Consider the following 144179-nt stretch of genomic DNA (forward strand, 5'->3'; position numbering starts at 1 on the left):
AGTGAAACGCGGAATAGTTTAGCTTATTGGTTTAAAAAATGTCCCATGCTAGAACTCAGAATTATAATCAGAGCGGGGCTTTCCAGTATCCACTTCCAAGATTTTAGATTTGCCATGGGTGACATGTTCCCAAATTCATAAATTCTTCAATTATAGTCCCCTTCTTTGACAAATGGCTAAGAAATTCTTAAAGAATATCATGAGTTTGGGTAAAGAGCGAGACGTGTTGCCTCTTCCACAGCCCACACGGATCTGAAGTGAAACGCGGAATGCTTTTATAGATAACTTCCCCAGTTATCTATTGATGATGTCCAGTTATCCCCAGTTATTGAAACAAAGTCAAAAGCCAATCGAAAGTAAAATCCCAACAGAATTCCACAAGAATGAGTCATAGTCTATTTTTAGAAAGAGTGAGACAACATTCCCAGACAAAAAGAGAAGGGAGTTAATTTTTATCATGTCTAGAAGACATGATAAAAATTAACAAAAAGATTTTTTTTTTTTTTACATCTCAGAATTTTTTTCTGAGCTCTGAGAATTTCTTTTCCCAGTCGGCTTAATTCACAAAACCAGATATATTCAAATTATTTCTATAGAGGGTTCTCATCTATTTAAACCACTCGCGTTTCAGCTTTAAATCAGTCTGTGCTGTGCACTGGAGCTGAATTGTTTTCAGCTGTCAGACATTTTTTTCCAACAGCCGACTCGATAGTTCAAATGACACCGTGAAATTTGGAGAGAGGTCAAGTCGATTCGGATGACGCTAAAGCATTTGAGGGCTATTTGCCTTAAGAAATGCCTTCGTGGAGGACTTTGGAAGGGAAACTGGCTCGTATTCACGTTACACATGGGGAAAAACCACGAAAAAAACACCCATGCAGCCAGCTTGAAAGTCAGTCGTTCACGTTTAACAAAATATGAAATGGATTTTATAAAAACATATTGGGATGTATTCAAAATTGGATCATTCTGTTGTTTTATCAGAATATGCCAGTATACGATTGAACAATTCTATTGAATCACATGATCTTGCCTTCTTGAAAGTCATTTGTTAACGTTTCACAAAATATATATCAGTATAAGATGGAACCATCGTGATCCGTTATCCTGACTGATGGAGTCAGCTGTGGATCACAAGACCTTGCCTTTTTTGAAAAGGATTTGTTAAAGTTCCACAAAATATATTAGTATACAATGGAACTATCGTGATCCGTTAATTCTGACGGGTCTAGTCAGCTGTGGATCACGAGATCTTGCCTTCTTGAAAGTCATTTGTTAAAGAAATTTCACAAAATATATCAGTATACAATGCAACAATCGTGATCCGTTAATTCTGACAAGTCTAGTCAGCTGTGGATCACGAGGTCTTGCCTTCTTGAAAGTCATTTGTTAAAGAAGTTTCACAAAATATATCAGTATACAATGGAACAATCGTGATCAGTTAATCCTGACTGATTGAGTCAGTTCTGGATCACGAGATCTTGCCTTCTTGAAAGTCATTTGTTAAAATTTCACAAAATATATCAGTATACGAGGGAACAGTCGTGATCCGATTATACTGACTGCTCTAGCCAGCTGTGGATCACGAGATCTTGCCTTATTGAAAAGGATTTGTTAAAGAAGTTTCACAAAATATATCAGTATACAATTGATAAAATCGTGATCCGTTAATCCTGACTAGTCTAGCCAGCTGTGGATCACGAGATCTTGCCTTGTTAAAGTTTCACAAAATATATCAGTATACGAGGGAACCATCGTGATCCATTGATCCTGACTGCTCTAGCCAGCTATGGATCACGAGATCTTGCCCTGTTGAAAGGGATTTGTTAAAGTTTCACAAAATATATCAGTATACGATTGATAAAATCGTGATCCGTTTTCCTGACTAATGGAGTCAGCTGTGGATCACGAGATCTTGGCTTCTTGAAAGGAATTTGTTAAAGTTTCACAAAATATATCAGTATAGGATGGAACAATCGTGATCCAATTACACTGACGAGTCTAGCCAGCTGTGGATCACGAGATCTTGGCTTCTTGAAAGGAATTTGTTAAAGTTTCACAAAATATATCAGTATAGGATGGAACAATCGTGATCCGATTACACTGACGTGTCTAGCCAGCTGTGGATCACATGATCTTGCTTTGTTGAAAAGGATTTGTTAAAGTTTCACAAAATATATCAGTATACGAAATAATAGCATGTTTTCTATAAAAACAGCTATTGAGTAAAACATTTCTAGCCTTGAAAAGGAAAAACAGTAGCACGGGGGAAAATATTACCCTACCTCAAAGTATTGAAAGGAAATAAGAATACATTTGTATAAAATGGGTGACTCAATAAATATTTGTAGTCTATGAAATACAAAAGAGTAAGAAAAAAATGTTCACATACCTTCACAGAAGCTCTTCCCAGGAGAGTGAGAAGCGTGTATCCACGTTGAGTGCACAGCATAGACTGATCTGAAACTGAAACGCAAGTGGTTTAAATACATTAACGAGTTGCTTCTAGAAACCGACTGGGAAAAATTCTCAGAGCTCTGGAAAAATTTTAACACATTAAAAAAAAAAAAAAAAAAAAAAAAAAACCTTCCTTTTTTCTTTCTTAATTTGTTGTCTTCACTTTTTTTATTTCTACAAGGTCAAAAGAATGAAGACATCAAATTAAGAAAGAAAAAGGAATTTTTTTTTTTTTTTAATCTTTTTTCAGCTTTGAAAATGTTCTTCCCAGTCGTTAACATTTCGTTTTTGGACTTTCAGTTTCAATTCTTGGACCCATGATGTTCTTTTCTTGATGTTCTTGTAGTATATTTCTATACAAATTCACTCCTTTTCCCCAAAAAAGATATCTTTTTTTTATTTTTTTTTACCTTCCAATTTGTATAGCTATATACTGAAAACAGGCATTAAAGTCAGTTTGTAGTCTATTCCTATACAAATTCACTTAATTTCCCGAAAAAAAAAATGTCTTTTTTTTTATTTTTTTTTACCTTCCAATTTGTATAGCTATATGCTGAAAACAGGCTTTAAAGTCCGTTTGTAGTATATTCCTATACAAATTCACTGCCTTCCCCCCGAAAAAAAAGATGTCTTTTTTTTTTAATTTTTTTTTTACCTTCCAATTTGTATAGCTATGTGCTGAAAACAGGCTTTAAAGTCCGTTTGTAGTATATTCCTATACAAATTCACTGCCTTCCCCCCCCGAAAAAAAAAGGTGTCTTTTTTTTTTTATTTTTTTTTTTTTACCTTCCAATTTGTATAGCTATATGCTGAAAACAGGCTTTAAAGTCCGTTTGTAGTATATTCCTATACAAATTCACTGCCTCCCCCCCCGAAGAAAAGAAAAGATGTCTTTTTTTTTATTTTTTTTATGTTCCAATTTGTATAGCTATATGCTGAAAACAGGCTTTAAAGTAACGTTTGTAGTATATTCCTATACAAATTCACTGCCTTCCCCCCCGAAAAAAAAGATGTCTTTTTTTTTATTTTTTTTTACCTTCCAATTTGTATAGCTATATACTGAAAACAGGCCTTAAATTCCGTTTGTAGTATATTCCTATACAAATTTACTCCCTCTTCCCCAAAAAGATGTCTTTTTTTTAATTTTACCTTCAAATTTGTATAGCTACATACTGAGAACAGGCGTTTAAGTCCGTTTGTAGTATATTGGTATACATGGTCTATTTTTAGAAACAGTGAGACAACATTCCCACACAAAAGGGGGGTAGGGTTAATTTTTATCATGTCTAGAAGACATGATAAAAATTAACAAAAAGTTTTCTTTTTTTTTTACATCTCAAATTTTTTTTTCTGAAAAATTTTTCCCAGTCGGCAACCAAGTGAAAATTCGAAGACGATTTGGCATTTACTTTCACTTTCAACACTTTTCTATAAAAGTATTCTACGTTTTCTGTTCAGAACTGTGCGGGCTGTCCAAGGTGCAGCATGCTTTTTCTCTCTCTACTGCATCTGGACACAGGACCACTCTTCTAGAAAGAGCTTCTGTGAACACAAGCTTTTTTCCAATTTTTGACGTCTCACAGAATAGAAATCATTTCTCCTTTTAGGGGAAAATGTTTCCCATTTGAAAAGCTAGGACCCCTCGTTTGGATTTCATCAGCAACCGTTTATCAGGGTCTAGCGAAATTGGATGATCCATCCATAAATCAGAATTTCCCATCCGTGGTTTTTATGCATCAAGATTTCAACATAGTTTAAGAAAAATCCTTCAATCCTATTTGAAAGGAGATGACATGATATTGAAAGACATTTTCCCATGACGGACATTGAAAGACATTGAAAGACATTTTCCCATGAAGAAATCTCTCTATCCCACACCTTGTTCTAAAGTGAAGTTAAAGAGATTTTTTATACCGGGTTTTCAATTTTCACCTCAAATCATACCGTTGACGACGTGTGACACACAAACCGTGACATAAATTTCAGTTTCCATGACAGCTAACACGCTTGAGCTTTAAACATGTATGAAAGAATTTATTTTTAATCCATTTCAGCGATTGAGTGGGCTGGGGAAGAAAAGGCCCTTTCTATGACAGCTAACACGCTTGAGCTTTAAAAATGTATCAAAGAATTTGTTTTTAATCCATTTCAGCGATTGAGTGGGCTGGGGAAAAAAAAGGCCCTTTCTATGACAGCTAACACGCTTGAGCTTTAAAAATGTATCAAAGAATTTGTTTTTAATCCATTTCAGCGATTGAGTGGGCTGTGGAAAGAAAAAGCTCTTTCCATGATACCTAACACTCTTGAGCTTTAAAAATGTATGAAAGAATTTATTTTTTATCCATTTCAGCGATTGAGGGGACTGGGAAACATTTTCTTAGAGCTCAGGGAAAAAAAAGGCTCTTTCCATGACACCTAACACTCTTGAGCTTTAAAAATGTATGAAACAAATTATTTTAAATCCATTTCAGCGATTGAGTGGGCTCGGCAAATTTTCTTAGAGCTCAGGGAATGTGTGTCCAGGTTCAATGCACAGCACACACGGATGGGTAGTCGAAACTCGAGTAGCTTAAATAAATATACGAAATTTGGGTCATCGAGAGGACTAGGAAATATTCTCAGAGTTCTGGAAATAATTCTGAGTTCAAGCATGGGACATGAGAACAGAAATGTATTACAATCATCATGTCATCATTGTTTTCGAAAGCCAAAAGAATTCCTCATGAAAGAACATCTTTTTTTCCTGGTTGTGGGATGGAGTAGAGTTGCTGCATCTTGAACAACCCACACTGATCTGAACAGAAATATGAAATGTTTTTATAGATATAAGAAATGAACTGAAAGTGAAAGTAAAAATGAAATTGTATTGGCTGGAAATATTTCTTGGCTGTTGAATGGGAAAAATATTTCCAAAGCTGAAAAAAAAAAAAAAAAAAAAAAAAAAATCTTCCTTTTTTTTTCTATTAAATTGATGTTTTCATTTTGTTTACTTTGGAATGGAGAAACCCAAAGAGCACGACTCATCCTTTCTTAAACATAAAACATATAATTCCTAGAATGAGTCATGGTCTATTTTTAGAAACAGTGAGACAACATTCCCACACAAAAGGGGGGTAGGGTTAATTTTTATCATGTCTAGAAGACATGATAATAATTAACAAAAAGTTTTTTTTTTTTTTTTTTTTTTTACATCTCAGATTTTTTTTTTCTGAGCTCTGAAATTTTTTTCCCAGTCGGCAACCAAGTGAAAATTTTTCAGCGAAGACGATTTGGCTTTTACTTTCACTTTCATCGCTTTTCTATAAAAGTATTCCACGTTTTCTATTCAGAACTGCGCGGACTATCCAAGGTGCAGCATGCTTTTTCTCTTTTTCTATCTCATCTGGACCCAGGAACATTCTTCTAGAAAGAGCTTCTGTGAACACAAGTTTCTTTCCACTTTTTAATGTCTCACAGAATAGAAATCATTCTTCTGTTTAGGGTAAAATGTTTCCCTTTTGAAAAGCTAGGACCCCTCGTTTGGATTTCATCAGCAACCGTTTATCAGGTTCTAGCGAAATTGGATGATCTATCCATGAATCAGAATTTCCCATCCGTGGTTTGGATGCAACAATATTTCAACATAGTTTAAGAAAAATCCTATTTGAAAGGAGATGTCATGATATTGAAAGACACCTCAAACCATACCGTTGACGACGTGTGAGACACAAACCATGACATAAATTTCAGTTTCTATGACAGCGAACACGCTTGAGCTTTAAAAATGTATAAAAGAAGTTATTTTTAATCCATTTCAGCGATTGAGTGGGCTGGGGAAAAAAAGGCCCTTTCCATGACAGCTAACACGCTTGAGCTTTAAAAATGTATGAAAGAATTTGTTTTTAATCCATTTCAGCGATTGAGTCTGCTGGGAAACATTTTCTTAGAGCTCAGGGGAAAAAAAGGCTCTTTCCATGACAGCGAACACGCTTGAGCTTTAAAAATGTATAAAAGAAGTTATTTTTAATCCATTTCAGCGATTGAGTGGGCTGGGGAAAAAAAGGCCCTTTCCATGACAGCTAACACGCTTGAGCTTTAAAAATGTATGAAAGAATTTGTTTTTAATCCATTTCAGCGGTTGAGTCTGCTGGGAAACATTTTCTTAGAGCTCAGGGGAAAAAAAGTCTCTTTCCATGACAGCTAACACTCTTGAGGTTTAAAAATGTATGAAAGAATTTCTTTTTAATTCATTTCAGCTATTGAGTGGGCTGGGGAAAAAAAAGGCCCTTTTCATGAGAGCTAACATGCTTGAGCTTTAAAAATATAGGAACGAATTTATTTTTAATCCATTTCAGCGATTGAGTCTGCTGTGAAACATTTTCTTAGACCTCAGGGATAAAAAGGTTCTTTCCATGACAGCTAACACGCTTGAGCTTTAAAAATGTATGAAAGAATTTTTTTAATCCATTTCAGCGATTGAGTGGGCTGGGAAACATTTTCTTAGAGCTCAGGGAATGTGTGTCTAGGTTGAATGCACAGCACACACGGATGGGAAGTCGAAACTCGAGTGGCTTAAAAAATAAATATACGAAATTTGGTTCATCGAGCTGACTAGGAAAAATTCTCAGAGTTCTGGAAATAATTCTGAGTTCAATCATGGGACATGAGAACACAAATGTATTACAATCATCATGTCATCATTGTTTTCGAAAGCCAAAAAAATTCCTCATGAAAGAACATCTTTTCTTCGTGGTTGTGGGATGGAGTAGAGTTGCTGCATCTTGAACAACCCACACTGATCTGAACATAAACATGAAATGTTTTTATAGATATAAGAAATGAATTGAAAGTGAACCTAAAAATGAAATTGTATTGGCTGGAAATATTTCTTGGCTGTTGAATGGGAAAAATATTTCCAAAGCTGAAAAAAAAAAAAACTCTTCCTTTTTTTCTATTAAATTGATGTCTTCACTTTGTTTACATTGGAATGGAGAAACCCAAAGACCATGACTCATCCTTTCTTAAACATATAATTCCTAGAATGAGTCATGGTCTATTTTTAGAAACAGTGAGACAACATTCCCACATAAAAGTGGGTAGGGTTAATTTTTATCATGTCTAGAAGACATGATAAAAATTAACAAAAAGTTTTTTATTTTTTTTTTATTTATTTTTTTTTTTTTACATCTCATAATTTTTTTCTGAGCTCTGAAAATTTTTTCCCAGTCGGCAACCAAGTGAAAACTTTCCAATCGGCTTTTACTTTCACTTTCAACTCTTTTCTATAAAAGTATTCCACGTTTTCTGTTCAGAACCGTGTGAGCTCTCCACGGTGCAACATGCTTTGTCTCTCTCTACCTCATCTGCAGCTCTATGACAGCTAACACGCTTAAGCTTTAAAAATGTATGAAAAAAGTTATTTTTAATCCATTTCAGCGATTGAATGGGCTAGGAAAAAAAAAGGCCCTTTCTATGACAGCTAACACGCTTGAGCTTTAAAAATATATGAAAGAATTTATTTTTAATCCATTTCAGCGATTGAGTGGACTGGGAAACATTTTCTTAGAGCTCAGGGGAAAAAAAGGCTCTTTCCATGAGAACTAACACGCTTAAGCTTTAAAAATGTATGAAAGAATTTATTTTTAATCCATTTCAGCAATTGAGTCTGCTGGGAAACATTTTCTCAGAGCTCAGGGGAAAAAAAGACTCTTTCCATGACAGCTAACACGCTTAAGCTTTAAAAATGTATGAAAGAATTTATTTTTAATCCATTTCAGCGATTGAGTCTGCTGGGAAACATTTTCTCAGAGCTCAGGGGAAAAAAGGCTCTTTCCATGACAGCTAACACGCTTAAGCTTTAAAAATGTATGAAAGAATTTATTTTTAATCCATTTCAGCGATTGAGTCTGCTGGGAAACATTTTCTTAGAGCTCAGGGAAAAAAAAGGCTCTTTCCATGACAGCTAACACTCTTGAGCTTTAAAAATGTATGAAAGAATTTATTTTTAATCCATTTCAGCGATTGAGTCTGCTGGGAAACATTTTCTTAGAGCTCAGGGAAAAAAAAGGCTCTTTCCATCACAGCTAACACTCTTGAGGTTTAAAAATGTATGAAAGAATTTATTTTTAATCCATTTCAGCGATTGAGTCTGCTGGGAAACATTTTCTTAGAGTTTAGGGAAAAAAAGGCTCTTTCCATGACAGCTAACACTCTTGAGCTTTAAAAATGTATGAAAGAATTTATTTTTAATCGATTTCAGCGATTGAGTCTGCTGGGAAACATTTTCTTAGAGCTCAGGGAAAAAAAAGGCTCTTTCCATGACAGCTAACACTCTTGAGCTTTAAAAATGTATGAAAGAATTTATTTTTAATCCATTTCAGCGATTGAGTCTGCTGGGAAACATTTTCTTAGAGCTCAGGGAAAAAAAAGGTTCTTTCCATGACACCTAACATTCTTGAGCTTTAAAAATGTATGAAAGAATTTTTTTAATCCATTTCAGGGATTGAGTCTACTGGGAAACATTTTCTTAGAGCTCAGGGAATGTGTCTCCAGGTTGAATGCACAGCACACACGGATGGGAAGTCGAAACTCGAGTGGCTTAAAAAATAAATGTACGAAAGTTGGGTTGTCGAGCTGACTAGGAAAAATTCTCAGAGTTCTGGAAATAATTCTGAGTTCAAGCATGGGACATGAGAACCGAAATGTATTACAATCATCATGTCATCATTGTTTTCGAAAGCCAAAAGAACATCTCATGAAAGAACATCTTTTTTTCCTGGTTGTGGGATGGAGTAGATTTGCTGCATCTTAAACAACCCACACTGATCTGAACAGAAAAATGAAATGTTCTTATAGATATAAGAAATGAACTGAAAGTGAAAGTAAAAATGAAATTGTATTGGCTGGAAATATTTCTTGGCTGTTGAATTGGAAAAATATTTCCAGAGCTATAAAAAAAAAAAGAAACTCTTCCTTTTTTTTCTATTAATTTGATGTCTTCACTTTGTTTACTTTGGAATGGAGAAACCCAAATACTTTTTAAAACATATCCTTTTTAAAAACTTATCTTATCTTATAAACTTTAAACTCATCCTTTTTAAAACATATAATTCCTAGAATGAGTCATGGTCTATTTTTAGAAACAGTGAGACAACATTCCCACACAACACACAAAAGGGGGTAGGGTTAATTTTTATCATGTCTAGAAGACATGATAAAATTTAACAAAAAGTTTTTTTTTTTTTTTTTTTTTTTTTTTTTACATTTCAGATTTTTTTTTCCAGTCGGCAACCAATTGAAAAATTTCCAATCGGCTTTTACTTTCACTTTCAACTCTTTTCTATAAAAGCATTGCACGTTTTCTGTTCAGAACCGTGCGGGCTCTCTATAGTGCAACATGCTTTTTCTCTCTCTCTACCTCATCTGCATCTAGGATGTTTTTCCTTCTTCAAGAAGTGTAATTCTTTGGGAATACCTTACAATTTCACGAGCTAGCTGTTTCTTATATTTCGAGGAGATTTCAATGAAATTGTTTATAGATGTCATCTATTGCAGATGGGGAAAAAGTCTATACTGGATCGCTGGAGACATCTCATCCAGATAGGTCACGTTATATGTTTTCCCACACCTAAATAAATTGGACATGAGCCATCCTTTTGTTTTCTCATCCAACAAAGATAGACACTGCAGACCGTTTTGGGTTTTCACTCTTCGCGAACCGAGACGAGCCGCAGCGACACTTTGCGTTTTCTATGAGCGCAATAATGGATCACGTGAGCAGCCATTTTGTTTCCCATCTCACCCAGATAGGTCATGTTGTATTTTGTTTCATGCACCTAGCCAATTTTGGACATGAGCCATCCTTTTGTTTTTTTTTTTTTTTTTTTTTTTTGTCTATCGAACCAAGATGGACTCTGGAGACAATTTTGTTTCTCAACGGAAAAGTAAATTTTCTGAATGGGTACTGGTGTTCGAATACTTTTGTGGCCGACTGTACAATGCATTGAAAGCCTTAGAAACTTCTTCCAACACTCGCAGTCCTATAGTTGTTGATGTTCTAAAATTGAATCTAAGCTTACAGTTGTGTGGATGTCAAGATTTGTACTACTGGGTTCCTGGTCATGTTGGGATCAAAGGAAATGAGCTCCCATATAGCACAGCTAAGTCTGCCGTTGATCTGTGTAGCCAGCACGTTCCTCTAACGGATATTAAAAAAGGTTTATCAAGGGAAAAGTCCTAATGAAGTGGCAGCTGCTATGGGATGCTGAGGTTAACAATAAGCTTAAAACAGTAAAACCTCTAGTTGAATTCTAGGACTCGATAGGAAACCGAAGAGTATGTAATTCTAACCCGTCTTCCTATTGGTAACTCTCGTGTAACAAATAGTTACCTTATAGCCAATATAGTTTTCAAGACCGAGAGTGAGTCTGTCTGTTCCCACTGTAATAGTATTCTTATTCTATATTTTAATTGAATGTTCGTATTTTAACTAATTTATATTGAAGTATTTTAATAACTCTGTCTTGCCTCTTGACCGTATAATCGGGAATGGGGCCAATACTAATTTATTTCAATATCTAAAGGAGAGTGGTTTTTGTTATTTAATTTGATTTTCTTTTGATATGTCTTTGGATTTTAGTGCTATAAATTTTATTGTATATCATATTTTATGATTTCACACATACATCACATCTTATAACATTACTCAATTCATGAATTACCTCATCCTAAGTTTCACTATTTTTATTACCTCATGTCTTAAACTTGAGAAAAAAGTGTACCAAAGTTTTAAATATTCTAAAAGTCTTGGCGAACACCTCCTGTTGTGCAGAGCGTTGCTCCATACTTCGCATTTACAGAGCCCTTGTTTGCTCTAGACTGGACTATGGCTCAGTTGTTTATGGATCCGCTCGGCCATCAGTATTGTTAAAACTGGATCCTGTTCACCATCAAGCTCTGCGGATTTGTTCAGGAGCTCTCAGGACCTCTCCCGTCCAGAGCCTGTACGTTGACTGTAACGAACCATCACTTTATCTGAGGCGTGAGCAATCGTCCCTCTTGCAATATTTTAATATTCTATCCCAACCTGAACATCCCAATAAGCTGTGGTTACTCGATGATGTGTGTAACGCTTTATTTGAAACGCGTCCATCCTGCATTCCTACCTTTCCTTTAATAGTTCTCCCTCTCATTGAGGAACATTCCCTCTCTAATATGCGCCCCCAAGCAGTACAGAATTTCGAAATTCCATTTTGGGAAAACACGGATTCAGCTTCTTGATGTTTTCAAACATCACGTGAAGGCAAGCATTAACGAGATCGTTTACAGACAACTCTTCGCTGAACACAAGCACAAATATAGCAGTTATTATCCGATATATTGCCGACTTGAAATTGCCTGGCTTTCCTTGCCATGGTCGATGTTTTTTTACGTTTCTCTTGGAGGTGCGGTAACCAGGTGAGTCTTTGATCCCAAGTGACTCCTAGATATTTAATCGTCTTCGTTATTTTTAAGTTCTTGCCCAGTAGGATATGGACGTCTTGTGGGATTTGTGCCAGGACGTGGAATTACGATGGCTGCGGACTTTTGTCGAGAGATGGTTAACTTAAGTTTATTGCATAGGTCCGTGAATATCGAGCAGGTTTCTGTGGCATTCCGTTCCAGTTCGTCTCTTGTGCGGCCAGACACCAGAAGGGCTACATCGTCGGCGTATGCTATGATATCTGTGTGCAAAGGCCATTCATGTTGTAGTATGGAGTTAAAGGTGATTATCCAGAGCAACGGACCGGCGCAAGAGCCTTGTGGACACCCTCTTTCCTGCCGCTTGATAGTGAGGACATTGTTGTTGGCTACTATGAGGCTACATGCATGTATACAGTCCGTGATGATGTTAATGATGTTTTTGGGACATTGTGCCTCTCTAAGTGCTTGCTTTATAGCAGGCCACCAGAGGGTGTCAAAGGCGCTTTGCAGGTCCAGGGATATGAATGCCGTGTGAAGATTTCTGCCTCTATTTTGTTCTATGCTATCTTTAAGATGACTCAGGGCATGCGTGGTTGACAAGCCAGTTCGAAACCCGTATTGCCGTGGGCTGAGGAAGTTGGTCTGCTGGAGATGGAATTTAAGTCTGTTTACCAGTAATTTTTCATAAATGTTTCTCAGAGACGAAGGTAGGCGAATTGGCCGAAACGAGCTTGGGTCATCTGGGGATCTCTGCTTCTTCAGGAACAGGACCACTTCTCCTTTTTTGAAAGCAGTTGGGAAGATCTGGTATTTTAAGAGCTTGCTGAAATATTTTTCGAAGAAGGTAGGGCGGGATGTGTAAGCCACCTTTATTATTGCATAGTCTAGACGGTCTGGTCCCGAAGCCTTTTTTATGGGAAGAAAACGGAAGATTTGCTGTATTTCAGCTGAGTCGAAGGGAATGTCGTCTGGTGTATTAGGAATGGAATAGTTGTCCCGTATCTTCTGTTGTTCTGTTGAGTCATCATCCGGGTTATCTGCTGGGAAGACTGCATTAAGGATAGCAAATGTTGTGGTTTCTGCAAGATTGGTGGTGTTCTGAGTTATTGGCTGATTGGGCATAAAGCTGGTCAGGCTTGTAAACTTTATTTGTAGCTAGTTTATGCAGGATTCCATAGACGTTGGTATTAGTTGTGCAAAATTTCCGCCAGCTATTGACTTTGGCTCGTAGTATGCATTTTTTATAATGCGCTCTTTCCCTGCGGAATGTGGTCAGCAATGCCATTTTGGAGACGCCGTCTTAGGGCTCTGCACTTTTGCCGTAATTGGCGTAGTTCCTTGCAGGGGGGAGGACGGGTCCGAGGGTCTCCCACCCACTCTTCCCCTACCACCAACCTCTCGAGTGGACTTTTGGCTCGCCGCATATTTAGAGTGCCGCCATGCCGCACGGCTTCTCCACATTTACAAACATCTATGCTCCGGGATTCGAATTCGTGCCCTTCAGCACAGCAGTCAGCGACGCTAACCACTACACCGGTTTGGCGGCGTAGCCTGTATGTGTAATGTTAATAAAATGTATCGCGAAACCCAAAAGACGTTCTTAACTTACCGACTTAAAGTATAACGACAGAAAAATGTCAGCGACAAAAAGCGGAATCCATGTATTCAAGGGAGAAAAGCATGCTCTTAGTAGTCGGAAAATAGATAGTGGACATATCTAGTGCAATTGTCATTGAAAAATGCAATATACAATTGCGAGTTATCTGCCCCTGAATGAAAAGAATAAGATCTTAGCAAGATGAAAGGAATACTTTAAGGATTTGTTCCATGGTAAAGACACTATACATATACACAATAGAATTATATTTCCTCTCCATACTGATGAACAAGAACTTGATTTACCAAGTCTTTTGAGATTGAATCCGCAATCAAGAAACTTAAACAAAATAGATCAGTGGGCCTGATGAGACTGAAGCTGAATTGTTGAAGATTAATGAACCTGATCTGATTAAGGCTATACATGCTATTGTTTGCAGAGTTTGGACGTCGAAGCAGATGTCCATTGAATGGCATGAGGGTTTCATTTGTCCCTTCTTTAAAAAAAAAAAGGTGATATATAAGTGTTGCGATGTAAATGTGAAGGAACTCAAAACATGTCCTGGTTTTAAACACGAAACTTATATTAAATAACTGCACAATACAAGTATGAACAAGAAAATAACACTTATAAGTACGAGAACAGAACAAAAAACAGTGAAGAATAGACAGCATAGCAGCTGCCTTGCGAATGCGTTCGTCTGAGTCTGACTCTTCAACTGAATTAAAAATGTTCTTTGGCATAGTTCCAAAAGCGAAAGAGTCAGGTTGAGTTGTTCTGTTCCGGTGCACCGGAACATACTCCCACCCTATCAGGCATTAGTCCTGATATATGGGCAAAGGTGCTAATTTATGAGTGTTTCTTTTAAAAATAGAGCTTTTAGTTTTAACCGTGGCCACACGAATCAGTCCGTCAACACCATGATGAAGTTCGACCACTTGTCCTAGTGGCCAAGAACCTGGAAGATGATCATCATCTAGTAACAGGACGATGTTTCCAATTTTCATATTCGGCTGAGTGTCCTTCCATTTCTTCCTGGTTTGAAGAGAAGATAGATATGCTTTGGTCTATGATTTGCAGAAGTTCTTGCGCATCTTTTGAAGGAGATCCCACCTATTCCGTATATTGGCAGGACTAGTAAGAGGTAGTTCAGGAGGGGATAAGATCACGTCTCCTGTAAGAAAATGTGAAGGAGTGAGAATATTAATGCAATCAATACCAGTATTGTTTACACTACATAACGGACGAGAATTTAAAATGGCTTCTATCTGAGCCAATAGAGTTGTCAATTCTTCGAAAGTAAGTAGAGTTTCATCTATTACTCTTTTACAGTGATATTTGGTTGATTTAATTGCGGCCTCTCAAATTCCTCCGAAATGAAGAGATGCTGGAGGTATAAAGTGCCATTCTATTGATGCTTGAGTTAAATGATGAGCAACGACTTCGTTCTTAGGAAGTGAAGCCCACAATCGTTGTATTTCGCTGAGTTTTCGATTAGCCGCAACGAAGTTTGTTGCATTGTCGCTGTAAATGCTTCTTGGAGCTCCTCGTCTAGCACTGAAGCGACGCAAAGCATCTAAAAATGCATCAGCGGTTAAATCGCTCACTGCCTCGATGTGTAGTGCCTTGGTAGCGAGACAAATAAATAGAGCAATGTAACCCTTGGTTGATTTTGCTCCACGAACCCTTGTTGAATTTGATTGAAATAGGACCGGCATAGTCCACTCCGCAGTTGAAGAAAGGCCTCTCGAGTGTTACACGATGCTTAGGTAGATTACCCATAATCTGAGATGCGGTGGATGCTTTAAATTTGAAGCATTTGATGCATTTGTGAACACATTTATTAATGAGCTTTTTTCCACCTATTATCCAATATGATTGTTTGATAATGTGGACAGTAATAAAGCACCAGCATGTAAATAAGTCACATGCTTTTCTTTTACGATGAACTCTTGTGTTTAGCAGGTAGAATCACTGGGTGCTTTTGATTAAAAGACAATTCTGAATTTTGTAAACGCCCTCCCACCCGTAAAAGACTGTTTTCATCTATAAACGGATGGAGGGAGTGTAGCTGACTTTTCTTAGGCAACGATCTTTTATTTTTAATGCATTTTAGGTCTTCATTAAAATAATCTTTCTGAACCCATCGAATTATGATTATTTCTGCATTTTTAGTTTCCGTGTAAGTGAGTGGAGAAAAGGAATCAGTTATAAGTGTTTGACATTTTTTATTGGTTTTGCACTTGATGAATCTTAAACAATATGTTAAAATGCGTATAATCTTAGAAAATGATGAATATTTTTCAAATAAATCACTATATAATTCATTTGATGTAGCACTATGAAATGAAAATATAGGATCAGATCTTTGTTCAGCTTTAATTAGATCCTTGATTTCTTTGTAAGCGGATTCCTCTTTCGGCCAGTGAGACGAATCCAAAAAAAGCCAACTTGGGCCATTCCACCATAAGTTGCAATTAGGAAGACATTTGGGATCAATACCACGCAAAGCGATATCTGCTGGGTTCTCCTTGGAAGGGCATGCCTCCAGTATTTTGTTGGAAGTACTTCGATTATTTGAGACGTCCGGTTTGCAACAAAAGTCTTCCATTTACGGGGATGTGCCAAGAGCCAGGAAAGTACGACTTTGGAGTCAGTCCAAGCGTAAACATCAAACTTATATTTTTTGAGAGTGTTCATGACTGTACGATATAACTTTGAAAGCAAATGAGCACTGCATAGTTCCAATTTAGGAACAGATACTTGTTTAATAGGTGCGACTTTAGTTTTGGAAACTAAGAGAGAAATCTTTATTTCATTTCCGTGTATTTGTTTGCAATATATTGCAGCAGCGTAAGCAAGTGTTCACGCGTCGCAAAAGCCGTGCAATTCAAATGTGTCAGAGGAAATAAGCGTGACACCTCTAGGAACGGTAAAATGTTCAACTGCATTGAAAGATTTCTGAAATTTAAACAAATCTTCAGCAAGACTTTGTGGAATAGGAGAATCCCAGTCCCTTTTTGTAAGCCAGAGCTTTTGATAAAAAATTTTCAATACAACAGTACATGGTGAAATTAATCCTAATGGATCGAAAATGCGTGCCGATTATGAGAAAATGTGTCTTTTTGTCAGTGGTGAGGTGAGTGCAAGTGCGGGTTTGAAAATGAATGTGTCTGTTGAAGAGTTCCAAAATAATCCTAAGACTTTCGTGCTTTCCTTATCATTAGGAATTATTTCTAAATTAGTGTCCGTTGAACAATGTTCTTGAAATTCTGCAAGAAATGCATTTGAATTAGAATTCCACTTTCGTAGGTGGAAACCGTGTGTTTGTAAAATATTGGTAATTTCCTTACAAAGTGATATTGCATCACTATAGGTACTTGAACCCAATAGCAAATCATCCATGTATACATCGTGTAGTAAAGTATGAGACACAGCACTATTTTGTGAATAATCTAGTGAAATTTGCTTAATGCACCTAGTGGCTAGGAAAGAAGCTGGAGCTAAACCATATGTTACGGTGTTTAACTTGTATGTGCGTATTTCTTCGTTAGGATTAAACCTCCAAAGAATTTGTTGGTAATTCCGATCCTCATCGGACACTAAAACTTGACGGTACATTTTTTCTATGTCTGCTGAAAAGACTATTTACGGAAATCGAAAATTAAGTAAAATTTCGAAAATGTCTCGTTGCAATTTAGGACCAACACCCAAGATTGAATTCAGAGATTTACCGCTGGAAGTTTTACATGAAGCGTCGAAAACGACTCTTAATTTGGTAGTTGTACTAGACGGCTTGATCACTGCATGATGGGGAAGGAAATATTGCTCATTCTGAAATCTATTTAAACAGTTTTGTGTGACCAATTCCATATGACCTAAATTTTCATATTCATGCATAAAATCCTTGTATTGGGTTTCAAATTCCGAGTTTTCCTTAACTTTACGTTCCATAGCATATAATCGAGAAAGTGCAGCCGGTTTTGAATTACCTAATTCAGATTTAGATTTTAAAAATGGCAACTTCACCACAAAACGACCATCTGAATTAATTGATTAATTTTCCCGAAAATGTGTTTCAACAAATTGTTCTTCAGGTGAGAATATAGTGTCAGTTGAATTTGGTACTTCTTCTAACTCCCTAAACCGTTTCAATTCGCTATCAATATTTATTTCATAAATATGCAAGTTTGAAAGTGAATTTGATTTCGTTTGAGATTCCGGTAGTTTTCCGGATATGAGGAAACCAAAAATTGAGTTTTGAGCAATTAAATCACTTTGAGAACAAGTTATTTGTCCAGGAAGTAAAATAGAAAACAAGTAGTCGGATCCTAGAATAATATCTATCTTATCCGGAATGTGAAAATATGGATCAGCTAACTTTACATTTTTTAAATGCGAAAAGTCTTTCTCATTTATTTTTTGGCTTGGAAGCGCAGCAGTTAGTTTATCTAATACAAATGCCTTAATTGGCATTCTCACTGATGCATCATGGATTGACATCAACTCGATTTCAAAGCAACCTTTTGTAACTGCGACTTCTGACTCAGCTAAACCCTTGACAGGAAAACGCGCATTTTTCCTTTTAAATCCCAATAAATTAATACAAGATTCAGATAATAATGTTGATTCGCAACCACTATCACAAAGCATTCTAATATTACGTTTTTGACCCATCGAATCAATTACATTTACAAATGCAGTTGGCAATAAGCCAAAAGTTGTTTGAACGTTATTATTTTGAATTACAGTTCCGTTTTTGTTTTCATTTGTAGACGCAATGTCTGGTATTTTATTCGCGGTTGGATTCTTTCTTTGCTGTTCTGACTGAAAATTGCTCTCAGAAAGAGACGCAGATGTGGAATAACTTTTTAACTGATTTTCACACAGAGTACTGTGATGCAATAACTGGCAATAAGGCAACGATGTTGAGACATACATTCAGATTTTTTGTGCTGACTAGAAAAACAATTTAAACAAAGATTATTTTTCCTGACAAATTGATTTCTTTCTTTGACAGTTAGTAATTTAAATTTGGGGCATTTAAAAAGAAAATTATCTGACTTACACATAATACATTTGATACTTTTGTTCACAGAAAATCTTTTAACATTAGGTTGAGTTTTTTCCCTTTCTTTTTCGTGGAAAATTTCTAAAGAGGAACATCTATCATTTATAAATTGAATAAACATTTCAAAAGTAGGAAATTCCACTTTTGCTGAAAACTCAGACCATTGCTTACATGTTTCGTTGTCAACCTTCTGTAATAAAATACAAATTAGCCAGACATCCCTTTCACTAGCTTTTGGATCAATAGATTTTAAACCTCTGATAATCTCAGAAGTATCGGCATTTTTTCGCAAATTAATTGAGTTTGCATTAATTACACAAGATTGTTCCATGAAAGTTTTTATTAGTGATATGACAATTTCCTTTTTCTTATCATACCTAGATAATAATTTTCCACAGGCTTCCATATAACTATTTTCTGAAATGGGAATATGTTTAATAATAGAAGCCGGTTCATCAGTTAATAAACCCTTTAGATATTGAAATTTTTGAATGTTGCTTAAATTTTCATTGTTATGCACTAATGATACATATAAGTCCTTGAAAGACATCCAGTTTCTGTAATTACCGTTAAAAGACTGCATATTTATTCTCGGTAATTTAAAATTATTAGCAGTATTTGCAGTACTATAAACTGGCATTTGACGTTCATTAACATTAGTAACTTGCATATTAACAGTAACATTTAATTTCTCAAGTTCTTGTTGTAGTTTGGCTTTGGTTTCATAGTATTTTTTCTCAAATTCTTCCATTTCAGAACTTTCCGGCGGAAGTTCTGCGTCTGCCTTGTCAAAATCAGAATAAATGCTTTCAATTTTTTGAAGTTTTTTTATTAAATCATGTTTTTCGAATAACTGCTTATCATCATTAATGAAATTTGAAATTCTGGTAAGAGCAGCTTTCGCTCTACCTCTACTATTTTTTGCAATCTTAATCTTGTCTTCCATTACGACGTAATGGTGCAATGAGGAAAACCAAAGTCAAACTTGTAAAAAAGAAAAAAAAAATACTTATCTTGCTTGGTCTTTAAATGAAGTTCGATGCTAAACGTATCCAGTAGTATCCATTACTGTACCGAATGCAGCGGTGCAGTGCTGACGAAACCGAAATCAAAAGTCCTTTAATCTCGTTGGTGCCTCCAAAATATTATATTGCGATGTAAATGTGAAGGAACTCAAAACACGTCCTCGTTTTAAACACGAAACTTATATTAAATAACTGCACAATACAATTATAAACAAGAAAATAACATATAACACTTATAAGTACGAGAACAGAACAAAAAAACAGTGAAGAACAGACAGTATAGCAGCTGCCTTGCGAATGCGTCGTCTGAGTCTGACTCTTCAACTCAATTAAAAATGTTCTTTGGCATAGTTCCAAAAGCGAAAGAGTCGGGTTGAGTTGTTCTGTTCCGGTGCACCGGAACAATAAGACTGTTGTAACTACCGCGGAATTACTCTCTTGAATACTAAATTTAAAATTTTCTCAAATGCAAGAGGTTATTACCACATGTTGAAAAAGTCATTTGATGGAACCAGTGTGGATTTCTTAGGAAAAGGTCAACTATTAATCAAATTCAATCCCTGAGGCAAATTTTGGAGAAAACAAGAGAGTACAATATTGTCACCTGCTGATCTTTTTGTCGACTTTAAAGCTACGTATGACATCATTAATCGGCAGAAACTATACGAAGTAATAGAGGAATTCGAAATACCGACTAAGTTAATTAATTTAACAAAAGCTACACTTAAAAGGGTAAAATGTAGAGTTAAACTCGGTAATGATTTATCTGAAGTTGTATATACTGACAGAGGTTTACGGGAGGGCTCTGTGCTATTTACTTTTTAACCTAGCCGTTGAGAAGGCAATCAGAGCTTCTGGTGTTATGAATAGAGGTATCTTTTACCATAAGCCAATATAAATCTTGGCATTCGCCGACGACATTGCCTTAGTGGGTAGCTCCAGAAAGTATGTCGCAGAAGCATTCAATCTATTAGAAGCTAAGACAAGAAAATTAGGCCTAACCATAGATGTAGATAAAACAATTTTTTTAGAAATTGCGCATAAATTAACTAATCCGTCGCCATTGGCTGTGAACGTCTATACGTTTGAAAATATGGCACAATTCAAATATATCTTGGAACTATTGTCACTAATAATAATGATTTACTGTAAAAGCCCTTATTTTCACGAAAATGAATATGTCGGTGATTTCGCGAGTTGAAAATTTCGCGAATTTTATATGAACAGAACCGAAAGTTGAAAAATTTCAAAAGTACCTAAGTAAAATTGAGAAAGTTTAAAAATTCCAAAAGTACATCTTTTGCATAAAGCATTTTAAGAAATTTCTTGTATCTTATTACGACAAGCAGAACGAGCTTCTCGGGCTAGTTCCAGAACAACCTGATGTAGCATTGTTTGACGTTTGTAAGGCACACCAAGAATCCTCTTTTTCTGACTGAACTAAAGAAGAGGAATATTATTCCAGTTTTTGTGCTCGCTTCCTGCACAGGAGAGCTTCAACCTTTGGACTTAACTGTAAATGGCGAGTTCAAGCGTTTGCTCAAGAATGAGTTTATTGAGTGGTATTCTAATGAACTTCGATTTCTAGAGGAAAAAGAATCTGTGGACTTGCGAATATTACGACTAAAACCGATTCTTGCTTCTTGGCTTGTGTGCGTATTTAACGGTATTGAAGCCAAACATGAGATCATTTTGAATGACTTCAAAGAAGCTGGTATAAATAGTATTCTAAGTGAATGAACTGCCTTCTATTAATTTTATTGTTTTATATTCGAGGAATATAGTTGTATATTATTCAAAAAATAGTTATAAGAAAGAAAGTTGTCAAGAAAAAGCTTGTAACTGTGCAATAAATCATTAAATTTTGGGTAACGGAAAAATTTCTGATTTTGTATTATTATTTGAGGCGGAAAAAAAAAAGTATTTCACGAGGCTTAAATTTTCGACGAGCTCACGAATTACGACGAGCTCGCGAAAATTAAAGCCTCGCGAAAATAAGAGCCTTTACAGTATCTAGAGAAATTAATAACAGGCTCCTCACTGCAAATAGGTGCTACCATGGTCTTAAAAATCAATTCAAATCTTGATCTATCTGCCGTACTACTAAAATTAATGTATATAAAACCTGTTACGTCCCCCACGATACTATATGGCTGCGAGTGCTGGACAATGACTAAAATAATTGAAAGTAAACTACTGATTCGTAAAAATATTCAGAAAAATATTTGGCGCTGTTTGTGAAAATGGTGTATGGAGATCAATGTATAATCATGAAATCTACCAAACATTTAAACAGCCTGATATTGTAAAGGTCATAAAAAGCCACAGGATTCGATGGTTGGGTCATTTATACAAAATTGAAGACACAAACCCAGTAAAACAACTCACATTTACCAAATCTATGAAAGCTAGAAAGCAAAGAAGACCACCAATTAGGTGGCTTGATGCTATTGAGGATGACATTAATACATACATAGGGGAGACTCAAGAAGTATTGCCATGAATAGGTCCACATGGCTTAGACTGACTGAGACGGCCTTGACCAACAGTAGGCTGTAGTGCCTCAGAATGAGAAGAAGAATTGCGAATTACGTTATAAACGCTTTCCAATCCACTTATTCCTCTGTTTTTAGTCTGTAGTTAAGCAATATTGAAAAAGATCTCAGAAAATACCATTTCATTTCCCACGCCAATGGTAGGTATCAAAAAGCTCCAGTCGCACCTGCAAATATAAGGCTATTTTTTACTGAAATTATTAAAAGTTTATTTATGAAGAATAAAACTAATGAAGAACTAATGAATTTTATGAAAAAATATATTATATTAATCAATCAAAAAAGACTTATAAGCACTATAGTGTAATCCTTTGCTTCTCCATGGGATTACAACCATTGGGATCGAGTACGCCTTTATGTTCCTCTCTTTTATTGATCATAGTTCTTGCTTAAGACATTACTTTCAAAGTTTGAGCTGAAAGAACAAAACTATTGTATAATGCTAATTTAATAAGTAAATTATAAATTGGTAATTATGAGAGTAATTTTTGTTTTCTTTCTAAAATCCTTTTATGTGAGATAACGAGGTTTCAAATCGTAAGTAGCTGGAATACGCTTTGTTTAATTTCCAATATTTTTAATGCGATTACCCATCAAATTAAAAGTTGTAAGTGGAAGCGACACATTACAATGTTATATCAAAATTAGGTCAAGAAGCAACTTTACTTTCGAGTTTTATTCAAAACCTGTTACAAACTAAGTTCCTTTTTTTTTTTTTTTTGTTTTCCATAATAATTATAGTTTACTTAGAATATCAGTAACGGCGCATTTACTGTCCAAAACTCTAAATTTGCATTAATTAATTTTTTTTTTTTTTTTTTTTTTTTAAATTTCCTACAAATGCTTATTTCACTATAAAAAACGCTTGCCATTCTTAATGCTATTTCTTATAAGGAAAATATTTCTGCTTCTGCTGTCTCTCAGTATGATTGTATTTTACCTCCATCTGATCTTCCTCATCCTTCAGAAAAAAATGCTGTTAATTTTATTCAGTTTAGCAATAAAATCGTAGATGATTCGCCTGCAACTTGCTATACTGATGGCAGCAAAATTGATGGCAAGGTTGGTCTCGCATTTGTTGTCTTCAAAAATGGTCTTGAATTTGAGCACTTTCAATTTAGAATTAGAGATGAATGTACCGTTGTTATAGCTGAACTTTTGTGCATAAACTTCGCCATCAAATGAGTCTCTGAACAAAATAGTGCTGTTTCAGACTATCTCATTTGTACTGATTCCCTTTCATCCTTGGAGATCTTAAAATGTATTTCTTCTTCTAATAATATCATTATCGAGATTCAAAAAGAACTGAAAAACCTAAAAGATCAAAATATTTCGGTTGCATTTTCATTTGCTCGTGGTCATACAGGTGTTGTTGGGAACGATTTTCTTGCTAAGCGGGAAATTGATATTTTTGTCAATATCCCTAATTCCTTTTATAAGAAGGTCATGTATGAAAGTATTGTGGAGTCGTGGAACCACGAATTCATTAATTCAAATAAAGGTAACTTAACAAAGAGATTTTTCCCTTCTATCAAGATGAGATTTTCATGTCATCACTTCTTCACAGACTATAAATTAACCCAATTTCTTACTGGCCATGGAAATTTCAAAAGTTATTTGAATAGATTTAAGTTGAGCTCCGAGTCTGTCTGTGATTGTAGCCTCGGTGGAGAGAAGAATGTTGAGCATGTGCTTCTTCTATGTCCTAAATATAAGAACGAAAGAAAAGTTTTTAAACTGGAACTGAAAAACTTTAATATTAACTGGCCTCCAGGATTTTACTAATTTATTTCCGAGAGAAGTGCTCTTAACACTTTTTGTCAATTTATTGTGAAACTTTGAAATCATCCTTAATTTTTTTTCAGTTTTTTCTTCTGTTTATTTTGTATTGTGTTTCATACTTAGTCCTGGGACACCAGCGGCCGAGCGGTAAAGTCGCTGAACACTGGTAGTTCGGTTCGAGGTTCGAATCCCGAGAACGGGATGGCTGCATGGGCGTTTTCGTGGTTTTCCCCATGTGTAACGTGTATACTAGCCAGTTTCCCTTAGAAAGCCCTCCACGAAGGCATTCCTCCCCTTAGGCAGATAGCCCTCGAGGCTTTGCCATAATCACACACACATATACTTAGTCCTGTAAGCCCCATGTGATACTATGTGGTACATGAGAAACTTATTGTGTTTCTTTAATTTAAAAAAAAAAAAAAAAATACCTAAAATTAAATACCTTTTAGAAATGCTTCTTTTATGCACAAACAGATGTACAAATTTTAAATCGTAATTTATTAATACGTCATTTAAATAATTAATACGAGTAACTTCTTCGTTTCCTGAACACAGTTGAAAATAGGAGAAAAATCAAAACTACTTATGTTTGCACTTGTCTACAAACTTCTTACAAATAAATAATTTTAAACTGTTAAACAAATAATTTAAAAATAAATTTAAGTTTTAAATAAAATATTTCATGTAAATACAACTGACACTAGCTGACCCTTATATACAAGGCAGGAATTAAAACTGGGAGCAAATATTCAGTGATTACCTACGAAAAGATTTCACGCTTTCTTACTAAATAAATGTATTTATACTAAATAAAATACAATTTTATCTGCTACGGATAAATCATTTTTAACTTTTGTGTATAACAAACCAGTATTAATTTTTGATACATTTCTACTCACTATAAACATAAGTACAGCAGAACAGTAACGCCCTCTTTCGTTCAGTAGAAATTTCCTGGAGGGAACCAGAAGTGCAAAAGAATGTTTTCAAACTGATAAGGCCTTGAGGAAAATTGGCCTTGGACGGAGGTAAATTTCGTGGTGGGGCATACATTAAGCGTGGTACATTGCATTTCATTCGGCCCCGGCGGCTCTTTATGGTCTTTGTGTGGTGCGATTTCCTGGTGTAGCTGGGACAATACCTACATTGCCAGTGGTTAAACAGTGCCACTGTTGCCATGTTCACATTTTTATAAATTTTGTGATTTTGCTCTTGAATTTTAAGTAGAGAAAATACGAAGAAAGGGATATTTAGTTAAGAAAGTTTAAAAAAAAAAAAAAAAAGTTGAATCAATCATCTTACGATAAGTACTAAAATACTAAAGGCTGATGTGATAAACCGAGAAAAGATTGAAAACTAATTAATGGCAACACTTAATATGCTATCGTAGATTCTGTACATATGCTGTAAAAACCTTTTTGATTTTGCTATCACAACTGACTGCATATTGAAAAAATTTCATTCATTTGTGACGGCTCCTCCATGATGGTGAAACTTTGTACGCAAACTGCATTATTCACATAATGCTATAATAATGTTAATATTTAATAACAGTTTTTAGCTATGATAATATTGAACCTCGGTAGTAGAAAATAAATGTATCCAAACAATAAATAGAGACACACAGCATATTTATTCCATTCTTTCTGTCTGAATATAAACAGTACAAATAACTTTAATAAATAGTCTTTAATAAAAATAAAATAGTCTTTAATAAAATTATTAATATTTAATAATAGTCTTTAATAAAAGACTTTAATGCATAACCTTTTCTTACCGTTCGAAATTCGCTTTATTGAAATTCTATCTTAGCTTTCAAATGTACATTGCTGAAAATAAATGATTTCTTCTTACAGTATTGCTTACAGAATGAGTACATTTATAGTTTAAATTGAAAATATAATAATATTTCTGATAATGAACAAAGCAGAAAGATATGACAAGTTTTTTATTTGTTCAGATAATTCAGAATCTCTGGAATATCACAAAAGTATTTCAAAGAATCCGGATTCTTGATGTTGTTTACTTCAGGGATCTGGTTGGTTGCCACAATTTTCCGGACAAGATTTTCCATTCTTTTATTGTTCAAATTATACTGAAAACAGTATATTTAAAATTAGTATATTTTATTCTATTTAAAGTTACGTAATTTTAAATAATGCAGATTGTGAAACAAATAATTAAAATAGAAAAATCAAGGAAATATTTAACCTCTAATTATCAGATACAAATATGTGATTAATTAAAATATAGTTAATAATAAATCTCTATTAGCAGTATCTGCTCTTTTAGTTCAGTCCTGTGTTAAAGTCCTGTGTAGTAATTCATCAAGAGTCATGAATCTCTGATGTTTTTGCACTTAACGTAAAATACATGTCAGCAGTAGAATATAAAAACATAGTTTCTTAAATGGTCAGAATAGAAGAAATAGGAATTGCTGAATCTATTAGAACAGAAAACAATTTAATATATATCACGATGTATAGAAAATACCACTAAAAGGAGTTCAGATTTTCACGGGCAGAATCAAAAGCAGAGCAACAAATTTTAAGCAATGTCTCCAGAACAAGAGATATTACTATTCCAAATTCTTGTGCTACAGATGTGGCACCGGTCCGTCTTTTAACCTGACATGATTGCCACGGTTAAAAGACGGACCACCATTCTGTTTCTCTTGGTGACTCTGGATAAACCATAGATAAATATTTAAGTACATGCTATGCATTCAATGGTTTTGATTCTGTAACCTTGGATATTGGGAGCTAGACGGCTAATGGTTTAAAAGCCAAAAGACAAGAATTTTTAAATAATTAATAAATAATTTCTATCCTTGATTATTAACTCGAAATTCGGTATACGTCTGATATCATTACAGATTAGTATTTAAAAGGGTTCGCCATGACAAGGATCCGAAGCCGAGAAATATTATTATTGATCGCGAAGTATTACTGAAGATTACTAATCTGACTTTGTTATATAACAGAAACGAGGCACTGGGCAAGTTTCTAAGACAAAAGACGCTATATTATACTGAGAATTTGTAATTCTAATCAATAACCTATTTTTATAATTAAGAACGTTATTCTCCAGTATCTAATATGAATTCTGCAGTTATAATTTTAATTAATTTTAATTATTTTTAATATTATTTTCAATTTTCAATTTTGTAATATAAGAATGCGTAGGTATTCATTTGTAATAACGTTTTGAAATACAAATATTTAAAATGCTATAAAAGCTAATATGCGCCATATCTTTTTTAAGAAATTTACCTTTAAAATATTATTCAAGCTTGGGGGGGGGACCCTATAAATATTAGTTCCTAGGAAGTTTTAAAATTTGGTGTCTTTTTTCAATCAAATTCTAAAATTTCAATTTAAACTTGCTTTTGGTTCAAAATATCATGCATGAGAAATAGTTTTAATTTCTAACGTATTCCGAACAAAATGCGGTAATTTAATTAAGCATTCTCGAATTTCTTCTTCATTAGCCGGCGAAAGAAAATATTCCATAATATTTTCTTCGCAATTCAATAATATTTCTTCGCCACATAAAGCAATTCTTTCAATCAAAGATTAACTTATTCACTTTTGGAGACTCCTGCTTCCTTTTCTTCTTAGTAGGTAGTTATTAAATTAAAAGCACTCCTACCTAGAAGAGGCTTTCGAAAACACATAGTGATAAATTCAAAGCAACGCAAAAATAATGGTATAATTGACTCCATACTTTATGAAAAGATGCTCAGTTGAGTTATGCAGTCATAAGCATTATAATAGATCAAGAGATGCTTTTCAAATGCTTATGTTCCTGCTTTAGGTTTGCTAAATCTGGGGGGGGGGAGTAATTCCATACGAATTAAGTGATTCTCAATGAAATACGTTAACTAGCTCTTGTTTCGCATAGCACCACACCTTCATTCGGATAAATAGTTTTACAGGCACATGACCTTCTATTAATATTTAATTGTAGTAATACTTGATGAGCACGTTGATCCCTGAATACGAGTATACTTTCGCTCTCAAAGTACTTGTCACCATTCCTGCTTTGTGTGGACAAGTGTTATCATCTAAACTAATATTGCACCCATTGTACAACCGACAATTTCACGCAGGCATTAGACACCTGAATGTCATACGTCGTCAATATATCTTTTCTGAACACGTGCATTTTATTGATTTATTAAAAGAAAATTCAAATCGTGCTATGATACTACTAAGGTAAAGACGTAGTCTTCAATAATGTGATGAACTAATAATCTTGTTTCTTAATTCTTCTTGAATTCTTTCGCGTTTATTGCTTGAATATAGAGCAAATCTTGACTTACCTATGAATACTACAATGGATCCTTGAACTGGTCAAGCTGTAACAACCCTCACTTAATCTGGCTGCTCTAACTTTAACGACCTCCTCTTTATATATATATATATATATAAATTATGAGTGATTGAGCACTGAAGTCTTAATACCTAGTTTTTGTGTCAATAATATTGGTAGATGTCGATTTTTCTATCCTTGCATTGGCCACTGTTAAGAAAATTGATGCGGTCTCTCTGCCATGGCGTTTAGTCAGTAATGCGATGTGCTAATCATCAAAGCATCCTGCAGCCCAAAAATGTCCTGAAACAGATTTCCGGGTAATTGTCCCAGGCTCCTAGTAGGCCAACTGTTTTGTCGATGGCAAAACGAAAAGAAAACAAAGGCACCTATAATTATTTAAATAATTATGAAATAACAGAATGGTCCTCCCATATGAAATTCTCAGTTTTCTAACTGGACCTTTCTTCAGCATCCAGGTTATACACAGTCACCGATAATCTTCCATATGTATTCCTTCTGTCCTACTAAGGCTAAGCCTATCCACAAACAAGATTACCAATCTTCGATAACTTTCATTGAGCTTGAAAATTCAAAGGATTTAACAAGTCGTTTACACCTCAAGCTTAAATTGCTTATTTTCGAAAAGTGTTTTTGGACTTATCATTTAATCTCAACGGAAGACAATAGAAACTTCTGTCCAATAAAATGCACTTCCAAATTCAGAACTTGCATTGCGTACATAATTTAGAAAGGTCTGTAAACTGTGGATATTCAGAAATATTTCATGATGAAATGTAATGGAATTTATTTCCTAACTTATTTCTTTAATTCTTACTTTTTGCTATGTAATTTATCGCTTTTTTAAATTACATTTCATTACTGCACAATGAAGGCATTCGTGAAGAACAAAACAATAATATGGGTAAATAATTTTTTCCCATGTGGATTTGCTTAATATATATATATATATATATATATAAGATTTGTTTTGAAATATGAAACCCTTAAATGTAAAGTCTAAATTTTTTATCAATAAAAAAACGTTAGTTGTGAAAAGATATCTCACCTCCATAAATAAATATTAGCACTGTAGAGAGTTGACACAAGTCAGAAGGTAGCGTGTTTAATTTATTTAAGATTCTAATTCTAGGCTATATGCAGATAATTTATAAGATAATGTTCTCATGAGAAAGACAAGAAAAATTATAAAACAAAAACAAAAAGCATATGATGCACAAAGTCCGTTAAAGTTCTCAAGGAGAATTTGTTTCTTTAGATGGAAGGTGAAGTTCCCATGCAAGAGAAACAGCCTTGTTATTGCCTCTCCTGGCCGGAGCTGGCTGTTCCGAGCAATCTGCTTTGAAGTTACGTAGCAGCAAATCCGGCTACCAGCTATTGGATCTAGCCGCAGAGAGATATGAATGCTCTTGGCACAGCGAACCAAAATTACTTTTGAGAGCTGAAACACACGAGAGAAAGTCCCTCTCTTTCCACTGCGAAACTAACTCATTAACTAACTATTGGAGCTGCGTTCTCTGTTTTGTTCAAGTTGTCCTGGGGTTTTGCGCCATAACCTCTCACTCACTCATTCACTCAAGTTGTCTTGGGCATGTTGGGATGATTTTCTGAATTCTTATTTGCCTGAAGTTTTCGGAGTGCCTCTCGATTGGCGAGAGTACCCTCATTAGTTGCGGATGTAATGATGGCAGGCCTGTGAAATCTCCGTGAGAATTTTCCTTTCCGACTCGGCACTCGAACCGGGTGGTCTATGAGAATGCATAACAAAATAAATATAATCAGATGTGTGGTAGTTTTACATTAAGGAATCTGAGACTCCAGCTTTCTAGGGAACGGAAGAATGTTTCTTTTTTGAACCAATATGAAGGAAACAAAGACTTGAGAACGGTACGTGATTGTAGGTAACGTTCAGTTTTCAAGAGAATTCCTAAATGATGTTTAGGAAATAACCTTTTTCCGAGAACTTCGAGGTGCTCGTCAGAAAACTGAAGACGTCACAGCAGAAAAGCAAAGCGGGAAGAACAGCAACGCAGATATTTTTTATGCGCATGCGTATCAAGTAACACACGATCCATTGTTTTTCGACGGGTCGGACCATTTCGTCACGGACACGAAAGTACTTAGAATAAACGCAGAAACTGACGTCAAGAAACTTACATTAACCGTCAAGAAACTTACATCAATACGTGAGTATTGACTCCAAACCAGAAAGAAACTTACATTAACCCTCACGTATCGACTCCAAACCAGAAAGGCTTTTTAAATGCTTTAATTTGATCCAAACAACAAATTTTATCTGAGTTACTTTGATTTGAGTGTTACAAAGATGAAATTTATGAAGGGCTATATAGATTACAAGGATTTTATGTTGAATGTCAAAAAAGAATAATTTTGTTTTCTTCAACATTAGATTTTGTACGAACTTAACACTTTATATAGCACTCTGTGCAAAAGATTTTATTTCTTTAAAATAATACATACTTATCGATACTTACAGGGATGTCTGGGGCCTCCAAAATGACCTCTGGCACACAGTCTTCCCACAGTTCTCTTTCAATAGTCTCGGCTATCTTTGCTTTGAGTTCGGGTGTAAACTCATAACCCTCTTTCAGTTTGACGAAAAGAACAGCCCTGCATTCACCATCATTTCTACTCTGATTCACGCATATGTAGTCCATGATCTCTTTCATCTCATTGACTATAAATACATAATTTAACAAAAGATTAATGTACACCACGTCCATCCATGATTTCTTTCATCTCATTGACTATAAATACATAATTTAACAAAATGTTGATGTACACCATGCCCACAAAAGTCCTTACCCGGCCTTTACTTTCGCAATGTTTAGTCATAGACGTATATTTCTAGTTACTAAAATGTTTTAAATAACTCACTAATTCCTATTTTGGCACTTTTTAGCTTAACGAAATTTATTTTATAAAGATTACGAATTCTAGCTTTTTTACACGTTCTTGCGGTCCCTGTGCATATACACCAATTTAGAAAAGCCTTTGCTTTCGTTGCTCGTTATAAAAAATAAAATGCTAAACTTTTGACTCCCGTACGACAGAAATTGATTGAGATATATGGTATTCAAGACGAGAATCACATTCAGGGCCCTTACACAGATTAATGAGCTAAATGTTTGCATTTGTACGTAACTAAAGATAAAATATCGTTTAAAAGAAGTTTTCTGATACAATGTGATTATGTGACAAGAATTTATATGAGTTTATTGTAAAAACCATTGATCAACATAATTTTTCTTTTCGGAATAGAGCTGTTATTCGTAGAATGTTAGAGTATTCGTTTTCAGAATTGGATTGGCATCAGGCAACACTGCAACGTAGCCAACTAGTAATATTATTTATATTAATTAAAAAATGAAAATTTTTTGTAATTCAGTGAATTTTTTAGGATTACCCGATTACGATTCTAAGGTGATAAAATTTTTGAGAATACTGGTAACGTATTTTTAGACTTTGAGAAATTTAAAATTACTTGTGTGATAATTCTTTCAGCTTAACCAATGCAACAAAAGTATAAATTAAAGACAGCAGTAAATCACAAAACAGAATCATTGACTAATATTTAAGGAAAAAAAAATTCAGTCTCGAATTATTCTAATTTTTTTATTAACCGACACCTCAATACAAATTCAAAATGACATCAAATATAGAAATTTTGACATTAAGTATCTCGTTAAATTTTCGTTGTACGGAAGTCAAATTTTTTGTATTTAATGATTTAAGAGTACACGATTTCCTCAAATAAAAGTATAAGGACCACAGAAACATGTAAAACGTCGGATTTCGTATTTTATACAAAATTACATTATTTTTAATTTACAAATGGGGAAACATGAATATTTGAAACATTTCAAACATTTTTGCAGTTTTGAAAGAATATGTATACGACCAACTATTGCGAAAATAAATGCCAGTGTAATAAATGTCATTGCCAAAATAAATGGCTTTTGTGGACAAGGCGTGTAAAGTTTATTGCACAAACACATAAATTATTCCTTAATGAAATTAATTTAAACAATTTTGTTGATTTTACTAATAATCTTTTAAAAGCAAGAGAACAAACATTAAAGAGAAAAATTAGATATTATTAAAAAAAAAAAAAAAAGAAAATTCGGACTCTGTTCTCCTTCCCTTGTACTTCACATTCTTACCACGACTCCAACAGTATTTTTTTCATTGGGCTCCAAATAAAAATATGAAACATTATTGTACGCGACTTTAGCTTTACATAATATAATTATGCAGGGTGTTTAAACATAGCGGTTATAAACTTTCAGGAGAGATAAAGTATATCTAAAATCACATAGAAAGGCGTGGTTGGAAACGCTTTCCTGGCGCGGTAGTGACAACACCAAACACAAGAAAGGAAGGATACGAACAGAGTGAGAAGCTACAACGGGTCGACGTACACATGCAATGCTCCCATGTTTAAGCATGGATCTGCAGAGCAAAACTGGCATCATGTCACATTTCCTAACAGGACATGGATCGTACAAAGCCCATCTGCATAGGTTTGGTCTATACAACACAGGCATCTGCGATTGTGGGAAAGTGGGCCCAGAAGGACCTTTTCCAGTTTCTGCAGGGTCTTGGCTTGGCCTCTTTTTTAACATTTCGCTGTAGAGAGTTCCCCTCACTAAGGGGGTATTAGCATCAGGTTTTTCAGAAAGGAGTGGAAACACATCAGTATTAAGGGTTGATCCTGCGTTTTTCCGGGGGCGGGCTGGTTTCCTATCGAATTTTTTCTTGTATACTTCACATCCACGATAACTGGCTACGTGATTTTTTCCACAGAACAAACAGGTGGGAGTACCATCTTGATTCCTGGGGCAGGTATTACTGCGATGGTTATCGCCGCACTTACAACATCTTGTTTCATTAGAACATAAGTGCTGGGAGTGCCCCCACTCCTGGCATCGGAAGCACTGCAGCGGTCGTTTCTTCGGGCTGTATTTTTCTATCCTTATATTCATGCTGAACATACAGTTCAGCTGATATATTGCATGTCCTGCGTCGTTCCGTTTTAGTTCGATGAGCCATATCGGCAGCCTTTCTGAGTTAAATTTTTTTCTTCGGCAGAATTGCTTCACCTTCAGTACTGGGAACTTCCTTCGGGCGATATCATTAAATATTGACTCTTCAGTGATTTTGGTCGGCAGATTTTTCAAGATGACTTTCAACGGTTTTTCATTATCCGTCAGGTACGTGTGGAACGGGATTTCATTAGTCTTCAGGAATTTCAAAGCGTTTTTGTAGTCCATCATATTCTTTGTATTCACGTAAATAAGTTTTACTTTCATAGTCTCTTCAACATCCGCAGTACAAATTTCTCTTAGATCGCGTTCGACTATAAGCCAGTCAACCAGTTCCTGCTTGAAGACAATAGGGGGTGGCCTTTCTTCCGTGCATTCTTTTTCCGGTTCCTTCGAAGTCTCATTCAGTACATCAAATCTATTGTCAGTAGATATTTCCATCTGATCAGTATTGGAGGGTTGCCTTGCCGTTTTCTTGGGTGACGTCCATGGGTTTTTCCTTCGATTTATCACTGTCCGTCTGGGAAGCTTTTTCCGCGGGGCTATTCGCAACTGCTGCAGGAGTGCTATCATCAAATATTTGCAGTATCCGCGCCATTTCAGAGTTTCTCCGCAACATTTCTATCATTCTCGCTTCTTTTATACGTTCATTAAACCCTTCATCATTGAAGTCAACCGAGGTAACTATCTTCTTTTTCTTGCTCGCCCTCCTAGGTGTCTTGACAAAATCTTCACGCCGTAGTCGGAACTGCGCAGATTTAGAAGAAACCATCGATCGGTCATATTCCATATCATCATCAGAGGAGTCGCCATGTGTCCTAAAAGAGGACATTTTGTTGTACCCAAAGGTACCTGCTAAATCTCAGGGAAAGATTACAGTAAAAAACCTAAGCGAAGATAACTTAACCGTCCGCCTACGGGACTGGGACGGTTTACAGCACGAGAAATGATCCCCCTCCCTTCCCCCAGATAATTAATAATTTGGTGTATCTTCGTAATTCATGAAAGATTAAATTTATGCTTATTCTATTATTTAACTCCATAACTTCTTTAATAAGTTAAAATTTTCAAAGTATGCAGAAATTTCAGGCGCTTCAAAGAATTTTTCATTCATTAAATGATTTATTTTACTTTGCACACAATGAAATCAATGCATGATATAGTATTATAATTTTTTAACTTTGGTTAATGTCCTAAAGCTATTGTGATTTCCGCAAAAGCTTTTTATATGAAATGCATCCCGTTAATTTAACCTCAAACTAGTTACACCAGATTTTTTTCTGCCTTGAAAATAAATACTAATGGTATTTTGAACCCAAAATACTGCTATTTTAAATATTATTGATTGTTAATGTGTTAAAATGTACTTCACAGTCATGAGTTTTAGACAGATTATATTTCATTTTAATATTCATTATACTTATTTAACTAAAATTAATTTTATAATACATGACAAATATGTAATTAATTTAATCGAAAAATTTTACTTACTAGCAAAATACACATCTGTCGCTCCAAATCGTTCTCCATTTTGTATCAAAGCATCATCACTAAATAATAAATTCAAATAACGGAATTTAAAGTTTACTATTTTCGACACTGTAAAAAGGCAGCTGAGAAAAAAAGTGATTTTCAAAATAAAATAAACAAAATAATAATAATGATGAAGATCATGATAATCCTGATCTTTAACTCAGACCATGTTGCCCGCTGTTCTTTACCTCCCGCAGCCACAGAAAGATAATTACGATTAATTTTGCATTTGTATTATTATGAAATCTATTTTTATGAAATATTGATTTGCAATTTATATTCCTTCTAAAATATGTATGCGGAAAGTTTACTAATTTCTGAATTTATAGCATAGTGAAAATCGAATTTATTTTTAAGTGTGATATTCATCAGTTTATGCTTTATTGAGTTTAGATAACTTTTATTCTAATATAATCTAAAAAAATTCATGAGATGATTTTTAGATGAAACATTTTTTTTCGTCTAAAAAAAAAATCTTGATCTTGATATTGCGCTGGCTGTACTTATTCAAAATGAGGTGTAGTTCAATCATTTCAGAACTAAGAAAGAAATGCTGCTTAAAGTTGTGATTCGGGGCCTCACTGATAACTTGTGTGTGGAACGTAGTAAGAAGTAGAAAGAAGGACATTACATGATCTTCGAGTGATTTTTCGCAAATATGGTAGCGATAGAAACAATACGATCTGTCTTCGGTGCCAGAGTTATGGACATGGGCAGATGTTCTGCAACAATTCATTTAGATGTCTGAAGTATGGGCAGAACCATCTGGCTTACACTTGTAAACTACCGAAAGATGAAAAGCCGACTTGTAACTGCAAGTTGGATCATATTGGCTAGCAGAAGTCCTGAGAATTTCTCCCTAAAATTTACAACAGAGCTGATCCTAAGAAGTGGATCCCGATGCCGAAGTTACCCAATGTCCGTAGAAAGAACGGACCTTAGAAGTTAAATTTACCTCAGATTTCTTTCCTCCGGCGTCTGGAAAATCTGATTGTTAAAGATCGCACTCAATCAATTGAATTCCTACTCTGATGTATTGAATCAAACTGCTCTGGATTTCAGAGTGGATGAAAGTTTCCAGCTGTCTTCAAATTTATTGAATTTGTCGAAAAATGCAAGAAGATACAATCCCCTAAGAAAATGTTTTACTTGCTCTTGGAAGTGTCGTCGTTGATAGATAACTTCTAAAAATTATTTTTCTAATACTTATGTGCTTCACTAGATGGCGCCATCTTATGGACTCTTATTTCCGGCATTTCCCAATGCGTAACTCAAACTAGTCAAATTTGAACTTTTCTCTACCGCCTGTGATATTTTTGGCTGCTGCTTCTATTGCAAAGCTTTTTTCTCTGGGATTACTTCATTGGGAATTTCTAATGTCATGTCCTTTCATGGCTTTATTTGTCAATAAGCCGGACACAACGCGTAACACTAGCGCTATCCTTAATAATTAATATTTTTTCCCTTTTCTTGCAAAATCAAAAAATTTTATCAACAGAATAAAGAATATTTTAATTAAATTTTAAATTTCTCCAACAAATATTTATCAGAACATACACAAACAGTAATAATAATAACATAAATGAATTATAAAGGTAATTGTGAGCATTTTATACCAACAAAAAAATATTTAACACATTTATGCAGTTCAAATTTCAATATAATTTAGATTCTGAATTCCTTTTAAAATTATCTGCTAAAATTATAAAGTATGCAATAATTAATTAGAATTTTGATATTTAATTTTTTTATTAAATAAAAATGCTTTTAAAACAGCATTTTGAGTCATTATGCTTATTACTACCCAATGTTGTACTAAGAATTTTGAAAAGAAATTCATAACCACACTGTTATATATGTAACTGTATCTATTATTATCTTTAACCATAACTGTAATATAGAATAGTAGATGAGTAATGTACCCGTCGTTGATTAAAAAAGAAAATCTTTTTTGAACAACCATGCAGCCTCGGTAAAGATGTTCTAAACAAAAACATCATGGGAAGTTGTTTACTGTGAAATCGAAACTTATATCGCTGGTAAGTGAGTTCTTTATTTTTATTGGAAGTGGCTAAAAATACGTATATATAAACTATTTAAAGTCCTAAATTAAATATGGATGGATTAAAGCCACCAAGTAATCTAAGTTTCGAAGGAAATTTAAGCGAAAATTGGAAGAAATGGAAACAAAAATTCCAAATTTATATGTTAGCGTCTGGTGGTATTACTAAATCACCTGAAATTAAAGTAGTTATTTTATTGCATATTATTGGTGAAGAAGCACTTGAAAAATTTAATACTTTAAGTGAAGAAGATAAGAAGGATGTTGAGAAAGTAATTGAAGCTTTCGAAAATTTTTGCATACCGAAAGCAAACGAAAGTGTTGATAGACATATATTTTTCTGTCGAACACAACATGTAGGTGAATCGTTTGATGATTTCTTAACCGATTTAAAGAAATTAAGTAGCAACTGTGGATTTGCAGAATTAAAAGATAATTTAATAAGGGATAGAATAGTAAGTGGAATTCTAAATAAAAATCTCAAAGATAGATTATTAAGTTAACATTGGAGAAATGTATTAAAATGTGTAAAGCTTCTGAATTAGCAGAACTTCAGCTGAAAACTTTAACTGAAGAAAATAAAATAGAAGCTATCAAACGTAATAAATTTCGACCTTCAGAGGAAAAAAGTCAGCCTTGTAAGAAAGACTTTCATGTAAAACAAAAGCAACAAAGTACTAAATCTTCTTCAAACTATCAAGGAAATAAGTACAATAATCCAAAACCATGTAGAAAATGTGGAACTTTTCATAAGTTATACAACTGTCCTGCTTATAATAAGATTTGCTTGTACTGTAAAAAGAAAAATCACTTTTCTAAAATGTGCACTTATAAAAATGTTAATGTTGTACAGAATAATTTAGAGCATGAGTTACATAATAATGGTAATGAATATATTTTAGGGTCACTAGAAGATATAAATCCATTTTCTAAAAATAAAACCGAATGGTTTGAAAAACTAAAAGTAAACATATCTAAATATTTATTTGTTAAGTTGGATACTGGAGCTCAGTGTAATGTGCTACCATTGCCTAAATTTAAACAATTAAATTTAAGAGAGAAATGTTTGACTAAATCAAAAGTCACTTTAAATAATTACAATGGTACTACAATTGATGTAGTTGGAAAATGTAAATTATTATGCGAGACATCGAAAGGAGACAAGGATGAAGTAGAATTTCAAGTTGTAGCATGTGATAAAACTGTTCCAGCTATTTTAGGTTTACCTACATTGCAAAAATTAAACCTAATACAAAGGATTTGTACAGTAAATCCTGATTCTAATGAAAGGTTACCAGAACTTTTAAAAGGATATCAAGATTTGTTTAAAGGAACTGGGAATTTAACTGGATATACATATCATATTAAATTAAAACCAGGAGCTGTTGGTAAAATAGAACCCTGTAGGAAAATTCCACTTAGCTTATTAAATCCATTAAAAAAGGATGGAAAAAGATGGTATTATAAAGAAAATTAACCAACCAACAGAATTCGTGAATTCATTAGTGGTAGTAAGGAAAAAGGATGGAAATTTAAGAGTGTGTTTAGATCCTCAGCACCTTAACCAAAATATACTGAGAGAACATTATCACATACCAACCTTTGAAGAAATTTCATCTCAAATGACAAATGCAAAGGTCTTTAGTATTTTAGATGCAAACAAAGCATTTTGGCAAATTAAACTCTCAGATTCAAGTTGTGAATTTACTATATTTGTCACTCCGTTTGGTAGATATTGTTCTTTGAGGTTGCCATATGGACTGAGTTCATCACCAGAAGTTTTCCACAGAAGTTTTTCTGAAATTTTTAGGGATTTAGAAGGAGTTCAAATATATATAGATGACATATTAGTTTGGGGTAAAGATAAAAAAGAACATGATTTAAGATTAAAGAAGTTGTTGGACAGAGCCAGAGAAAAGAATGTTAAATTTAATTTAAATAAATGTAAATTTGGGCTGAATGAAGTGAAATATATGGGACATATATTTTCTAAAGATGGTTTAAAACCAGATGAAGACAAAATTAAGGCTATTCTAGATATAAAACCACCAAAAAATGTGAAAGAATTAGAAACTTTCCTAGGAATGATTACATATGTTTCTAGATTTATACCTAATGTATCAGAATTGACATCATGTTTAAGAGATTTGTTGAAAAAAGTTATCTGGAACTGGAATGCAACACATGAAAAAGCATTTAGAAGACTAAAAGATGTCTTGGTAAATAAACCAGTTTTACAGTATTATGATATAAACATGCCAGTAGTTTTATCTGTAAATGCATCTGAAGAAGGACTAGGAGCAGTCTTACTGCAGAATAATTTACCAGTGGCATATGCATCTAAGGCATTAACAGATACACAGCAGAATTATGCTCAAATTGAAAAGGAAACTTTAGCTATTGTATTTGTGTGTGAGAAATTTCACCAGTATATATTTGGAAAAAATATTACTGTGGAAAGTGATCATAAACCACTGGAATCAATTTTTAAAAAGCCATTAAATAAATGCCCTGTAAGACTACAAAGAATGCGTATAAGATTACAGCCATATCAGTTTGAGGTAAAATATAAACCAGGAAAAGAACTTTTTATAGCGGATGCATTATCAAGATCATTCACTGATAAAGGATCTGATTTCTTTGAAGGAGAAATAGAAGCTCATGTTGGATTAGTTGTAGAATGTATACCAATGTCTAATGGTAAAATGGAAGTTTTTCAACTGGAAACAGGAAAAGATGAAGAACTACAAGTTTTAAGAAAATTAATTAAAACTGGATGGCCGGATGAAAAATGTATGGTTCCAGAACTGGCAAAACCATATTTTAACTTCAGAGAGGAACTATCAGAAGCAAATAGCTTAATATTTAAAAATTCCTGTGTTGTTGTACCAAGAAGTTTACGAAAAGATATGTTAAGCAGAATTCATTATGGTCATTTAGGAGTAGTAAAATGCAAGATCAAAGCAAGAGAAATATTATATTGGCCAGGAATGTCCAAAGAAATTGAAGATTTGGTACTGAATTGTCAAACATGTTTAAGTTTACAAAAAGCTAATACTAAAGAACCAATGATATCTAAAGAAATACCTAATGGTCCATGGGAAGTATTGGGAACAGACCTCTTTTACTTTCAAGGAAGGGATTATCTAATAGTTATAGATTATTTTAGCAAATATGTTGAAATTGGACATTTGGAAGATTTGTCAAGTGTAGCAGTGATAAAGCAATTGAAATCAATTTTTGCAAGACATGGTATTCCGAAAATAGTACATTCGGATAATGGTCCACAACATAATTGCAGGAAATATAAAGATTTTGCAAGAAGATGGAATTTTGAAACCAGAACTTCAAGTCCAAAATATCCGCAGTCTAATGGAATGGTTGAAAGACATATTCAAACTGTCAAGCGAATGTTAGAAAAAGCTGTAGTTGACAACAAGGATCCATATTTAGTTTTACTGGAATATCGTAACTCTCCTATTTCAGATGAAATTAAGTCACCTTCAGAATTGATGTTTGGAAGAAAAGTAAATGGATTGATGCCTATAAAAGAGAATTTTGTCCAAGCTAAATGATATGAAGACCATAAACAACATTTACTGAAGAGACAAACCTTACAAAAAAGTTATTATGATAGGAATGCAAGACCATTAAAACGACTGAAAACAGGAGATCATGTTTACATAAAAGAGAAAGGGGAAAAACTAAATGAAAGAGGGAAAATTATAGAAGAAGCAGAAAGACCACGTTCATATAGGATTATAAGAACAGATGGAAGAATTGTAGAAAGGAACAGAAGAGACCTTCTTAAAGGAACTAATCAGGAAGAGTTTGCAATACAAAACAACTATGAGAATGAAGTTATAGATGAACCCGAGATACATGAAAATAGTAGGAGCACTACAAATTTAGATGTGCCTGTAAGTCCTTCAAAATCTAACAGAAGTGTTGCGTCACCAAATAGTGAAAGAGGTATAGTATCATCAAATTTTTCAAATGGACATAACTACGTCACTCGATCTGGTAGGACTGTTAAGAAACCTTATTATTTAAAAGAATATGTTTAATTTTACTACTATTATTATTTTTTATAAAAAAGGGAGATGTTATATATCTAACTGTAACTGTATCTATTATTATCTTTAACCATAAATGTAATATAGAATAGTAGATGAGTAATGTAGAATAAACGATGTTTGTGTACATCTTGTAGTCATCACTGAGCACGTACGCAACACATATAAAATACAACACACACACTAATAGACAGAAAATGTCAACTGACTGCAATTAAGCTTTTGTTGCAAATTGATGTACAAATAATTATGATCCATCTTGATTATTAACTATTTAATATTTACCTCCTTAACTTATTGATTTTAATCTGTCTCTTATTTTGGGATGATTCGAAAAAAATAAGAATTCAGGTGATGCAGACGTTATCTCCCTGCAGCTATGTTTGGTGGCATGGCGCCATCTGTATTTGACAATTGGAGTTATTTGTGACAGAAACAAGCAGTTTTATAATGTACAGTAAAATTACCTTCTTCCAATTACTATAAGCCCTTTCGTTTCCGGATTAATCCAGCCTTCATCACCGACACAAAAAACTCCTGAAAAATTTCACAGTATATATAAGTTATTTACCAAATAATTCGTAACGTTTATTTCTGAATATATCATGTTTAAACAGCTTCCAGAAATTTCATTAAAATAAATCTGAGAGGAAACCTTACCCGTATATTTCTTGAAATATGTAGCATTCATTATGCTGTTATTGGTATCTTTCCACAAGTAAATAGGTAAGGATGGACAAGGAGTACCTATAACAATTTCGCCTCTTTCACCAACAACGGGACATCCTGAAAAGAAATTCTTTTTAATCTAGGAATTTTACTTCTAGATATTAAAACCAACGAAATTTTATACAATTGAAATATATTATTGAAAAAAGGCTACCACACAGCACAGCAATAGATAACATATGACGGAAACTTAGTTTCCAGCATTGAATCATAAATTAAGCGTATTATATTGTAAGCAGGCCATATTAGTGTTATTGTGCTTACCATCAAGCGATACAACTTATTAATTTTTATAGTGCAAACAGGCCAGCATCATTATGATTGCATTTTTGATATTGAAAGAACTAGTTCGAATGCATACCTTATTTAGCAAACAGACCTGCAGAGAAAATGACGTTCTACCTTTACATGTTCTGCAGTTTTCACATACCTGATTTTCTCAAAAAGAATGCCATACAAGACTGCATAGTAAAATTTACTTTATGTAACTCAAAATCTGTTGAAAGTAACTGGGAAAAAGGACTCCATAGTTAAAGCGGCCATTGCGTTTGATTATTTGAAAAAATTAGCAAACTTCAGCGCAGAGTCGTAGCTAGGGTTTTCAGCGCCCAGGGACAACTGAAGATTTCGCGCCCCCTACTGCTTGCCAAGGATGCAAAACATTTAATTCTAAAATGTGGTAACATCAGTTTGGCGCCCCTCGGATTCTGCGCCCGGGAACAGATGCCCCTCTTGCCCCCTCTAGCTAAGCCGCTGCTTTAGCGCGTAACGAGCAGATTTCGAATGTCGCTAAGGATTTATGTGGTAGCCATTGTAACGAAATTCTAAAAAATATCGTAACTCAAGTTTTATTAAGCAGAAATCGCAATCCTCCTCTTTCATGTCGATTAGTGCGTTCCATTTCGTTAAAGTCTTCTCGTAAATTTGAAGCTTGTTACAGATCAGGTGCATATTAAATGTGCTAGTGCCAGCAGGCCAAGGTCCGTTTGCCAGCAGGCTGCCCAGCCTCTCAGTGCTACATAGAATGCAAACAGTAGTTATAACTAGCCCATATACGAAAAAGATGCAACATATATATCATCAAAATTGTAATAAGAAGACTTATATTGCCTAAAACCATAAGATATATAAATCAAGTAATATAATATTATGAGACAAGAAACTGTTCAATTTTATAGTAGTTCTGCTCTAGAAAGGCGAAACTATCTTGTTGTGGGAACTAACATGATAATTCGTCCCCTTCGGGATTTAGTCAACTGGGTCTCGAGCCTCTCCCAAGCAATCCTTTAAATGCTTGAGAAAAATATAAGAAACTACTTCGCTCCCACGTCCTGATATGAGTGTTAGCACATTCAGGTGGAAATTAGAAAAAGAGAATTAGATTTCCGTTGTTTGAATCTCGGCGGGGACCTAATCGATTTGTTACGTATCTCGCTAAGAAAAAAAAAACCTTATGTCAGTATAAATGTAATGTAATTTTTGTATTGTCACTCGCGCAATATTTCTTTAATTAAATGGATACAGGGTGGAGCATATAAAACAGGTGGTATGCTCAAAAATGCCATAGGTTCGTTCTTCTCTCGGGCAATTTGTTGTCCGAAATAACGCAGTGTTCAGGCATTACCTTGGCTTTCTATTCCATTCTTCCGTACACATTGCATCAGAAAATCCCATGAGTTTTCCCCGGAGCAGTGAATAGTGTGATTACTGATGGATATTTAGATCCGTTGCGCATGCGTTGCGTTGCTGCAGTTGACTGCATTTATCAGGCCACATAAATTCCCAAAATAAGAAATAGAGACCAGCTGAAAATTTTAACTGACTTATAAAAAGCCACTTTCCGAAATAACTCACAAAAAGTCTCTTCACGAGAAAACCAAATTGGCACTTAATACGGGATGCCAGGAACACAAATTCGGGGTCAATTTTTTTTAATTAAATGTGAATACTGAGCTTTACCTGGGCACGTTTGAACAATCTTAAAACTAACTACGAGTAGCATCAGAAGACACGATTTACTGCTTTTCCAACAAGTTTGGCAACTTACCACACTTCATGTGATACACAGACACGTGTTCATGACCTGTTTGAAAACAGAGCGATCTGTGGGCAAGGAGTTACGCCCGTCAGACATTCCAAACTTGTGCATATACGATGATTTTGATCTGAAGGAAAATTTAAAAGAGAAAGTATAAGCCAATAATCCACAGCCCCTGAATAAACCCAAAGAAAGTATCATGAACATCATCCACAGAACACATCACGAACATTCCTTATTCATGAACAGCAAGCAATATCAGGCAACATGCTCCGAACGTGATGAAATCTTCATAGACGTGAATAGAGATCACGATCAATATCTGTTGTAACTTAATGAATAAACACGATTCACTTGCGCAGTTCATCTTGTCGTAATATCGCCGAAAGCAGGCTATGTTTTATAGCTAAACTTTGTATCTGTTTCGGTACTTACCATTCTGGTTTACAACGCGAATGTCCAACCCAAGGCCCAAAGCCTGGATTTCTCCTGCGTAAGCTGGTGAGTTGAAGTCGTATCCGGAGAAGCAATGGAAAGATTCTGTGATTCCTAAAATATAGAAAGAATTTTCGTAGTAATTAGGATTAAATTAACAATATGCGTTTATTTAATTAAATATAAATAAACAGTCTTTTAAACCATTTAAAAAACACTTGAAACGACATGATCTATCATCGCTTTATTTCGCATTGTTTAAGTAACTTCTGTAATAAAAATATGAAAAGGCTGTATTACTCACAGTTTCATCCTCAGGATATCAAATAAAGTTTCAGTATCATGAAGATCAGTGATAGTTCGCAAACCCTTCTAGAAAATGTGTTTTTCCTCTTTAGATCCAGAGCCAAGAAATGTTTTGAATTCTCAACTCAATACCTATTATTTTGTAGGCTTATTGTTAAATAACTGAATTCCTTTCTATTGGAGGTATAGTATTTGCATTATGCGACCTCTATCACACAGAAAATTCCAATTTGATTTCAATTGCAATCCAGTTCCAATTCAAGTCGATGCTTTTTTAATAAGCCCATATTCACTTTATAAGGTTAAACAGAATTTGATATTGTTGATGCAGTTGATGGCGTCAAAGAGTGCTGAGTATCTAAATGATATCGACAAAAGAAAAAACAAAATGTGCTTTTTAGTGCCATCATGAAACTAAATTGCCATCGATGTTGGCTTTAATTTTTGTATGAAAGCAATCATTCAGATGTTAAGAGCATCAGAAACTGGTACGAAGCTAATAGCATTGGTGAACTTTCAAGAAGTAGCAAGCCTCCTGTGAATCAAGCTCACTAGACATATGCTCTTCCCAACGTTCCAGTCACTTGACAAAGTTATGCTGTTCCCAACATTCGAATCGCTTGATTTGTAGAAGTGGAAGAAACGAAGACAAAATTGCATTCAATTCCTCGAACAAGTATTAGGAGAACACCAAAGTTTCATTACGCGATTTGATCTTCTGTTACTTCTTTGACTCTTAAAGTCTGTTCAAACGCTACTCCGTTTCTGATTTCTTTCTTCCAGTTCTGTAAGTAAGTGAAACCAGCGTTGGCAACAGCCCAACCTAGTTTGTCTACTGACCTTGAAGCAGGCTATACGTCAGTGATGTCACACGCTCAAAGATTTCTGATCAGAAAGAGCAAAACTCACTGTATAGAAACTTTGCTGTGAGGACTGGGATCACTGATGGCGCTCGCGCGTCAAACAAATAGTACGGCTCTACTCTTTGCCACAGCAGTTCGTGATATTGATAGGACCAAACAAAAAATGCTGCTTCGAGTGTTAAACAGCAAATGTTAAAGAACACGTGGCAGAAACCAGAATATCGACTTGACATTCTTCACGTTAAAAAAAAGTACGCCTTGAGAAATACACCCTGAAATGTACTAACGTAGTAATATTCATAAAAATTTCAATTAGTGAGTTACCATTTCCAGAAACTTATTCAAGTCTCATTGCAGCAGTTTTCTCGTAATAAATTTTTGTAGTCAGGAAAAGATTTTATGACCACCTTGTATAATAACTCACTTTCACTTTTTATGTTCCAGTTTAGATAAATTTTCAAATCAAATGTTGAATTCGTATATCTATCATAATAGAGTAAGATTCAGATTTCAATTATTAAACAGTTTTTTTTTGTCTTTCTTTGAGTTGAATGAAATAATGAACAAAAATATGTTATTCATTACTGATTCCAACTTACCATACTGACTGCCAACGAACACATCTTTCGTAATCTTGTTATGAATGTACTGGAAATTACGAGTTAGGACAGGACTGCCACATATAAGTAAAGTTTTAAAATTTTCAAAATTTGAACTTGGACCTGTAAAGGAAAATTAAATTTGTGAGACTAAATATCTGTGGTAGGTCAATGTAGCACAAGTAATGTTTAGTCATTTTTTGAAATTGGAATGAATATATACAAGAAGGTGAGTTTATAATTTACAAGTGGCAAGAGATTCATAAGAAATTTTCGAATTTTTAATGTCAAAACTTATAAATATAAAATCATTTTACAAAATTCAATCATGCGCTTACATTAAGAAAATCAATATTACGTACGCATGACGTTACTCATCTGAAATAGATGGATAATGGCAATGAAACTTTGCTCAACAGAAACAGAAACCTGTAATAAGCACTTCTTGTTTGCGTTCGATATCTACACCGTAATAACAGCTGAAGCTTATAAGGTGTTATCCTGCGTCATTCAGCATGATATAGTTTAGTTTACGAGTATGCTGTAACCCCTCTGGCCGACAATAATCGGCCTCATGGTTAGCGCAGCACACCCGACGCAGACAAACAAAAAAAAAAAAATTAAAAGATTAAAATATTTAATGTCCTATTCCTATGATAGTCTTGTTTTCATTCACAATCCTCATAATTTCTGTTGCATAGCTATTCAAGAATTTTCTTTTTTCAATTACATTCTGTTCATTTATTTTTCCAAATCTCGTCCTCACACTCTCGGTCAGTTTACATTCTTCCATAAAATGAGCTGCATTTCCGTACTTCCCACAAGCCAAGCATTGATTATTGCCCTGGAGATTAAAACGTTTTAAATAGGCCGGGAATCTACCATGATCCATGATAACTTGAATAGTATCTATATTATTAAATAGATCCATTTTTCTTTTTATGGTCAAAATCCTCAAGTAACCCTTATTTTGATTTGAACCATTCCATTCCCGAGCCCATTTCTCAATTATACTTGCTTTCATTTTTCTCAAGGTAATTCTTCTGGAATCATTAAAAGCGTCATAAATATCACCCTCTCCCAGGGCTGCCTCTTTAGCTAGCATATCCGCCCTCTCATTCCCAGTAACACCAATATGAGCCTTGACTCAATGAAAATATATACCATTTTTCTCTCTTATTTTGTTATAAATATTTTTTTATATCCAAAAGAAGTCTATTGCTTGGTTCCGGATTTTCCAAGCCTTGTAGGGCCGAGAGAGCATCAGAATAAATATGTATTGTAAAGTACTGTTTTAAGTTTTTATAACTCCACCGCAATGCCTCTCTAATTGCAACCGCTTCAGCTTGATACACTGGTTTATTTCCTTCTGATCGTATTTTTCTGTTATAGATTTCAACTCCGTAATAAAAAATAACAAAAGCTCAACTAGTTCCATCTTCATATCCGGAGCCATCAGTGTATATATCAATCATGCCAGTATTCATATAATCTTTATCGTACGGTATAGCCTTGAAATCTTTTGGATGTATATTAATAAAATCTTTTCCTGTCAAGGCGTTACCATTCAAAACATCACAATTTTCACATGTTAAAATCTTTTTAAAACCATAGCTGAATAAACATTTTTCATAATAAAAGTTATAAAAAATTGAGAGTGGCGGAATGCCAGCAAGTAAGCAAATAACTTCTGTAGAAACAGTACGGAAAGCTCTTGTGATTGCAAGCAGCCAGCTCCTTTGCAACATGCTATAGTATAGATTACACACGGTTCTGGATTTCGATAAAGTATGATATAGTTTGGTTCAGTAATATTTGAAGTCCAACGATATAAGTGTTCGAACTGGCCAATTCGTTCAAGGTTTCCATTGAACATGAAATTCCTTGAGATTTCAGTTGTCAACTTGTTATCCTCTATTATGGACCACTGAACAGCTCAGAAGAGGGTGAACAACTGTAATTAACTTGTTCTTAGAACTTGTTTAGCATCTCAGAGCTTGTTTTTAGCACATGCCCAACATGCTGCAAAGCTTCGAGCACCTGGCTATTTATAGAAATCAAATAATGGTTACCATGTTAAGGTTAAAGAATTTTAAAGCAGAAACGTTACGACTTAATTTAGTCATTTACATTTTTCAGTGAAACGCGATGCAAATAATACATAGCCTACATACTATAAAATTGTTGAGCTAACAACTTTTCGAATATGTTTCTATGTAACATGATAGGAGATCCGTTATGTAAGAATTAATGTTGAATCATTAACTGCATAGTGCTAATAGAGAAATTTACAGTTTTCAGCTTCGAAAGGTCTTTTGACAAATTAAATGTTGCATCCAAGCAATTTCTTTATTAATTTTGCAAAAGTATACTAATAGAGAACAGTAAATAGCTAAGCAGTTTACTACTCTCATTAGTCTTAATAATCATTAATTATATCCTATAATCATCAACTCCAATATCAGTAATCAAATGAAACTAAGCTACCGAATAAATTTCATTGACTTACTTGGCACAGTATCTAATTTCTCCAGTTTTTCTACCATGTTAGTTACAAGGGTAGTGCATGTGACTTTATATTTGGCGATTATGTCCCATATGTTCATTCCATTCAGTACAAAATAAGCACTGCCGCAGTATAGAAATATAGTGGTGCCTAACGCTAAAGATGGAATGAAGCAATCCCAAAGAGTCCAACCCGCCTAAAATATAAAAAATGCTCTAATATAACGAAAGAAGCATAGAAATAAATAAATCAAACACTTGTAGCATATGATCATCATATTTTGCCTGAAAACATGTTAAAAGGTTTTTGGGATACCGACTTTGTAGTACTGCAAATTTGTGAATTAGATTTATGGCTAAGAATACTTGGATTACCTGGCTAAGGGAAGAAATGCTTTTTTTTTTTTTTTTTTTTTTTTTTTTTTTTTTAAGGGAAACTACCTCTACTCACATTGTACATGGGAAAAACCACGAAATTGCTCATGCAACTCATAGATTCACTAGAATTTGAACTTCGATTAAATTACAAGTATTCAGCGGTTTTATTCATTCGGTCACTAGCGAGTTCTTAAATTTGCAAACGTTAAAACTTTAGGGTTTACCTGAAAATAAAAACTTAGCTTTCTTTCGGAATTGTTTCTTTCACTTCCTGTGGATCTTATTGTTTATGAGAATGAACTTCCAAACGAATTTCGAATAAATATATTAACAAAAAAACATCGTCTTCATTTTGATTTAAAAACAGAGAAGTCAAGATTATTTTCGCCATATGCATCTTGCGTCATATCAGTATACTGGTTAGTCAGGCAGCACATGCACAGAGAAGTTTAGGATACAATCCCTGGTAACGTTAACATATGAATGTGCGGGGGGATCTGTCCTACACTCCTTTTGTAAAAGCATTATCCCTTAAAGCATCTCGGTTCTATCTCTTAGGTATGATTTTGATTTATGTGATTACGGCAAAGTCTCGAGGGCTATCTGCCTAACGGAACGGATGCCTTCGTGGAGGACTTTCTAAGGGAAACTGGCTCGTATACACTTTACACGTGAGAAAAACCACGAAAATGTCCATGCAACCAGCCCGTTCGTGGGATTCGAACCTCGAACCGGACTACTAGTGTTCAGCGATTTCACCACTCGGTGACCCTCTATCTCTTACACAACGTCTTTGAAATGTCTTTTGTGTTTAGCTGTCTCGTACCGAAATCGCAGCTGGCAAGTGCCCGGCAAAACAAGTCATCAATCACATATATACTAGTACATATAGTACACTTTAGTACACAACCTCCTTTTAAGTTAGTACTTAGTATGTCTATTAACTATATTAATTGTACACTAATTATTGTAAAGCCAAAGGTTTGCTGTGCGGGAAATTTTTATATCATTCTCCAACATTGCCACCTTCTCGGTGTCGAACCGGAAACTCTGTTTTTAATTCAAATATATGGACCTCGAATTCATGAATTGAATCCCTGAGTTGCGTAATAATTAGGCATTAGTGAATTAAAATTTTCACCTATTCTTCGAATGTTAGCCCTAAGGCGCTGACGGTAATTACAAAATTAAGTGTACAGAGTACGAGAAGCAACAGTTATATTTATAACAAAACTGGTGGGTGAACCAGAAGAAAAAGAACACAGCGCCATTTGTTCAGTAAAATGGCAAAAAAACAATAAAAGAGCTAAAATGTTGAAAAGCGTCCAGAATACTTCAACTGAAATTAATGCCATTAATTAAAAGTAAACTTTTATGAATGCGAAATGCGTCCACTTTATCAACTGAAGAAGTTTCGTTGATAAGTTTCGCAGAATCGAGATCGAATTTTGTGTTAAATGACGAAGCTTCATCATATGCTTTTTTTTTTTTTTTTTTGTTGTTGTTGTTGTTGTTGTTGTTTTTGTTGAGGAAACCTGTAGCTGAGACTGTCATTATACTTGGGCAAAGGTTTGAGTGTACGAATGCTGTTTTATATTAAAAATTAACGCCATGCCAGATGAAGGCTGCCATGACTTTGAATCGATTGAGGAGCAAAACTGAAGAAAACATTAAAAATTCTTCCACGCTTGTTATTAAGGAAGATTAGCAGGCCTGATTGGTATAGTGGTTAGCGATGCCGGCCGCCAAATCACTGGGCCCACAATCGAATGCCCCGAGAAGTACAGATGTTTGTAATTGCATAGTGTCTGTGCGGCTTTGGGACACTTAAAATACTGGCGAATCGAAAATCCTTTCGAGTGGTTTGCTGGCAGGAAACGAAGCGTAGGAGATATTCTGATTCTTTCGCTGGAGCACTGTCTTTCAAACTTGGAGTGCAGTGGAAGTTTAGTACGGTGGGATTATATCTCAATGGTGAAATTCTGGTGTTCCGTAGACTTCTGCCTATATCTCTTAATAAAGTCAACAAGTTCATTAACAAGTTAATAAAGTTCATTAACTAGATTTCTGATGAAGTCTCCATCCGGCAGTTCTTGAAGAGAGCAGCATGATGCTTGCATCTCACTGACGATACCCATCATATCTTCTTGCTCAGCGAGACTTGCTTTCTATTTCCAGGGATAGCGATAGCTCTCAAAAAGCAGTTCAATGAATAAGAAAGCAATCCAGTGATGCGAATGAATTACAAGAAAATACATTGAGTACCCATTAACAGTATTCCATATCAATAATTCCAGAAATGTTTATATGGGGATTTGAATTAGTTATTCCCAATGTTTTGCCTACTGCAAAGCATTGGGAAAAAGTATTGTCAACCAACATCAATGTACATTTCCCAATATTTTACATCTATGTTGGTTACAACAATACTTTGAATAGGACAAAAATGTGTAAATGTAAAGTATGATATAATTGCTTAAATCATTCCAGTTATTTTAGGTTGCCTCTGGAATGTATATATTTTAGCAAAAATCTCTGTTTCTGTATAACTTGGCTTATGCTATATAAAAAAGCAACCAATTTTTTTTACACTGAACAAATCCAAACTTCATTTTCTCAATAACTTGGGAGAAGAATTTTTGGTTTTACCATTAACCTTCCGTGTCACAAGATTTGTAAACTTAATATCGTAAAGCACTCGTAAGTTTTTATGCCAATTATAAACCTTAGAGGGATAAGGTAGAGATAAAAGTTATCCTTAGAGGGTATCCCTCTAAGTGAACAATAAAAATTGCTTAAATCATAAAAATTAATTTTTATCTATACTACTTAAAATTACTGAGAAGTGAAATTACCGGACATTGGTTCAAGAAGACGTCTCCATTGGATAGATTATGATGAAAGGCGCAGGTTGCCAGAAAGGTTAAAAATGTCTGGAAAAAGAAGACTGATATTAACAAAGGCAAGCTGGAATTTATAATTTTCATCATAATACGTTTATTGGAAAATAATGAATACGACTAACTTAACATTATGAAAAGTTATTGAACTACATTTTAAATCGATAAAATCATTATACAAATGCGGCCAACTCCCGAATAACCGTGGTAATACTAACCGTTAACTCAAAAGCAAAGTTAATACGAGAGAAGTTAAAAAAAAATTTAAAAAACAGATGAAAAACTCATGTTATAATTACCAAAACAACACTGTTAACTACGTACCTGTATTTTTGAACAGTTAATTTATATCTTTGTTCATTCGGTTACGTAAATTGAATCAGTATTCAAAACGAAATGAACTTACCAATAACGGAAGAAATAAACATGGTTAGGATTACAGAAGCTGAATTAAAAATGTCATTGAAAAAGTATATTTATAAGAGGAAAAATCACCAAGTTCAAATTCGCATCAAACAGTCAGTCAGAATCATTCGTTTCTTATTACATAATATTTAAATATTATTGATTGTATGCAATTGAACATCGCCTGTCTGACAATAAAATCACTCTTTTAGTTAAGGCACGAAAGTTAAATCTTTCTGAATTAAGGTGAAATTTATTTTTTGAATTGAAGATCACACACGAAGAATAACGCATTTTGTGTAGTAAAATTCAGGTAAAAGTTTTCATTTTTTATTTGAGATACTTTATTTTTAACAAAATTCTTTAAATGGAATCTGTACAGAAGATCAAGCACATATGATTAATATGTTTTGTTTCAAAAGACCACTACCAAGTAGTCTGTTACCAAATTGCTGTTTAGTGATTTGTTCCCTTGAATTTACCCTTCCGTTTCCTTTCATATTTTTCATAGATAGTTTCCTTTTTGTATTTTTCAAGGGCAGTTGTCACCCTGATGAATTGTGATTGTAATTTGCCCACTATTTTGCAATAAACAAGCTTAACAATTTTTTAGGCAGCGCGTGGTAATTCTAAAGCACAATTAACCACGGTTGATTAGAAGTTGCCTGTATTATATTCCAAACTGTAAGTAGTGTATAAACTTCATTTTTAAAAATTCAAAAGTTCAAAGACGAATTCTAATTCCTGCTTTTAATTAATTTAAGAATTTTCTCTTTTTGAAACTCAGTTCATAAAATATCAAATAGTAAAAGAGAATAAAGCAAAATATGTACAACACAAAAAATAAGAGATCAATATGGTAATAAGTAATATATATAGTAACTTTTGAAAATAAGTGTGTCAATAATAATAATAATAACAATAATTCAGTTGAGACGATACCGCGTATTTGCGATGAATCAATACATACTAGCATAAATGGCATAAAAAGTTTTAGTAATGATTTTACCACATCAGAATTTCAGTCATGTTCAGTATTTCTCTACTCGGAATGAAAGTTTAGCTGATCGTTTTTCCTTCATCTATAGGATAAGAAAAAACAGTCATAGAGACTTACATTCTGACTGTAATGTAGTTGAAATATTCATTTGACACATTTTTATAAGGTTTATTTAGTTCATTCCTTAGTCTTCGTTAATATGGTCAAAAGCTTGACATCTTCTAAAGTACTTCTTCATAAGCTATCGATTTCAAATTTTGCACTCGCACACTGTTTGTTGACAATGCTCGTGTCAATTTGCACCACACTTACAATACAATGTGGTGAAGCGAGTTTATCAAAATTCAATTTAGATTATTTTTAATTTAATGTTGAAACGGTTTTTCGCACATGTATTCATTAAACGAAGAAGGTAAAAATCTTAAAATTTTGCTGTCTGCATCATCAGATAAATCAAGAAAACATATTTTAAATGAAATTTATATGAAATTTCGAGCAATGTCTGATATCTTCGAAAAATCCTTGGATTTTCTTTGACTGGTTGAGGTAACAGAATTTTCGGACGTAATAAATGATTGTTCGCTGTTGAACGAGGATTTTTTAGTTGAATAATTAGATTACATGGAACCGCGTTTTGCACAAGCAACCCACCTTGGGATTCGTTCTGTCGATCGTACTATGATCGGAAACTCTTTAAATATCGACATAAATATACACTTACCCCACCTGAATGCACGGGGCCTTTCGGTAAGCCTGTGGTACCTGATGTGAAGCTGACGCAGATAGGATGGTTAAAGGAAAGTTGTTCAAACACTATGTCAGGTACACTGCCATCAGGATTGCGACCGCTCCTAAGAAACTCTTCTAAACAGCAACTGAAAGTTATAAATAAAATTGATGCTCCAAATGCATTGAAATGACGTGTATTTAATTTTTCACAGATAAAATTCAAAAATGTTCCTTTTAAGAAGTTACGTGTTTCATCACTTCGACAAAAATGCTAGAAATACCTGCCTAAAATATTTCTAGTGTTCTATCAAAGAACGCCTGTGGCATAAATGGCTAACGCAAACAGTTTTTTTTTTTTTTTTTTAAGTATTTGGGCATATGAGCAATTCAAGATCGATGCTGAGCTAAAATTCTACTTTTAATACTACTTTTGCTTTAAACTCAATTTCAAAATCATTTCAGGGTACCTACATAATACATTAATTTCATAATGGGTATCTACGTATTATCTCGTCAACTGATGGCGGAAATTTTGGCAACGGTGGCCAATCGCTACCGCGGAATTCTAAAGAAAGTTGTGTAAGAATTTAAAATTTTACTAACGTTTATTTTATTTTAAAACTTTGCTATCCTCTCTTATTTTCCTTTTTAGGCCAGAATAAAAGCGAACAGATTTGGTTATGCAAATTGAGCTTGCAAACTGTTAAGTATTTAAGACATGGTTTTTAGCCAAGAGAGAGTCGCTTTTGACCGCGTCTGGCATCCAGGGCTAATCTATAAGCTAATTCATCTCGGTTTCCCCAGAAATCTGATACTCATTATCAAGTCCTTCCTTGAAAATAGAACTTGCACCGTTGGAGTTGGAAATGCAACTTCATGTGTCAAAAATATTTACGCAGGTATTCCTCAAGGGTCAATTTTAGGCCCGCTTTTTTACATCATCTATACCAACGATTTCCCTTGCTTTTCCGGGGATACAAATGTTCTCGCAGCCAGATACGTTGATGATACAGCGATAGCCACCAAGTCTCTAAACCCAGAGTATGCCTTGTCAAGAATTCAGGCGAAAATCCCTGCTATTGAGGGGTGGTGCAGTCGCTGGAAAACGTGCATTCAGCCAGAAAAGTCCAAGATTCTACTCATTCGAAATCGCAGGCAGAGGAAACGGGTCAGAACTGAGGTTAAACCTTTTGGCAAAATCATCCCTACAGTTGATAAAGCTAATTACCTGGGAGTTACCCTTAACAAGAACTACAATTGGAAGGATCATATGCTTAGAGTAAGCGGAAAAGCACACGGGATCATTTTCAGGCTTTTTCCTCTCCTTAAAGAATGAAAACCTCACCCTCAGACTGAAAAAGAGGATTTATGAAACTGTCATCCGACCCATTCTCACGTATGCCTCCCCAGCCTGGGCAAACTACAAAGCAAACGAAATTAGCAAACTCCAAGTGCTTCAAAATAAGGTGCTAAGAATCATCACAAAAGCTCCTTACTATGTTCGGAATAGGACTCTCCACTCCGACTTGAAAATAGATACTATTCAGGACTACCTCAGCAGAATAAACAACTTTTTAATAATATTATCAGTGTGAATCCCGCTAATTTCACGGACATTCTTATCTACGAAGTCCTGGCTGAAGACAAAAACCTCCGCCCATTTGCCGCCCACCTCTTGAGTTCAGAATTCTAAGTTCCAGTTTTCTGGTTTTCAAGCAGCATCAATCGGGGTCAGTTTTTGGGAGGGTGACCTCCCACGTGACTGGCTCCGGCGAATGAACAGTTAGTATTCGGGCTATCCTACACAGGTCATCCGAAGTTTCTTTCTCCGGCCCCTGCTTGGCGGATTCCATCCGAGATGTAGCAGTACAGGAGCAAAGTGCTTCTTTTTCTCTTTTTCTCTCTCCAGCACACTTCTACCTCCACGAGAGAAAATTTCTTTCAGGTTTCTACTCTGTCAGGCCCCACATTGGATCACATCAGGAACTGGCAAGAGCAGGACTTTAATTTCCTGCTGAAAGCCAGTATAACCGCAAAGTTCCAAAGTTCCAAGAGAGAGTCTTCTCGTTGCCTTACCACGCGCGCACTTTTCAGCCAGTTTCTGTCTGCCTTTAAAAAGCAGAACTTAGTTCTCTTTGTTTACTTGTAGACGTATTGTAGTTTCACGCATTTTTCTCGATACATACGTAGAGTTTAAAAGGCCAATCTTCGCGTTACTAGTATCGCGTAAAGTATCTGAGTTTAGTTCTAATTTAATTTAGTTTCTTCTTATATTTTAAGTTTCAAAATCACTAAATGAGTATTTAATTCGCAGTCATGTTCAACACCAAGTTCATTAAAATACTGAAATAAATTAGTATTGCTCTCCGCTGATTTGCTGGTCGTTAAAGCATTAACAAGAGAAAGCACTTTTGCATTCCCTCCAGTTCTGATATAAGAGTGGATTACACATAGTTGAAAAAGGGTTTTGAAATGTTTTTAAATGTTCCATCCAAGATCGAATAATGGACTTCTTTCAACAGTGCAACGTCTTTGGTAGTGGACGAGAATATGCGTTTATTGTCAAGGGATGAAACATTTATATTTTTTTTATTTATTACTGTTTAATTTTTTATTTATATATCAATAGCCCTAATTCCATATAAGCATTTTCCAAAGTAGTTGGCTTCGGATACACAACTTCTTATGAGATTTTCTTATCATTTGGCCCACCAGCGGCCGAGCGGTAAAGTCGCTGAACACTGGTAGTTCGGTCCGAGGTTCGAATCCCGCGAACGGGCTGGCTGCATGGGCGTTTTCGTGGTTTTCCCCATGTGTAACGTGTATATGAGCCAGTTTCCCTTAGAAAGTCCTCCACGAAGGCATCCCTCCCCTTACGCAGATAGCCCTAGTGTGCTTTGCCATAATTAAATACACCACACCACACTTCTTATCATTTGACACAAAGCACGGAGACTAAGTATTGCAGTATCACTTTACTCTGAGACAGCATTGGTTCCCTCTGGAATAATTTGCTGTAGTGTGTTGATAGCTTGGTGAGTCTTTTGTCTAATATTATCTACTGCTACCAGGTGTATGATTATGTTCTCTTTAGTTATAAAAGTGATGTTATCCAGTTACAAGTATGCTGTTTGCACCAACCGTAATAGCCAGAGTTTTGCGTTTCTCGCAAAACTAATAAGATAAATCACTTCTGTTTCTATCTTTGCACATCTCGTAACTATCAAAAATTAACTTAACATAGCTTCCTTTTTTTAAGGTACAACTTAGTGAAAAAGTAACATATACGCTAAGCCTGGCATCTGAGATCATCTCTTTACTACTAGTATACAACTTCTAAGAGTTATCATCAGACATTTCACACGTATGCCCTAAACCCAATCATAAACATTATGATAAATTCAGTATCACATGTATGCCCTAAACCCAATCATAAACTTTATGATAAATTCAGTATTTTATATTTTACAATCACTAGTTATACACTAATTACACTGAGAAACAATTTTGTTGAGTTCAATTATTTAGTTGTTTTAGGGTTAAATAGGCATGCGGATTTCACAACTATATTTAGTTTTCTCAGGTTCTTTTTTCTCTACAACTTAGTGACCACACTCCATAGCATCAAGCATGGATCAAAGGAAGTACTACTGCTCTACTATAGGCTGCCATAAACCCACCGATTGATGCCGTGGGAATCATGCCATAGGAGACCAGTGATAGTTATACTTATCCTAGACTAGTTGAGTTACGCTTGAGATACTGTAGTAACACTTCGTGTGTCGCTCTGATAAAGCACAATCCAACATGGCCCCCCGAGCTCTTGTTTGTATATAAGGTTGGCAGTGTTTAGTTACCTTTCCTTGTGTCCTTGATTGTGATACCTTTCCTTATGTCTGCCTCTGCTAGTTCGCCTAGTAAGTGGGTAAACAGCCCCGATTCATTTTATAATATAGATGGCAGTTTTACCATTCCACATCAAAGGCAAACATCAGTATACGTGTCAGGCAGGCCTATTTTAAAGTGAAAATTGGTGATCAAGATAAATTATAGGCATCTCACAAATTGTGCAAGGCAGTATGTCGAGCGTTTACGGACGTGGATGAAGCGCAGACGTTCTAAATTTCCGTTGCGTGTACTTATGATCTGGCGAGAGCCCAAAATTCACTCAAATGATTGTTACTTTTGTGTCTTAAAATTTTCAAGATATGACAAGAAAAACAAACAAAACGATATGTAAAAAAGAGTATCCTAGTTTACTATCAGCTATAAGCCCAGTGCCGCACTCGGCTGAACTCCCAAAGCCAGTTTGCAAAGAATTACCCTCTTTGGAAATACAGGAATACAATTCTGGTGAATATCAAATTGACAACAATGACGAAGACTTTGAAACTGAAGTTTCTTAGTTTGCATTCAAAAACATTGCCAGTACTTTCTTGGAAAAATACGAGCACAGAATTCCAACGAAATTTTCCAGCAACTTCTAGAGAGCTTCAAAATACTTGGTTGCAACATGAGCATCAAACTGCATTTTTTACAGAGCCAAATTTCCGAAAATTCTTGGTGCAATCAATGATGAGCAGGTTGAGCAATTCCACCAAAATTTGAAGGTCGTGGAGGAACGGTACAAAGGTAGATGGGACGTACATATGATGGCTGACTACTATTGGAGCATCAAGCGAGAATGTCTACAGATTAGGTACTTCAGAAAAGGCCATGAGCAAAATGTTTACCTTTATATGTATGTTTACCGTTTGGTAAAAAAAAAAGAAAAAAAAAACTTTACCTTTTGTATGAACAAATTTTAACTTGCGATAGCTACATATAGCCTTTGTATGAATAAAATATTCTCTGTGAACAGTATGTTTAGCAAGCGTTCCCTTTATTTTCATTTTATGTAACTTTTGAGACAGAGATAGGTTATCCTGTAGCTTAAAAAATTGATGCGATAAACAAAAATTGAGATTATTTTGGGATTTAGGTGCCACTGTCAAAAATAAATGACAGATAATACAACGAAATTGGTATTTCTCAGTATTATGTACAGGATTATGTGATGTCAACTGACAAGTGAAGAAATGTCCTTATTCTGAATTTCGTAGTTAAATCACAAACCCTCTTCATGAGCAGCAAAGAAAGTCCCTCTTCATCTGCAACAAAGGAATTTCTACTAAGTAGGGCAGAAATTTAGGTAGAATTCTTTTGCTCTTGATTTCTAAAGTAGAGCAGAAATTTAGGTAGAATTCTTTTGCTCTTGATGAAGAGGGCCTGTACCGGTTCTCCCTCGAAATCGATAAAACTACGCAAACACAAGGTTGCCTAACTGTATGTTTTACTTTGGCATGTTTAAATTCTCTTTTAATCTAATCAGTAATTTTGAGGAGACATTCAAAATAATTCTAGTTCTTTGAAAATTCATAAACTTGATGTCAATCACTTCAGGAATGCCCGATTTAAGGTAAGTAAAAGGTATGCACAATGTTGAGGCTTACCCATTCTTGATGCCTGAAATACCACCGGCCAGACTTTCTTCTTTCGTAACTATAACAATAACTTTCTGCAGAGTTGGGCAATCTGAAAAATGATCATTCAGTTATTAATAAAAGACTTTTAGTTATGATAAAGCACTCAAAAGACCTGACTTTATGAAAAGGTAAACTTGTAGGAAACGCTTCAAAGGAAAGTAATTAATGTTTGAAATGTACTTTAGAAAATTTTTCAAACGTTCTTGCAGCCAATTTCTTTATGAGAAAGAAACGAACTCGAGAAATATATATAATGTTCTGAACATTAGCCATTTAGCCACTTTTATCAGATATTATGTAGAACCTCTATATGGCTATCAAAATTAAAAGCCAAAAGTAGTTGATTATTCTGTAGATTTATTAGGAACTCTACTCTGAGAAATCCTTTCGTGCATGCTCAGCGCACTGCTGGAAGTTATGACGGTAAGGAGCAGCAAGCTCGCTTTCAGACATAAAATGAAACGAAACAAGAAGTAGTTAACGGATTTTATGATACTGGAAATGAGAAATCCACAGCTATTCATCGAAAATTGAAAAAATAGTGTTAGAGTTTTAAATATAATCCTTCAGAAGGTTTGTTAAGTATACATCTTAAGAAAATCTTTGAAGACTAAGAGATTAATTGCAAGACATGAAACAAAAGAGATAGTACATCAATGGCTGTGTAGTATGTTAGGAAGAGCATAGAATTTATACAGTGGCATCTCAGTATACTTTCGGTTTGAAATACGTTCATTATGGTATACGTCCTGTTTCGACTCAAGTTCTTTATTTCGTATACGACATTTGTTTGAAATACGACTCGAGTTCAATGAGTCACGACCAAAGTTCCTAATTTTTTGAAAGTTGCGCAGCCGCTTTTGTATTCTGCGCACCTTGTTTCCCATTTTTTATTTCATTTTATAAAAGATCTGGATCTAAAAATCCAAATTTCCCACAACAAAAGTAAAATTTAGATGGTGAAAAAATTTTTGAAATCGGCTTTTGACATTAAACGTCAAAACACTTATACGTACGTTTTGAACATTTTTGCTCCCATATACTTTTGTACCGAGCAGTCAGCGAAAAACATGGATCACGACTGCGTGCATTGGTTCACCTCTTTCGAGGCAATTCTAGACTTCCCACGAGCGCGTCAGTATGCTTATTGTTACTATTCAGTAAACAGCCCTGGCTATGAATCTGAATTTTCAAGAGATATTGGGTTTTTTCGCTTAAATGTTTTGTAAATTTATTAAAAACAAGTTTTAGGAAAGTTCATGAGAAGAGCCAAAGAATGAATAAAATAGAATCATCATAAAGCTGGGGAAAAAAGACATTGTTGAAAAGAGTGAAGATAGCATACATGCATACCTGGTTCTTAGTTATGGCATACCGTATGCCCAATACGAAGGTTTCAAAGATTGAAAAAAAAAGGGGGGGTTATCGGCTAACATTGCAAAAGGACTGATTAAAACTAACAAAGTTATTAAAGCACATTGAAAAATTGCTTTTGATCTGAACAGCAGAAATTTAGTACAATACAGCTTCGCAGCGCTTCATTTATTTACAGTATATATTTTATTTAAGGGATTTGTAGTATTTTAGTGTTAAACAGAGCTATAATAAAAAGGGAAATTTAGTACAATACAGCTTCGCAGCGCTTCATTTATTTACAGTATATATTTTATTTAAGGGATTTGTAGTATTTTAGTGTTAAACAGAGCTATAATAAAAAGGGAAATTTAGTACAATACAGCTTCGCAGCGCTTCATTTATTTACAGTATATATTTTATTTAAGGGATTTGTAGTATTTTAGTGTTAAACAGAGCTATAATAAAAAGGGAAATTTAGTACAATACAGCTTCGCAGCGCTTCATTTATTTACAGTATATATTTTATTTAAGGGATTTGTAGTATTTTAGTGTTAAACAGAGCTATAATAAAAAGGGAAATTTAGTACAATACAGCTTCGCAGCGCTTCATTTATTTACAGTATATATTTTATTTAAGGGATTTGTAGTATTTTAGTGTTAAACAGAGCTATAATAAAAAGGGAAATTTAGTACAATACAGCTTCGCAGCGCTTCATTTATTTACAGTATATATTTTATTTAAGGGATTTGTAGTATTTTAGTGTTAAACAGAGCTATAATAAAAAGGGAAATTTAGTACAATACAGCTTCGCAGCGCTTCATTTATTTACAGTATATATTTTATTTAAGGGATTTGTAGTATTTTAGTGTTAAACAGAGCTATAATAAAAAGGGAAATTTAGTACAATACAGCTTCGCAGCGCTTCATTTATTTACAGTATATATTTTATTTAAGGGATTTGTAGTATTTTAGTGTTAAACAGAGCTATAATAAAAAGGGAAATTTAGTACAATACAGCTTCGCAGCGCTTCATTTATTTACAGTATATATTTTATTTAAGGGATTTGTAGTATTTTAGTGTTAAACAGAGCTATAATAATAACACAAGGATTATTTTATAAGAACGATTTAATTATTTCTCCGTTGCTTATTCCTGGAAAAGATCATTTGTTATAGGTGCAAGGATATGAAACTGATTAATGGCGTATACTGAGGTATCACTGTACTTCCTTAAGGATATAATCTGGTGCTTTGTAGCCACATAGGTCATAATATTGAAGACTTCTATATAGGTTCAATCTGTTGAATTGCCTTGGATATCATCGTAGCTAAGGTAGTCTCCCTTTAACGAATTATATTAAAGATACTTAAGTATCTCGTCTACTGCTTAGAACTTTCGATAATTCCATTTTTTTAATGTTCTTCAGCATCGAACCATCGCCCTTTCATGAACTTTGTCAATGCTCTGTGAATGAAAACATTTCAGAGTAAAATATCTTCTATTCAAGACAGTTCCATTCCATGATCCAGGCAGCATAAGGAAGTACACTGCCATTCAATAGGATGGTACTTTTTGCTTACGTTTTTCAGGCTGTTTCGCTTGCAAAATATGCCAGAATCGTTCAACGATATCGCCGCACTATGCTGTGATGGATCACATTAGCAAATTATACCTTTCGCAACAAAAAAAAGAAAGTGCTGGAAATAATTGCAATGAAAAGAAACCTTAGATTTCCCTTTAAAACTTCAAAGTTTTTATGAATGTTTAAGTAAAACATGTAAATCATTTTTTAAATCATACAAATATTTCACTTCTCTTCTTAAACAGAAATATTAACTACAGTTGCCAGCTAATAAAACTAAATTTTTACAGTTGAATAACTTTAAAACCAAGCTGAAAAATAATTTTAATTTTAAAAGCAGCGCTTTTATTTCCGGATTTCACTTCTGAATGTAAAATGGTGTAAAAAGAAAAATATCAAAACATCAAAATATGTGTGTTATGTTACTTACTCTCTACTATAACAGGAAGATTTTCTAAGAGATTATAATCTTTGCCATAATCTTGGTGATGATCAATAGTGATTAAACATTTCGCATCCATCATTTTAAGGATCTTTGCAGTAGACTGAAATGTATAGATGACACACGCTTTATAAAAATGTTCACAGAGTAATCATATTATTTGTTTATTCAATCTTCAACCGAAAAATAAAAATAAAATAATATCTTATTTGCTTACTGCATAAAAAATTAAATTTTTAAAATGCATCATTAAATGAGTATATGAACTCATTTTCATTAATTGATAAATATTTTAGTACTTTTAACCTGAATTCATTATGTTTCTTGCTTTTAATGTTCTTTATTGAATTCTTATGTAAAAGGATGAAGTTATAAATGATAGGTTTTTGGTAATTAGAGTCTTTTAATACAAGTACCGTTAGTTAGTACTTCATTTGTAGCAGCTCCCTCTACCGATAATGTTATCTTTTTTATTGCCAATCTAGAGAATGTAAACTTCGCAACAACAAAGATAATATTATATTTAAAGGGAGCTGCTACACATTCATACTTCATCATATCCTTTTCTTAATTTTTTAATTCTTTTAAATTTTGTAAAACCAATGTGGGAATAACTCAGATATTATATAGAAAATTATTCGTTATCCTTGTTAGTACAATTCCATTAGTGTTTTAATTAATTCATGAGAATTCTAGCCCTTTAGAATTCCATTTTTTCAAAATGATTTTTAAATTATCAAATTAAAAATAATGGGGCCTGTTGGATGACATGTATGTGAACAGTGAAAAGACGATGTTCATATATCAGCAGATACAACAGCAGCATTCCTAACATACGGAGAAAGTGAAGGTTTAACGGAAAAGTTCTCACCAACAGTTTTTCGAGTTTAATAATGGGTTCAAATTCATGATGGCAGGCTATAAATTTCTCATAATTTTGTTTGATTGTTTACCGTGTTTCATTTATCTACGGAGATTAAATGAACAGAGGTGTAAACACTTTCTGTGATTTGTATAGCGCCTGCGATGGAGGGTGTCTTTTGCTTCAAGCACTTTTATTGACACAGAAAATTTGTCAAAATACGAGATCATTTCGAAAAGTAAAGATACACCGTACAGCAGAGGAAAAGAAAAGTTTTGGTGAGCAAGTTGGCAACACAGGTGTTAACCTTAAACCGTTAACTTTCTCTTCGCGGTCGTTCGGCATTTCAACGTTGATTCTGGTTGGAGTAGGTCGTGTTTAAAATGGCTGCTCCGATTCAGAATCCCGTCAAATGCGAAGTACGCTCCGTCATACGTTTTCTTCATGCAAAAGGTCAGCGACCAGCGGATATTCACAAAGAAATTGTTTCTGTTTATGGGAACATTATGAATCGACGAAATGTAACGAAATGGTGTCGTCATTGCTCTGAAGGTGGGACCGATGTTCATGACGAGCAAAGAACAGGTCGGCCATCTGTGATCTCTGATGCCCTTCTTCAGAGAACAGAGGAAGCAATTCGTGCGAATAGACGTCTCAAATTGCATCAGATCATGCCGGAAGTGTCAATGACAACTCTTTATGAAGTTATGACGGTCAAGTTAGGGTACAGGAAATTGTGTGCGCGCTGGGTTCCAACAGGCGGCAACCTTCTATGACTGTGGGATACAAAAGCTTGTGCACCAACTTAACAAATGTTTGGATAACGAGGGTGATTATGTCGAAAAATAATAAATAATCCAGTTAATAAGATGTAACTGACATTTTCTAAATAAATGTGTTTTTAAGGAATGCGAGCCATTGTATCTTTACTTTTCGAAATGCCCTCGTAGATAAACGTGAGTTCATTCTGCAATTTTGGAATTGTTAAAGAATAGTACTTCCTTACTTTCTGTGGCCGTGACTTTATCATGTGGAAATATTTTAACAATTTCTACTATTATTCCGAAACTTTAATAAGAGTAATCAATAGCGGGGGTATGTATGATATACATTTTTAAAAGATGGGTTTGAGTCGTAAAGAAGCGTCTATGTCAGTTTCCTTGAATGTTTGCATTCTATACACCGACTTAAAAAATGTCTTATTTCATAGAAAGGTCATTAAAGTACTTTGAATGTCTTTGCCGAATATTTCAAGGAGGCTTACAAGATTTTTAAAATTAGCACCATTTATTCGAGTGTTCTTACATTCAAACTGCAGGCAAGCTGCATACATGATCTGGAAAACGTTCCTGGGCATTACATAAAGAACAGTAGTATCGCACACGAAAAACAAAACCAGATTTATATTTTGTAGAGTATACATTTAGTTTCATTAACCAGTTATTTTATGCTAATTATCTTTCCTGCGTTTCTCGCTTTCCATTTTCTCACAAAAATGCTAATTCCTATTTCGTAGGTATCCATATTAGGTAAAAAAGACGCAGTATTTAAAGCAAGATTTTAGAGGGTAGAATCAGAGCGTGTTCTGCCCGCTGCAAGCCACGTTTGCTATTTTATTCTCTTGAGAGCTGTACATCTGTGGCGTTGTCATTAGGCCTGTCATGCCGATATTAGATTTTTCAAACCAACTTGCGCCCATTTTTTTCTCTGTAGTCTTTTCGGCTAACTTACAATTAACTTAGTTTTAATTTCAATTCTCTTTCTTTTTGATTTACACCAAAAATGCTGTTGGTTCTGTAAACACAATTTTATTCTCGATTTTCCAAAGATAAATAAAAAATATATTTAATTGCTGCATCAAACTAAATTGTAATATTTACGTACTCGGGCTCCATAAAAAGGCTGAACTGCACCCCAGATTGCCCCTATGCTTACAGTTGCCAGCATTGCAAATAAGGCTTCTTTTCTGTTCGACATATAACCTGCAAAGATATTCACAATTTAAAAAAATGGGTATATTCATAACATTTGTAACTGGAGGAAAAGGCCAAAATTTATCATATTTTGAACTTTATAAAATCGTTAATTTTGGTGATAAGTATTCTGGGGGAGGGGGAAACTCTCAAAATATTTCGGGTCCCATTTTGTTCATAGGCAAACGAGCACGTGCCCTAAGCCTCCACTTTCAAGGGGCTTTCCAAATATTCCTTTGTAGAATTTAAAATATCTAAAATTTTACGAGTCCTCCCATACTAGGCTTTAATAACATTAACTTTAAAACAGAAATAAAATACTAAATGGGGGGTATTACTTAGCGTTTTAGAATTTTTTAATTCATTTCTTTAAAAATCAGGCACAGATCCTCTGTACAAAATTATTATTTTTTATTATTATATTTATAATATATTTAAAATGAATGCTTTGATATTTATAATACATTTAAAATGAATGCTTTGATATTTAGAACATATTTAAAATGAATACTTTGAAACGAATACAATAACTTAATTTTCTTCTGCTTTATTTCTGATCATTTTTGGAATGACAGCTGAATACTGAATACCATGCATTTCGGGATCAATAAGAAATTAAGTATTAAATGTTTCCGACTCAACTATCTGCTTGTGTGCCCCCGTCATTGTCAACTACAAGAAAATGACAAATACAATTTTTGGTAACATAATTATAATTTAATGATTTTGTGAATGGCAGCTGAATACTGAATACCGTACATTCCGGGACCAGTAAGAAGTAAACTGATATATCCTCTTGCGCCTCGTCATTGCCAACTACAAGAGAATAATAAATACAATTTTTGGTAACACACCTGCATGAGAAGAGTTAAGTTCTGCAAACTAAACGCTACTATAAAAATCATTCTCTTCTGCGGCTTAATGTTAATAAATACCGTGTTTAAATGTAATGCAAATAGAGAAACAGGCTTAATTCGTGCTGCAATTATTTAGATTAAAATCTTATTTTAGCGACTCTATATTTTCCCATGAAAATCCAAAGCTCCAAGTCAAGATCCTTTCGGGTTACAGTATGTAAGTTGGAGGAAGGTAAAAAACTGTTATAGCTGCAGTTAAAATTAAAATAATTAAGCAAATATTATAATATAGGTAAAGTAATATAAACCATTTTCATATGAATACAGATAATTTATACGTCGAAAAAGTGAGCTGCGCTAATGATTAAGTGGGACGAATTTAAAATATCGAAGATAAAAATTAAGATGAAGTTCATTAAAAAATTACCATCTTAGCTATAATAAAATTTAAATATTTAAAGAAATATTGCTTTAAGAACTTAAACCATTTTTTATGAATAAAATTAATTTACATTATGAAAAATTGAGCTGCCGGAATCAATAAATAAGCTAAATTTAAAATATTAAAGATAAAAATAATTTACAGGATTAAAAAATACTGTTATAACTTAAAATCTTTAAGCAAATGGTGCTTCTAAACCCATTTAAACCATTTATATGTGAATAAAGACGACTCCCGTCGTGTAGTAAAAAGGTCACTGCCCCGGGTGAGGATCGAACCTTCAGATTTCTCTTTTAATGAGATTATGAGACTGACGCGCTACCTACTGCGCTACCGAGGCTTCGTTCTAGAAGTTTAAACAACCGAAATTGTAAATAAGTGATCCAGAAGTTAGTTGCAGAAATGTAGACGGTCCACCGGCGCCCGAGCAGTAAAGTGGCGGAACACTGGTAGCTCATTCGGAAGTTCGAATCCCGCGAATCTGCATGGGCGTTTTCGTGTTTTTCCTCATGTGTAACGAGTATACGAGCCAGTTTTCCTCAGAAAGTCCTTCATGAAGGCATCCTCTCCCCTTAGGCAGATAGCCCTCGAGATTTTGCTTTAATCTCATAAACCCCCCCCCCCCAAAAAAATACAGAAACGTAGACAACCGAAATTCATTTTCTTTACTAACTTTAAAATCCGTTCTTTTTAAGTTCTTACCAGCGGTTGAGCGGTTAAAGTCGGCGAACACTGGTAGCTCGGTCCGGAGCTCGAGACCTGGCGAATGGGTTGGTTGCATGGGCGTTTTTATGGTTTTCCTTATGTGTGTCAGTATACCCAATACTCAAAAGGTATATACATGGACTCGAAAGCTTGATAACAGAAATACTGTTTTTCAGGCAGAACTTTTAGCGATAAACGCTGCTCTCACTTATGTTAAAAGAAATCTATTGGGCAAGACTAAGATCTTCAGTGATTCATTATCTAGTCTGCAGGCTATCTCAGACATTACGAATAGAAATCCGATTGTACAAGTTATTCAAGAGAAATTGCTAAGATTTAATTCATCTGAAAGACCACTTCTTACCTGGGTGCCAGCTCATGTTGGCATACTGGGCAACGAAGAAGCAGATACTTTAGCTAAATGGGCTGCTAATGATATCAACGGAATTGAAAATCCAACGAAATTGCCTTTTTCACACTTGAAGAGCGAGACTTTAAATACACTGCTTGTGAAATGGCAGGAAAGATGGACTAATGACTCCACAGGAAGACGAGTCTTCTCTTTCTTTCCAAAAGTTTCACTCAGTCAAAGAAGCACATCGAATTTTTATACTCAATTTTTCACTGGTCATGGACCTTTTAATACATATCTCTTTCGATTTGGACTACGTACGACTGAACTTTGTTCTTGCGGGGAGTTGGGAGACCCTGAACACTTTATCTTTCACTGTCCATTTACTAAAAACCTTCACTTGAATAAACCTTTAGATCAACACAGGCCAAAATGGGCTGAAATGATATTAAAAAACTCTAGTGAGAGTAAGAAATTTAAGGAAATTATGCTTTTCTGTCAGGAATTAAATTTTTCTGTAAATAATTCTCTCAGATCATCTCTATTGGGAGTGAGTAATTGACTTTCAGCGACTGTTAGATTTTTACTGTATGATGGTAATTGTTTAACTTTGTGTGTTTGATGCTTATTATTTATTGTTCAGTTTTGTTGTTTCCACTACTTATGTTACTGATTTAAAATTAGAAGTGGTTTTACGTAGAACAGACGTATCTGACATTGAATGCATCTATGCTCTTATAAATTGTAACGGTTAATTGTAGCCTATTAGTTTTTTTAATTGTAATTAAATTTAACAGAAAATTTTTGTGACAATTTTATTATTTTGCATATTTTAATGCGTTCTTTTGTAATTGAATTGATTCACTTTGGTGAATTTGATAGGCATTAATTGTGCATTCTATTATAAAAATTTGCATTCATGATAGTTATTTTATATTAATTTTCTTTACTTTAATTTTGAATGCATTTTGTTTTTGATTTTGAAATTCTGTAAAATTTTGTGTCGGCATTTTTCTAGTATTGCATTTGTCTTAGCGATGCCAGCAAACCTAATCTAGAATAATTATTTTGCATACCTTTTTGCACTTTTCTGAATTGAATAGTTGACCTGTTTTTGTGAATTTTATTGGTTTTACTTGAGGTCTCTATTGTAAAATGTGCATTTAAGGCAGTATTTTATAATAATTTTCTTTGACTTATTTTTGAATGTATGTGCTTTTTGGAATCGGAATTTTTCATATATTTATGTTGGCATTATTCTTGTACTGTATTTCTATCGCGTCGCCAGCAAACCTGATGTAGAGTTTTTATATTACTTGGAGTGGTTTTGTTTTTAAACCAAATTTATGTTTTGCATTGTAATAATATCTCAGGTTCAGTGTATTTTATGATAATATTGTTCAGGTATCATAATTATTGGTTCTTAATTCTGAATTCATATGAAAAAATTTTATTTGGCAGTTTATTATTGTCTTAGTTTATCTTTATGCATTTTTTTTTCTAAATTGAATGGTTCTTCTTGAATTTGTGAATCTAATTGATATTAATTGTGTATAATGCAGTAATGGATGTATTATATTTTGTTTGTACTATAGTTTTTATTTAAATTAGTTGGACTCAGTTTTGAAAGTATTTCGTATTTTCAGTACAAATTATGAAAGTATACTCGGTTTATTGTTTAAATGCTATAGGTACTACTTGTAACATGCTTTCTTTAGGGTCTTTTATGACTATGTTACTTATGTTCTTGTGTTCTTGAAGGCCTTGTATGCCACTGTAAACTTATTCTGCTTAGTCATAATAAATAGCTTCTGGAGGCAGGGGCTTTAATCCGTGTAAGGCAGACATCATGTCAGCTAGGTAATGGAGCCCCTGTTCTCTGGTTAACAGTATACCACCCAATTTTCCTTGTAAAGTCCTCCACGAAGGCATCGTGATCCTACGGCAGATAACCCTAGAGTGCTTTGCGATGATTAAATAAACTAAACAAAAACCTTCCCTTTTAGGATAAAAGATAAGCATAGTTAGAAATTTTCTTCAAAAATGGGTAACCATATCTTTCAAAACAACCTACTCAAAGAAACAGAATAAATATAGAACCTTCGCATCTGCTCTGCAGAGTGCAAGTTTAACTAACTATATCTAATCGATATAAATGAATAAATATTTTGCATGATTTTTCTTCCAAAATAGGTGCATTCATGTTTAATGAAGAAGTGATTAAAATATCTGAAAAGGTTCAGATTTTAACGATCGCCCAAAGGCTCATGGCAAAGCACTCGAGGGCTATCTGCCTGGGGGGTAGGAATGCTCCATGGAAGACAGTCTAAGGGAAACTACCAGTTTGTTTGACTTCTGAATTAGTAAACTACCAGTGCTCAGCGATTTCACTGGTCTGCCGTTGTTGGGCCGCACAAAAGGGCTTATTAAAAAGACTTAAGTCGTTAGATGAATCTACAGCTAGACTAACATGGGAGTATATATCTTCTGTATATTTGAAAAATGAAAAAAATACGTAATTCTATAAAAATATTTAATATTTTTAACTTTAGATCAGTCATGAATTAAATGCATTTTTATTTGAATCAATTCGATTGAAAAGTAAAAAAAAAAAAAAAAAAATGATACTCTTAAGAAATGCATTTATTGATTTTAAATAGTTTAGTTTGCTAATTAATAACAGACAGATTAAATATGAAATAATATCTTATGTTTTTCTGAATGGCAATAAATTCGAATGAAAAGTGAAACAACGCAAAATTGTGTTTTAAAACTTAGCCCTTTTGGGCTAAAACTTCACACGTTACCATGTGTTTTTCGCTTGGAGCATTTTAATCATCATAATAAAAATTTATAGGCAAATAATCTGGGGACGTGCTAAGCTAACAAGGCCTAGAAGCACTAATGTAATTTCGAAATCCTTTTCATTCTGATTATTTTGGGTTATCTCTGCAAATATGAGTAAGACTTCATTACAGATAAACATGCTAGTAAATTTTCTTTGCCTACGTTTTATAGTGCAGAGCACATCTTAGTACATCGCTGATCGATTTCATAGACATTTCTTAAAATAATACCGAGTATGAGGTTTTATATTGTTGTATATTTTAAAAGAAACACACACATAAATTCCGATGAAAAATAATATCTGAATGATTTTGATACTATTCTAATTAAAATATCTGTCTTCCTTAATTACACTTAATTACTCACAGGCTACTACATCTCCTATTTTTAAGCCGTGTTTCCGGAATGCCGCTGAGTAAAGTTTGACCTCTTCAAACATTTCTGCGAAAGTAACAGTTTCTTCGTATCCTGTCTCATCTAGGAAAAGAACACGACTTTAAATTTAATGCATAATATTGTTACAAATAATAATAAATATTATATTTTTGATAATAAAAGAATTCTCCATAAAAACATGCAATAAATTAATTGTACATCTTTAAAAGTCATTTTCATGTCAGCGAATTTAGTTTTATTGACGCGTGCAAACAAAAGTAACAGAAAGATTTTAAAAATAATTTATTTCATTAATTGCGATCATATATTATATCATATATATTTCTTTCATATGATATTATACGTATTTCTTTTATATTATATTATACGTATTCATTTATTTAAATGCGTTATATTGTATTCATTAATTATATTATTATATTTCATTCATTATATTATTATATTTCATTCATTATATTATTATATTTCATTCATTATATTATTATATTTCATTCATTATATTATTATATTTCATTCATTATATTATATTATTCATAAAGCACTGATCCTACAACTCAGTTTCTTAAAAACAGATGCAGATTTAGGTTAAAATAACACCCCGAATAATGATTATTTAAGAAGTCATACAACAAGAATCAGCGTAATATTTGTAAATTTTGAAGGACTCGGTTGGTTTAACTACAGAACCGGCTTCCTCAGCTGCTTAAGTGCAAATGAAAGAGATAAGATATGGTAATAAGGTAAGACTATAGAGGCTTTCCACATTCAAAATATCTTTCGGTTCTAGTTAACAATTCTAATTCCAATCCATCTTTAACCCTCAGCCTTTAACGAAATTATGTTTTAGTTTTCTTTCTTCATCAATAGATGGCGCCAGTAGCTTGATATTTTCCATCCATTCTTATCTTATCACCGTATATTATCTCATTCATTTGCACTTAGACAGCTGAAGAAGCTAGTTCTTTAGTTAAAACATCAAAACTAGTCCTGCAAAATTTACAAATATTACGCTGATTTTTGTTGTTTGACTTCTTCAATAAAGACGCAGATATTTACGAAAATTTCATTTTGAGTAAGAACGATTCTATAAATACAAATTTAACTTCTAATGTGATTCTTACACAGCAGCCTTTCTCATTTCTTTTCGGGGACTACTTAGGATGTTCTACGGACCAGCTTATCTTTGTCTCTTTCAAAGGAAATTTTTCAGCATAAGTTACTACCAGCATATTTATATTTTTAAAGCATTATTAATTTAAAAAGATTTCATTTTATATTGATATTAAGTAATTAAGTGAATAAAAGCAAATTTATGTTTTTAATAATTCCTTTTAAATAATCTTATTAAAAATGAATAAACGTTTGTGCTCGCATTAATGAGGTGGATGAGCATGCCGAATCTTGTACAATAGCTCTATGTTTGAATGATACTGATAAGCAGCGCCACAGTCACAGTGCTTTAAATCTCTCTTTCATTTCAAAGACATTAGAGTAGAAGTCCGTAAATAGTATAATCGGTAAAAAATTTCATACAATGTCAGTCCTCATAGAAAAAGGATAGAACATTTGCATGTGTAATTTGCAAACTTAGTTTCAACTATAATGAAATAAACGCAACTAATTTGAATTTTAGTTGTTTTTGTCTTTTTGGAAAGTCTAAAAGTATCACAAGGACAGGCTTCAAGGACTGCAAACTGAGAAAAGCTACTGTAAAGTACGTTTTTCCAGTGTCCGTGATATTGCCCGTTGATGGGACTTGAAGACACCTCGAAACACTACTAATGCCAGAACATAATTTCCCATAGATGGCGGTTATCGCTCACTGATGAGCGCTGAGGATGTCCAATTCCTACCGCCCTTAGTAGTCCAAAGGACAGTAATGGAACATCGAGAAGCAAATGGGCAATAATAAAGTTGCTTAAATATTTTTGAAACAAATGTTTAAACTTTCAGTTCATTAAACAAATATTTCAGTCACGTATTCTTACAAGAATCGAGAGCCAGCTAGAGTTGGAATAAACTACTCTTTTATGGGATCGCTCATCGAAATGAATCTTTCTCATGACTCACCGTTCACTAACAATAACCTTGATGTGATGAAAACGATCAGGAGCGACGAGGAATCAACACCGATCTGCGAGAACGCACCGAACAGCAAAAAGAATCGAAAGAATAACGGAATCGGGACCGCTTAGCGATGTTGGAACGAACAGCGAACAAAATCGAACTAGCAGTGGGATCGGCGGAATCGACTCAATCAAGAGCTAACTCTCTGCACTGATTTCTTTCAACTGTGGTTCTGATATTCTATAAAACCTTCTTTCTAAACTGTAACAATAAAATTTTAGAATATAAATTTTTCAAAATGCTGGGAAATTAAAAACTCATGTTAAACTCACTTTTAACATGGGAATACAAACAATCTTTCCTTCCCTAAAATGGGAATCGAAATTTCCTGGCACACTTTCAACAAGGACTATGAATTATAAAAGAACTCCGCTCTTTTTCCGCGAATCAGGTGATCGGTCCCTCAGTAACGTGAATCAGTTCGTGAACTAAGAGCAGATCTCAATTCCTGGCAAGCTTCCAACGAGAGCTGTCCGTGAATGTTAAAATAGCTACAACTGCGTTTTTTAGGATCAGATTAAATTTGCTGAGTAAAGTTAATCGATTCTTTTGAATCAATTCCAAAGCGAATCGTCCAACTCTAGAGCCGACCCTTTACATTGTCTAAGTTGCATGTAGTTTCATTCTTCTATATTAAGAGATCAAAATTGAGAAAGTATCAGTGTGATATTCTAAAACCATGACCACAGTTTTATACTTGCAGTATATCCACGTTCCGTGTATCCCTAATATATTAGCGTTCCGTGTTCTTTCAATATTTATCAATTCAAGTATTCTGGCAGGAAATTGAGCATATTTTGCAGGTTCTTTACTTAAATATTAGGAGAAATATTTAGTTATTTATTATCAATGTCTTTTTATAAGTCCCGATGAATCTTAATTAATAGTTTAATATTATGTACATGGAAAAAATAAAGTTTTCTTACATTTTAGTGAATGCTTTACAGCTCATTTAATAATATTATCAGACAAATTACCCAGATAAATGAGAGCAATTCTGTCGTCTCTTATCCGCAGAACATTTTCGGCATAATTCATAGCCGCACCAGGGAACCAGTCATAATCCAGAAAACCGTCACCTGCTTTAACTACCACCTAAAAAGTTAAAATTTCATTAAAAATATGTACATCTAAATGTACAGCTAAAAGTACAGCTAATATACAGCTAAAAGGCATTAATAAATAACTTAATCAAAAACTTGTAGCACTTGTAGTCTTGACTCACAAAGAAACCAATAATTCAAGTAAGCATACAGGGTGATTTCACAGAAGAGCTTGAGGTAAAAAATAGAGTGAGACAGTGAGATGCATTGGCATGCCTCCTGTTTAACATAGTACTCGAAAAAATTATTAGAGACTCAAAGATCAATATTAGAGGAAATATTTTTACTCAGTGCAAATATTGGCTTATGCTGATGGCATTGGCAATATTGCCCTAACCACCGGCTCCCAAACAGGCATTTATGGCATTGGAACAAAGTGCTAAAAGAATTAATTTATTTGTAAACGAAAATAATACTAACTATTTGCCTTGCTTAAAGTCTGAGTTACAGCTTAGTCATCTAGAAATTGGCAATTATAAATTTGGAAAAGTTAACAGTTTTACTTATTTGGGAACAGACATAAAAGAATCATTGCTGCAAATAGGTGTTTTTAATACCCTGAAGAGTTGTTTAAAATCCAGCTTTCTTAAATTAAGAACTAAATTGTTTCTTTACAAACTATGTTAACATGGAACATGGTTAGTTAAATAATAAGTTTTAATAATTAGGAGTATAAGTTTAAAATTATACTAACTTCTATGCGTTACATTAATGTTTAATAATTTCCGGATTTTGAGTTTCCTTCTTGCTTTCTCAGAAACACTTCTTTAGTTAATATAAGAAATATGAAATATAGAGGTAAAAAAATTGCTTACTTTTGTGAGGCATAATGCTCTCACAAATCATGCCGCGAAAATTCATTTAGCAATTTTACAGTCGGAAAACTCATGCCTGCGATACGAGTATTATCTTCTTCAAGCGACGATTTATAGGTGTTTTATGCTTTACCATGATATTTTTATCCGACGATGATTTTAAATTGCGATGTTTTTGCACCGGTTCGTATTCTACCACGACGTTTCAGAACTGCGATACTTTATTTTCCTTTCTTTTCTCCCACGATGGTTTCAACGCTAACTTTTTTTGCATTGCTTACACAGCAATGTTTTCGGGCGGATACCACCAGTACTATGCGCAGATAAATGTACTTTGAATTGCGTATCGAATTCTTTCAACCCAATCAACTTAGTCTCAAAGCTGCTGTTTTAAAATCTTTCTCGTATTGTTTCAAAATGGTTTAACAATATTACTAGTACTTATTATTCTTACTAAATATTAATAGTGGAATAGGAGATGCTTACTTGCTCGTAAGGTTTAGATGAAATCACATCAAAGTAATTCCAAACTTCTTCCCAAAAATCTGCATAATTTTCAACAGACCATTTATGAAAATCACGGTAGGAATCTATAATGGAAACAGTGATTATTTAATGTACATAATGTCAGTACTATGATATGCATCTCAAATGCTTCGCTGTTCATCATATGATGTGTAAAAAATTTATTCGCTCAATCTCTCAGCTCTTTATCATTTCATAAGCTCATTCATATCTCTTTATACTATGTTTATGATATTATAAGCCTTATCATATTGTATGATAAGCTCAGCCTTTTAGCTCTTTATCATATCCTACGTAAAAAAAAATTTAAAAAAAAAAAAAATTGAAAGAAACTGACATTGTTAAGTCCAGTTTGACCATAATATAAGCCCATCGATGGCCAGGCAAATGAGATAGCTAAAGATGATCTGGTTGAATTTGCATTTAATAATGTTTAGCTCTTAATTAGCAATCCCAACAGCCGCTGAGTCGTTAAGATCGCTGAACACTAGGTTCAACACTGGAAACATTGGGATTTGAGGCATCGGTATCAAATCTTGCAAAACGTGCCTATTGTATGAGCTTTTCATTGGCTTCTCCCTGTGTAAAGCAGATATGAACCAGTTTTCCTTTGAAAGCCCTCCACGAAGTCATCCGTCCTCTTAGACAGACAGCTCTCATATTGCTCAATTACCATATTCAACTAATCACCTCTCGGTTAGTGAAACAACCGGGAGGTGATTAGTTGAATATGGCAATTGTGAATAATATTGTTGAATATGGCAATATTAGTGAAAAACCATAAATTTATCAAATGCCAAAATAGTCTAGCCTACAGAGGTAACTTGTAGTTAAAATCTAAGCAGAGCTAAGAATTCTGATAATATGAAATTTAAGTTTTTATCTTAGGAAACATTTTTAATGTTCACTTCTGCAATCATTCGAGATAATGATAAGATGTATTGTGTTGAAAAATATTCTTTCTTTTTTTAAAATAAAAGAAAAATCGGGAAAAAACATAGAAAAGTCTAGTTTCTTTTTTAAAAAAATTACTTTGTTAGACATTTAAGGTTTATCCTTGTCATCTGAGACAAGAAATGAAGAAAAGGAAAGTCTTAAGAGTTTTCAGAAAAATTCACAATTTGTGAATCAACAAATTCTTCTGTTAAAGATTCAAATAATATCAAAAACTTCTGATTCATAGCTGAAAAATACGCTCTCGCATATCGTAAAGGAAGAAGCTGATGTCGAAATTTGACTTGTTCTGTTAATTATACGAGTCATGTAAGCTGTTATAACGAAGCTTTATTAAAAAGATTCGTTTTAAATCTTTTTCTGAGTTCGATGTTGCTGCAATGGTAGCCGAGGCGATAAGTCGTCTGACTCTCTACTAACCTAAAATTCAGATTTGGTTTATTTGATTACGGCAAAACAAGAGAGGACTATTTGCCTAGGGGGAGGAATACCTTCGTAGAAGATTTTCTAAGAGAAACTGACTTGTATCCACTTGGAAAAAAACCGCGAAAACGCCTATGCAGCCAGACTGTCTACATGGAATCGAGCAGGTATAACTGCTAATATTTAGCGACTTTACTGTTCGGCCACTGTTTGAATAGTTTTTGAACTGAATAGTGGGTTCTGTGCAAGTTGATACAAAATAAATGTTGTCAAGAACGACTTTCTTCTTACTTTATAGTCTTCAATGTACAATTTTTGTTAAGTATATAGAACGTTCATACTGAAATTTTTTCCTTCGTCGAACTCGTCTATTGGAACACTGTTCAAGTTTGCGGGTACGGTTTTCGAAATCTTTTCGATACTTATAAATTAATGATCTTTGAGGTGAGACTTCACTTTAGAGAAATAAGATAGTCTAGAAGGTTCAAATCTCGCAGTCAAGGTGACAAACTCAGAAATGTGACATGTGATACTTTTCTTTACCAGAAACTGTTTAACGAGAATGAGAATTGTGTGACGGCGCACTGTCGGGCAGTAGCAACTTCCCATTCTTTTTTTTTTTTTTTTAACTTATTACGTGCTCCGCCCTTAGGCACTACACGAAAAGGGAGGGATGCCCGTGGAAGTCTTTTTAAGGAGAACTGGCTCGTATCCACGCTATACTATACATGGGGAAAACCTCCCATTCGACTGAGGTTTATTTCAGGTCTGACGCCCTATGTTTTTAATAGTGTATGGAGTTTTCTCTTCTTTGTTCTTTCTGTTCATTGTGAATTTGTTCTTCCGAAACGAATTCTTGTGAATTATCTTTTTCTGATCAAATAGTATCGCCAACGGGGCCTTACTTGAGATTTCTGAAACCAGTTTCTTGGATGGTGTGAATCTTCTCCAGTTAGAGTAGATGATGTATGTCATCTACTCTAACTGGAGAAGATTTAACTGGAGAAGATTTAGTTTGTCTCATGATCATAAGCAAAGCACCAAAATTCCTATTCATTCGCGTGTGTTTGGAAAATTTTGCTGATTTTGCTCCAAAATTATTGTGCATTGCTGATTAATAAGTGATAACTAGTAACTTTAATAAAAATATTATTTAAATTAATAAATTTTCACATTCTACGGAATAGTTCATTTATTTCAGTTAAACTATTACAGTTAACTGAATTTGGTCTCATTAGTCCTGTACCTCTACCTAGTCACCCTCTAAATGGAAGAAAGTGTAAAGTGTAAAGAAATATCGCTCCAGCCTTGCAGCCTTCCTGATGTAAATGACAGCAAATTCAGTTTTCAAATTGGAAGATCTGTGTTTCAAATCCCAGCAAAGATACAGATGGAGTTTTCGTGTTTTCTGCTTCTATGGCTCTACAAAAATTAATAAAGTACTTGTGACTTCGGTTTAATTGGTTAGTGTGAAAACCATAGAAATAGATTTCAGACAAATAAAAATTTCCAAATAAAATGACTTTTTAATTATTTTACGACTGATTTTTTGCAGAAAAATGTATTTGTTAGTGAAAACGTATTTGTGAATTAGATGAATTAGTGTCCCGAAGTTGAATTCCAAACAACAGCTACAGGTATGGGTATAGTTAGAATTATAAATTATAGGGGGTCACCATTTATTTACCAAAGGATGAACCAAGTATTGTCCCACAAACTAACTATCCAGAAACACTCACACTCCGTAGAGTTCCAGGCGATCTTTAGAGTCCGCAATGAATAAACCGTTGATTCATTCCAAACCGCCAGCGGTTCTTTTAGAATCCCATCCTTTAGTCAATGTGCTTTAGTGGTACCTTCACATAGAAACACATGGTACCTCCACATACATTTATCATTGTATACATAATAACGTTACGTTATTACCTGGTTCAAATCGCTTGGTAATTTTCAATATAATAATTTTGCTAAACCTTTACATAATAACACGTCTGACATACATTAACAAACATTTTACATTCGTCATATACATCTCATATAATTACTATACCTTCCCACTTAATTTTATATTTAAACTAATTTATAATGATATTTTTATGCACATTGTGCAATATGTAACTCTTTTTCCCATTAATTATTATATTTTGTTTTAGTAGCAAAGTTTTTTAGTTAATAGGTCATTTTAATTTGATGTTCATAAAACAGTTCACAGTTGATCATTATAATGCAGGTGTAGTTAATTGGTAAATTAATGGTTCATTCATAATCCGTGGCACATAGAATAGTTCCATCTTAATGAAAAGTAACTGCATTTTGTGTTTGGTATTTTCCATGATACACTTTACTTTTACTGATACTAATGAGCTACACAATTTTTTTTCTTCTTCAGAAGTTAAAAATACTTTCTCACGTAATAATTATATCTTTTTTCTAACTAACCAATAATGGAACAAGAAAAAAATTTACCCAACTATAATTGCATTCGGTGGGTAAATAATTAAGTCATTTAATTTATTACTAGTATCTAGATCTCTTTCTCAACTTACCAAAATGTAGGTTGCGTTTGCGCTCGACCACTTTCCTGAACTTATCAACTTCCGTATTTGGGACTTTCTTATCCCAGACAAGAGGTGGACGCCATCCCGATACACTCCCTGCACTCGTTTTTGAAGCCTTATCTGAAATCAAATGTTTCAAAAATTAAAGGCACGCTTCTTGATTTACAGAAATACATATAAGGTTAAACCTCATTCGGATTAATCTAATTTTCTTAGACAGCGAAACGAATCATAAATAACTTTAACTACGTTACTTATGATTCGTTGTTCTGAACATGGAAAATACTTCGCTTATTGTGATCAACATTTCAATTAATACGGTCAAAATATTATAGAATAAATTGTTTAAACATAAGAAGTAGCCAAGTAAGGTCAAATATATTATAAAAATTGACGAGAGAAATGTCGTCAAGTAAGAAATTAAGTCTTAGCTTAGTTTCGATTTTAATGAACCATTTGAAATTAAGCAAAATTAGCAACCTACCTGATTCTTCCTACCTGGTTAATAACTTAATTTCGATTTTAATCAACCGTTTAAAATTAAGAAAAATTAGCAGCCTTATTTCGGCGTAGAATTTGAATATGTCTATTGATTTTGAGAGCGTTCAGACGTAGGTCCCTGTTCTTTAGAAGCAAAGAGAAAAATTCTGCATATTTGTTTTTTTCTTTTGCTTGCTTCTGAAAAAAATAAATCCTTGAAAGCGTCTACTAAGGTTGCTTTTTTTGCCTAATTTTTAGTTTTATATTTGCATGCTTCTTTCGAAGGGGGTTGTCCCCCAAGTACAAAGATTAAGGGTTGAACATCGCCAAATAATTTCCAGAAAAATTATCTACAGTTCATAAACGAACTTAAAGATATTGTGAATGTTCATATACTAAGGCTGTTCCCATACCCTTTAGACGACATTCATCGTATTTACAGAAATATTTTACCTAAACGTTTTGTGTTTTAAATATTCCATTTGATAACCCTTATTCTTCACTATCTTTCTACGCCATATCCGAGATAATAAAGCTCTTTTCAGTAGCTGAAGAGGTATTGTTTGCCATTCGTCTTGAACAGCTTTCCAAAGTCAAGGAGGGTTGCAGGTCGACGTCTCGACAATCCGCTTTTTAAAATCCCAGAAGCGCAAAAGTCCATGGATGGTATATCAGGAGATTTAATAGGGATATGAGTGAAGTGTATAGCCGTTAATGCACGTTTCTTATTCCATTTTTTCCAGGAAATTAACAGTGGATTTTGACGTGCGCTGCTTGCTTTGTCGCTGCTTGCTTAAAGCAGCTCTACTGATGGATGGCATTATGGGTAAAGAGAATGTATTTCAAATTTCAGATTATATGCGAAGTTGACCTTAACAGTTTTCTACACTCTCTTTAATTTATGTTTGCCGTTTTATCAAAAACCAATAACAATCATAAATCTCTTTGAAAAACTCTCTTTAGATTCTTTGAACCATGTTCTAAGACCTTTTTCATTTCTTTGATGATAATAAATGGACCTCTTTTTATTGCGGTCATTTAAATATACCCAAAATTCGTCTATTGTGACAACATTTTCCATTTTTGTCCGAATAATTATTTCTCGTAGAGAATTCTGCAGCGCGTTCAGCTGCGATTTGTCGTGGAGTAAGGCGATGCACATTACGTTTATTCGCCTTTTGAAGATTCACATCAGCATTAATCATTTTGTTTACAGTTGACACTGAGCATTTTCATGATTATGGTAACTCTCCGTTGACTTCGAAGATTTTCTTTTAACATTAAAGTTATTAACTTTGCAGCATCCAAAATATTCCCCTTTTTCCTTGGATATGTATTTTTAACAATTTTTCTCCTTGAAAGCAAACTTTTGACATTTTATTCTTTCTTCTTGATAATATTATCTATCGTTGCTTTAGATACCGAAAGCTCACGGCTTTTCACAGCGTTTTTTTAATAACTAAATACGAATAATTTTCCTCTGAAAGAGCACAAACATAGCCTTCCATACATTGCTTTTACGCCATTTTGCATGAAAACCAAATTGTCAAATAACAGAAGATAATTTCCACTATCAAAAATACAGTTACAGTTAAAAAAATTTCCAAGCAGACGAATTTTTTATAGCAAAGCAAAATGGGCGAAAAGCCTCTGTATAAATGTTTGCCTTTTCCTAATGAAAAGGCTTTGAAAGTGTTTATTTTTATGTTTCGTGTTATATTTATATTAAATCAGTTAAATTCCATTGCTACTTTGAAGGATATTTTTTCTCATCGCTGTATGTTAACATTCGATTAATGCTGCCAAAACAGCCATGGACAAACGTGATCACATTGAGTGGCGCCTAGTATAATATAATTTCTAATCATTTATGAACAACGTCCAAGAAAAGAACAGCGAGAATGATAAATAAGACATTTAAGCTTACTGTGTGTTATTAAGTTTTGACTACTGATTAATTAGATATATACATTTTTCATATTATAAATGCTACATAATATGTTATATTTTCAGTCATCGTTGTATAGAACTGAACGTAAAATACAGAAAAGTACGGAAAAATAAAATTCATTGAAATAAATTAAAGTTAAATAAATAACAGGACCGAAGGTTTCGCAAAATACTGACTGTTGTAATCTTTTGGTTATGTGTCATTTAAAAGACTGTTTTCAAACTGTTTTTTACGTATTACCTAATATCTACCTAATTCCAAAAATTTCTAAGCAAAATTGAAATCTTAGGTAATGTACGAGTTATTGTATTAAGTGCTGAAAGTCGGACAATTAGGGAATTGAAGTTAGGAAAGATTGTGGCAATGCATTCAGCTTTCTGTCTTTTAAAATTGTAAGGATCTAGCTTGAGGGTGCTCCTCTGTAAGTTTCCTGACGTGGAAAGTCAAAGTATACTCTGATCCAAATACGTAGTAATGTATATGTCCAGTTTATCGACAAATACGTTATCGCTGAAACACTGCCTAATTTAAAGAGAAATTGGACACATTTCGTGCACCGTTGCGAATTGAGTTTGGCTGTTAGAGTTGCTGAGAAGTTCACGAGTAGGATTTACTATAAAGGAATGTGTTCTACCTGTTGATGCTTGCTTCCAATAAGCGCCCCATTGTTTTATGAGCTCTTTTTCTAAATTTCTTTTTAAGTATCTTAGAATCACTAGGTTATTGTGAAATAGGAGATGTGAAAAATATGCAATACTCTTGCCGGGACTCGAACTTAGACCTCTCGAATACGCGCCGAGTATGCTACCGTTACACCATGGAGGCATGCAGAAAGCAGGGAGAAAATACCTTATAGTATGATATCGGGTTTTGTAGGCAGTAAATATGGAAATAATTAAATAATAAACAGAAAGAAATGTAATTATATATAAATTACAAATGCTACATAATATACATGCATAATAAATACGGTAACTATCACGATATTATTTCTTTAAAAGATACATACATTCCAAAAAAGTACACAATAACATTATTATTACAACATCTAATAAGATAAATTTATTTCCACTACCTGTAGCTTGAATCTCCAACGTTATTACGATTATCTCTGCTACTCCTTATGCCTCGAAACATCCACAAGTAATTAAAGAATGTGAATAGGCAGCCGACTCAGCGAAATGGTAGACTGAATGTCAGTTCGTATTTGCTTTGTCGTGATGGGTCAGTTCTTGTATTGGACTGGCATAAAGTTCGACAGTTAGAAGGGAAAGTTTCGATGTGACCTTCGCAGGTAGTTTGTAAGGTTTTTCGTAGTTAGCAGGACGAAAACAATTACTACGTGGATGGATCCATTTTTTAAAATTTAGAGGAGTTCATTCTCTGAATACACTGAGAAAGGCAAATTTATGCGAATATTTTTAAAATTTTCAAAACCTGGCACTAAATCGCTAGCGGGAAAATATACGAGGAAAACACTGAAATTGCATGTGAATATTATTGAAGTATTTTTAGCATTTGAAAGCTTATAAATTACGTACGAAAAATGCTTTTGGCATACCGAATGTAGCAAAATTATAAATTAAAGTGTGTTAGCAATACGTAAATCACAAAGGAATATCACTAAATAACATTAAATGGGGAGAAAAGTCAACCTAGAATTGCCTAATTTATTTCCAAGAAATCTATAGCTATCAATTTGAATTTAGACATCGAAAAAATATTTTAAGATCCAGAACTTTAAAATTAAATATTCATCCATTCAATAGATAACCGGAAAATAAAACAAAACTTCGTTAAAATGTGTGCTTCTTTGTTATTTTTTGTGGTATCCTAGAACTACTATCAGATGAGCTTAGCACACCTGCTTCGAGAATGCAGTGTTAGGAATCAGTGAAACAAAATGGCGGCACACTTGCACATTTGCATCATCGTGGAGAGGTGAGTGTCATTAAATTTCTGTTAGCTGAAGGATTGGAACCAATCAAAATTCCCCGTCGCATGGCAGTGCAATATCGTGAAAGTCATTTGTGTCGAACACAAGTGTACGAGTGGGCAGAAAAGTTCAAACGACGTGAAACAAATGTTGAAGTTTCGCCACGTCCAGATCGTCCGGTCTTTGCAGTCTCGGAAAACAACACTGCGAGAGTTGATGAGCTGTTTTGTTTACGGGAAAACAGGCGTATTACGGTGATGATACAGCAGCAAAGAAGAACGCTAGTATCGGATCAGCCCACCAGATTTTTCATGACGTACTGATGTTCAAGGAAGTGTGTATGAAGTGGATTCCAAAACATTTCATTCCATCAGAAATGAAAAGAAGGCGCATGGATGGGTTTGGGAAGCTTTTGCAACAGTATAAGGCCAAAGGCAAGGGGTTTCTTAACCGTACTGTAATGGAAGGTGAAAGCTGGGTGCATTTTTACGAATCTGAATGAAAGCGAGCTTCAGTGAAGTGGTGACATTCTTCATCTTCAAACCCTAGAAGGTGCGAACTCAAAGAAGTGCTGGTAAGTTCATGTTAACTTTGTTTGCCGACCATGAGAGAGAAATTCTTGAATATTACATGTCGAGAAGTCAAAATTCAAGCAGTGTGTCTTATATAGACTTCATGCGTAAAATTTGAAACCAGCAATTTTGAAGAAGCGGCGTGGACTGGTGATCAGTGGCGTCCTGTTACCGCCTGACAACGCAAGTCTACACACTGCTAGAGTCACATTAGATACAGTCGAAGAAATGAAATTAGTCTGCTTGCCCCATTATCCGTATTCCCCGGATCTGGAACCTTTATATTATCACATTTTTAGCCCTCCGAAAGAAGCTCGTAGAGACCCAAGGTTCGCTGCTAATGAGGAACTGCAGTGCATAACTGGTTACGCACACGCCCCCCAAGAATTCTCTGCAAGTGGAATCAAGAAGCTCGTTCAGCGCGGACATAAGTGATTGCGTTGAAAAATAAATAAGTGTTGTATTTCATTCTAGTAAGAGATTCTGGAAAAAAAAAAATTTTTTTTTACTGCTTTTTAATTGAATGACCCGTGTGTTTCTGCCCATTTTTGTCATACTGGAGTCAAGTTTTTTTATTTTATTTTTGAGAATAAGTATAAACTTTCAGTCAATATAACTTTAAGGATTCGAGATTGGGTAAAAAAAAAATTTCGCAGTTACTGCAAACTTAGTTTTTAGAATATATTTAAGACCAACAGTTGTGAAAATAAAGGCCGCTTAAAACTTTTATGGACACATTGTACATACTTATAACATTATAACTAAAACCAATATTGAAATGTTTTCTCAAGCAATACGGTTGATTTAAAGCATGCATAAACCAGCTGCTATTCAAATCAACGATTTTTTAAATAAAAATAAAAACATAGCTGGCATTATATCAGCATTTATGAGCAGCAATACATATATAAAGTAAATACGCAACTTACCTAGAGTAAATTTAAGCATGACCAAGTTTGGATAAATTTAACTGTTTTGTAAAAAAATCATGAACTTTTTCAAATCTACGAAAGAATGATGCTTCTAAACAATATGAGATAGGAACTTTCTAATAGCTTACTACGACGAAGCGGGTATGAAAATATCTCTAAATAAAAGCATAAAAGGGCCAGATATGGTATATGTACACCGAAAACGCAAATTCATACTATATAATTTTAAAATAAACCTTATTTATTTTAACGAAGAAACGTGACGGGCGAAGCTACTTGCGATTTAAAATATGCGTTTGTTTTGCTGTATCATTCGATACTACTTGTGGTGGTATGGGAAACACTTTTGACAGAATCCGTCTGAATTTTTCCTTCTTAATAAAAAGTTGTTTATGTCATAAAGATAATTTCAAGACTGAATTCTTCATGAAAGGAATAAGGAAAAAAAATTTTTTAAAAATAAAAACCAATTCGTCGTGTATGGAAAAAAAATAAAGAATAAAAAAATTTGAAACCAAGAATTAAATGTAAAATGCTACAGGCTTTGAAACTAGTAACATCTCTTGCGTACAGGTTAGGTTGGGTTTTTTAAATATGACAAAGTATACGACAGTTCATATGCCTAAGGGAAAGGAATGCCTTCGAGAAGGACTTCCTAAAGAAGACTGTCACATGGGAAAAAACTACAGAAACTAAAAATGCAACCAGCCCGTTCCCTAGGATCGGAGCGCGGGTCGAGTTCTCAATATTCAGAGGTCGACAACTGATGGAGGTCATCTTTTTCGTATTCAAAGTATAATAAAAAATGTAATAAAGGATGGAAATACTATATTAAAATGCAAGTATGCAAGTTTTTGATATAAATCAACATAAGAAAAGAAAACTATGTAAAGATATTTGAAATTTTAAAAGTAAAAATATATCTCAAACACTTCTTAATGATTTTCAAACTGCATAGATATTCATGAATATTATACTCGTATGTAAGCCAATAAACACCGTTTTGTCTAACGAATTATATAATGCTTTGAATTAAAATGTGCGTGTATCTTGTCCAACGTTTCAACCCTTGTTTTCGTGCCCCAGTGATCTATTTGTAACGATTTTTTTAAGTGTTAATATTGACTTTAACTCGTCAAGCTCCCGGAGAGAACTGAACTTTTTTTACTGCTCATTGTTAATGTTAACTCTCGTCAAGCATACAAAGAGAATTCTCGTCAAGCACAATTAGAGAATTAGGTAATTAACTCTCGGCAAGCACGCGATAAGAATTAGTTAATTAACTCTCGACAAGCAGACGAAGAGAATTAGTTAATTAACTCTCGACAAGCAGACGAAGAGAATTAGTTAATTAACTCTCATCAAGCACACGAAGAGAATTAGTTAATTAATCAGGACTTGTATTCCTCTTCACTTGCTTTGGAAACATGAACTGTCCTGACTCGGAACAGGGAGCTTACTCAAGCTATGTTCAATAAATTGTGAAGTAGATAATACACAGGAAGGGTATACGAAACCCTTTATTTTTCTATCTTTACAGAGATTTCCGGAACTTCGGAATACAGAGACCAACCACTTCTAGTCTGAACGTAAGAATATAAAACTATTAACTAAAACTCTAACTAAAACTCTAACTAAAACTAACTTTGGATTAATATACAAGTGCCTAGCTTTAAGATTGGCCGTTATTTAACAAAGTCCCGTATGTAGTACAGAGAGCTGCTAAAACTACGATACGTTTGAAATTATCAAGAGGACTAAACCTCTGGCCTTGAAGGCAACCAGCAACCGAGTAAAACTACTATAGCAAGCGGCTTGCAATAACTCTTTCCTCTTTCTTGCTTGGCAAAAAGCCACCACTTAAGTACTTGGCGTTAGCAAGACAAATTTGCATAAATAAGTTAAAGCTTTTAATTCTGGCCGGAAGTAGAAAATAAGAAGTGATAGTAAAGATTTAAAATAAAATAAACGTTAGTAAAACTTAGGATCCTTACAAATCACTCTCTCGAGTACGCGAACAGCATTTTTTGACTGCCCAATATTGATGCTAACACGTCTAACGTACAGATAGAATTAAAATATTTTGACTGCTCAATGATCTTACTCATTGCTTTTAATTACTCAAATTTTCGAAAACATTACTTGTAAATGTAAACATTGGTCATCAGAGTGCGTCTGTAGTGGTTTAAAATCAAAATGTCAATTTATTTACTCTTTTTTACGTACATATGTATATTTTTAAGCACAATTTTTTTTTTATGTTTGTAATATAATTTGCAATCTCAACTGGTGTCGAAGTTACAGTAATTTTATAATAGTTCAAAATGACAGGAACAGAAAAATCGAAACAATTAAAATAAAACGTATCACTGAAGTTCTTTTTTCAAATGTTTTTTTTTTTTTTTTTTTTTTTTTTTTTTTTTTTTTTTTTTAAACTAGAGAAGAAGGTTCGTAATAATTACTTTTAAAATACATGATGGAGCTACAAACCTACTAAAAACAGATTTGTTTTTCCTCTTTGCCCTTCTTTTTTCTTCGCCATTTTTTTTCTCATTGCCTTTTTGAATCATATTAACCAAGATGCTGATGTCATTGTCAATGCTAAGAATAATGCTAAGAACTGAAGTAAACAGTAACTAAAATTGGCAAGTCATGACTTAAAACTCACAATATTTTAAAAATAAGCTCAAAACTGTTCACAGAATGCAAATCACAAAATTAGACCGGAATAGTAACGTTCCAAGTCTTATTATTATGTTATATGTTACAGTACAATCTAGAGGATGTTTATAAACATCCTCTAGATTGTACTGTAACATATAATCTCTAGATTATAACCTCTAGATTGTACTGTAATCTAGAGGATGTTTATAAACATCCTCTAGATTGTATTATTGGAATATTAAAATTACCTATCTTAAAAATATAAAAATAATGTCTTACATGTTTTCCAAAATAAAATGGTTGCCATCCACAGCTTCACAGAATGCAAATTATAAAACAAAAAATAATTTAATATTTTTGGGTGTTAACTTTTTATGTAAATTTTGTGAAAAACATGCCAAAAAAGAAAAAAATTAAACAAAGATATTGTACTTTTTTCACAACTCCAAACAAATACAATTTTTACAGGTAAAGATATAGAGCAAATCTTTCGGATACTTTCATCTATCTGGATTCTATATACAAACAGTATAGCGATTATAAAAAACTTATGGCATCACTATGTAAACGTGAGCACTGATTAGCTGGCTGAATCAACACACACAAATTCTCCTTTTCTAGTATAAGGTAATCATATACTACTATGGCAATCATATTGTAAGCACCAATACATCGCATGGAAATTTATCTTCTTAGTTATAGCTACAGACGGCAGGTGACGGAAAACGAGGATACCCGATGCCTAACAGGGGTAAGCAGGTGTTTATTTATCCCATATCTTTCCCTATCTAAGATACTAAGACCTCCTGTAAGGTACTTAAGTATGCTCTATCGGGAGTATATTTGACAACAGATACATACCTAAGTATGGACGTGGCAAAGGTTATGCATATATAACAATAGTTTTCTGTGTTTACAGAGTAAAGTCCAATATTATATGTATGACAATAAGACGTACAATTTGTGCAGAGGTACAGCTACATAAATCTCATAGGTGAATGCATCATCATAGGTACTCTAAATTACTCTAAAATAAAGAAAAATCGTAATAAATCCACCAAAACAGCTTTCAGTTATTCCCAAACCGTCAAAAGCCAGACTACTGGTCCTAAATTAAAGAATGATCTAGATGGAAAGCAAAATATTTCTTCACACGATGCTAACAGAAGTTCTAAACCAAACATTAAGAAGAAAAATCCCAAAACGTATCTAACAATAATAAAACAAGCATATCAGATTTAATGCCATTATTTATTTGCACGAAAGAAATCAGCAATATGAGAGGAAAAAAATCACTTTTATGATCCAAACAATTAAAAAAAAATTGATGCCTTAACTCAAACGTCGTAAGGATCTGGAAGATAGGATACACATCCTATTTGAAATTACAAACGAAATTTTTGAATGCTCTGAATAAACATTAAACTTTAAAATTTTGATGCTTAACTTGTAGTCTTCCCACTTTCCTTGATTAATGTTTCCTTACCGTTTTTCTTACATGAACTCCACTTCCCTTTTCTCCACTTATTCGGCTACCTGTTTCAGATTTGCAATCGTATTGTATAATCAAGGATCAAGGATCAAGGAAGTTAATTTACGGAGTGCGCTAGGCTAGGCCTTTAACTGCACATCATCAGAGATAAAATAATTACATCAAATGAGGGGTTCATCTAATAATGGAAAATTTTGAAGCCTAATTATAAAAATAAAAGCTTTTCAGATAATGCCTTCCGCATGAGAAAAAAGGAAAATTCTTAGAAAATCTTTAAATTAAATTTCGTGTTTAAAAAGGGCCAGGAATAAATTTTGAGAGAGGAGTCAACATTCAAAAAGTTTTGAAAAGAATAAAAAGGTGCAATACATTTCCTTGATTCTTGATATCAACAGCAAAAATCCGTTGGACAAGCAATCTGGAGAGTTGGGCAAAAAGGGCTGGGGGCGAAACCCGTTGAGCGGGTTCTAGTAGCAGTTCAGTGTGATACAGCTGAAGGAGGAGAAGAAAATTTTTGGTCGCTATTTAGTGCGACGTTAACAGGTCCCCTTAGGGGGTCGAAAGCAACCCGTTTGGCGGGTGGAAAAAAAGCTTTTAAGAAGCTATTGAGAAATTAAGTGCAGTCGCGTGCGGCTGCGGAGATAAGTTGTCTCTTGTTAAAGAAACGTTAGAAGACTCTTCTTAAAGAGTTAAAGAACAGGGTTCCTCCGGTCAATGCCCTTACGCATTGTTAACGCGGGGGCGGTTGGGGTTTAGGAACGAGAGGTAAGCATCCACTTGGGCGTCTGTATTCCAATACCGACGCCGTTTAAGAGGTAGTTGAGCATAATCAGGTTGTAAGATTGCTCTGGGTCGCTTTTTAGAAGAGGCAACCGCAGGATCATATACCGGCAGGGTATGTAATACTGGATTTCCAACAAGATGTATGTTTTTGAAAAATCTTTCCGAAAGTCGCTGTATAAAGCGATTAATAGGCATAATTTTGAGGTTGTTATGAATGTCATCGTTCCTTATGAACCATGGAGCGTTTAATATCTGCCGTAAAAATTTTGATTGAAAAATTTGGACGTGTTTACGGTTAGTCAGAGCAGCTGAGCCCCAGATGGGACTCGCGTAAGTGAGAATAGGCCTTATGATAGATTTATAAAGCAAGATCTTGTTATCAAGTGACAGGTCGCTATTTTTAGCGAAAAAGGGGCTCAGGTTGGCTTTGACAGCTTCCGCATTCGCAATAATTTTTTGAATGTGAAGTTGCCAAGTTAATTTTGAGTCTAGTAAAACACCAAGGTATTTGTAAGCAGTAACCCAGGGAATAGGTTCACCGAAGAAAATTAGATTATATAAACGAGGGATGTTTCTTCGGATGAATAAAGTGGTAGCACATTTAGCGACATTAATTTTGATTTTATACAGTCCGAGCCAGAGTTCTAAGGCTGGAAGGTAACTCTGTAATGTAGGGATTACCGTGGTGATGTTGGTATGTTGAGTTAGGATGGCCGTATCGTCTGCATATAAAGCTAAATCGATACTAGGTCCCTTAGGCACATCGTTGATATAGATATTGAAGAGCAGATGTGAGACAAGACTGCCCTGAGGACATCCAGCATGGATCGGGCGGGAAGAGGAAAGTTCGTGGTTAACTCGTACGCGGAAGCTTCGTCCGGCTAAGTACGAGCTAATAATTTTAATGATGTGAGCCGGAAACCCAAGTCGCATGAGCTTGTAAATAAGTCCGTCATGCCAAACCCTGACAAAGGCTTTAGCTATGTCAAGATAGACAATTCCAGTATTCTCTCGCTTACGAAAGCCTTCATGAATGAATTCCACTACACGTAGTAACTGGTGTACCGTGGAGTGTTTAGGTCGGAAGCCGAATTGTTCCGGGATGATTAAGTTTTGATCTCGACAGAATTCATTCAGGCGATTAAGTAAGACATATTCATATACTTTTGAGAGTGAGGAAAGCAGACTAATTGGTCTGTAGTTGACGGGTAACTTTAGATTTTGCCCCGGTTTTGGAATGGGGACGACCGTTGCAATTTTCCAGCGGTAGGGGAAGTAGCTTCTCCTTAGCATAAAATTAATAAGGACCGTAATCCAAACAATAAACATTACAGGGAAATTTTTAATCATGCGATTAGAGATAGAATCCATGCCTGGAGCCTTGTTGGGTTTCAGTCTATTGATGTATTCCATCACCTCTTTAGGATCAGTGGGCCTAAGTTGAGGCGTGAAAGGTTGTGTTAAAAACTCTTCAACACGTGAATGTATGAGCCCTTGAATAACCGGGCGGTTACAGTAGGCGTCGTTATTAGGAGTGAATTGAATAGCAAGGCTGTCGGCTAAGACTTCTGTCTTTTCAGTGTCTGTGTAAGCCATCCGTGCGTCATCGGCCGTTTGGAGAGACTTCTGTCTTTTCAGTGTCTTTGTAAGCCATCCGTGCGTCATCGGCCGTTTGGAGAGACTTCTGTCTTTTCAGTGTCTTTGTAAGCCATCCGTGCGTCATCGGCCGTTTGGAGCGGCGGAATGTGTCTGGATTGTTTGCGTATTCGAGCGGCAGCCTGCCAAATCGAATTGTCTTCAGTCGTTAGGGACTCAATGTAGTGCTTCCACTCCGTCTGTTTGAAGAGACGGGTTTCAGTCCTTATCTCGTTCTGTATTTTGCGAAATTGGGCGCGGAACTGGGATCACGCGACCTTTGTCAAAGTTTTCGCAAAAAGTTCCGCTGCTTAATTTTGGATTTAGTCTCAGGTGGGAATCTGACACCCGGATAGAAAATTGGTTTTGAGGCCGCAGTTCTCGCTTCTTTGAAAATGGACTCCAAATTTAGTAAACACCTGTCAGAATCCGAATTGCTGGTAATTTTGATAGGGGGTAGCAGTACGTTCCAAAATAAATCTAAAATCGTCCCAATTTGTAGAGACTTGCTCCTGTAATTTTGAGTAACGATTTTGGATATCTAGGGTGATCAAAACTGGATAGTGATAATCAAAACTGGATAGTGATCAAAACTGGATAGATTCAAGGTCTTGAATCACTTTTATTTCGTGTCTAAAATTGACATTATAAAAGGCAGCCAGATAAAGAACTGCAGGGGACCCTCTAACAGGGTAGTAAGTCGGGAGGGTAGGAGCTGTGATCTGTATATGGTTTCTCTGGCACCATGAATTTAGACTAATGCATGTCTGCCAACCTCTAAAGACAAAAATTCAATAGATTTCTCCAAAATTCAGAAGAACACGAAGAATTAATATCATGCTTTGATATTAAAAAAATAACAATTTATACAAATAGAAAAAAGAAAATTGTACTTACATTAGTAAATCTCAATTAAGTAGTAACTAAAAAATTTATTAGGAAACATAAAACAAGAACTTAATGTTACACAAAAAAATTATTGCAATGAATTTAGAGTGCATTTTTTGGCTTTAGCCAAAAATTCTTTAGAAAATTTCCTGTCATAACAATTAGTTTCCTCATAACATTTAGCAATTAAAATGTTTTCTAGAGTTTTTGGTGAAATTGAAGAACGAAACATAGTTTTGTTTTTCTTCACAACACTGAAGACTCTCTCGCACTCAGCATTACTGTGTGGAATTACGAGAATAGCACATAAAACTCTTGCTAGTGTAACATATTTTGGTGTTCCATCAGCTCTTTTTATTCTTTTTAAGGTACCAACGAGGACATCAAGTCCAGAACTCCAGAAGTAAATCTTCTCCAGAACTGGCAAAGTCTTCAAACTGTGCAGCAGAAAATTGGTTCTGTAGTTCATCTAAAGCATCATTATGGCATTCATTTTCTTTAATTGTTAACAAAAATGGAAATTTATCAATAAAAAAACAAATCTTTTCAAAAGCCGAATTTTCAATTTCTTTCAAATTTGCCACTTCAGCATTTAAAAGAACTTCATTTTGCAAAGGAAACTTCCTTACAATGTAATCACAGGCTGAGGAAAAGTACTTTCTAACACACTAAAAAAAATTCTTTTTTCTCATGATCTTTCAAAGAATTTACAAGTTCCCTGGTTTCCAATTATAAGAGCATTGTCATCCTTTTGATTTGCCAAACTATTATAGGCAACACGAATCAACACACTGTTTTTCACAACGGACGGTTTTACAAACTTAGTATAAAGTTCTTTCAAAAGATCATTAAGAATTTGGATAAGCAGGAGAGATTTTGGCGAAGCTGATTGTAGAAGGGTATTTACACTTTCAAAAATCTTAATGGTACTTAACACAAAACTACAATATGCTTTGTTCAAATCCAAAGAAAGAAGATAGAAAATCCTTTCCTCCCGGCTAATAGAAGACTGTTTCTTCTTCCCTTCAACTTCTTTAACAAGTTGACCTTTGAGGAGTCTTCTAAGCATTTTCTTTTTAAAGAGTTTGATTCTGTGTGTTGGCTTTTCCCTTTTAAAGCATTTTGATTAGAAGCAAAGTTGGTTTTCGGTATCTTATATGCTGACAAATTTGATGGGATCTGTGGTTTCGTTTTGGTCTCTTCGTGGAAATATTTTAGCAATGCATCCCACTGTTCAATAAACCTTCCTAGCGCTCTGCCTAAGGATAACCATCTCGTGCATACATGTTTCAGAATTTTTCTCGTTTCACCAGAGCACAGTTCTTGGAAATTCTTGAGGTTTTCTTTCCTTTTTACACATTTTTCCAGATAGAAAAACACATCAATCAGAAGCTGGTCAATATTTAATGGTAAAGCAGCTGCAGCTTTTTCTGCTGCCAAATTAATTAAGTGGCATGGGCATCCAATAACAATTAATTCATTTTGTTCTTTTTTGAGGAAAGAGGCTACACCCTTTTTGTCACCCACCATGACATGAGCATTATCTGCACCAAATGAAATGCAGTTTGATATTGGGATGTTGTTTCAACTCATTAATTACCAAGGAGGCAATATTTTCCTCCGTAGCATCTCCATTTAACAATGGAAGACGCAAAAGATGAGTTTTCATTTCATTAGAAACATCACAGAAATATGTGACAACGATGGGGTAAAGCTTCCAATCGCTGTCGTTGCTGCAATCGATTGACACCGAAAATGCTGAATTCTGGAGTGCAGCTATCGTTTTACTTTATGCATCGCAAGCAATTTCGTTCACAATAGAAGATGTTTTCGTGCGAGCACAAGCATATTTCTGAGCAATCTTGGAGTCGGGAAACATCCGTCTGAAAAGTTGACCGGCGTGATCGGCAGCGCTTAGCGGCACGTTGTGTTCGATGAGGAATGCAGTAAACAAACGCTCTGCCAAAATGACATCGGCATCCGAATTCGTAGACGAATTTGAAAAAAAAATCATCCACTTTCTTTGGCGTTGTCGAAGCCGAAGCATTAACTTCATGCTTTTTAGACTTAACTTGCTTCACAATGTCGCTTCTTCCACCGTGACTTATTATGAAGTCACACACGCACACGTTGCAAAATGCATAGTTATTTCCTTTGAAGGATTCTTTAATTGTTCTAAATTCGGCTTTGTAGGCAGGCCGAAAATATTGAGAATACGTTTATTTTTTTAACTCATTTGAAATGAGTGACATTTCGTAACAACGACGTATTAAGAAAATTCGTAGCACGTGCAAACAAACAAAGAGGAAAAAAAAAAAAAAAAAAAAAAAAACAGAATGCGACAATCCACGCTCGCTGAGTAATTCCCTTGCTGCTGAAGCGAACGCGAAAAATATAATCTGGCGCCCACAAAGGAAAGAGTGGGAGAAACAAGTTCAGTGCATTGGATTGGCTGGTTAAGCGGCGAGTTGGGAGAAAACGCAGGTTACTGGATTCGAAGTAGTCGGTAGTTGGCGGTAAAACACGATGCAATTGGCGAAAATCGCTGAATTGGCGAAAAATTCTAAAATTTCGACAAAAATCACTAAAAACACTTGAAAAAGGAAAAAAATCGTAAAAAATGGATTACGATCGTAAAATCGTAAAGACAAACGCATTTTCGTAAAAATTACGAAAAATTCGTAAAAGTTGGCAGGTATGCTAATGCCATATCTGTTCCTGTTAGGGCAAAAACATGCGGTATGACGTGAATTTAGGTCACCAGCAATAATTAGGTGATTTGATAATGATCAAAGTTTATCAAAATCACTGACAGGAAAAGTACCTCTTCCACGTGCAGTTGATAGTGGAGGCAGGTACGCCGAGATGACTGTTAGTGGGGGAGAATTTTGGAGGAAAATTTTGATAATTGTCGCTTCCAAAATACTTAAATCAGGAGGGGGTATCATGTGATGCTTAATCGAACGCTTCACGTAGATACAGGTGCCACCACTTGCACGCCTGGCTAATGACACCCTGTCAGTCGAGTACATATCATAATTCCCAATTTTGGGAGTTCTCCCTGGGGTAAGATGAGTCTCTTGGACTAATAACACGTCAAGATCGTGCACTACAATAAAATCTTTGACCTCATCGATCTTATTGATGAGGCCGTTTGCATTCCATGTGCACATGGTAAGTTCTCTGTTGGTAATTGAACTTTGTCATAAACAGTTGAATTTAAGGCCGTGGTAAAAGGTTACAGCTCTGAAAAACTTAAGACACGGGTCTAAAATAGCCGAGAAATCCTAATTTGAAAGCATAATATAGCTTTCATAAATTAGGAAGGCCCTCGTAAGAGCGTCTGCCTGCCTAAGCTTTGGCAGGGCCCTTTGGAAGGCTTGTTGTAGAATATGCCTATCTACCGCAGGATCGCGGGAGATTTCAATTAGGCATTTTAAAGTAGAGGAGAAAACATCCTCGGAGTCTCCACTTTCTACTTGAGTAACCGGGGGAGCTATTTGAGGCACATTCGCCATAGCCGCCGGATTTGGACACTGATTATTGGGTCGGGGCTCTGTAGGTCCTTTACCTGTTGACAATGCTTTCTATTTCACCCGGACACGAAATTCGTGAAACTGAAAACAATAACTAATTCTAAGAAAGCCACAAGTATAATTTTAGGGATACAAATTTGTATGGATAGGAGGTGTTTTACGGATATGAAAGTCTTAAGGGAACAGGCCTTTTATATCTATAACTCTCTATACGTTCATCATTGACGAATTCTTTTTTTTTTCCCCTCAACCATTTTTAACAAAACATTTCGTATTTCAATTTTTTTTAACACTTTTTTTCAATTTGCCCTAAATTTTGCAATAAAATGTTACTTCTCGGCTCATACACGTATCAGCTTATATTCGAGAATACGGCATATATTCGCTTTCAGTAGGTATGAGTCATATATATGTATAGAATTAGCGTGCATTAGAACGAATAGTTAGTTTATTATTCTTATTATTTCTCATGTCCTCGAGTTTGGTATATTGGTAACTTTCGTTATTAAGTTTTATTTTTATAATTTAATTAATTTTATATCACCCTTCACATATTTTTGGGGTAATGTAATGAGTAATAAGGAGGAATTTCGCAATAACTAACTCCCAAATTCCACTGATCGATCATTGTATTGTTGAAATTTTTCCACAAATAATGGCAGATATTACCATTACATTGTATTATAAATTTTCGCTTTTATATGCGGCTGTTGTTTAGAAAATAAACAATAAACTGCTTACATAACGCAAAATTTTATTCTATGATATAGCAAAACTGATGGTACCTCAGATCTGCGTGTCACGGAAATAACAGTAGTCAGATAGCAAAATATGCAATTTCTAAGCAACTAATGTTTTTGGAAAGATTGCTAGATGAATAGCACAAATTTCAAAGATGCTATAGCAAAATTTTCTAAACTCAGATTTCAAGGATCTTAGGTTACTGTAATATTCTTCAAAATATTAAATATCTTATTAAGTTTTTACTATTTATTCGCGTGTTAATTGTATACTCTCTAACGGATAATTGCAGATAATTAAAAACACATTTTTCTTAGGTATTTATAACAGAATCAATTTTCTAGCAAAAGGGGTTGCCAAAAACATGCATTTTGATGGAAGTGATGAGTATAAATGTCTGATGAATTATCATCATTTTAATAGTAATATGTCATTCCCTCATTTTATCAATAATTCATATTTTAGAGGATTTCAGAGAAACTATTTGGATCATTTTATTTTTTGTTAAATATAGCATAGGTGCATTTTAGGAAGATTTTCATAATTTTTGAGCAATTTTATTCTTAAATTTCTTTCTCAAAAGTATTAATTTTGAGACGACTTATTAATTTTTTATGGCAAATATACTAGTAAAAGCTGGAAAATGGGCATTAAAGTGTTAAATTATTCAGTTTTTAAAATCATTTTAAAACCCAGTATATTTTTCATAAAAAATTGTTACATAAATGAAATAAAGAAGATTACTAAAATGCTTATTTTTAATGCAAGTCCCCTCTGTAAAATTAAATGTTGCTGAGAAAATGCTTGCTGTAAGTCATATGGATTTTTCTGCAGTGCGGTAAACCAATAGATTTAATGGACACACAGCCATATATTGTAGAAAAAGAGATAAGTAAGTTATTACATATATAAACCATGCCACGCAGAATAGAAAAAAAAAAAAAAAAAAATTATTCTCACGCTTAAATATAAAATAATCACATTTCTAATCCGCTTACAAATAACAAAAGTGTAAAATAATCAAGTACTAACCTTTGCTCTTCTATAGGAAATCTGTAGACATGTAATCTATCTAATTTTGACAAAATCTTTTTTGCACGTACGGGCCTACCAGTGGCCGAGCGGTAAAGTCGCTGAACACTGGTAGTTCGGTCCGAGGTTCGAATCCCGCAAACGGGCTGGCTGCATGGGCGTTTTCGTGGTTTTCCCCATGTGTAACGTGTATACGAGCCAGTTTCCCTTAGAAAGTCCTCCACGAAGGCATCCCTCCCCATAGGCAGATAGCCCTAGTGTGCTTTGCCATAATTAAATACACACACACACTTTTTGCACGTACGGCATTTTTGCAAAAGCTGGTTCAAAGCTGTGGCGGGAAAAGAAGCGAAACAAAATCAAAATGAATATCCAATGACTGAAAAGAAAAGGAGCAGGTGCAGTTTTACTGATTTTGTTTCCATATCGCAACCGCTTCGAGCGCTGCGGTCGCTTCGAAGCGCAAGTTCTCCCATTGAAATGTCGACGCTTTGCTACAGCTTTGTTCAAGTACATACAGTTTAGTCACCACTTCCTTTCCATTCAAAAGCTTCAGCTGTTATTCGATAGGGAATTTGATTCATTCATTTGCAATGCTCCTCAAAGGCAGTGGTTTTCAACCTTTTTAGCCACAAATACTTAAGAGATCAATAAAAGACTGACCTTATCTACCCCTTGAAGCTCTCCCCTGGGGGGAATTCCCGCTTGGTTGAAAACCCCTGCTCTGTAAGACTGATTTTGATAATCTTAAGATAAGAAAATTCTGCCTCTTTGAACTTTTCTCTTTAAGTGCGGACAAAGAACATTTTGGGCATTACCCAGTTGGTGTTAAAACGAAGTTTCGTTCGTCACTGATGAAAACCATGACGTTTGAACTTTTACTGCTTTTCCTCGTTATGCTATAATTGCTTCCTTCATGATTTTGGACTTCTCCGATCACTAAGTGAGTTATGAACTAATATCTGTTCGAAAATAGTTAACTGGGATAGCGAAGTCATTGCGTGTACCCAAGAAACCTTCTGCATCGCACCTGAACCAACAAAAAACTTTGAAAACAGTGTCTCAAAAGTGCAAGGACAGGAAATTTCGGTCAAACCCGTTTTATTAAGTATTACTCGCCTGAATGACAAAGCCACGGTCCACAATACGTTAAATGAGTAAACTAAGAAAAGTTTTGATAATTAAAAGTAGAATATTCTTGTACAGAAGAAGTCTTTTCTAATCTTGAGTTTAACAAGCAACGGATATGAGTTTAATAAATGGCGGTTTCTCCTATTGATTAGTTTTGGTTAATCGAAATTTGATCGTAATAAGCGACTGAGTTTATTAACAAGTGAGTTTAATAAGCGGCGGGAACTGTTATTTCTTCTCACCTCACCATTCCTCTAGCAGGAAATTAAGTTGTTAGAAAGTTAACAATAGTCTACTTTGATGAATTTTATCTCTTGAACATTTCACAATAGTATTTTGCTTTATACTTCCGTTACTTCTTTAGCGCAATTACGGATATCAGCCGATTTCTAATTTTTCATTTAGAATTTTCAGTGATTTAGATGTCATTATTTCTAAAATGATTCATCTTGAAATGTTATTGTTTTAACTCTGCAAAAAGTCACTGGCGTAAAATTTAAATATAAAGGGTGAGTATACATTGTTGAACTGGTAACACATTAGATAGCAATATAAAAATAAAATAAATAATTAAAACTATAGATAATCTGGTAAACTCTTTAAAAGTCAAAATACAACAGGGACCATTGATAAATTTAAAACACAGTGATTCAAATTTGAAAAAGATAAGAAACCGATAAATAAAAAATATATATTGAATAAAAAAATTTTTAGACGATACCATAGATATTGAATAAATATGTAACAGCAATCAAAATCGATTTTATTCTTGAGAAAACTTTGAAGAAAGTTTGAGACTCAGCTAAATATTTAATAAAATTTCATATGCAGGCCCATTATATTTTGACGTAATACGCAAGCTCATTCTTCAACGATTACGTCTGTGCTTTTCACAGACTGAAAACAATATATTTGAAGTGAAGAAGAGAAGCGGTGAACTGCATGTTTGCACAGCAGAAACCAGAGAAGAAATGCATACATTGCAATGTGGATGTTAGTAAAGTTACAGTTCTGCTTTTTCTCTATACTAGTTAATTAAAGTTTGGGTTTGCAAAATTTGTCATCATTATTCGCTAAAACTAATTTTTTTTCGTTTCATAAATACACGCGTCACGAGCGTTACATAATAATCATATGAGAGGGATTAATTATAAATAACCTAACTCAGTTTTGGTTTGGTTTATTGAGATTACGGCAAAGCTCGGTAGGGCTATCTGCCTAAGGGGAGGGATGCCAAATGCAAAGTCATCCAGTTTATGAAAGAAAACGGAAGTCATGGCGTGTTGGTGTTGATGTGTTGAGTTATGGCAAAGCACACGAGGGCTATCTGCCTAAGGGGAGGCATGCCTTCGTGGAGGACTTTCTAAGGGGAGGAATGCCTTCGTGGAGGACTTTGTAAGGGGAACTGACTCGTATACAGTTACACATGGGAAAAACCACGAAAACGCCCATGCAGCCAGCCCGTTCGCGGGAATCGAACCTCGGACCGAACTGCCAGTGTTCAGCGACTTTACCGCTCGCCCGCTGGTGGGCCTAACCTAACTCAGAGAGATTTATTATAGAACTGTTATGTTCAGAGCTGAAAGCGAAACTATCCAAATAAGAAAAGGAGACTTAAAGAACTATAACTAATCAAAACTAGAACTTTATATGGTATACACATATGTATATAAATATTCCTACTGAATCTGAGTATATTAGATCTACATGCCTTAGATTGCTGAATCTAGGTAATTTGTCCTAGGATCCCGTTAAGAAATTTCCTGCGTGGGAAGTTTCGTAATTTTCCCCATGCGCAACGTAAACAGGACCCATTGTCCCTTAGGAGGTATTCTAGAAGCTAATCTTCAAATAACTCACGTAGCTCCTCTAATGTGTATCGATGAAATCTAATAAATAGCAATAAATATACTGTATTCCTTGAAAGGATAGCTAAACACATCACTGTTTAGGATCGGGATGAATTGTCTTCGGTTTTGAAAATACAGAACTGTTGGATTGCATTATGTATAAACAGCAAGAAATTTATGTTACAATAATTATTTTAAGTACCTTAAGTTAGTTCTATTGCAAATATATTATATTGACTAAGTGGTTTTCCTCTTAGTCACTATGGTATGATCATCAAACAACGTCTTACAACTCCTTGCCTCAGATCAAAGGCTTACTGACATCATTTAAGACTAGTAAGGCAATAAATGAAATGCTGATGACGCACAGAACTGAAATGCTTAAGCAAACGAAATTCTTATCCTAAATTACTCCCTCACTAACAACCCCAGCAAACTTGAAAGATACTCTTTATATAAATCAACCCCTTAGAGAATTAACAGGATTTCACATTTCCTTAGTCGCTTATCTTATTAGTGTGCGTTCTTTAAGTGCTTTTGTTGTATATAGAACACAGTGCCAGGCACAATGGTCTTCCAGCGTAGCTGGAAAGATAGCAGAATTTCGCAAGATTTAAGGTCTCCTCTGCTTAAGTTAGTTCATGATATTAGAAAGCTGCCTCTGGTTTTATGCGATTTGCTTTGAACGCAAAGACAGTATTACATACAAAACGTGAATTGAAATATTTTTATTAACGACTAAGACTTTTCATATTACGTTAAATATGAGTGCTTTCTGGGTCAGCGATGCCAGTTCAGTGGCATATTTGGACTTAAGTGTCCCTGAATTTTGCCCTGGAAACAAACCTAAAAGACTGGTTTCAATCCTGAATTTGGGACCCGTATCTAAACCTATTGTGCCTAATGGACCATTCGTTCGAATATTCAGAACAACGGAGCGAATGAATGTCTTAAAGGCTGCCGAGTCAGCCACAGTCTTTCGCGATTTTCGCAGGAAAATACTAGAAACATTTGCAGTGAATGGCGAGATGATAACCGCAAGGTTTTATTTAAAGCTTTTGAAGGCATACAATTATGATTATGTGGAGGAATCTTTATATCTTACTTCTACAGGTGGTGCAGCAGTCACTGACACTGTGAGTTCGCAGCCACTGCGAGATAAAATCCTGGAGCCTTTAAGATTGGTAGCAATTCGCGAATTCGTAAAAGTTCTTTTCGACAAAGATTATCCAGATTCCGATGTTGTCTCTGACTTCTTTCATATGGTATGCACCTCGTGGCAAGTCGCAGCATACCTGTTCTTGGAAACTGATCCCGCTGTAACGAAGTACATTTTGCACCATTTGCGAAAAGCAAACCGTTTCATCACGACTGTTCAGACAAAAGAATTCTTTCTTAAAAAAGAAATACAAAAATTGATTCGAAGAAGGCCTGGAAATGTGTTGGTGCTACTAAACTATGGGTTCCAGAATATATATCAGCAGCCCAACTACTACATACTTCTGAGCTTTATTTCCGAAGATCATCTCTTAGAGATGTCTCTGCATTTAAGGTGAGTCCTTTTTTTCCTACCCGCAACTGGCATTTATTTTTTTAATTCCATGTTATTTAGTTATAGTAGTTATTTTGAAAATCTATATTTGTTCGATAGCTGGAAACCCAGTTATCCATATCATTCACTAGTATTATTTTAATAGTCAAGTAAAATTAAACGTTTATTTATTTACATATTTTATGTTTGTATTAAATTAAGGTATGCAGAAATTAAAATCATTTTTTAACCCAAAGGGGCAATTTCGCCAGAGGGGCTATTAATTTCGTTTGGGCAATTTGCGTTGGTTCACTGTAAGCGGCGTTTCACTTTTCTAATTGTTGCCACCAAATATTAGAGTCCTGCATTATATTTAAAGAAATTAAATAATGAAGAATCCGCATGAATGTATGTATATTTCTGCACCGTAAAAAAACCACGGTACCTGCAGACATCAAATTTTGAATAACGTAGTCCCCTACTCGAATATGAGAATCTGGAAGCCCAAATTTGGAGTTTGAAATTTGTTTTATTATCTATTTCGTATTTTGAAAACTAACGAATTTTTGATTAACAAAGTCAATGATTTCAACACCGTACGAAAAATAAGTTATCTCCACGCGAGACTGTGTATCGGAAATTCTAAATATATGCTCTTTTTAAATTATTTTGTGATACTGCTCTTGAATTGAGTTTTTGTGGTTTAATGGCGAAGAACATGATATTTAATAAATAAAGGTAGCTCACAAAACTTTAAAAAAAAGCCTCTTTGGACGTAATATAAAATACGAAAGCTTTCAGATTTTCTCCCCTTCTTTAATACTGATTAAAGTTTCGATATTTTAACAATATGTTAAGAGGTTACAAATCTTTAAGAATGATATATCGCTTTAAGAGAGTTATTTTCAATTGAAATACATTAAAAAATTTGATGATATTATGAGCTCTCGATAACATTCCCAGCATTCTTAATTTTCAATCAATTTCTTTATGTCATATCTCAAACACTTCACTTACTATAACTGAAAATATCAATTAGTAAAACAGAACCAATCTGATTAACTGTAATATGAGTAATAACACCAAATAGTAAAATTTTTAAATATGGTCTAAAAATTTCTCTGTGTGTATCAAATTTTTAGTAATTCCATAATGTTTTTTTCTAATTTGGGGAATGAATTCACGGAATGGTCATTATTAATGATTTCCGTGAAATATTTAAGAAAGTTCTTGAATATATTTTTATTTAAAATTACTCGAACAATAGTGTATACTGGATGGCCTTGCTGTAACTCGAAGCTAAAGTCCTATTAAGATCCTATTAGGTAGACAGCGAGTTATCGCTATATAGTTAAAATAAGTATTTTACGTAGTCTTAAACTAAATAGAACAGACACAGCTGCTACTACGGCAACGGACTTCCGCTACGTTTCGGGTATTTAAATTAGCATAATAGAATGTTAAATTTCAGTGTAAGTAACACAGACCGAGACTATACATAAAATAACCTATTTAGGCTGACTCAGCTATTTACCGACGTGCATTTTTAAAACTTCGGCTTGCATGACACTAAAGCCGGAATACAAATTTAAGCAGAGTAAGTAACGGGACAGAAGTTCTCATCTAATCATTCAAAGCCTTTACGTTAAATACGCAAAACTAATTTGCATTCTGTTAAGGAATACGGAAAGAAAAATTATACCTCAGGCTTAAATCATAATAATTGGTTAGTTGCGTAAAATACCTTATAATATACATGAACAGGATCTCTTCGTGTATGTATAAGTTCTTTTGTGTCGACTTACCATTATTTTATTCACATCTTTAGTGTAACATTGATATATTATTAACAGTATTAACATATTAACAGTTTTATCTTTTAATCCAGTGCTTACACTTTAATTCTAAACATCCTGGAGCTGCATAATGGATTACTTGCTGATTCACATGTAATTTATGAATTGATTTTAGACTTATTAATTTCTTTGAAATTAATTAATTATACAGTTAATCAATTAAACTTTTATAAATTTGTAAAGTTCGCCCTCTCCTTTCAGTGCACATTCATAGTGTAATTGGAAGCACGCCCAGCTAGCAATCGAGAGTTCCGGAGCTCGAATTTCGGCAAGGGCATTGCATATTTTTCATGTTTACTGCTTCGACAAACCTGATGTCTCTACACATTTACATTTAAAAACTCCTATTCATAAGCTTAACAGCATGGTCATAAATGCAGGCAGTGGAAATGTACGTATGCCATTGATTTATAAGATGTCATTGTAATTTCATTATTCATTGATTATTTTCGTGTTATATTATTCTTTTTTTATTGCTACTGTCTTACGGTGTTTAAATGAAAGGGAAATATGGGGATAAAATTAATTTATGAATGTGCGATATTGGCTTTGTTTCAGCTTTCCTATATCTGAAGTTTTCTTATGATTTTCATTTTTTATTTCTTATGATACACGTTATTACAACTTTTGTTTTTATATTTATTTTATCATTTTTCAACTAGTTTTTTATGTGAAACAAATTCTTATTATTAAATATTTCCCTTTTGGCTTTCAAAGCACACTTTTACCTGTACAAAATATTGAATTATCTTGCAATATACTTAATTCTATTGTGTTAAAATATCGGTTGTGTTATGTAATTTTGATTTTCCAATTTATTGTTTTCCATACTTTATCGAAATAAGAAATAGTACCAAAGGTACTAGAATTAAAATTCTATCGTTGCAAAACCACAAACAAACAGGCAGCCAACGAACACGTGTATTTTTTGTCTGCTTGCTTGCCTCTGTAATGCTAATCCCATTAAGCGCTGTGATGAGTGTTGTAACAAAAAAATATAAACCTCTAAGAAAATATGGCATTAAAGTTGCCTTTATTGATCTAAATATAATTGCACCAAATCAGAACATTAAATTAAACCGCACTCTATTGCATTTGAAAGATGTTTCGTAGAATCTGTACATACAGACAATAAAGGACTCTTTTTCCCAAAATGGATGTAGAGATTTTTCGTGACGTCTGTACGTACGTATGTATGTATCTCCATAACTCAAAAAACGAGTGGCCTTAGAACTTTAAAATTTTGTATATGAGACTGCTATAACATGTAGTTGTGCACCTTTTGTATATGAGACTGCTATAACATGAAGTTGTGCACCTCCCTTTTTGATTGCAATCGGTAGCACCATTTCCCCCTGATGAATTCGGAATTGGAGTGTCAATATAAGGAGATTAATTTTTATTTATATAATTTTATATATTTTCCCTTTCGCATTTTTATTTTTCGAGATTGTTCTACTATGATTTCCCTCTTTAATTGGATAATTTCTGATATTGTGTTAAACCTCTTATACACGGTTGCAATTATTATATTATAGAGAAATTGCCTTGCTTTTATTCCAATTTACTAGTGAATTTAGATCTCTGAGTTATTTAGTGTTGGCGAACAGCTCCTGGGGTGCAGAGCGTTGCTCTATACTTCGCATTTACAGAGCGTTTATCCGCTCTAGACTGGATTATGGCTCAGTTGTTTATGGATCCGCTCGGTCATCTGTTTTGTTAAAACTGGATCCTGTTCACCATCAAGGTCTGCGGATTTGTTCAGGAGCTTTCAGGACTTCTCCTGTACAGAGCCTATATGTTGACTCTAACGAACCATCACTTTATCTGAGGCGTGAGCAATTATCCCTTTTGCAATATTTTAATATTCTATCCCAACCTGAACATCCCAATAAGCTGTGCTTACTCGATAATGAGTGTAACACATTATATGAAACACGTCCATCCTGTGTTCCTACTTTTCCTTTAAGAGTTCGCCCTGTCATTGAGGAACTTTCCCTCTCTGATATGTGGCCTCAAGCAGTACAGAATTTTGAAATTCCACCTTGGGAAAATGCACGGATCCAGCTTCTCGATATTTTCAAACATCACGTAAAGGCGAGCACTAACGAGATCGTTTACAGACAAGTCTTCGCTGAGCACAGGCACAAATATAGCAGTTATCATCCGATATACACAGATGGATCAAAGTCAAATGATCATGTCGGGATGGCTTTTGTATTTCAAGATTACATTGAGGGCCGATGCCTGCACCATGCTTTCTCAGTCCTAACATCTGAACTAACTGCAATATATTACGGTCTTTTGTACATCTCAAAACTCTGCCACAAAAAGTTCATAGTTTATACAGACTCGTATAGTGCTCTTAAATCCTTGGAAGCTTTCCCCAACACGCAGAATCCTGTGGTAGTGGATGTTCTCAAAATTCAAAGAAATTTAACAATTCGAGGATATGAAGTCCTGTACAGCTGGGTCCCTGGACATGCAGGAATAAAGGGAAACGAGCTTGCAGACATCGCAGCCAAATATGCCGTTGAACCGTCCACTCGCCTTATTCCTTTTAGAGACATCTGCTGTGTAATCAAGGGGAAGATGCGGAAAAAATGGCAGCAAATTTGGGATGTTCAGCATCACAACAAGTTGAGAAACGTGAAGCCTAGAATTGAACATTGGGATTTTGCTGGAAATCGTAAGGAGGACGTTCTTTTGACTCGCCTCAGAATAGGTCACACTAGAGTCACACATAACTATCTTCTCAAAGCTGAAAATGAGCCTGTTTGTTTTAATTGTAATGTTTGTTTATCTGTTCTTCATATTTTAATTGAGTGTCCATGTTTTAATAGTCTTCGCCAGAAATATTTTAATAGCTGTGACTTACCTCTCGACCGTTTAATCGGAAGAGAGGTCAATTGTAATTTATTTTATTATTTAAAAGAGATTGGCTTTTATTACCTAATGTAATTTATTTTGAAGACTGTGTCTTGAATTTTAATATGTGCTTTTAACTTGTGTTTATATGACTTCATCCTCTGGATTTGGTACATTTATCTACTTGTTTTTATTTATTGAATTTTAATGTCATCAATTGTAATCATCTCATCTTTTGTTTGGCGCATCATAATCATCTCTGGTTTTTGCGCCATAATCACTCACTCACTCACTCTGAGTTATTTACTAGTGAATGAGTTTTAAGTTTATTCTACTTCAATCCTGCAGCTACAGCGCAGGACGGGTTTAAAAAAATTTTATTCTATTTTTTTAATTCAAATTTTTAGCCTATTTATATATTTCTTTATACTCATTCTGTTACCCGTCTCAGTGAGCTCAGTTTTTTTATTCTTGTATGTTGGTAAATTGTGCGTTTTTTGCTTTAAAAGTGGTTGAATTGTGTTGTTCTTATGTTCCAGTTAAGGTTTTATGCCTTTAACTAATCTGCATGCAATAGTTGTAGAATTATCAACAATTTAAAAGTTTAAGTGGCGCAGCTAACCCTAACGAAGCCGCCATTTGTTTACATTTGAAGCTCTTAGTAGAATAGTGAATTTTAAGTCAGATTTTGCACTTTCAGTGTCTATTTGCCGAGTGGGATGAAAAGTAAACTTTCAGTTTTGTGCACCGAAAAATCTGCCTTCTTGCCCGCTGGCCGGATAGCTTGTTTTTGCGTGAAAACTATAAATTTTGATTGTAAATATTGTTTTTTAAACTCTATTTGATGGTTTATGTTTTTCTGTATCTTACAATTTTTAATGAAGGTGATTTGAGTTTTCATTTATTTTTGCCTTGCCGCGAGTGAGAATTGAATTAATTGAATGAGAAATATAACTTTAATGAAATACGAGAAAATAAGTTTAAACGAAATGCAGCAAAAAATGTGCATAATTTAATAAGCCGTACAAGGAAGTCATGTGATGTTCACATCATTTTTGAATGTATGTTTAGAGTGTCATGTGACTTAATTACATTATGATTTAATAAATCGATGAGATTTTGCAGAAAATCCACTCTGTCTACAGCGCGTTCCTAGCCCAGGTTTCTCATCTTCGCACTCGAGCCAGACACGGGACTGTCTGTTGTCACCGCTGCTGCTTGCCTAGAGAGTGAGCTGCTGATCAGACCCGTGACCTTCGTGAATTTCTTCCAGCTGGCCGTAACACACCTAAAAAGGCCTGATGTAGGCACGATGAAATACCCCCATATGCGGTCAGGTCGTAAATTTACAATCCCTTTTTTCAGGGGGAGAGCTGACAAGGAGGAGACAATCTTGCTCCAGATGTTTTTGAAAATGTGGGGGTTGTTTAAACATCTAACTTCTCTACATTCAGTTTTATACAGAGGAAAATACAAATTGAATTCTTTGAATGAATGCAATTTTGTACAATGAAAATGTATTACTTAACGATAAACTGTAAGATAAATAACATCTTTTTTTAAAGCCATAGGTGTAGAAAGACAGATATTTGTTACACGAATGAATTTGTACTAAATATTGAGTTTTTCATTTCGAATGCTATGTTCCATGTATGCGAAGTAACTGAGTATGTGAGATAATAGTCATAATCGAATGGCTTTCAACCTTTTCACGGCTAAGGACTGTTTTTTTTTATATGTAGTAGTATTAACTACTACTATAATCCTTAAATGGAATCCTTAAATTATATATATATCTATGTATAGGTATATATAAATGGAACCAAATATAGAACAAGGTATAAAATATCTTTATTATACAGTGTTCATTACCATACCTATATTTACGTAATATCAATATAAATAGTTAGTTAGGTTTCGTACATATATAATTTATTTTTATATTTTGTATTTTTTGTATTCGATTCAGTATTGTATACGTATCTGAAGTTTAATTTGTTCTCTTTTTGGGTTACGACTTTAAGTGAGAAAGAATTGTTAGGGCCTTCATAGGGATTACATTATATACAATCAGTTAGGATCCGACTTTTCCTTTCTTTTAATCATTATATATATTGAAATACTACTTGATAAGTATACATAAAATATAGCAGTTTTTTAAGCTACTTATTTATATATCTATTGTTTGGTCTTATTTGTTTGATTATATCAAAGCATTCGACGGTTATTTGCCTAAGGGTAAGGGTAAGGGTGCCTCGTGGACAACTTTCGAAGCAAAACTGACTCTTATGCACGTTACACGTGGGGAAAACCTCGAAAACGCCAATACAGCCATCCCCGTCGATCCCGATTCGAACCCCGGATCGACCTGCCAGAGTTCAACGACTTTACAGCTCAGCCGCTAGCGAGCCGCACACACACACACATCCACACATATACATTAAATAGTATTTACATGTCGTTTATAAAGTATAATTGAGTGCAATTTATTCATAAAGAGTTAGAAAATATTCTACGGAATTACTTCACTTCGTAGACTTTTTGTTAAGCTTCACCATATTTCTTAAAGAGAATCTCAATGCTAGTTCCATTTCCAAGCTGTTTATGTACCTTATTTTTCATGCTTTGAATTATATTTAGAAAATTATTTCACTTAATTATAGCTGAAAATGCAGTTTCTTTATTGAAGAATTTAAGGGTAAGAAGAGAGTTATGCCCTTTTCTAATTATTCTTGAAGCATTTAATTTTTTTTAAAAAAAAAGCGCACATTAATACGGATCACTGAACTAAAGTGCTCGATACAGAACAGATTAATTAGCTACTAAATTTTGATTTTCATTGAGTAAAAATGAATTCATCTGCATTCTATAAGAAAGTAAATATTCAAAAAATGTTTTTTTTCCTATTCTCGCAATCATAATATTTTTCTTAAATATTCAGCTAATTCATATTCAAATATTCCAATCCATTACAATTAGTAATAAATCGATACAGTAAATAAATAATTAAAATCAATTAAATGGAATTTTAATTGATTTTAATTACCATTTTCCCTCTGATAAACCCCTCTTTAGAGTTTAATAGCAGTCGATCAGCTTTTGTTGGGGTTCATTTTTCTTTATGGTATGCTTACGTTATATATGTATGTATTATGCATTGCTCATACTCGTCAATTGCAGCTTTTAATATCTTTTGGAAAAAAAATCAATATGAGAATCCAGAAAATGATTCTTAGTGACGCTAAAACTATTATTACTAGGCACTGTCATGCCACAGTGTTTTAAAAAAAAAATCTCATTGTTTAAAGGTAGATTCTATGCTCATATCCTAGTCTAAAATTAAAAGCTGCGAGTCAAAATTAAGGGGGTTGCTCTTAGAAAGCCTCAATTAGAAGTAGTTATATGAAATGTTAATCAATACTTATAATCTTACGGATTAAACACTTATTCCCTATTTGATCACGTGTATGGCAAACAGATATTCGTCATTCATAAGAAAAGAAAGGTGAATCAAAATGAGTTTTCAAGCCCTATTGCATTCATTAGCAATACTTATTCTCGTAATAACAGATACGTATGTGTTATTCTCTTCGTAATTTTCAGTACATATATTCATATTTATAATTAAGAAATCTTTTGAAAGCAGCGTCAAACAGCTGTAAAAATTATATTTTAAAATTATTATTCAGAAATGCGCTTATAATGGTTTTTATATTTACGAAAGATACTTCCCGTTTACTCAGGCTCACTGTATTCAAGTCGATAGGACCAATTGAATGGAAAGATCGATTTGTTAATTCATTTCCAAGTTTCAAATCGGATGAATGGACTCGCGAATTAAATGGCACATTAAAATACGGTCACTGAACTACAGTGAGCTATGAAAATTTTAACAAAGGTTTCGTACTTTATCTTATGAAAACAAAATATCAGAATCTAATTAAATGTTTCACTTATTAGAGTGTGTGTGTGTGTGTGTGTAATTATGGCAAAGCCTCGAGGGCTATCTGCCTAAGGGGAGGGATGCCTTCGTGGAGGACTTTCTAAGAGAAACTGGCTCGTATACACGTTACACATGGGGAAAACCACGAAAATGCCCCTGCAGCCAGCCCGTTCGCGGGATTCGAACCTCGGACCGAACTACCAGTGTTCAGTGACTTTACCGCTCGGCCGCTGGTGGGCCTTCACTTATTAGAAAAATAGAAAATATAAATATTTGTGAATCAAAAGAAATTATCTTTAAAAAAATAAAATTTAAATGAAAATAAAAATAAAAGAATTACAAAATATTGCAGAAATTACATAAAATAGCGAATAAACTTATTCGGCACAAGCTCGCTAAATGTAAAACAGATTGTACAGTCAGAAAGCTCGCCTTGTCACACAAATGTACTGTTCATCGGGTTTAAAGGTTATTCAGACTAATGTGCGAAGTTCAGTGAGTAACTTGTATTTTCCTTTGAATGTATAAAATAGCCAAAAAACACTTTTTTTTTAAATATATATCTCCCCTTATGATCCCTGACACAGCCGTTTACTTTCCCCTTCCGTAATTAACGTCAGTCTCCTGCTCTTGACCGCATTTGCCAAGCCACCAGCACGATTGGCAAGTTTTGAAAGTTAATTGTGCTCTGCTGGTCCGACGCAGTTAGTGTCGTAGCTTCGTGCAGAGTTCTAGTGATTGTAACCCAGTTAATATACATTAAGTTTCCAATAAGCCACTAAAGTACCAGAGGTGATAAGTTGTTTTGTATTATTTTTTAAGTCTCACTAAATGCGAAGAATAAGTTTTACATAAATTTTTACATTTTTGTGTTTTATCTCGTGACCATGGTAATGATTAATGAAAGGCAATAACTCGCCTTTTTATAATGAAGAGATAATTTTTGTAAGCAGTTAGTTACAAATAAAATAATTATGTAGTTAGATAACCTTAGTCATTACGGATTTACATTGCCAGTATTAAATTTGATTTATTTTTTTGGAAATATTTGTTTAAAATAATTATTATTAAAATTACATGATTGTTAAAATCGCAATCTAATAAAATTTCACAGTTTAAAATAAATGTAATTTATGGGATTGATTCTTAAACGATATTAGAATAATTGCACATTAAAAGCTACAAAATATTTATGTTTTGTAACTACAGCACTCAACAAAATATTTATGCGTCTTTTTAATTTGAAGCCTTCCCAGACATTTTGGCTAATTTATATCCATATCCTTCTCTTTAAGCAGCTTTTCTAATAATTAGATATTTGTCGTAATACGTAAACCAATGATCTCCCTAGTTTCTACTTGCTTTACCTCTTAACTTGTCAACCTCTCCACATTGTATATATACAATGTATATGCACATGGTTTACTTGATCTGGTAAAAGTTAATTAGTCCAACACCCCTGACATATGTGAAGCAAATTATCGCTATGTCTGAAAGTCACTACATAGTCAGAAAAAAGGTTTAAATAAGCCTTTTATTTAAATAGAACATAAAGGCATGCTCTTATGCTAAGAAAATCAATTATAGTTCGTGGTGATATAATTAAACAAGAAGAATCAAATGCAAATTAAAAATGTGGACTAGTGGTCAAAGACTGAACAATTTAATTTCAGTTTGAAGTTGGCTTACTTACTCTATCGCCATAACAAATTCAAATGTCGGCAGCGATAATGTAAAGACGAACAATTACAAATTATCAGAGCTGGCAGGAACAAATGTAGCGAGCAAGCGGAGGTTAGAAACACAGTCTGTCATACACTCCAAAAACCTCAAAAACTGTTTAAGTGATTTACATTCTGGAGAGGAAATAGAAATGGGAAATCATAGTAAAGGCTGAAATTATATACAACTGGGTAATTTACATAATAATAACTGTACAATATCTTTCAAGAATAATTTTCTTTCTCTTTATATGTCCAGTTTCTTTCTTCAACACGTTTCCTTTTCATTTTAGAATTTTTGGTTTAATTAAAGATTTCTGTTATTCTGAAAAAACTAAATGTATTTAGCATGTATAGAAAAAGCTGCTAATTTTATTTCATTAGTAATATGAACATTCAGAAGAAATATGAAATATATATGGTAAGGGCTACAGAGCTGGTGTGGCAGAATTTTTAGAATTTAGTGACACACGGAGGAACAAAATCTAGAAATGGCAAATCTTTTAGAATTTACAGCAGGCATTGGAAGTAGAATTTAGAAAGACACTAAGTAACAGGACTTAGGATCCATAGAGATTGCAACAGGTGAGAAAATGCCTAGCGCCAGACCAGTGTATGATGCATTAAAACATATTAGATTAATCTTTTAAACTGTCAGTTTTCAATTTCTTTATTAAGAAAAAATTCCTTTCTATAATGCCTGTCCATGTGATAAATTAGAAGCATTTTTGATATTTTCCATGCTTGTGTCTAGTGAAAAGTAGAGAAAATAAAGGGTAGATAAACATGTTAAGAATCGTGGGTCTATAAATCTTGCATTCAAATCCTTCTAAACTTTCTAATCTGCAATATTTAAAATCCAAAGACAAATTACACCTCCTAATTCTGTAACAGCAAAAAGCCAGAAATATTTTGGAAAAAAAATCAGAAGGAAAAAGTGTAAAATTAATTTTGTAGAGAAAACTGATGCATATTCTACGAATTCTCAACATGTTGAGATAATGACATAAAAAAACTCTTACATGAAAAAATTAAAAAGAAAACATTTTTTATGAATTACATACCTATTTTGCCTTTGCTAGAACTTTTTCGTTAATTGTGCTTTATAGCATTATGTTTTGTTTATTTTCAAGATGCAAAATATTGTGTAATAAGTGGCACTTTATAATTTGTGAGAGAAAAATTAAAATGTTTTATTTTAATGCCATTTTTTAAATATAATTTTAATATATTACCATTATTTTAATGACGTTCATCTATGTTACAATGTTTTAAAGAAAAATCGTCGAAAAATTCCGAGATCTTTCGATAGAAACTGATCTTAAAACCGCCAAAATGTTGATAAGTCGCCAAATTTAAAACCGTTTAATAAAAGAATTCACAGCCCCAAAATCCAAAAGTTGTTTAAAAGTTCTTCATTAGAAAAAAAGAAATAATTTCGATATGCATATGTTTCACTTCTTGCTCAGAAACTCGAGTATCCCACCATATATATTAGAAATGGGAATAGATTATAACCCATGAACCCATTAAAAAATAACAATAGTTGTCAATGAATAGCCAAAAATATTCCTCCAAAATGCTATTTCACTCTCAAAATGGCTGTCGTAAAAACATACAGAAATTTCAGATGATTAAAATTAAGGACCTTCTGTCGATTTTGGCCCAAATTAAGGACTTTTAAGGACCAAAAATCGATTCCAAAAAAGTTATAGACTCTTAAGGGCCGGACGAGCCCTTTTATTATTTGCTATCTTATTTACATCATGTCATTCACTCTATCGAATTATGTTTTATAGATACATTCCTAAATTTAATCCTTCTGCAGTTATCATAATACAGTGAGGTCTGCATTTAATTCATCTGTTGTGTCTTTGTAAGTATATTTTGTAAGTCCTCACTGCATATTAGCTGTCAAGTTGATAATATAACCACTGTTCTGCCTTAGTCACAGAGTTCTTCTATTTCATAATTGCATCTTGTTTAATTGCTAGCAATATGACTTAATATCCCCACTGTGTATTTATGTAACTGCACTGCTATATGTACACGCTAATTCATTTTTGTAACTTATTTATTTTATTTATTTTTACTTTTTAATTAATTATTTCATATATTTATAATTTTTTATTTGTTATCTGTTTTTATATATTCATTTATTTCTGTTCTATTGGCTCATAAGTCCTTTCAGACTACTAATTATTAGAAATCTTTCCTGTTTCGATGCCTTCGACAATGGAGTTAATGTATTAAAGAACCTTAAAGTATAGTACACGTATTCGGGAAACTCTGCTCTAAGCATGTCCATCCCAGGCATTTTCAGTTTCAACAGCGAGTCTTTTCCGTCGATATACTAATTCCCTTGTAAATAAGCCGCGAAAAGGAAAAAAAAAAAAACTTACGTTTACTAATGATTTTTCAGTTCTGTAGCGTCAGAAGGAGACAGATGATAATATTTCTAGAATTTTAGAATAGATATACAATCTTTCCTCCCTCTTTCTCAAAATATGTGGTCTTATTAAGAGTTCTGAATATGTTCACTTTTAAAATTCACATTCCTTGAATTTGACGGGATGGTTTATCCATAGTTATCTTACTGTAATCATGTCTCGTTTCAGGCAAATCCGTAAAGCACTCTTCCAGTCCATCATTTTATCTTTGGTTCATTGCAAGCAAATAGGCAGAAGAGAAGCTTTCATTTTCGAAATATTCTTTCTCTTCGTTTACTGGGACGATGAGCAATTTGCGTCTTATTTCCAGAGTCTCTGCTACATCTGGAGATCTATTCCATATCCCTGCATATCCTTCGCCGAAATGAGACATACCCTCCACAGATTCATAGACATCGACAATGACGAACTTGTGCATGATGTCTGTCATGAATTCCAGAAACGTGGTTTTGGTAACTTCCCTGCAATGCCTGAATTGAAGAATTCAATGCCTTGCTCAAAAGAGACGTTGGAATATATTCTGAATCGCAATCCACAGCTTCTACAAGATCCTGAGGACGGCCTTCTTCAGGAGAGTCTGGCGTTAAATTCTTTCCGATGTGCGGTCAAGGATGCGTCGACTCAAAACTCACAGTTAATAGAACCTGAGAGCGCTTTTGATAATGTTGCGCGCATGATCCAAGATGCGGTCAGATCTGCACTATCTCATTACTCACGACTGGCAGAAGAACATGAGAACGCCTTTCCTCAGCTGATGTTACCGAGAAACTATACCCAGGACATAGTTAGAGATCTACTGACTCGCAATTCGTGGTTGCCAGATGAGGATGGCATTTTTCAACCAAGGAGTCTTTTGCACTACACTCGATGCACAATCAGAGATGAGCTGAGTCGTAATTCAGTACTGCCAAAAGGGCTTGAGCTTCTAGATTTGCCGAGCCAACTAAAGTCGTACATGAGATTAGAATTATAGCCTCTATATTGGTAGAACATTCTTTTTTCTACCCCTAATTTCTAATCTTGTATAAATAAAAATTTGGAATGGATTATTTTAGTCTGCGTGTGTTTTATTGCAACAAATAAACTTTTACTGCAGTCACCTTTCTGGATATTTTTAACGCCTCAAAAAGATCTCTATTCACTATTATAAAAATACGTCACTTGAATTAACTATTTAAAATGTGTTTTAAGTGAGCGTTAACAATATTTTGTAACATATTTTATTTTACACGACAATAAACGTAAATACATACTTTTTACTATAATACTTTGGTAAACATAATACATAAATATATTTCTAATAACCTATAATTGGTCGATAAAAATATTTGTAATTCTACTTTCTTTGTACGATACAGAATCCAGAATAAAATTGAAATTCTGTATCTATACATAGGTAATAATTCCTATTAAATGTAATAATTCTGCAGATATCCGGATGATTAGAAGACAGCTGAGTAGATACATAAGCTTAGACATAACGGTAAAGAAAATACTTAGCAGTAGACCCAACATAGTTTTATTTCGTGATAAAACAAGCCTTCATAAGCATAAACAGGCACATAATCATCATTATGGATACGATAGGCACCGCGCAATTTTATATAACTTGTCACGTCTTTACACAACGGGTGAAGCGGAGCGATCAGCAGCACGTGTTAGCACAAAAAGAGGAAAACAGGAAAGTAAAGTGAGCATTTTAGTAAAGCAATATTATCAAGAAGACTGGACTCCTTTTTAAGACAGGTAAAGGTTTCAGTCAAACAAGGGCTTTAGTACATGAATTGTGTCTTAATATTCTGCTTTATACCAATTTAGTCTAAGTACTTTCGGCTTTATAACAGCTTGATAAAAGAACCTACCGATCACAACGAAGAAAACATTCGATCGGTTGTTTCGCTGAGTAAACTACATATTTACGCATGCGCAGCTTTACGTTGACTGACTGGTTACGACTTAAACTCTGTCCCATAGACGTGAACGGATTTAAATAATGAAGGCTTAGCCATCGTGCGAATGGTCCCTAAGAAAACAGTCTTAAAAAATAGTCTGACATGAGATGAATATTTAAAATATGTTTTCAGAAAAGAAGTTTAAAAGGTGGTAGCATTTTGTACCAGACAGAATACTTACTTGCAACTACACATAAATTCAAAGGCAGTTAAAAAATAATATATGACAGAAAATATATTTTTATTCTTCTCAGAAACTCTAAAATAGGAAGTTTATCTTTTTTTATGAAGCAAATCTGTTTGCTCATGATACTACTACATTTATTTCAAATTTGGAAAAAGTAATTTCTTTCAAAGAAGGATTAAACGAAACTGTGAAATTTTTGTCTTTTAAGAAGAAGAAAAGATCTTTCTTTTAATTCTATTTTAAACAGATCCTCCCCCTGAGTTCACATACCATAAGTTTTAATTATAACTTAATCCATTTTTGAAATTACTCTTCTCAACTTAGCTTAAACATATAAAGAGATTTTAGAATATATGAACCTTTATAACTAGTTATTTAAAGCAAACAATATTGCAAGAAAATAGCACCAACGACTGCATTTTCTTGCAATCGCAAAACTCTTAACATGTAAAGAGATTTTAGAATATATGATTCTTTATAACTAGTTACTTGCAAAGAATATTGCAAGAAAATGACAATAGCGCTTGTATTTGACAAAAATAAGAAATTACCTTTACCTTACACATCTACTGAACTTCGAAACAATAAATCGATTTCTAAGCCTGTTTACTTATTACACTAGCCGCTTGCGCGTCTACTCGCCTGAAATAGTTATAAAAAAGAAAAATATGTATAATGATTTTAATGAATCCAGCTAACGTAATTTTTTGGGCCCAACTTGTAGCTAAAAATTGTTGAAACGAATCGTGTTTATTGCTTTTAAATCAGTTTGCCAATTAATAGCATAATAAATTTGAAAGGAAATTTGAATATCTTATTACCCTTTGCCGACAACACACTGTCGGATCGAATATAAAAGCATTTTAATTCAGGGAGTGTCAACACATTTCTTTTAGATCTTCGAGTTTGTGGATTCAAATCGACAAATTCAAATCGAAAGACAAATATTTATCGCATTTTGCCGAGAGGCAACAATTTTTTTTATAATTGATAGTTTTGTGATTAAATTTGGAACATAAATATCTTGCACTTTCCCGAGTGGCATCACAGAGTTTTTAAATCGCTGTGTTTGTTAATCAAAATTTCCATAAATTCTCATAAAATATGATATAATTTTTAAAAAATCGGAAATTCGAAATACAGGCTTCGAAGTGCACATGTTTGGGAGGACGACAACGCATGCTTCACATTGAGTAACTTCAGATACCACCGTTTTACCAAAACGCGAGGAACTTACATACATACTGACTTTTCGTTATTTAATCGCAGAGAATAGAAAAAATTTATTTACAAAAGATGTATCGAAAGAAACAATTTCTCTTTGTCATTTTAGACGTCTGAAAAAATAAAGATATATCCCGATAGGTAAAAAATTAAAATTCCAGCCTGATGAAGGACTCTAATCTAGAAGGCAAACCTAGATATTCGATTCCTTCTGGTAGTTGTGAGTTGCAAACAATTTCATCCCTGATTACACAGCGGCAAAAATGTTTGAGACTTCTTGCCCCAGGGATATCACTGAAACCGTCGAAGCCACATTCTTGAAATGATTCAGACATATATTTTACAGGCAGTGGGTTGGATGTATCTAATTAGCAGACGTTTCATCTCTGGATACGATATGTAGGCATCGGGAATGGATCTCCAGTATACGCTGAGAGTTCCCAAATATCTTCTAAACTTAAGGTCTGCCATGATTGGGAAAAGACAAAATATTTCGTGAATAACGGCTTCTCTAAATATTGCTTCTCTCATTCTTCTGTTCCTCATCAGTCAGTCTTCGCCTGAAAATAGATTTTTTTAGATAAATATTTCAATAATTAAGTTAAGAAGCACTTTAATCTTATAATAACAAAGACGCTTGCAGAGTTCTAAAATTAGTTAGGCCGAGGTATAATCTATTTAATAAAAAATATTCAATGATTTTACAGAATGACGTTTTACACTTTTTCACTTTTCAGATACACAGAAGATACAGAACGTTTTCGTGTCACTCTAAATGCATATTCGTCTGGTATCCTATAAAATGGTTCACTCTTCCACATGAGCCATCTCTACTGATAAACCATATTTTATTTTGAAAGAACCCTCTTGGAAGACAGTTAAAATCTAAATCCTTTCATAATTTTTTATTTTTAGTCCAAAGGGGCTTTGTACCTGAAGGACTATTGTTTTCGTTTTGCGCTTTGGCGTCAATTCACTACAAACGGCGAATCACTTTTCAAATTGTTGCCACCAAATATATTATTTAATGTCTTTAAATATATACCCTGTATTATATTTAAAGACATTAAATAATGAAAAATATGCGTGAATGTATGTATGTTCCTCGCACTATGATACAACAACGGTACCTAGAAGCCATCTAATTTTGAATAACGTGATCCTCCTGTGTTTATGGGCATCTGGAAGCCCAAATTTGAAATTTGGAATTTGTTTTATTATCGATTTCCTAGTTTCTAAAACTTTAACGAATTTTTCAGACAGATCTCGAGACAGAAACAGAAAAAACATTTTTCCCCAGCGCGTGAGTCTCTGTATCGGAAATTCTAAAGGATATGCTCATTTTAAGACTATTTTGCGATATTGCTGTTGAACTGAATTTTATGGTTTAAGCGAAGAACGTAATATTTAATAAATAAATGTAACACACAAAATGTTAAAAAAACGCCCCTTTGGACGTAATTTAAAATCTGAAACAATTCAGATTTTCTTTTCTTTCTTTTACTATTATTACTAAATTAATTTTACCCAGAATTTTTTTATTTTTATTTTATTATCTTTTTTTTTTTTTTTTTTTTTTTTTTTTCCATTTCTATTTTTCTTATTACATAAAATTACGTACAGGAATAACATGTCGGGCCTTTCTTTAGAAAACAGGCACGACCATTCTCTGGCACCCTTTTGATTAGAGACACTGTCAAGTCTCAAAAAGAATTTTCTTAAATTTGCTTTTTCAGTTGAACGTTTTCTATTAGACTGTTACCTTATTGAAGCTTTTATTTCAATTAATTATTATTCAATTACTCAGAAATAAAGAGTTAAAACGAACTGCAGTCTTTTATTTAAATTTATAGACTGTTAAATTATTAATTATGAAAGACAAGGCGACGCGGATTTTTAAATCATTCCAAAATTAAGATTTAAGATGTTCAAGACATAAATACTACTCAATGGATCATCAAAAGAAATTATTTCTGCCACATTTAAAAGAAGCTATTTTTTTAATTCCACATTGTGTATAGTTTATGTTAACTAATCTATTATCTTATTACAACATGCTCTCGATTATCTGGGCTAATGCTGGGAAAGCCAAGTGACGGATAATTGAAAAACACGGATAAGCCAAACTATGAATTTGCATGCATATTGAACAGATATGTGCTTTTTCTTTAAAAAAATGAATCATTTTACATTGTTTTTAAAAAAACGTTTAAATATTTGTCGACTTTCACTGTGCGTTTTTCGAATAGCTATTTTATTATTATATTCGAATTCCTTATGATCGATAAAGTCAATGTCGATTCAAAAGCTTTACTGTCGATTCCTCATGTTCAAATATTTCCATTAATGCAAGTTTTTATTTTAAAATTAAAACAACTTTCTGACCTTTAGTACTTATAACGTGTTATTATTAACTTTTTAGTCTTAAAACTTAAAATTAGTTGTTAAAAGTAAAAGGAAAAAATATGCACGAAATACTTACGAAGCCAAAGATTCTGCATGTGCAAAGCCTTCTGAAAATTCTGCATGTGTATAATCTTTCAGCTATACACATGAAGAATAGCCTTTCATGTGCATAGCCTTTCAGCTATGCACATAAAAGGCTAAGTTACACATTTCAGCTATGCACATAAAAGGCTAAGTTACACAAGTTAATAAGAGATATAATTATAATAAATGAAATAACTTTTTATGCCATTTAACATTCATGCAGTATGCGCAATTGTGTATTTAAAAATATTTATCTAAATTGAAAAGTTTTGTAAGTGGTAAATTTGTTTAATTATTAATTATCTGCGGTTATGAATTTTACTCGAAACATTAGCTTCATTTGCAATAATTTTAATTTTATTTAACTATACTATTCAGAGATATTATCGTACCGATAGTTAATGCTTCCAAGTTGCGCAGTTAGAGGAAATAATTTTCTTAACAAAATTATTTCTTCAATGTATGATATTAATGAGGGAACAGTTATTTTAGTTCTTATTTGAAGATTTTCTCAAAGTGCTATGCTAAGCCTAAAGGAATGACTAAATTAAGGCTTGCTAATAATGTCTCTATTTCACCGATTTTATAGAGCTGTAAAAGGAAAATGTCTTACACTTATCCATACGCTGTGACATATTCATTACTTCTACATTCAAGAATTGAGTTGTTTAACCTCTTATACTCTACTAAAAATTCTAAGAAATGTGAGAATCATTGAGTTAGTGACGGGAGAAAAGTACAAAGCCCTCTAACTCTTTTACATTGAAGGCCCACCAGCGGCCGAGCGGTAAAGTCGCTGAACACTGGTAGTTTGGTCCGAGGTTCGAATCCCGCGAACGGGCTGGCTGCATGGGTGTTTTCGTGGTTTTCCCCATGTGTAACGTGTATACGAGCCAGTTTCCCTTAGAAAGTCCTCCACGAAGGCATCCCTTCCCTTAGGCAGATAGCCCTAGTGAGCTTTGCCATAATTAAATACACCACACCACTTTTACATTGAAGACTCTACTGTAAACAAGTTAATCTGTTCCGCTTCTGTCAATTAAAAGGCCGAGTCAATATGTAATTTGACTTATGAAAAGGTTTAAACGTGAGCTAGCATATATAAAGTGTTACAGAAGTTTTCACAAAATGTTAATCCATAAACTAATCAACTCAGAGTTAAAATAAAAGCTAAAAAGTAATTTTATACTTAAATGATAATGTCAATGACGTAAAAGTAAATTAATAAAAAATAATAGAAGGCAATCATTTTCTTTGTAAGATATCATTATTGTTTCCAGCTATATATCCACATATTCGAATGCTATTTATCAGAGGAAAAATATATTTTTCGATTTTAAAAACAAATTAAATACAAGGAATCCTCTTATGATGACCATCTCCCTTAGAAGACCATCTTATAAATGTGAACGATATTTCTGAGAACGGTGATTATTTGCTTAAAAGATTAAAATTGTCTGCAATAAAAGATTGTCGTTTTAAAAAAAGACTCATATTATTAATGCATTCAAATTTCACAAAGAAAAGTTGAATAATACAGATAAAATAATTCAATTTTATGTTGAAATCAATGAATTCCAATAAATCGTTTAAATAAAGACAGAAAAACTGTAAATACCTCAGGATATTGACTAGAACATAAAAAGCGCCAAATCGCATTCTGTAGCTTAACAGTCGTTAACTCTTCTTAAAGATAAAGCATTGCCTGAAATCCATTTTTATTTACATTCAAATTATTGTTTTAAATTAAAAATCTTACTTATATTGAGATTAAAAACTGTGAAATGAATCTATCATGCGATAAGTTTCACATACTGTTTTCACTATTCTTCTTATGATATTATGAATTTGCTCTTCTGTGTAATATCATTAAATGGCTAAATTTATATATAAGTCTATTTGTACCTTATAGTTTCTTACGGTTTGGTGGCTAATAAATTCCCATTTTCGGTTACATTAAATCATCGAGTCTCCCTCCAAGGCAAGGCATTCTGTTTCTTAGATAGCTTTGAGTTATTTCTAAAGGAAAACTGCAAAAAAATTGGGTACATTGTTATGCACTTATTTCATTATGCATCATACTTTGTAAATGAAATAATTACTTACAATCGCTTCGAGAATTACGATTAAAATTAATAATTTAAGTACTCTAAGTATACTTTAGATGTATTATAAATGTATTATGTGAAAATTTTAAAACGCACATGAAAGAAATTTCTGAAATTTTTAAATAATACAGAAAACTTATTAGGTATAAATTCAAAATACCAAAGAATCTGAAATTATCGAAAATTCATAAATTTTTCATATTAAGTAGGCTTTTAAATGGGATTTTGTTTAATTAGTAAATGGAAAACACTATATAATGTATTTAAATAAAAGCAATACAAGTCGAGAATATTCCATCAGTTAATAGTGCAAAAGAAATCACGGAAAAAAAAATAAATGTTTGTTTTTCAAACACATTATGTATTCGGAAAGTGCAGGAGATGGTTCCTTAAAAATTAAAAATTTACGATTTATTTATGTAAAACATGTAACTTCAGTTTTCTGGTACGCACCGCATTTTACTTTTGCATCACTCAATAAAAACAAAGTTTCAAGCTTCACACGTTCTGAATTTCATTATGAATGATTTTACGCTCATGAATAAAATTGCTGAGATTGATTGAAATAGGTTTCATCGGGGCTGAAATTCCGGGGATCCGGGTGGCTGAGGCATGGGTTTTTCTCAGTTTTCTCCATGTACAATGTGAATACGATCCAGTTTCTATTAGAGAATCCTCCACGAAGGTATCCCATTCCTTAGACAGTTAACCCTGAGAAAATGCTTTTACCATAATCATAGCCTAATCTAAACTTTTACACTCATATTTTTGTTGAGAATTGATTTTATTTTTTTAAATACCTTCGTGCAAAATGTTATTCCATTATGGCTGATGAAGGTATTTCTCCCGCCTTCTTGGCATGCCTTCGTGGTGTGTTGGTCTGCACGCTGGGCGCGTATTCCAGAGGTCCAAGGTTCGATTCCCGTCGAAGGCGTTGCTCATTTTTCACTTCTTTTGTTTCCAAAAAAATTCCTAATGTCTCTTCAGTGGCGCCCGAACTAAAAGGGTGGGGATGATAATTCTCACAGGATTTGGCTACTGGGTCCCCTGAAAACACCAGTCCCCCATTAAAAGATGGAGTATATAAGGTATTTCTCCCGCCTTCCTAGCATATCTTCGTGGTATGGTGGTCTCTACGCTGGACGCATATTCCAGAGGTCCGTGGTTCGATTCCCGGCGAAGTTCTCATTTTTCACTTCTCTTGCTTTCAAAAAAATCCTAATGTCTTTACAAAGTCACTTCAAATAATGCGGAAACTTTATCATTGTGTATAAGATTTGTCGACAGTCAAAACAATATTATAGAATAGTTCTTAGAATTTCTCAGACTAGATAGGATTGCAGGGGAATTTATTTCATCCTCTATAATTTCAACAATTTCAAAATTCGTGTTAGATACTAGCAAAATTAGAGATCAGAGTTATGATGGAGCAGGTAACATGTCATCAAAAAAGCTGGAGTTCAATATTCGGATTAAAGCTTCCGCTCCAAAAGCAATCTATGTGCATTGCGCTTCTCATTGCCTGAATCTCGTAATCGTACACTCATGCAAAGAAATTCACAATATGCTGAACCAATTGAATTTTTTTTTTAAACAGTCTTGAACGGAATGATATTCTTAGTCAAACTGTCAATCAGAATGCATCACGATTTAGGTCGACGAAAAATATTATTAGACCTTTTTCGGACAAGATGGGCCATGCGGCATAAGGCGTACTAACATTTTTATCAAAGCCTTATCGATAGCATTGAAGCTCTACAGCACATTGTGAACTCCATAATCAATGGTCAATTCGAAAAGACTGCATTATCCATAATCAATGGAGTACGCAATGTAAGCAAGGTTCTCCTGAATTCAATCATTTAATCTGCTTTCATCATAACATTCTTAACACATTATCTATATCATTTAGAAGGAATTACAGTTAAACTTCAGGGGCGAGCTTTTGATATCGTGGAAGCCTATACCATGGTTCAGGAAATAATTGAGTTTTATATTTCTGAACGTGACCTTTTTTTCCCCCAATGGCGAGACCCTCAGCCGACTTCCGCCTTGGCTACTACTAAGACCAAAAGTGGTGGTCACTTTATTATGGACGAACCTAAATAGGTAGGCCTTCTTTGCCTCCTATGAAGGAACGCACAATTAAAACCATGCTTTCTCCGGGATTTGAACTCGGGGTTTTTGTGATCTCAGTCGGTTCTTCTAAGACACTTTACTGCCCGGGCGGCGGCGTGAAGATGTAGAAAAGAGTTTTGAGTGTATTTTTTACCATGCTGTGGAAATGTGTGAAAGATTACATGTAGAGCTTAAAATACCACGCATCATTCGAAAGCAATATTTTAGAATCCTTTAACTTGACCAGCTAAGTTTCCCTTCAAAATCTCAATTTTCAAATTTGGAAAAGACTGCATTATCTTTGTTTTGCATACTACCATCAGTTTGCGCTGATCATATAAATGAAATTACTGTCAGTGAGTTGAAGGTGATATATAAAGATGATTTACCCTATCCGGAACTTCTAAAAGAAAAGAGATGAAACGTTAGTGATGACATTTTATGTCTATTCCCAAAGCAAAGCTCCCAGACACACCAGCTTTGGCTATAAAAGCTTCGAATAAAAACTTTTTCCCAAATATTGATGTGCTTTTGCACAGAGCAGCTACACTGTCGATAACACCTTGCGAATGTGAACGTTCCATAAGTGCTTTGAAAAGGTTACAAAATTACAATCGAGATACTATGACGGAAGAGCGCAGAAGTTCTTTGGCATTAACGCGTATTCATTATACCAAAGAAATATCAGATGAGAAAGTTATTGATATATTTGCCAGTTTACAGCCACGAAAAATGAAATTTGGGAATATTTTATTTGCCCAACCAAAATGAAAGGCTAGAAACATTTTTTCTTTCTTTCTTTTTTTTTTTTTTTTTTTCCTTTTTATTTGCAATTTAATTTTTTATGTCCAAAATAAATGATGCACTTACAACCTTTATGTATTTATTTCAATATCTTAGAAATATCGATTTTATATATTTATTTATCTTTATAGGAGTATTATGAAAAAGTAACACGAATTTCAAATTTTTTTTTAGCATTTCTTTGTATGTATATGAGTGTGCAAGTCAGAAATGAACGGAAAATACTAGAAGTACTATTACTAGCATTATTCTATTTTTGTTATTTATTATTTCTTTTACTATGATTTTTAAAATTGTTTTAATGAAGGTTAAAGCGGTTAAGGTGAAAAACAAAAATACTGAGTTATGCATTTAATATGTTTATAAGGTAATAATGATAAATACGATAGCTAAATGCATTACATCCATAACTATGTTACATAATTTTATTATTAATAAAATTTATAATATAATTATTATTTATGGTAAGATAACTGTCATTAAGATAACTGTCATATGTTAAGATAATTGTCATATTTGTCACGAATAATTAATATTTAATATTTAATAATTAAACACATAATTAATATTTAATAATTAAACACATATACTTGGAGATACTGTAATAGGTAGAACAATATACCCATAGGAGTCGTACGGGGCACCCCCCCTCACCCCCCTCTCCTCTTCCCCGTATTTTGAGCTGGCTCGCCCATGGCATACACATTTTTAAATATTCAATCCTTAAAGTTGAAGGTTGTTTGTGCTGCCATCTTTTGATCATAAACGAAATGAACGTATTTACTTGACATTCAAATATAGCAATTTTAGCTAATGCTTACGCGACATTCAAGCAATTTTAACTAACTTTTGCCATAGAAAATAAATACAATTTTTCCTCTACTTTTTTTAAATTTCGTAATAATTTATCTTTCACTGCTCGTTTTCTAGGCAATTAACATTTGAATGTTACGCAAGTTTCATTAAAGTAACTTATTACGCATTCAAATACGTAATGGTGAAAATGGTAACTTTCACAAAATGAAACGAAATACAAATACCAAGCATAATTCATACGCTATTAATTTTATTTACAAAAATTTGAATTTTCAAGTCAGGATTTAAGGAAACAATTTTAACACTGGGAAATCATTTTGTAAGGAAAAAGTTTAAGTGTGCGTAGTAAAGTGATTATGTTCTATTTTTCAAAATTAATTTTAGTTATCAAATTTAAATTTGTATTAAATAACAATTCATTCAAGAAACAACAATATATGGAATCAGAGCTGAGTCACTGTAGAAAAGGAATACATTTCCAAATGTTTTATCAGGTTGATCAGCATTTTCGCCAATTTTTCCTATGGCTTATCTCCTATTTCATTTAGTTTTAAATTCTCTCTGCTTCACTTTTTTGGGTTTAAATAATTTTAATAAAAAAAATAAACTTATTTCTGGTCATCGAAAAATCTATTGATAAAGGAAGTTTAACTAAAAATCGTATTTTAAGATATTATTAACAGAATTATTTTCACATTTAGCCTGTAGATGGCACTACACTGCTTTTAAATTATGATTAAAATGTTTCTAGAGATACTGAAGTGATAGAGTAGATATTTTAATGTTTTTTCATTTATTAAGAATGCACCTATTTTGAAAATATATATATCATGCTAAACATTTATTTATTTATCAAACTCACGATAAATAAAGCATGTAGAAAATTAAATTTCTGATCTGTAGAGTAAATGCTAAATTTAAATATCCTATTCTGTCTCTGAGTTTGTTGTTTTTACATATACGGTTACTCATTTTAAGGCAAACTGATAAAAGTTCTTAAAAGTAACAAAGAACATAAATTTTGGTTTTATAGAATTATATTTGCATAATTCGCGAAGCCTCGGTAGCGCAGTAGGCAGCGCGTCAGTCTCATAATCTCACAGAAAGAGAAATCTGAAGGTCGTGAGTTCGATCCTCACCCGGGGCAGTTGCTTTTTTCCCGCTGTTTTAATTTTACTTCAGCAATATTTTTTATCATGCATTTAGTTTTGGTCTTCATTTATTTTAATATTTTTAATTTATCCCACTTGTTTGAATTCATACATATCAAAATGGTTTAATTATTTTAGCAAGAATATGTCCTTATATATTTTCATTTTATTGCAGGAGCTCAGACATTTTTTTTCAATATTTCGATTTATTTGTCTTTAATAATTTTTATTTATTCTGCTGATCCATCAGCACACTTCATTTTTTTTAACATGTAAATTATCTGTATTCATGCAAAAATGGTTTATTTTACTTTAGAAATAATGTCTGCTTAAATAATTTAATTCTACGATAGTTTTTTTTCAACTCAAAAAATCTTTTAGTTTCGAAACAATGATTCTGTGTTGATTCATTTTAACCGTGATTGTTTCACTTTATATTCGAGTCTTCTGCCATTCCGCAAAATGTAATATTTAAAAGCTCCCTTTCCAAATAAATCTGTCTGACGTAATTCTCTAGAATATTATTTTTTTATCATTAAATCTGATTGATTTCAATAAAAATACATTCAATTTACGATATATCTAATTAAAAACATTAAATATTTTAATAAAATCGCATTATATATTTTTTCGCTTTTCAAATATACTGACGTTCCCATGTTAGTCTAAATGGCTGTTCATCTAGTATCCCACAAAATGTTTCACTGTTCCTACCTCAGCTATATCTATTGATAATCTCTACTGGAAAATCGTATCAAACTGTAAAGCGCCCTTTTGAACGACTGTTAAAATCTGAACTCTTTCACGCCTTTTTTAATGTGCTTAATGTTTTATTTATTTATTAGCCTAAAAGGGACGTTAGTCCTGAAATGGATATTAGTCTCGAAACAGCATTTTCCGTTGAATCACTATGTACGGCGTATCATTTTTCACATTGTTGTCAATAAATATCACCGCCCTAATATTATATTTAAAGAAATTAAATAATGAAGAATATGCATGAATGTATGCATGTTTCTCTCACTGTGAAAAAACAATGGTACCTACAGCCTTCAAATGTTTAATAACGTATTTCTCCAACCGAACATGGGCACCTGGAAGCCCGAATTTTGAATTTCGAATTTGATTTATTATATATTTTGTATTTCGTAAAACTTTAACGAATTTTTGATTAACAAACTTCACGATTTTAAAGCGATCTATAGCAACACTGAGCGAAAGAATGAGCGTTCTTTTCTCCAGCGAGACTGTGTATCGGAAATACTAAAGTATCTTTAGTTTTACTAAAGTACTGTTTGGAAAACTGCTGTTGTGCTTAAATGGAAATACTAAAGTGCTGTTTTAAAATATTTTGTGATTTTGCTATTGAATCGATTTTTATGTGGCGTAAGCACTAAGAATGTGATACTTAATAAATAAAGTAAAAACATAAAATGTTAATAATAAAAAACAAAAAAAAAAGTTTTGTAACGCCATCTTAGTAAGAACACTGAACATTGATATGACAAAATGAGAGAAAACTGGAAGGGGGGAGAAGAGAAAAGTGTATGCCAACATTTAACGCTGCCGCATCGGGAATCTTAAATGTATACTAGTATGCTGCTTCTAAAATTCTGTACTTTTGCTTTTGAATTGTATATGGCATAAGTGCGAAGAACAATATGCCTAATAACAAAGCTAAAAAAATTTTTATTTAATGGGTTAGTAGGAGTGAGTGTAACAGCAGAGTGCTAGACTGTAAGTTCAGCGAGAGCTTAAAAACCTTTTGGGCAACAGTTAAAATCTAAACCTTTCAGATTTTTATTATTATTATTATTATCCCGACTTATTTTTGTCTTTAATATTGTAAACTGTCCTACTTGCTACTTATTCTTCATCGCAACTCATTTTTCGACGTATAAGTTGTATTTAAGCAACACGCAAGGAAGAGTAAAATACTTTAGGAACAGTATTTTCTTAAATATTTACGTTTTACGGCAACAACACTTTTTTTTTTTTTTTTTTTTTTTTTTCAAAAATTATATTATTTTGCTTGTAATCTTTTTAAATTTGTATTACTTATTTACCCATTTTTATGCATAAGTATTCTGTGAAATGAAAATTGCCATTTGTAAATACTGTCAAACAAGTGTTACATTCGATGAAGATACCCTTTAAGATTAACTAATTCATGTTCGTTAAACACAAAATAAGCCCATAGGTAGCTAAACGCTAAAGTCGGTGAGCACTAGTAGTTTGATCAAACCTCGAATCTCGATAAAAGGGTTGGTTTGCATGGAAGCTTTCTTTCGTGTTTCGCTCATGTGTAACGCAAACACCAGCCAGTTTAAAAATCTTCTACGAAAACATCCCTTCCCATAGTAAGATAACCCTAGACTTATTTTTCCTCAATCAGTTGACCTAATTTAACTATTACGTAATATAAATATATATATATATGTAATATAAATATATATATATATATTATATATATTATTTAATTAATTTTTTAAAGATTTTGGTCTTTAATTTATGTGGCATAAGTCCTCTTTAATTTTAGGTGGCGTAAAGCGATATTTAATCATAAAGTTAAGAAGACACGAAAAGTTATGTTGGGAGGAGTGAGTCCAAAAGTAGGTTGGTAAACTACGAACTCAACGAGGGGACGAAAACCTTTAGCAAACCCTCTACTGCGACGTTAAAATCAGAAACCTTTCAGATTCCCCACCCCACCCCCAAAATGTAAGAATAACGAAATTTTATACTTTAGCCCAAAAGAGCGATTAATCTCGAAACACGGTTTTGCGTTGTTTCACTTATCATTCGAATCTGCTGCTATCTGGCAAAATACAATATACCTTTCAAACTGAATTTATTATTGGTTAATAAACATTTAATAAACTATTTAAAAGCAACAGATGCAGAATTTAAGAATATTATTTCTTTACTTTTGAATCTGATTGATTTAAAAAAATTTCGTTTAATTCAAGATATATTTAGTTTAAAAAAATTCATTTTTCTTATAGAATGACGTTCTATATTTTTTCACTTTTCAAGTACACAGAAAATATACATTAATACACACAAGCTGTGATTAATATACACAAGCTCTTCCTGTGTGTATTAATCTAGTCTCCTATAAAGTGTTTCCTTATTCCATCTGTGACATCAGTATTGAAAATCTCTGCTCATAAACCATATTAAACTTTAAGGTAAAAATATATTTAAGGGTGCCCCTTGGCGAAACTTAGACGATTTTTGCCGATTGGCCAGCAAGGCACAATTTCAAAATAGCCGCAACACAAAACCAAAACAACAATTAAAAGAATTGCACAAACTCGGTGTCCATGTACACATCGATCATTTTTCACTTAAAAAAACATCAGAGAAGTGCACAAACTTGCCATTGCGCACTGACTTGACCATGTGCATATCAATCTATTTTCACTTAAAAATCGAAGGAGCACCCAATTTTACACTAGAGCCAAACAAAAAATATATAATCTCAATAAACTACGCTTTAAATTAAAACAACGAAATAACATAAAAAAGGAAATACATCTTATCGCATCTACGCAGAACATAAAGGAAATATCCACTTAACCTTATTTAGAAATTTCTATGTCTTTAGTCTGTGGCACACAAAATTCTTTAACAGCATCCAAAAACTTTCCTCAAACCATGTTCCCTTTCTAGTGGAAAGCTTTATATGGCGAGCATTTGAACTTTTCTTGGGACAAACCTATTCAAAACCATCTGAACAATCTTTACCTTCGACCATACGCATTTTCTTCGTACAAACAGGACACTTATAATTCCGTTGAATTGCATCCAACAAATTTTATTTTCTTCTATCCTCAACCACTTCAAAAAAAAAAAAAAAATAACTTCCGCTCTGTCGTTCTATACCACCAAATACCGCAATAATGCACTATACCGTATATTGCGGTCAAATTCACCGCAATAATGCACGTCATAGTGCATTATTGCGGTGAATTTGACCGCAATAATGCAACCAATCACGTCATAATAGAGCTTCTATAGCATTCAAGTACTCAGGTAACCATAAATGAAACAACAACTTGGTGATAATCCAAGGGGCACCCTAAAATATAGGCTAACCAACTTTAAAACTGCTCTTTTAGGTGACCATTAAAATCGGAATCCTATCGAATTTTAATTTTTTAAATACTGTGTTCTTTTTATTTTTTTTTAATTTTTATTTCTTAAAAATTTTATTTAATTATTTCGTTTTCTAAAAAATATGCTAGAAGTTCTAGTTTTATATTTTTAACGCGAACGTGAGAAAAACACAATAACTGCGGAAAAATGGTCCACCGGGAAACGCTTTAAATAAGTTCAGTCAGCTCTCAGTAACCGGTCTCGATTAACAAAGCGGATGATCATAAAACGCAAAAATTACTTAATGATTCTGGTTATCAAGTATAAGAATAACATCATAAACATTAAATTGAGCAGACACTTTTGTAGATAGACATAAATTCAGATAGAAAGCAAGTAATGTTTTCTCCAACAATTCCAAAAATAATTCAACAAGGTTTGTTGATATTTATACCTTTCGATCAAGCAATGTCTACACCCAGTCAAGTCTTCTCTGGGTACTCTTGTAACTGGCAGAGAAAAATAAATGTTCACCATCTTGGTAAAATCAGGTTTAGTTACCTTTCTTAAAATTTTAACAAAATCAGAAAATGTGATTCCCGGTTAACCATTATTGGCCTGATGTTGAGAGGATGAGTTACCTTGTCGAGTCTGAGATTCTAACATTTCAGTATCATTTACAGAATCATCAATATTTTCAGTGCCATTATCATTTTCTTTAGCAAGTGGTTCATATCTATTTTGTAATTTTAAATCAACGTTACACTTCAAAATTTTAGCTAGTCACGCGGTTTTATCCCATCACTATCCTTAGAATCAATCACACGTTTCTTAAGTTGTACCCAGTCTTTACGCGGTTGACTGGCACTAGGAATAGCATTATCACTTACACTATCATTTTCGGAAGTAATATGAATATTATCACATGAGATAGATTTATAGTATGACATGAATATTATTTAAGAGCGTTAAACGTTCACCACTAACAGAACCTAACGAAACAATCTTACTTTGTATATATTTCATGACTCGCTCTGCCTGTTGATACTATAAGGCCTTTGAAGTCTTGTTTGGTTTGTTCGAAGAAGGATATTTCACCACTTATGTCCTTAGTAATCCGTTCTTTTAACTGGATAAGATGAATCAGATCCTCATGATCATGTGAATTTTTCTAAGCAGATCACCATAATTAACTCCACATGCAGTATCCAAAAGTTTAATGTCCTTGATATCAAAACCCTTATTTGTATCCAGAACAATAATACCAGCCGAGGTTGAGGGTTTATCCATTGCGATATCCGAAAGGGGAGTTAGCTGCATAAGATGCTCTGTAGAACACGAACACTATCACTGTGCGGAAGAAAGACTGTGTTGTATTAGCTGTAGAGTTTCAAGTGAAACATTCCATACAGATTATGATACTAATCATGATACGTTTTTCAAAGGATACCAAGTCTATAAAAAAGAAGGTAAATACATTTTGAAACGCTTGTATGTGGATGTATAATTAGACTTATATAGGTAGTTTATACAATGTATACATAATTCTTTTTAATGAGGTAGTGATCCCCTTTTAGTTGGTCTAAATAATTAGCGATACCTCTGCGATCATCTTCAGTTTTAGGGAAGATTTTCAGGAATTCTCCCAAAATCTTACCCGCGAAGTTTAATTCAGTTTCCTGCCTCATTTTTTTTTCAGAAATTCTGAATACTTGATGTCAGATTTAGCCATTATGGGCTTAATTTTTGGAGCGACAACATCAATAATTTCTGTTTCCACAACATTTTCGTTATTATCTGCAACATCTTTGGGTAAATTGTCGAATTTGTTGCTTAGAGGGATTTCAACGTTACTTTTGACTAACTTAGATGGTGGGGCCGTTTTTTGGGCGAAGTGAAGCCATTAGCATCTAAATATTATGGGGCGTTTGCTTGATGTTTTGGACGGTCGTTTAGGCATAGGGGTTTTGGAAGTCACAGTATTTACATCAGTGTCAGAAATTGGTGGGTTGAGAATACATTTTTCATTGGTAATCATAATACAGTCATCATCCATAACCTTAGTAAGTTTAGAATTGCAATTATTAATGGGGTTTCATCAGTCGGAGATACATTATTAGGCATAGCATGCAATTATGGTAATTTCCTGTTATGTTTTTACCACCAATCCAAGAATTCCATATCACAGATTATGTTCTTACTGCATTAATATAAATATTAACAAGACATAGTACACAATAAAAATTAAGCTTTATTTAGGAACTTCGCGCACACTGCCCGACAGCCTGCCTGTTTCGCTCTGCTCGCTACTCGTAAGAAACTTCTCCTCTAGGGTTGCCACACTTATCGGAGGGCGCAAGGCGCGTTCCTTATCGCCATCACCACAGAGTTTCCCCCCAGTTCCTTTGAATCACCATACAATATACTATTACCAATTTTAATATAATCAGATTGTACTTCACCGAATGCTTTGCACTTACCTTCGAGTAATGTGAGTAATCGTTCGCCTTTTTGTAGTGGTCCACGTTAGCAGGCAGTAAGCCATTTTTAATGATGCGAATAGCTAAGAGGCTTTTCACACCACCTACGATAGCGCATGCGCGCAATCAGCCCAGGTACCAGCATTTTACTCCAATTTCCGCAGCCGGTAGAGAGAGCGAAGGTTGTTAAACCTAACTCAGCAGTAGAAAGGGTTGTTAATAGTTCACCAGCAAGAGAATAATTTGCAAGTAATAATGATCAGTTACAAAGACGAGGTCAGTCTATATACGAGTACATGATAATGTTCAGGAAATTGTTAAATACAATAGGGATTGAATGATGGTTATAATTGCAAGCGAGGACGTGTAATTAATAAAAACTCTTTAATGTATTGACAAAAAGGCTACTGAAAATACTTAAATTCTTTTATTTAACAGAGGAATTTTTATGCAAACTTAGACCCTAGTCTTATTGCATAGGATTGTCAGAATTTATTATTCAATAAGAAAACTTACTGGATATTATAATATTCTTATATATTCATCACTTTTTCGGTATCCACACATGTTTATGGGTTCAGATGCCACATTTCAAAGTTATTTATGAAGTAAAACCTTATAAAATCTGATAAATCATTTCTGTGTGCAAATTTTTAAATCTAAATCTCTTACTTTAAATTATTTCCGTCTTTTAAAATACATCCCATTATTTATTTAAATTTAATTTATTAATGTGTTTGTACTAATATTTCAAAGTTCTTTGAAATACTTTTTGTGTCCTGAAAATGTGTATTTCCATAAAAAAAATAAACAGGCATACAAAATTGTTAATAACCAGTATTATATGATTAATTCTTCGTTTAATAGTTGGTTTAATCGCATTTAACTTATTTCGTGTCTAAATTTTCTACACAGAAATCCTCTGTCTAATTTTTATTATCTTTCCTCAGACGAAAATTTTCAATGGGAAATGAATTAAAATCTTGATAGTGCAAAACACATTTTTTAAGCTAAATGTATTCTAAGAAGTACAAAAAATGTAAACAAGATTTTGTCCCCCCCCCTCCAAATCAGTCATTTAAACTATTCACACCGTTCAAGAAAGCGATAAACATTGCGAACATAAAAATCAGGAAGTATTGTAATCGCGAAAAGTTTCTGGCAGCATATTTCAACGAAAATATCCATTTTGACCGCTATCGAATGCAATTTAACGATGTTTATGCGTGATATCTATACGTCAGAACAGAATAAAAGGACTCTTTTCCTTCAAAAAAAAAATTATAAAACTGCTTTAAAATTAATTCTGAAGAGAATTCTTTGTGGCGTCTGTACGAACGTATGTACGTACGTATCTCGCATAACTCAAAACGAGTAGCCTCAGAACGATTAAATTTTGTATATAGGACTGCTATAACATGTAGATGTGCACCTCGTATTTTGGTTGCAATCGGCGGCACCAAACGTGTATAAATATATTTATATATATATATATATCCACTCTGTTACCCGGCTCAGTAATCTCAGTTTCTTTACTCTTACATGCTTGTAAATTGTACATTTTTTGCTTTAAAATTGAATTATGTTGTTTTTATCTTCCGGTTAAGGGTTTTATGCCTTTAGTAAATCTGTATGCAATCTTTTTAGAATTAGCAACAATTTTAAAGTTGTCTAAGTGCCGCTAAGCCTTTTTTTATTGCGGCCATTGATGTTTACATTTGAAACAGCAGAGTAGTGGATTTGTTGCCAATCTAGAGAAACTTAGCTTCGCAACAAAAAAGATAACGCATTCATGTATTATTGCCAATTAAATCGTGCTTAATCCTTTCTGGAATTTTTTCCAGGAAATAAGTGTTTAAGATTTACTTCGTAATTTTTAATATAGATATTTTGAGTTTTTATGTATTTTTGCCTTCTCGCGAAGTGAAAACTGAATTAATTAAATGAGAAATACTCAATCTCGTCTGTGAAAAACTGTTTCTTTTTTGTTTTGTTTGCTTAATTTCTTTTATACATCATTCTAGCTTTATTATAGTATTTGAAGATAACATGTGGCAACGATTAGATAATTCTGTTCTTTAAATGATATAAATTTTGTGCATTATGAGTTATAATATGAACGAAATATAATACTGTTAAGTGAATCTAGCGCCAGAGTGTCGCTATGGTAAACAAATACTAGAGTGAATTTTAAAGAATGCATTTATTCTATTGTGAATTATTTATGCGCTGTCGGCGAAGTAAATTTAATTCAATCCAATAAGTTTAAATGAAATTCAAGAAAAAATGCGTATAATTTAATATTCCGTATAAGGAAGTCAAGTGGTGTACACATCAGATTTTTTATATATACTTTAATAAAAGGAAATGTGTTCCTTCTTTTTATATATATAAGAAAAGGAACCCATTTTCCTTTCTAATCTTCTGAAAGTCGCCAACGCTTAAAAAATGATAAACTACGCCTTTAAAAAAGATTCACTACAACACTAAAACCCTTATCACGTACGATATTTGTTGCCGGAACAAAACGTTTGGTGGAACAGTTCTGAGAAACGCTGTTTCACGAAATAGGGTTCCATCTTCCCTTGGTAACAGGCTGAAAGCCAAACAAGAATCAGTTATGGCTCAGATTGGCGAAGTGACGTTTCATTTCAAGTGACATTCGCTTCTTCGAATTGTTTTGTATCGCTCACACGCTTTCCGTTTTAAACTTTATTGTTAGTAATGGGAGATAATAGAAAGGTGGTTGCTATCAAGTTAATCACTTTGATCTCCACTCTGACACTTCAAGTGACAGATAAACACACTTCTGGTTATAGTAATCAGTAATAGCCAAATTCTGTATACACTAAAAATAGTTTAAAACGTGTGATGGATAAGTCTATTTATCAGACATTATTTATGTGCATTTTCTGTTGTCTGAATTGCAATGAAAATTTGATGACTCACTGGAAAATTCGTGACCTGGTGACCACCTTCTGACCTTGACTAACTTTATGGCTCATAATTACTGTTCTGTCCATTCAAACAAACAAACAGACAAAAAAAAAAAAAAAAAAAAAAAAAAAAAAAGACCTTTTATGACAAAAGTCTATATGGCTGATATTTACATCCTCACAGCCAGTAGATACTATTCAGCAAAATGAAGATCAAATAAAGCATATGAATGCATGAGCAATCAAACATGTGCGAGTTGTTTACTGTCCCATAGAACACTCGGTAATACACCTAAAACACATTAATTATACCAACTCTAGAAATTAGGTGGTGCACATCATGAGTTTGTTTCATGTGATTACGGCAAAGCCTCGAGGGATATCTGCCTAACAGGAGGGATCCCTTCGTAGAAGATATTTTAAAACTGGCTCTCATACCAGTTACAAATGGGGCAAACCAAGGGAACGTCATGTAGCCAGCCCGTTCGCGGCATTCTAACCTGAGACAGAACTACCAGTGTTCAACGACACTTCGGCCACTAGTAGGCCCGTGCACTTAATTGGAAGGTGCAATTCATTATGTAAACAGACATGAAGGTGATAATCAGTTGTGCACTGTTTTAAGTAATCAAATGTTATAAATGCACAGCTGTTACATTTCTTATTATTTATTAGTCATGCTTTTCTTACGTAGATCATACATATGATATAATTATGAATTAACCCAATAACAAAATGTGTACACTCTTTAGTACTCAAATACTCATCAATTATTTTTCAACTGATTATTACATACCCATAACAATTTGCAAAGAACTGATAACTATAGTTGCTGCCAATTACATAATCGTTATCTGAATTAAAAGTAACTTCAAATAAACTTCTTGGCAATGTTCATTTTTGTATTCATACATACATATATATACACATCTAATAAGTCATATATTTACATATAGATAGAGAGATGCGATGATTTAGAAGTTATTAATATATATTTATTAGTATTAATGTAATGAATAAGATTTATATTAATGAATGTATATACAAATGTTTTTCATCATGCATAATAATAAATCCATAAATTTCCAATGTTTTAATATGTAGCATTTAGAATAAAAGTATAGTTTCTAATGCATTTATAATGCAAAAAGTATTTCATTAATAACATGAAAATAATAGACAAATTTAATGAGTATTGTTATTACATAAGCTATGCTTTTCTTTTTTTATGCATCTTTTACGCTGTTTAAAATGTGTCACTGAGTATGCAATTAACAATTTAAAAGATAAGTAATTAGGAGAAAACCCCCGCATATACAAACGGATTTTAAAAAATTATTCAACTTTAATTTAAGAAATAAAATTCTATTATATAACAGTGATAATACACGATCAGCATGAAATACGACAAATTTGGCGAACTTTTGGAGACGAACAATTTGTAAACAAATCCGAACTGCAAGAACGTCGTAAAATACTGTCGTAAAATAATATAACTCTGAAATTTCCACGATTATATATTTAATTAATATATACACATTTAAAAAATGACTCAGGCAGTTGTATTACAACAAAACAGCAATAATTAAATCGGCTTCTATTTCCACTAGTCCATGACTTCACAGTGAGAGTCATCGCCATATTTAAAGTTACCCGTGATACTTCAGAAGCAGAACTTTCGTCTGATTGGTTGAACGTTCGAGGAACACGTCTCCAGCCGGAACATTTTCGGACAAGTTTTAAAATGTTGCTCGTAGCCGGGACATGTTCCTCCTAGCTAGACGAAACATTTCTCGGAAGCCTGCTGCTTAAAGCCGTACTACTAGAATCTCGTTTCTCGAAATTGTCCCGGGTAAGCGCGCGCGTCCATAGAAGTGATAGGGCCATAAGAGGCTATTCACACCACCTACGTTCGCGCATGCGCACAATCAGCCCAGGTACCAACGCCGATTTCCGTAAGGCAGGCGATAGAGAGAGCGAAGATTGTTAACCCTAACTCAGAAATAGAAAGGGTTGTTAATAGTTCACCAGCAAGAGAAAATGATTAGATAAAATAGCGATTTAATGATGGTTCTAATTGCAAGCGTGTAATTAGTTACAAAATCTTTAATGTATTGACAAAAAGGCTACAGAAATTACTTAAATTCTTTTATTTAACAGAGGAATTTTTATGCAAACTTAGTCCCCAGTCTTATAGCATAGGACTGTCAGAATTTATTATTCAATAAGAAAACTTACTGAAAATTATAATATTCTTATATATTCATTACTTTTTCAGTATCCACTCATGTTTAGAGGTTCAAATGCCATATTTAATCTGAAGTTATTTATGAAATAAAATCTGATAAATCATTGTGTGCAAATTTTTAAATCTAAATCTCGTACATTAAATTATTTCTGACTTTTAAATTACATTCTATTATTTATTTCAATTTAATTTATTAATGTGTTTGTACTAATATTTCAAAGTTCTTTCAAGTACTTTTTGTGTCCTGAAAATGGCAAGTACTTCCATAAAAAAAATAAGCAAGCATACAGAATTCTTAATAACCAGTATAATATGATTAATTGTTGATTTAATCATTTTTAACTTATTTCATGTCTAAATTTTCTACACAGAAATCCTCTGTCTAATTTTTATTATCTTTTCTCGGACGAAAATTTTCAAAGAGGAATGAATTAAAATCTTGATTGCGCAAAACACATCTTTTAAGCTAAATGTATTCTAATAAGTACAAAAAATGTAAACAAGATTCCCCCCCCCAAATCAGTCATTTAAACTATTCCAACCGTACACCCGTCTGGCAGGGACTGTAGCCATGTGTAATAATAACCTCTTAATATGGGAGTGACCCAAGATTTCTAAAATATCCTAAACTAGAAGGTAGGGTACGAGCTGCGCCAAATTTGATCGAAAATCCCCGTCCCCCTCTTTTTTAATCCACGAACTGCGCGACGTTTCCTGTCCTCCATTTCTTTCCAAGAAGATTGGGTGCTACAAGAAGTCGTTTATCGTCATTAATGGGACATTCTATTGAGACTGCAAGCCTTTATTTTCGTTTATGAATATTGTAAAAACTGTGTATGTAAAACAAATATTAATTTAAAGTCTGGCGTGTGCTAAAATATAAATTTCTTTTACACTCATTTTAAAGTTTTATGATGCTTAAAGGAATGATGAGGCAGATCCTTTTTTATTCTCTGTAAGAATTAAAAGCTTTCCAAATTGTAGATTTTAGTCGCTGATATATATATATATATCATATATATATACTGATATATATATATATATCATAGTCGCTGATATATATATATATATATAGTTTTGAATAGTAAAATTGATAGATTAATGACATACACAAAACTGATACATAATCAACGTATCAAATATCGGATTTGTAGCTCACCTTAAATAAGTTTCTTGTCTAGATAAATATTAACAAATCTTCTTAGACAGCAGAATGGTTTTAACTTTCAAATTTACCATTTTAGGTAAACAGTTCTAATTTAATTATAAAAATTATCTTTATTAAATCTAAAAATTGGACTTCTTAAGTCGTTCTAAATTTAAGTCGTTCTTCTTAAGTCGTTCTACACTAATATTATTGCAATATATTCCCGTATTAAGCTTTCTATTTTTAATCATTGAAGTTATTTTAAGGTTATTTAACTTTGTTACGAATTCCATATTTTAATACTAGAAACGAACTTTATTATATTTAACTTTATTATAATAAATACTAGAAACGAACTTTTAACAAATTCCATATTCTAATACTAGAAAATCTTTATTCTGTTTTCCACCTGATGTACTTTGGTATACATTTAATTTCTAATACACATTTAATTAATAAATTGATAATTATGAGCGTCATCAGAATTTTTATAATTAACAAAAAAAAAAAAAAAAAAAAAAATTCAATCTCCCTTATATTCATATCCTGGGATTTTCAGTCTCCCTTTTAATCCATTCCTTTTTCACATATTGTTGCACTGTAATCAAGTTTTCATGTATGTAAAATTTATATAATTTGTATTGTATTTATGCCAATTTATATTTAAATGATAATTTTTACAAATTCTTGCTTCATAACTCTAGTTAACAGAAGATGTTTCTAACACCTTGGCAAAGCTTAATCTTCAGCATGTAGCTTATTTTCTAACCTAGTTTCAGGCTGACTTATTTGTAAAATTAGTTACTTGAAATTATTTGCTAACAAAGATGGTCGCTAAATCACGCTAATAATATTTCTAACCGTTGTAATTTATAATGCAACGAGTTCGTACAATTTATAATATAATTCATTTATAATTTTTTCAGCAGTATTGAAATTAATAGCAGATACTGATAATGTTATATATTTAGATTAGAATGATTTAGTTGCCATTGCCTTCTTCACTCATGCTTTTATGCTACTTCCTAATATTTCATAATGGCATACAGGTAAGTTTAACTTATTCATTAAACATGTAAATCTCTAATTCAGCCCACTTTTGTTCTTACGTGTGCTGTATCTTCTATTTTCTTTAATATACTGTTCAGCCTAATTTCAAAAGGTCTTATGATCAAGCGGAAAAGTCACTAAACATTGGTAGTTCGACCCGAGTTTCTAGTCCCAGTGATCCCCTAACACTTTCTTTTTTTTTTTTTTTTTTTTTTTTTTTTTCTTTTTTTTTTGGTACTTATTTACTGTGTAAAAATGTATAGTAAAAATTTCAGTTCATGAAGTAAAAATACTTTTAAAATTTATTCTTTAAAAATATTGCAAAATTTTTCCCCTTAGCGTGTCTTTTTACGAATCCCTCTGATAAGAAAAAATAAGGAAAGAAATTAACTTGGTTTCTGTGATTGATACCTCAGTGCAAATTATGTGTAACTTTTTCCAAAAGCATAGAGTTTATATGGATATCAATAAATTATGGATTATTTCTCATCTAATTTTCTTAACATTTTTATTCCAGAATTTTCCTTTCACACTGTAGTGTTTAACTTTATGCGTTTTCTATAATAATTTACATTTGTTTATAATTTTACGCGAATGAAAGTGATTATTTAATTGTATAAGCTTTGCTGAAAGATAAACGAGAAAACAAAATTCTATCACTTGCGGTCAAGAGAGTGTTTGATGTAATAATTATTATATATTTTCTTTGATAGTTTTTATTTAATTTCTTTCATTTATGCATTACTACATAGTTCTTTTCAAAAAATATTTTTCTGTGCCGCTTTGTCCGTATTTCAGTTTCAAGGAGTGCGTGCTCCGTGTAGGGTATATAATGCTAAATAAACTTATGATATGAAAGAGATCTAAATTCTCTTCTCATTTCTGCTGTATTATCTTTGTTGTTTGGCGTTATCTTTGTTGTTGCCGAAGCTTAGTTTCTCTACATTGACAACTAATCCACTATTCATTTATAAAAATATATTTCTTTATTTTTATTTTCCTCTTGGCTACAGTTGGCTTCGAAAAATAAAATTGTAACCCTGCGGCCAACGGGGGAAAGAAATTTTGATCGGCGCAGTTGGACTATCTCAGGACGAGGGGGGGGGGATTTTCATCAGCGCAGTTGGAGTACACCCAACTAGAAGTATCCTAAGAATGTATTTTACTGATTTTGGGAGTGACCACGTTTCTCTTGAAGCAGCTTCGGTAAAGGCCTTCGGGTCGAACTAAGGCCAACTAGATATCTACAGGCCTGCTCCAATCTGATGATCACATGATCTGACGTCATAATCTTAGTCTTTCAATTTTGTAGGTTGAGCTTGCTTCGCCGTAGGACTAGTGCTAGTGAGATAATTGTTTACATGTGTTTTTTCTTCTGAAAAATTTTGTATTTTACCGGAAATTAAAATGTTATATTGTGAATTCGAATTTATAAGAAAAAGTGTGTTTTAGAATGCCAAGAAAGTGTAGTGTACCTAAATGCCGATCAAATTACGATAGCACTACTGAACATGTGTCCACTTTCAAATTTCCTTCGGATCCTGTACTCTCTCAGAAATGGATAAAAAATATTAATCGCAAAGATATTGTAGCTGGCAAACACAGTAGTGTATGCATTAAGCATTTCGAAGAAGAATTTATC

At 33.7% G+C, this 144179-nt stretch overlaps 2 protein-coding genes and 1 non-coding gene across 4 annotated transcripts; 2 read left to right on the top strand and 1 right to left on the bottom strand.

Moving 5' to 3' along the window:
- Positions 1-25542: 25542 nt before the first annotated feature.
- LOC118187767 (acetoacetyl-CoA synthetase-like) lies at positions 25543-85758 on the bottom strand. Of its 2 annotated transcripts, XM_035358042.2 has the most exons (18): positions 85602-85758; positions 79722-79853; positions 75760-75863; positions 74333-74450; positions 71199-71309; positions 65541-65638; positions 62783-62897; positions 59380-59461; positions 53880-54033; positions 51709-51786; positions 48480-48672; positions 45971-46093; positions 44203-44316; positions 41661-41786; positions 41468-41537; positions 34821-34879; positions 30759-30961; positions 25543-26023 (listed from the first exon to the last, which is right to left on the bottom strand). In XM_035358042.2, exons 1-18 carry the CDS (start codon positions 85618-85620, stop codon positions 25877-25879), a joined length of 2046 nt encoding a protein of 681 aa, XP_035213933.1. In that variant the 5' UTR covers positions 85621-85758; the 3' UTR covers positions 25543-25876. The 2 variants fall into 2 exon arrangements, with proteins under 2 accessions (XP_035213933.1, XP_035213934.1); XM_035358043.2 differs by lacking the exons at positions 25543-26023; positions 34821-34879 and having other exon boundaries at positions 30825-30961.
- A 15120-nt stretch (positions 85759-100878) lies between these two features.
- On the top strand, positions 100879-116795 carry LOC118187766 (uncharacterized). The gene is made up of 2 exons (XM_035358041.2): positions 100879-102908; positions 115894-116795. Exons 1-2 carry the CDS (start codon positions 102121-102123, stop codon positions 116696-116698), a joined length of 1593 nt encoding a protein of 530 aa, XP_035213932.1. The 5' UTR covers positions 100879-102120; the 3' UTR covers positions 116699-116795.
- Positions 116796-128481: 11686 nt separating this feature from the next.
- Positions 128482-128571, top strand: TRNAM-CAU (transfer RNA methionine (anticodon CAU)). Its single transcript is given in 2 exon segments — positions 128482-128518; positions 128536-128571. It is a non-coding gene; the product is annotated as a tRNA-Met (tRNA).
- Positions 128572-144179: the final 15608 nt, after the last annotated feature.

The sequence above is a fragment of the Stegodyphus dumicola genome, chromosome 7 (assembly GCF_044657685.1).
Source record: "Stegodyphus dumicola isolate Sdum_Otavi_A_Nest chromosome 7, ASM4465768v1".
Taxonomy (NCBI): Eukaryota; Metazoa; Arthropoda; class Arachnida; order Araneae; family Eresidae; genus Stegodyphus; species Stegodyphus dumicola.

Coding starts and splice junctions, on each gene's coding strand:
- LOC118187767 (XM_035358042.2), bottom strand. Junction 59,462..62,782: donor TCTTCCTGTTATAGTAGAGA/GTAAGTAACATA, acceptor ATCATTTTTCAG/ATTGCCCAACTCTGCAGAAA. Junction 41,538..41,660: donor ATATTTCAAGAAATATACGG/GTAAGGTTTCCT, acceptor GAAATTTTTCAG/GAGTTTTTTGTGTCGGTGAT.
- LOC118187766 (XM_035358041.2), top strand. CDS start 102,121: ATGAGTGCTTTCTGGGTCAGCGATGCCAGTTCAGTGGCATATTTGGAC. Junction 102,909..115,893: donor GAGATGTCTCTGCATTTAAG/GTGAGTCCTTTT, acceptor GTCTCGTTTCAG/GCAAATCCGTAAAGCACTCT.